Source organism: Maylandia zebra, linkage group LG23 (assembly GCF_041146795.1).
Source record: "Maylandia zebra isolate NMK-2024a linkage group LG23, Mzebra_GT3a, whole genome shotgun sequence".
Taxonomy (NCBI): domain Eukaryota; kingdom Metazoa; phylum Chordata; class Actinopteri; order Cichliformes; family Cichlidae; genus Maylandia; species Maylandia zebra.
Window position 1 is genome coordinate 33,149,884 of NC_135188.1, and position 144,179 is coordinate 33,294,062.

General features: G+C 40.6%; 6 protein-coding genes and 2 long non-coding RNA genes across 13 annotated transcripts; 5 read left to right on the forward strand and 3 right to left on the reverse strand.

Moving 5' to 3' along the window:
• The first annotated feature begins 5,581 nt into the window (after positions 1-5,581).
• On the forward strand, positions 5,582-6,993 carry LOC143415044 (uncharacterized). Its single transcript, XR_013095651.1, has 4 exons — positions 5,582-5,734; positions 5,987-6,095; positions 6,201-6,322; positions 6,465-6,993. It is a non-coding gene; the product is annotated as an uncharacterized LOC143415044 (long non-coding RNA).
• Positions 6,994-9,442: 2,449 nt separating this feature from the next.
• LOC143415045 (uncharacterized) lies at positions 9,443-12,690 on the reverse strand. The gene is made up of 3 exons (XR_013095652.1): positions 12,293-12,690; positions 10,692-10,900; positions 9,443-10,265 (listed from the first exon to the last, which is right to left on the reverse strand). It is a non-coding gene; the product is annotated as an uncharacterized LOC143415045 (long non-coding RNA).
• A 4,919-nt stretch (positions 12,691-17,609) lies between these two features.
• Positions 17,610-26,208, forward strand: LOC101478013 (retinol dehydrogenase 7). 5 transcript variants are annotated; one of them, XM_076879809.1, is made up of 6 exons: positions 17,633-17,764; positions 17,932-18,095; positions 21,408-21,722; positions 24,483-24,741; positions 24,813-24,976; positions 25,060-26,208. In XM_076879809.1, exons 3-6 carry the CDS (start codon positions 21,410-21,412, stop codon positions 25,281-25,283), a joined length of 960 nt encoding a protein of 319 aa, XP_076735924.1. In that variant the 5' UTR covers positions 17,633-17,764; positions 17,932-18,095; positions 21,408-21,409; the 3' UTR covers positions 25,284-26,208. The 5 variants fall into 5 exon arrangements, with proteins under 5 accessions (XP_014266456.1, XP_076735924.1, XP_023009772.1 ...); XM_023154004.3 differs by having other exon boundaries at positions 17,932-18,075; XM_014410970.3 differs by lacking the exon at positions 17,932-18,095 and having other exon boundaries at positions 17,610-17,764.
• Positions 26,209-26,513: 305 nt separating this feature from the next.
• Positions 26,514-30,297, reverse strand: atp5f1b (ATP synthase F1 subunit beta). The gene is made up of 10 exons (XM_004570404.5): positions 30,139-30,297; positions 29,192-29,365; positions 28,916-29,090; positions 28,622-28,743; positions 28,358-28,542; positions 28,107-28,265; positions 27,800-27,922; positions 27,411-27,623; positions 27,125-27,326; positions 26,514-26,981 (listed from the first exon to the last, which is right to left on the reverse strand). The coding sequence occupies exons 1-10, from the start codon at positions 30,239-30,241 to the stop codon at positions 26,884-26,886; spliced, it is 1,554 nt and encodes a 517-aa protein (XP_004570461.1). The 5' UTR covers positions 30,242-30,297; the 3' UTR covers positions 26,514-26,883.
• A 10,065-nt stretch (positions 30,298-40,362) lies between these two features.
• On the forward strand, positions 40,363-73,941 carry LOC101477258 (uncharacterized). 2 transcript variants are annotated; one of them, XM_004570402.4, is made up of 36 exons: positions 40,363-40,648; positions 40,780-40,937; positions 41,975-42,549; positions 44,809-44,829; positions 44,921-44,980; positions 47,412-47,465; positions 47,557-47,601; positions 47,791-47,817; positions 48,171-48,215; positions 48,329-48,373; positions 48,716-48,769; positions 51,803-51,871; positions 51,973-52,041; positions 54,060-54,128; positions 56,728-56,796; positions 57,587-57,655; positions 61,238-61,306; positions 61,913-61,981; positions 62,097-62,168; positions 62,949-63,017; positions 63,105-63,176; positions 63,286-63,354; positions 63,844-63,912; positions 64,574-64,642; positions 65,278-65,346; positions 66,288-66,356; positions 67,858-67,926; positions 68,064-68,132; positions 68,224-68,304; positions 68,505-68,540; positions 68,619-68,655; positions 68,820-69,377; positions 70,652-70,938; positions 71,023-71,197; positions 72,646-72,840; positions 73,002-73,941. In XM_004570402.4, the coding sequence occupies exons 2-36, from the start codon at positions 40,787-40,789 to the stop codon at positions 73,007-73,009; spliced, it is 3,633 nt and encodes a 1,210-aa protein (XP_004570459.1). In that variant the 5' UTR covers positions 40,363-40,648; positions 40,780-40,786; the 3' UTR covers positions 73,010-73,941. The 2 variants fall into 2 exon arrangements, with proteins under 2 accessions (XP_004570459.1, XP_004570460.1); XM_004570403.4 differs by having other exon boundaries at positions 70,652-70,932.
• Positions 73,942-77,279: 3,338 nt separating this feature from the next.
• On the forward strand, positions 77,280-86,864 carry LOC101476969 (kelch-like protein 41b). The gene is made up of 6 exons (XM_004570401.6): positions 77,280-78,512; positions 79,416-79,573; positions 79,946-80,053; positions 82,930-83,115; positions 86,214-86,360; positions 86,463-86,864. The coding sequence occupies exons 1-6, from the start codon at positions 77,400-77,402 to the stop codon at positions 86,572-86,574; spliced, it is 1,824 nt and encodes a 607-aa protein (XP_004570458.1). The 5' UTR covers positions 77,280-77,399; the 3' UTR covers positions 86,575-86,864.
• Positions 86,865-87,008: 144 nt separating this feature from the next.
• On the forward strand, positions 87,009-92,124 carry LOC101465063 (2-oxoglutarate receptor 1). Its single transcript, XM_004570452.5, has 2 exons — positions 87,009-89,021; positions 89,920-92,124. The coding sequence occupies exon 2, from the start codon at positions 89,929-89,931 to the stop codon at positions 90,916-90,918; it is 990 nt and encodes a 329-aa protein (XP_004570509.4). The 5' UTR covers positions 87,009-89,021; positions 89,920-89,928; the 3' UTR covers positions 90,919-92,124.
• Positions 92,125-94,452: 2,328 nt separating this feature from the next.
• LOC101476698 (heparan-sulfate 6-O-sulfotransferase 3-B) lies at positions 94,453-118,059 on the reverse strand. The gene is made up of 2 exons (XM_004570400.4): positions 117,162-118,059; positions 94,453-95,959 (listed from the first exon to the last, which is right to left on the reverse strand). Exons 1-2 carry the CDS (start codon positions 117,701-117,703, stop codon positions 95,191-95,193), a joined length of 1,311 nt encoding a protein of 436 aa, XP_004570457.1. The 5' UTR covers positions 117,704-118,059; the 3' UTR covers positions 94,453-95,190.
• Positions 118,060-144,179: the final 26,120 nt, after the last annotated feature.

Here is a 144,179-nt window from a genome sequence, read left to right on the forward strand (position 1 = left end):
ACCTAAAGAATATATCTAGAATAAGGGGACTGATGGCCCAAAATGATTTAGAGAATTTTGTTCATGCATTTGTTTTCAGTAGGCTTGACTACTATAATGGAGTTTTTTTCAAGTCTCTTTTAAAAATCATTAAGACAACTGCAACTAATTCAGAACACAGCTGCATGTTTCCTTACAAAGACCAATAAAAGGGAACACATTACTTCAGTTCACAGATCTCTACACTGATTTCCTGTGCCCCAAACATCTCATTTTAAAAGGTTGCTGCCAGTGTATTTGTCACACTGCCGCCAGGTGCTGAATGGTTCTGGTCCAGAACTAAACTCTACTAATTTGGTCAAATAATATCAAACTACCAGAAAACCTGAACTCTGATCAAAATCTGCTCAAAAGTCCTTTAAATTAGGTCTTGAAACTTTTTTGTGTTATCACTTTTAAATAATATGTACAGGTTTTTTTTTCTCTTTTGAATATATTTTCATGCATATGTACACTGACAGTGGTGGCGATGATGATGATGATGATGGCAGAGCTGATGATGGTTGTGGTGGTGATTGTGGTGGAAATGATAATAGTTACTGTTACGTTTTGGTGTTGTCGGTGTGTTGCTTTTGGCGTGACTGTTATGTGTTTCCTGTTTTACTTTGAAAGTCTGTGTTATCTTAGTGTTTTCAGTTTACGTTTCCCTGTCTCGTCAGGTCTAATTTGCCCCAGCTGTGTTTCCCTCCTGTTGTCCATTCCCTGATTGCCCTTCTATGTATTTAAGCCTTGTGTTTCAGTGTGTCATGGTCGCGATCTTCCCCCCCGTTGTAAATAGTTTGACGTCTGGTGTTTGGTGATGTAAATAAATGTGGTATTTTGCGTTAAATCTCGTTTTGGGATTATTTTTATTTTCCTTTTTTTTTTATTTTTCTGCGTTGCACCCCGGTTGCCTAGGCCGGGGTGTAACATATGGGGGCTCGTCCGGGATCGCTGGAGGGTCCGAAGGAGGGACAGCTTCGGCCTTCTGTCTTCGCTGGAGGATCCGAGGGACCGCTCCAGCCTTCTGCAGCTGGTGGGCTGCGTGTCCGTGTGTGCAGCTGGTGGGCTGCGTGTCCGTGTGTGCAGCTGGTGGGCTGCGTGTCCGTGTGTGCAGCTGGTGGGCTGCGTGTCCGTGTGTGCAGCTGGTGGGCTGCTCATCCGCCTTCGCTGGAGCGTCCGAGGGACCGCTCCAGCCTTCATCCGCCTTCGCTGGATGGTCCGTGGGACCGCTCCAGCCTTCGTCGTCCGCTGGAGGGTCGGTGGGGCCGCTCCAGCCGTCATCAGCTTCGTCTGCCTTCGCTTCAGCCATCCGCCTTCGCTGGAGCGTCCGAGGGACCGCTCCAGCCTTCATCCGCCTCTGCTGGAGGGTCCGGGGGACCGCACCAGCCTTCGTCGTCTGCTGGAGGGTCCGTGGGACCGCTCCAGCCTCCATCAGCTTCGTCTGCCTTCATCCGCCTTCGCTGGGGGGAGGGTCCGTGGGACCGCCCCAGCCTTTGTCGTCGCTGGAGGGTCCGTGGGACCGCTCCAGCCTTCATCCGCCTTCGCTGGAGGGTCCGTGGGACCGCTCCAGCCTTCGTCGTCTGCTGGAGGGTCAGTGGGACCGCTCCAGCCTTCATCAGCTTCGTCTGCCTTCGCTGAGGGGAGGGTCCGTGGGACCGCCCCAGCCTTTGTCGTCGCTGGAGGGTCCGTGGGACCGCTCCAGCCTTCATCCGCCTTCGCTGGAGGGTCCGTGGGACTGCTCCAGCCTTCGTCGTCTGCTGGAGGGTCAGTGGGACCGCTCCAGCCTTCATCGGCTTCGTCTGTCTGGATCAAACTTTTCACTTGGTGTTAAATGTTTGATTTTTGGGTGGGGGGAACTGTTACGTTTTGGTGTTGTCGGTGTGTTGCTTTTGGCGTGACTGTTATGTGTTTCCTGTTTTACTTTGAAAGTCTGTGTTATCTTAGTGTTTTCAGTTTACGTTTCCCTGTCTCGTCAGGTCTAATTTGCCCCAGCTGTGTTTCCCTCCTGTTGTCCATTCCCTGATTGCCCTTCTATGTATTTAAGCCTTGTGTTTCAGTGTGTCATGGTCGCGATCTTCCCCCCCGTTGTAAATAGTTTGACGTCTGGTGTTTGGTGATGTAAATAAATGTGGTATTTTGCGTTAAATCTCGTTTTGGGATTATTTTTATTTTCCTTTTTTTTTTATTTTTCTGCGTTGCACCCCGGTTGCCTAGGCCGGGGTGTAACATTACGATGACGGTGTATTTGCCATTGACCTCTGTTTGTGTCGTATATAACTCACTGTGTGTTCCGTTGATGGTTTCTCGCTATCTGTTGTTTAATGTTCTTTGTTTTTAATGTAATGCCTTTTAATGTTTATATAAAGCACCTTGAGTTGTCTTGTGCATGAAAATGTGCTATATAAATAAATCTGCCTTGCACCTCCCCCCTCATACTGGTCACCAGCTTTGTCACACACTGCTGTGGAATGGCATCCCATTCCTCAACCAGCATTTGTTACAAGTCTGCCAGTGTGGTTGTGTTGGTCCCTCTGGCACAAACAGCAACCCAAGGTGATCTCACATGTGTTCATTGTGGTTAAGGACAGGACTGGAGGCAAGCCTCTTCCTCCCAAATTCTGGAGATAGTCTGATAAATCTCTCTGATAAACCCACTCTCTGGGGGCAAAAATTGTTAGGGGATGGAGTTTGGTCCCAGACTGTGGAGATTTGGCCACTGGTTGCAGCTTTGTTTTTCAATGGAGGGAGAAGCCACCCCACACCATCACATTGCTTCCACCAAATCCTGTTACCCTGTTGGAGTAATTATATGCTTTTTGATAAAGCATAGTTAGGGCTGAATTAGTCGACCTTAAATAATTCCTTAGATACATTGCAATACCTCTAATCTGCTGGGGCATTCCCATGATGCATTGTTTCTTTTTCAGTCACATTTGGTTAAGAGTTCAAAACAAGTATACAAGTAGCTGAGGTTGAGTGGTTTGGAGACAAAGTTAAAGAGGCCAGGCTGAAATGGTTTTGACTAGGGCTGGGCGATATATCGAGTTTTTTAAAAATATCGATATATTTTCATACGAGATATAAGATGTGACAATATCGTTTATATCGATATAGTCTATGTTACGTTATGATTATACTTGTGGAGCCACAGGTTTGCCTCTCTTTCGTCCACTTTTGTCTCTACGCAACGTTACTCGGCCTCGCCTCTCCTTCACTGAACACAACTCCGCCTCCCCCATAGCTTCACCTGCAGGCAATGACAAGATGAAAGCGGAAAATCTCCGTTAGCGAGTTACCGTGCGTGGGGCTGGACGGTGTCAACGTTTTAGCGAGCTAACCGCGCTAACGACATGCAGCCAGGAGGGGCTGCACGGCCTAAAATCCTTTCATTTTCTCAAAAATCGACAGTGCGCCTTATGTATGAATTCTGGTTGTGCTTACTGACCGCGAACCGATATTATGTGGTACACAGTGCTCAGCAATCTGTCAAAAAATGTTTTAATATGACTTTGCTAAGCTACGGAGCTGCACCGCTTGATGGATTGTCGGAGGATTACGGCTACCGGGGAGGAGCCTCGCGGAGTGATACGTACTGTGTGTGTATAAGGACCACAAATGGCACCTGTTCAGAGACGTGGTGCAGCTGTGAAATCTGTCTCTTTGTTATTATGCTCAGCGTCTATTAGTTTACATTTTCACTGCACAATTGTGAGCTTTTTGTTATGCACAAAAACAACATTGTTTTCTTTTATTTATGGACCATGATTATTTAATAAATGCTGATAATTTATTTTTGAGTAATTTCTTCATGTACATCTACGCTGTATGTAAATAAAAGTGCCCGTGTGACATCTGGGACACAGTGTGACTAAGAACTCTCTTTTTGTTCTTAACTTATGGCTTTAAAAAAAAAATCGAGATATATATCTTATATCGCCATCCAGCTAAAAAATATCGAGATATGAATTTTGGGTCATATCGCCCAGCCCTAGTTTTGACATGTATGGAAGACAAATATTGGATATACTGGACAACTGATGTTAAAAATGGAGTTGCTGGGCAGAAGGAAAAGAGGAAGACCACAGAGCAGGTTCATGAATGTAGTGAAGAAAGATATGCAGAAGATCTGTGAGACAGAGAAAGATGCTAGGGATAAGGAGAGCTAGGGGCAAACTCTCTGCGTTAGCAAGCGCTAAAGTGAGAAGGCAACACGTTCTCACTCCCAACTCGTCAAACGTGTGACGCATGGTCCTGTTTGGCTTTTTGTTATTTTAATTCTCTTTTCTGTTTTCCAGAACAGTTCTTCACAGTCACTGTCCACATGGGTCAGTGGGACCAAGAAGCACTCTGCTAATGTGTGGACCCTGACCAGCAATATCCAGCAAGACCCAGACAGCGTTTTCTATCTCCCAGCTGGAGTTTTTTGTTTGTCTGTGACTGGAGAGTCAGATTTTTGTTGAGCTTCACACTTGCAGAGGTAAGTCAGTTTGCAGAGATCCCTCCCACCCTGGCTTTTATGTCCTAGATTTCTTATCTGAAACAGTAATATTTCAGTGACTGCTGCTTATACCACAGGTTAATACACTCTACTGATCCCTGATAGGAGAATCATCAATTTTGCCAGCAAAGAAGCCTGGTGGATGTTTGTTTACAGTCTGATGATGGGACATCATGCTCTGCATCTTCAAAGTTTGCCTCCTCATTATTATTCATACCCAGTAATGTGAAGTATGCTTATATCTACTATAACTGAACCAACCTGGTGCTTTTCATTTATGGAGGCTGTTGAGTCTGAATGTTGGATGTTGTGTATCTCGTGTTCTCTGGGCTTTGTTGTCCTCAGTCTTTTCGCAGGATCAGAAAACAAAACCAGGAGGCGCGTAAATGTTTCTTCTCCATGATGTTTCTTCAAATGTTTCTTCTGGATGATGATATGACCGTGACACGGGATGCCACCTTTGGTCTTGTGATGAAGCAAAGCTCAGGAAGAAGTGGGATTAAATGGTACCCACATGTTGAGAAGGATGTACAGGGGCACCTGCAGCCAAATCCAAGCTTCAGCTTAGTTGTAGTTGCAGAACGCTATAGACTGAGACAGCTGAGGCATCAAATGTTTGATTAAACGGATGAAAAAGAGAAGTTTTTTCCCTATAATTATCACTTCTTAAAATCTGTAGCAGCTTCAAGTTTGTCAGCGTGCTGAGCATGCTCAGAATGTGACAATATATTTTTGTTCAATATTTAATTTCTTTCAGTTGGAATTGTTAAATGAAAATATATATATATATATATATATTCTTATAATTTAGCAAACTAATTTATTAAAAATATATATATACATATATCTGTATTAGTTTTAATAAATTAATTTGACACCTGTATTGAAAATACCATATTGTATTCATACAGAATCAGTTTGGTATCATTGTTTGTCTGTTCACTGATTGCTGAAACTAAGAGCTACTTTGATCTGTTTAGATCTAAAGTATCCAAAGTTGAGCTCTAATGTTTCTTCACCCCTGTGTGTGTGATATGTGATTTCCTACATGCTAGCAGAGCAGCAGTTTGTGCTCACAGATGGTGACGGTGTGGAGAGACGGTGGTGTTTCCTCAGAAGAACCAGCAGAGTCACAAAGGACACCAGTCCATCTCACCACCTTGACTTGCTGACTGATGTTCGTCTGCACTGCACAGAGGAAATCAACTGACCGAGGTTTGTCCAGTGACGTGTTATGAAATGTATATTTGTTTTATGCTTACAGATATGTTTTTCTTGACAGAGGCTCTGCAGAGGTTAGACAAAGCAGAGAAAACATGTGCTTTACATTTTACTGTGATTTATTGAGATATTTGTTGCCTGATGTTCAGCAGGAATGGAGAAATAGAATCAAAGGGAGATGTTTTTGATGTTTTTGTAATGATGTAAGTAAATCTTCAATATTATTTATTTGCTTGGTTATATTAGGAGTGTTTCTGAGTGAGGGGGAGAGGAGTCATCATCCAGGTAAAGTGACGTGGATCAGTGGATACACTTGTCTCCCCTTTAAAGGAGACGATCCAAGTCATCCTTAAATGTTAGTGCTTTCAAATACACAAACATTTTTAAAGGACAAAAATGAACATCCAACTTTGACTGTAATACAAAATAAATCTTTGCATGTGTGTTTTCAAACTCTCAGATGGGCAGGATATCAGTCTTGGACTGTCTAACCTGCCGGAGCAGCACTGAATGACCACCGCACATGAGCATGTTCCTGCAACATTCAGCATCTGATCCTTCATCTGTGTGCTGCTGCTTTTGGTAAGTAGAGTTACCCAACTACAGTAACTCTAAACACATGCCATCCATTTCTAACGGCCTGGTTACTTCCTGTCAGTTACTTTAGAAACCATGTGGTCACCTGACCTAACACTGTTTCTTCTCCTTCCCCTTAATGTTCAAGTGTCACATGTCAAACAGCTGGAGAGGAAACTACACCAGTGTACTGAGATGTTTCACCAACACGTGCCAGATGCTGTTCCTTCATGGTGACATCACCAGAGACAGCCCCACCCACCTCAGGACCCATTGATCATGATGATTATAATGATGACAGCGAGCGGAACTAAGACTGTAAAAATCCACGACCAGAATGTTTCTTTCTAATTATTAATGAATACTGAGAGCCTCTTTCTGTGTTTTGTCTGTTTTGGGGTTGTTTTTTTTACCTCATTTGTTACTAACAAAGTTCACCAAACTCACACAGTTTACATTCTGTATGTTTCCATCTTTACCAGCCACACTCTAACTGCATTTAAGAAAATAATCCTTCGAAATCGTCGTTTTTCTCTTTTGTAATTGATGATAATTCAGTGAATATACTGCGCTGCTTCCTTTTATTGCGTCACACATTGCTTTAAGTTTTTCAGTGTCCAGTTATTTTTTACTGCTGTTTGAATTCTCTGTATGTTTGACCCTGTGGACTGTTTGATGGACTGCTTGTCTTCCTGTTCGTTACCGCCACCTGTTTTTTAACTCATTCACTGCCAGGGTTTTTGAGCATTTTTACTCATTTTTGAAGAGCCACAGAAAACTGTGTGTTATGATCATATAAACGCTGAACCTACCAAAATGAAGAACAGACTCTCTTCTTCCATCCAAAAAAAAAAAGCTTGTTTCTACCATTTTCCATTCTTTAGTAATCAGCTGTAGAAGAGAGGTGGGTTCCACCAAAAATGCCTGTTTTGACCACAAAAAGGGAGAAAATGAGCTTTTTGTGAAAAATACATTTCAAGCAGTCTGATGTTCACTGACAAGCTGCCCGAGGTTGTATTCTAGCCCCTCCCATTGAAAAACGTAATTGACGTCTATAGACGTCAATGGCAGTGAATGAGTTAATAAAGATTTGGATTTCTGACTTTAACACAGCCTCTGCGTGTCCTCCCTTTGTGTCCTCTTCCTCTGTGAATGTGTTGCATGTGTCACAGATTCATTTTATTAACAGCTTTCCCACAGTGAGTTGCATCAGCATTCATTCACAGCACATTTCGGAAGGATTCAGATTAATACAGTGATCTTACAGTCAGAATGATCCTGACAGAGTGCCACTGTAAATGATCTTTCATCAGGTCAATTTTAAAGTTCAGTATTTCAAAGCAGGAGTTATGAAGAATCATACTGGCATTAGGACTAATAATATGTACTTACAAAGTCAAAGTTTTTTAATTATGCTAGAATATTGGAAGACAATCAACTTTTAGTGTTTTCCGCATATTAATTATTCTGAAATAGAGACGGTGACCCTAACTGTACAGAAGCACTAAACAACTGACAATCTAACAGACATCATTGGCCTGAGCCGTCATGCACAGTGAGTTTGATCCTTTGCTGTGAGTATGACAAGCATGTTTCTGGTCAGTTTGGAAGAAATAATATCACAATGTTGATCTTTTTTTCAATATTCCTTCTCTTTTACAACATAAACTGTGATCAAAGCTACTTATGTTCACAGCATGTAATAATACTGACAGTCCAGGGCATTGTGGTCTGTTGAGCTAGGGTTAGGGTTAGGGTTAGCAATTCAGACATATGTAATAAATATTAAACGTCTCTGACGTGGGCCACTGTCCGCAGTGTTGGGAAATCCATACCAGGCTGGAACGAGTCAAGGTAGGTGAGCATCCACGAGAAGACACAGCAGATGTATCCTACTAATACTGACAGGACCAGGAGACTCCAGAAACCGAGCATCTTCTCTTCAGTGCCATCCTCTCCTGTCACCCTCTCTGCCCGCAGCTCTTTGAGTATGGGGTAGATAAGGGCGCAGAGAAACCCTTATTACTAATTTGTATTATAATTCAATTTTCATGAAATATTCATATTCAGTATTGGTCCTTTTATATTATAACCACACATCCACCCAGGCTCATGGTGGGGCAGGGCTCTGTCCTGGGATGCTTGAGTACAAGGTAATGTACACCTGACCAGGTATCCAGTCTGTCAGATTTGTTTTCAATATTTGGTTCAAAAACATGAGTGACAACAAAAATCCAACTAGGATTCTTGCATATGATGAATGAAGTCTGTCTTTGACTGTATTGTCCAGCTGATCCATCAAACCCCCAGCAGGTGAACCTTATTCATGACATAACACGGCAACAATGCAAAAAATGAAACAGCAACAGTCTAAATGTAAAGTGCATTCTAAAGTCCTCTTCAATAAATCATATGAAAAGAGTCATTCAGGACTGTAAAACGTGAACTACAGAACCCAGAGTCTTCATCATTAAATCTCTGGTTGCTTCATTTTTCTATACTATATCAGATATTTTAAAGGTTAGGTTAGGTAAACTTGCATTCTCATGGTGAGGCAAAGTGCTTTATGTGTGTGTGTGTGCGTGTCATGAACGGCTATAAAAGGCCTATAATTAAAGAACAAAGCGGGGTTTGAGTTCGAGTTGCGGCAGACTGTCACTACTTGTAAATGGAACGCAGCCTTCCTACGGCGGACAGCTAATAACAGGAATCGGACGCGGTCCAGCCAAGTCCACAGCAACCACCATAGCAACCGCCTAGCATGACCTTAAAAACATATTCTGTCTTCATAACTATCAAAAACGTGAAATGATTTGCAAAGTGTGAAAGTGTTACAGCTGCAGAGAGCTATGGCGGTATCTTTGGAAGCTGTTTACATAGCTAATAATATACGATGTAACCATGGAGACAGTCAGTCACGTGAGCTAGCGGTGCACGTTTACTACAGTGAATAAGGTGATTGTGTGCACCGCGTCCACACTCTGCAGGGGGTAAAGACATTACTTCAATATTGTTTTATATTGATATATATTAGCCTTCTGTTGACCATCACCTCAGGTTCACCATTACAGTTTCAGCAGACAGATGCACACTGTCTAAACACATTCAAAAACTCATGTCTCAGAAATAAGCACAGCTGTTCATGTTTGTCATTAGAGTTTTATTTGTAAGAAAATTATGAACTTCATATTGTGCATTAAATAAAAGAACATTTCACAACTCTGAGTCAACAGAAACAGGTAACAGAAATGTCTCTAATGTGTACAGTGTAGTGTAAGCATTAAAAGATCATAAAGGAAAAACTAACATTTATGTGAAACTAATTGTAATAAAAAATGAGCAGGTGCTTTATAGATTTAAAAGAAAGAATCTGAAAACAACACTTTTTTGGTCTAAGTGATCAAAGTAGAAAACAGAACTGATGTTCAAGAACAAACCGTAGCTGCACTAATATTACACATCTCGATCGTTGTACTGAACAGACATGTTGCTTTAAAACCACACGCAGTGTGTGACCATGACTGTTCACTGAGACCATGAACGCCACTTCGCTGAAGCTTACATTCAGTTATTTCTTTGTTGAATCTAAATAATGAATGTGTTACAGTTAAACTGACACTGGTCAGTGTAAATGGCTCATTGGGACACAGAAACCTTTAAATTAAACCCTATCACCTGATATCGAGTGCCAAACAATACCAAAGCTGTAAAAGATGTTTACAGTCAGAATTTATAAAACTATGATTGTAAATAAATTCAAACAAGTGAGCTTTTCTCTTTGTGCTGAATATCAACACTGTGGTTTCTTAGACTGTAAGCTTTACTTTAGCACAACCAGTTGTAGAAGCTGCCACTCCAAATGTCTTTTGATAACAAGAAAAAAAAAAAAACCTTTTCAGTCCACGGCCTGAAGTTCTTCTCTGACATCTTCTGCAATCGGCTTGGTCTGCTGGTTTGAAGTCAATAAACCACAAAAAAGATGATTTAGTCACTTTGTCTGTGTCATGCAGCTCGAATGTGTCGTGTAACGATGTTGAATAGCCGTCGTTATCCCTCTGCTGCGTCAGTAGGATTGTACTGTACAGCATCTCATTGATATGTGAGGAATGTTAATGTAACACGATAACAGACTTACATCATTAAAATATAAAGGGCAGGAGATATTTAGATATTTTTATATTTATATTACATTTTATAGCTGACGGATATTACTAAATAGATAGAATTTACTAAATAGCTGGATGAACATGAAAAATATGTCTATAATAACAAATGACCATGAGAGCCAGTAGAATTAATTCAGCTGGACACTCAAAAGACGTCCTTAAATGCTCTTTAAGTGGCAGAACAAACGAACAAACAGTTAATCGCTTACTTGAGATGAAATCTGCTCAGCTACTTTGAAAACAGCTTCTAAGTGGTTCCTCCTTTAACAGGATGACTGCTCAGGGGTAAGGCCATCATGCAGTCCAGCAATCTTTATGGCTCAGATTTGTAGAACTATTTAAACAAATGTCTTCTGAATATTCAATTCAGGTTCACAGTGGGAGGGGGGGAGGTGTCGTGGAATTTTTTAAATAAAGTCTGCAACACAGAAAGAGCTGTGATCAAGCTATTTGTTACTGCGCCAACACACATCAAACATCACAGTTCAGTCATGTCAGTGCTGCCACAGAAGTTGTGCTCCTCCTCCTTTATGCATTCCAAGGAAGAGGGAGGAAGTTACAAACTGATCCTACCACACTTCAACAGATCAATGGTTATGCTGTTTTGTGCCCTTGGCCTTATCAGCACCCGTAAAGGGAGTTGTTCTCTCAAACTGCTGACGCTGAAGTAAGTTCATCTAGTTTTAGAAACTTTCACTGAACAGTTCATAACAGTGTCACAACTAAGCATATGCATAAGCACTTAAATACTTTAAATGAGAATAACAGAAAATTTCTATTAAAAAGGCTAGAGCCTGTCCCAGTAGTCATAGGTAGGACACATCTGGACAGGTCACCAGTCTGTCAGAGGACTAACACAGAGACAAATCTATTTAAAATTAATGTAAGTTTGCTGCAGCTGTATGTATGAACATGTGTTTCTGTGCTCACAGTCCACCTCTCAGGAACCTGCAGTTCACTTTTAGTCAACTTTAAACAGACCTCACAAAAGGCTGATGTGGCTGTATCAGTAGTCTGATTTAAGTACGATACCTTTGGCCAGGGATTAATCTGGTGCATCGCTTCACTGCAGTCTTACGTATTTTCCCCACACCTGAATAAAAAATACTGATATATACAAATAACAGCTTCAGCTGATGCAGCCTGACTCAATCCTAAATGTTCAGCACACAGAGACACAGAGGTGCCGTTTAAAGTTTAGTGATAACCTGAGTCACTGATCATTTGCAGTATTACAGAGTCTGGCAGTCTTTGCATGATGTCCACGACACTGTAAGTTTCTAGCTGACTCTCAGGTGTAACAGGTGTGCCAGCAGGAAAGAGTAACAATAACCTGCATCCTGAGGTTTGTCATGCAGGATTAAATTTACAGTGGCTTTGTTCACACAGCTAGGATTGTATTTTACACTGACCCTGGGTCAGTATAAGTATCATACAGTTTAAACGAAGCACTGAAACTTGCACATATTTATTACAGATGCACTGAAGCTAATCGAGATATTTGCTGTCAATCTGTGGCTGCGATTAAACACTTTACTGAAAACTTTATTAACTAGTAACTTCATCAGTCATGACAGAAGCTAATATTTCTGTGCTAGCATCGTTTAAACAGTAACAGCTTTACTCCAATATAAGCTAACGTTTACACCGTAACTTTAAGCTAGCACCATAAAGACGGTAAAACACGTAATAACATCTACAAATGCATCTTAAAGCTGTTATATTAGCACTCGGTGTATTACTAACATAACCACATTAACATTACTGACACTCGCTGACTTTTAAATGCTGTCCGTTTAAATGGTCTTACCTGTACACACTGCATATCCACCGGATTCCAGCCAGAGTGGATTCTGGAGTCTTCCACGCTCCTGTTAGTGATCCTCCATCTGGATGGATGAGAACAACCTTCTGAACAATCTAGCAGGAGATGGCCCATATCTATGGGACTGGTTTGTGCTTATAACGCCCATTGTATGGACTGATAACAGCCGAAGCGGGTGAATAGTGACCCAGTAGCTATGTTGGCCATTACCCAGCATACATCACTCCCTCCATAAATGCAATAAACGATACAAAAGTATCGTTCTACCTGTTTTTCAGGTAGTTGTTTACATTATATAGTTTATTGTGTTCTGTATACGTCACTACAATGTGATTTGGAAAATGTCTAAATATCCATTCGCTTCCGCTTATCCTTTTCAGGGTCGCGGGGGGCGCTGGAGCCTATCCCAGCTGTCATAGGGCGAGAGGCGGGGTACACCCTGGACAGGTCGCCAGTCTGTCGCAGGGCCTGGATGGATGGATGGATGGATGGATGGATGGAAAATGTCTAAATATACCGACAACAGGCACTTCCGCGGCAATCTCTTCAATCGGAGGACCCTTCACGTCAATTCCCGACGCGAGGGGGGTACCCTGCGCGTCCATAAGTGAAGCAGAGGGAGCCTGACCATGCGTCACACGTTTGACGAGTTGGGAGTGAGAACGTGTTGGAGAAGGAAGAAGAAGAAGAAAATGAATGCCTTTAAACTTAATGTGGCAGGGTGTGGTCTGCTGTTCAGCTGCAGAGGAGGGGTGCTGCAGTGGGTTTGGGGGCAGTGCCAGGGATGCTGGCAGGGCAGGTGGGCTCAATCATCCAATCATGCTTTCCCTGTTTTAGTAGCCAGCTGGGACCACAGAAGACGAGAGACCTGAGCCAGAGCAGCCGCAACGGCTGAAAAGGCTGCAAGTTTGTTCACTGAAAAGGAAAATAAAAGGTTCACTTGCCCTGCAACACTGACGTGTGTGTGCCGGGCCAGACACGCAGTGTCACACTTATAAAAAAATGAAGTTGTTCCAACTTATATTTATATTTACTTACATTCTTATTCATGAGGACCTTACTATCAGTACATTTCTCTGAGATTAAATTGAATAAAGGGATAAACACAGGTTGCTGAGTCTGGTAGTTGCAAAAAGTCCAACTTCTAATCAAAAACTAATGAACAGTCAAGGCATTGCTGTGCAAGTGTAGATAGTAAATTTAAGACATGTTTATAGATGCTGTTGAAGTCCTCTAACTCATATTTTAACTATGTGGAACACACAAAATTCTTCTTTTTTGTGTATAAATTTCCCTCTTCAGTCATGAATGATGGACAACTTTAGTGATTTATATTATTTATATAATAATGGCTGGCAATTGGATATGCATGGTTGCACATTTGAGGGTTTGATGGTTGTGAACTTTAGGTCATTCACCGCAGCTTTCAAGTGCATTCAGGAAACCACAAACAACAAAATAATGTGCATGTCTGGGAAGAAGCCTTTCAGATTAAGAGGTCATGGTAACATAGCGATACTCATTTCAAGCACAGTGTTTTAAAATCTCCACTGCATGTCAATTACTTTATTCAGGCTGGCAATACCACAAAAAATGGCAAATGTACCAAGTGCAATATCACTAAATAAATAATTTAAAGAATGGGTACATTTAATAGCTCTTGTTTGATGTGTTTTTGACATGTGTCATGGAAAATGTATTATCTTCGTGCACATAAATGATGTGTAAAGTCAACCTAAAGGGAATTGTGGTTCTCTCTGTAGGCTTAGAAATGTTGCAATGATTAACAAAATCCCCAGAAACTTTAAGTTGCTTGACTTGGTGAGATTTATTTAGAGCTGGGAAATGTGCATTAACAGCTTAGTGTACCTAGCAAGTAGTCCTGTTTTATTATATTCTGTTAAAAATTTGTCGTATAGCATTTACATATCCGTGAGTTTAAAACTTTAAAAGTGGAAATCTTCTAGGGGTATCTGAAAGCAGCCTCTGCAGAACAGCAAATGAGTCATTAAACAGCACTTCTGCCACCTTGTGGTACAAATGTATGACCCTGATCCTTGTCAGGCGAATATAATTTTGAGGCAAAAACATGGAGTTTTCAGAAGAGATTCAGGAAAAATTAAACCAGTGCAGACCAGCATTTTTTTAGGGGTCAAAAAAGAAAAGTTGTATCTACAACCAGTTTTTGATACGGGCGGTTGCCCGGGGCGGCATCACGGGCATCGGCAAAATAATAATAATAATAATTTACTCGTACTCATGCTGCCCCGACGTCATGCCAGCGCATATTGGGATAGGCATAGGCACCGATCGGCTTACTATCGCCCATTTGCTGGGAGTAAGGGCACACCGTTTGCGAGGTGCGCCTGCTGCTTGTGGCACAGGGAGGAGAGGGCGGGGCGGCGGGTGATTCTCTGGCTGGCTGGAGCTCGCGAAATAAAATAAAATAAAAACAAAACAGCAAACATGAAAACACCGGACATTATGATACAGATTTATAATTTGCACCGATGTTTTTTTCGAAATTCTGTACGCGAAAAGTGAGCGTGAGAACCCTTGGTGCGCTTCCTCGCTGAAGTCAAAGTAAACTTTATTGTCATCTCCGCTACATACAGTCCAGTATATCAATATATATAAGAACAGTAAGAAAATAAATATACGCTTTATGACTAGGGTTAAATGGATCGCGAGCCGTGGTTTTTTTTTTTTTTTCTTTCTCTCGCACTCTTTTTCCGCTTCACTCCTCACGCGAGCCTTGTGCTTTGCGCTGGGAAGAGGAGGGAGGGGCGGTAGTTAGACTTGCACAGGAACAGAGCAGGAGGGGGAGAGAGAGAAAGAGGAAGGTAAAAAGAACCACTAAAAGTGCAAAGAGGGACTTTTGGAGGGGGTTTTGTAATTCAGTGGGGAGGGAGACGAGAATACAGAACATTTGGTCGATGATTAGAAGGATGAATGGTATGAAAAGGGAGTGTGATTATCCAATCCTGAGGGATGGAGACGTCAAAGCTGTAACAGATGAGGAAAAAGCAAATGTGTTGGCTAAAACTTTTGTTAAAGTCCACAGTTCAGGCAATGTTAGTGAGGAAGGGCGACGAGGCAGAGACATGACTATTGCAGAGAATAGAGGCTTAATGGACCTGGTAGGGGATGCAGATGATTCATTAAATATCCTTTTTACAAAGCCAGAACTACATCGGGTACTACAGAAATCTAAATTATCAGCGCCGGGAAAAGATCAGGTATGCTATACCATGCTGAACCAACTCAGTGAGTCAGCTAAAGAACTTTAGGGTTGTATAACAGAGTTTGGGAGGGTGGGAAACTTCCGCAAAGCTGGAAGGAAGCTGTGGTGGTACGGAAACCTGGAAAGGATGTCACAAATCCAGGAAATTTTAGACCTATAGCGTTAACATCGCACATTTGTAAAGTGATGGAGCGTATGGTAACTGAAAGATTGACCTACTATTTGGAAACTATAGGCATAATTATTAGGCAACGTCCTTTCCTTTGGCAAAATGGGTCAAAAGAAGGACTTGACAGGCTCAGAAAAGTCAAAAATAGTGAGATATCTTGCAGAGGGATGCAGCAGTCTCAAAATTGCAAAGCTTCTGAAGCGTGATCATCGAACAATCAAGCGTTTCATTCAAAATAGTCAACAGGGTCGCAAGAAGCGTGTGGAAAAACCAAGGCGCAAAATAACTGCCCATGAACTGAGAAAAGTCAAGCGTGCAGCTGCCAAGATGCCACTTGCCACCAGTTTGGCCATATTTCAGAGCTGCAACATCACTGGAGTGCCCAAAAGCACAAGGTGTGCAATACTCAGAGACATGGCCAAGGTAAGAAAGGCTGAAAGACGACCACCACTGAACAAGACACACAAGCTGAAACGTCAAGACTGGGCTAAGAAATATCTCAAGACTGGTTTCCTAAGGTTTTATGGACTGATGAAATGAGAGTGAGTCTTGATGGGCCAGATGGATGGGCCCGTGGCTGGATTGGTAAAGGGCAGAGAGCTCCAGTCCGACTCAGACACCAGCAAGGTGGAGGTGGAGTACTGGTTTGGGCTGGTATCATCAAAGATGAGCTTGTGGGGCCTTTTCGGGTTGAGGATGGAGTCAAGCTCAACTCCCAGTCCTACTGCCAGTTTCTGGAAGACACCTTCTTCAAGCAGTGGTACAGGAAGAAGTCTGCATCCTTCAAGAAAAACATGATTTTCATGCAGGACAATGCTCCATCACACGCGTCCAAGTACTCCACAGCGTGGCTGGCAAGAAAGGGTATAAAAGAAGAAAAACTAATGACATGGCCTCCTTGTTCACCTGATCTGAACCCCATTGAGAACCTGTGGTCCATCATCAAATGTGAGATTTACAAGGAGGGAAAACAGTACACCTCTCTGAACAGTGTCTGGGAGGCTGTGGTTGCTGCTGCACGCAATGTTGATGGTGAACAGATCAAAACACTGACAGAATCCATGGATGGCAGGCTTTTGAGTGTCCTTGCAAAGAAAGGTGGCTATATTGGTCGCTGATTTGTTTTTGTTTTGTTTTTGAATGTCAGAAATGTATATTTGTGTATGTGGAGATGTTATATTGGTTTCACTGGTAAAAATAAATAATTGAAATGGGTATATATTTGTTTTTTGTTAAGTTGCCTAATAATTATGCACAGTAATAGTCACCTGCACACACAGATATCCCCCTAAAATAGCTAAAACTAAAAACAAACTAAAAACTACTTCCAAAAACATTCAGCTTTGATATTAATGAGTTTTTTGGGTTCATTGAGAACATGGTTGTTGTTCAATAATAAAATTATTCCTCAAAAATACAACTTGCCTAATAATTCTGCACTCCCTGTAAGATTCAAAGGAGGGTGGGAGGAATGAGAAATGCAGGACGGACTAGGAGGGAGGAGGTGATCATATCCAGACTGAGATTTGGACATACTGGCTTGAATAATACGTTATTCATGATACGGAAACATAGTACCGGAAAATGTGATTACTGTGGGGTAGAGGAAACTGTAGAACATGTCATGTTGCAGTGTCAGAGGTATCAGGTTGAGAGGAGACATTTGATTCAAAATCTTAGTAACCTAAAAATCACACTGGATTTGGTTGATTTGTTGCGAAAGGAATCGGGAAGTAAAAGTTATCAGGCCTTATTTCAGTTTTTAAGAGAGGGGAACCTGTTTGGAAGGATTTTTTTTTTTTTGAGCGTCGTTCCAGACCATACTACATACCAGTTGGTGGCGGTAATGCACCTTTCAATTGTTTGCCAACCGCCAATACAACTGAAAGAAAGAAGAAGGAAAGAACAGAAAAGACTAAACTAGTAGGCGGGGTCAACTGGATCGGCTCTCCCTGTACAGTGCGCGCTCCCGATGCAGGGTAACAAACTCTGTTGGGGATACGTACGTTGTCACAAACTGTCTGTGAAATCTTCTTCGGATCAGGTAAGAAATCCCGTGTACTGACAGCACATTACTGGCATAAGTCAGTAGCTGAGTAGATGAATAGTGTTACATTTTCAGTACGTTTGGTGGACGCTTTAATATTTGTTTCAAAAGGGTTAAGAAACTTCGAGTTAATGTACTTTGAACTCCGTTCCATATGACCCCAGCTTTGTTCTGCTGTCGGATTGAGCAAAGAAGCGTCCAAGTCCCATCTTCTGGCTGCCGCTATCCTACATGCCAACCTGCATCAGTGATTACATCCTGAAGCTGGAAGCTATTCCCATCGCCAAGCAGATAGAATAACTTTGCATGTAATAAAGGCATTCTCTCTGTATGTACATCTCATGCATCAGTAAATTTAACTGATTTCAGAAAGGCTTTGTCTTTCAATCTGTTCTCATTACTTATCACATTACTTTCTCAGAAAGGAACCTTTGCACCTTTTTCACAAAGGCATTTTCAAGGCCATCTTATCTACAGCTAGTCTGAACAGATGAAAAGACCTGTGTCCATGAGATTATTGATAGGCATGTGGGAAAGGTTAAGAAAGACCAATAAAAAAAAAAAAGAGTCCAGTTCACACTTGGTTTCAAAGTACACAGCGAGCAGGATCGTGTTGTTGCTATACTTCAAATAGTAGAAATGCCTTGTTTTGCAGTATCAAAACAAGACTGCAATGTCACCTGCAGGATTTTAACTTCTTAAGTTACAAAGCAAAATGTTTAGTTATTGGTAGAGTTAGCTGCGCAAATAAAAATAGAACTGTATGTCCAAAAGATATAGAAAAGATAAAATCTTGTTTTTTAGGATGCAGTGCTAATCTTACCTTGGAGGGAGTCACTGACCTGGTGGACACGAGGTTGTAAGGTTCATTCTGTTCATTTTACTTCATGACTCCTATCTAGACGAGGAGTCAAACTGTTTAAATACATAGTATTTTTTTTGTCTCCAGTGGCACTAACAATCTTTCCTATATGAAACCTTTATATATATTAAGCCTTTATATTCTGTCATTGTTCCTGTAAACAGTAATGCCATTAGTGCTTTCTAATAAAACCAGATTTAGAGCCAAAACTCTGTATTTAGGTAGTACCTTCACGCTTTTGTTTATTCTTATATTCATATAGTCCCTGCTGGCGTCTGACAGCAGTTTGAGATCTAGAGTGGTCATTTGTATAACGCTTCTGTGGGGGCGACCGTGGCTCAGGGGGTTGGGAAGCGAATCTGTAACCGGAAGGTCGCCGGTTTGATCCTCGGGCTCTCTGTCCTGGTCGTTGTGTCCTTGGGCAAGACACTTTACCCTACCGCCTACTGGTGTTGGCCAGAGGGACATATCGCGCCATCTGTCAGACTGCCCCAGGGCAAACTGACCACTCACTGTGGCTCGTGGCCAGTGAAGATCTTGGCCACTTGGAATGGCTGAGACAGGAAACGCTGGATCTTACGGGCACGAGCCACAGTGAGTTTATCCTCCTCATCCATACCCAGGATGCAGGGGTAACAAACTCAGTTGGGGGTACGTACATTGTCACAAACTGTCTGTGAAATCTTCTTCGGATCAGGTAAGAAATCCCATGTACTGACAGCACATTACTGGCATAAGTCAGTAGCTGAGTAGATGAATAGTGTTACATTTTCAGTACGTTTGGTGGACGCTTTAATATTTGTTTCAAAAGGGTTAAGAAACTTCGAGTTAATGTACTTTGAACTCTGTTCCATATGACCCCAGCTTTGTTCTGCTGTCACATTGAGCAAAGAAGCGTCCAAGTCCCATCTTCCAGGTCAGCTGGATTCCACGTCAACTATTTCAACCAGTCAACAAATAAACTCCAAAAGTTTGTAGTCGTAAATTGGTCACATCTGTGAACATTTAGAGGCGGACTTTAAATGAAGTGCGTTTAGCTGCAAGTTTAATTAACTTTAGACGACCTAACATCGTCACTGAGTTTGTTTGTTTTTTATTTAAAATAATGAACAATGTTGGCCGTGGACTCTTCCTTCAAACTGAGCAGGTAGAGGGCAAAAAAAAAGTCTCTGTAAAGAGCGGTTAAAGAAATCAGCTCCCACAAATGCAAACTAACAGGAAAAGGCATAATCATAGGAATGTCTGAGCCTTACGCTTCATGTATAGAGGAGAGGAAGGCACTGATTTGATATGCTCCATAGTGCATTAAGAGAGGGAGGCTCCCTGGGAACACAACAGTTGCCTCTAGTCGCTTTATATTGTAAGCCACTACAATTATACGCTACACCGTACAATTACGAGTTTAATCAATGAAATGCATTTATTTTTTAACCACGTAATGTTTTATGATGTATTGTCACAGACATGCACTTCTGTAAACTGGTAACTGTGGCTGCAGATGGCCGCCCCTACCAGAGTCTGGTTTTGTTGGAGGTTTCTTCCTGTTAAAAGAGAGTTTTTTTTTTTCTTCCCACTGCCAACAAGTATTTGCCTTTACAGTACAATGTAAAGCACCTTGGGGCAGCTCTTGTTGGAGCTATACTAAAAAATTGAATTGAACTGAATTGAATAGTTGTATGCTGAAATAAACAGCATTTACTTACCAGCATTTACAAACAAATGATTAATAATTAAAATGATGAATCTGCAGATGCAACATCTGGAACAAGACAGTGAAGCCTGGAACACTGGGAATTCTTTAAATAAGTTTAGTTTAGCTTAATTTAATGGGGGGACACAGACTTGTAGCATAAACCATTTTGAATCCATGTCACCTACTTTGGTTCAGCTCAAAGTAATCTTTAATAAGTTGAATACGTTTAATCATGATTATTAATATCATGTTATTAAGTACAACCAAGCCTAACTTTACAGTCGTCTTTTTTTGCCCTCTGTTAATAGCAAAAGTTCATTTAGATGTCAGTTATAATTAGCACATTTATTTTAGCTTTTCTCCCAATTTGAACTGTATGAGGTTCATACAGGGTGTACACCTGCACAGGCCTTGTTTGCAATGACTGACCTTAAGAACACCAACACATACACTAGGAGAACACCCAGTTCAAATTAATAATAATAATAATAATAATGGATACTTTATTGATCCCCATGGGGAAATTACTTGTTTTTCTCTGCATTTGACCCATTCACTCAGTGAAGCAGTGGGCAGCCCACTAAGCAGGCGCCCGGGGAGCAGTGTGTAGGGACGGTACCTTGCTCAGGGGTACCTCAGGGTAGCCGTTAAGTGGATTCGAACCGCCGACCTTCCGATCATGGGGCGACCACTTTACCTACTGAGCTATCCCTGCCCCAAATTAAACACTAACTTGAGTTTGTTAGTCTGTCAGAGGACGTCGGACCCTCAGGCCACCCTCATCAAGTCTGTTCCTGATCGTTTGCTCAGATACAAAATGACCTCCAGCAGGCCACTGCTTAACCATGAATCCTGTTGCTCAGCACATGGATGCCTTCACTGTTAACTTTGGCCATGAGACTTGGGCTTGGGACTGTCGACGAAAAGAACACTGGCTTCTGTTATTAAGAAAAAAGAAAGCCAAATCAAACATGCAGAGGTACCTTAAAGTTGGCCTTACACAACAGTGTTGTCATGTGGCTTACTCTGTTCACTTTGTTAAAACAGCCAGTAACGAGTAAACATACGTTCCTTTGTCCTTCCAGTCATGTACCTGTACCTTCTGGGCCTGGTGGTTCTCTACTACCTGTACCGTTGGATCAGAGAGCTCCCCAGGGTCTCTGACAAAAACAGCAAGTATGTGTACATCACAGGCTGCGACAGTGGCTTTGGGAATCTTCTGGCCCGGCATCTTGACAAGCAGGGCTTTCGAGTGATTGCCTCTTGTTTCACTGAGAAAGGAGAAGAGGATCTAAAGAAGTCCTGCTCCAGCAACCTGATCACAACTCATCTGGATGTTAGTTCTCAGGAAAGCATTGACAAAGTTGCGGCAATGATCAAGGATATGGTTGGGGCACGTGGTAAGTTTTATTTGGTGGAAATACCTGCACTTCATTTAAATAGCTGTTTCCCCACAGAGTTTGAGTGCTGTTTATGTTTGTGACCTCTGACTTTCAATAGCACCATTAAGACCAAGTAAGTCTATAGGATCTTCTTTTTCTTTATGCCAACTGGTAAAAAATAAATAAATGGTTGAAAATCACAGAGGTCTCACCAACTGTACATTTCCTGGTAGGACTGTGCCATATCATGTCTTCTGCAATAATACCTGTATACATTTTTAAGTGATATAAAAATGTATACAGGTATTATTGCAGAAGACATGTATACATTTTTAACTGATATAAAAATGTAATAGCCTGATATCACTCTAATAGCAATGCCACATGTTAACTTTCCTTAGTATGTGCACGTATGACGGAAGCCCAGGCACATGTGTCAGCAACAATTTGAATACCTAAAAGAGAGCTGCTTCAACAACCTCCAATAAAGTACTTTGCAAAATATGCAAAAAACTGTTCTTGCTTGAAGGTGGAAGCAACAAATATGTTTCAGCACTCAAGGCAGAAACAGATTATACCAAGTACAACCAGGGTATGAAGGAGGAGATGCCAGCAGCTATGTGCGACCCAAATGTAAATAAAGGACTCCACTGAGCATCACTGAAACTCTGCTAGTAACACTCCATATGACAGGAAGCGCAAATGGTGGATTATGTGGGTACATAGGACTAAACAACTAGTTAAAAAGCTTGTTCCAAGATCCAACATCCCAGTTAGAAAATTTTTATTTAATTCCTAATTTTATTATGTGACAATATTGTGCACATCCATTTGTGCAAAATCTCTAAAGTTAGAAATCTCCTGTCTCGGAGTGATGCTGAAAAACTAGTTCATGCATTTACTACTTCTAGGATGGACTACTGTAATTCATTATTATCAAGATGTCCTAAAAACTCCCTGAAAAGCCTCCAGTTAATCCAAAATGCTGCAGCAAGAGGACTCACAGGGACTAGAAATAGAGAGCATATTCCTCCTATATTCGCGTCTCTTCATTGGCTCCCTGTTAAATTCAGAACAAATTTAAAATCCTGCTGCTCAGATACAAGATTTCATTTAAGGTTTTTTCTCCAGTTTCATGACTGTTTACATTGTAGATTCTCACTGAAGGCATCAAAACTCTGAATGAACACGTGGAATTATGTAGTAAAGACAAAAGTGTGAAATAACTCAAAACATGTTTTAGTTGTTTGATTCTTCAAAATATCCACCCTTTGCTTTGATTACTCCTTTGCACACTCTTGGCATTCTCTCAATGAGCTTCATGAGGTCATCACCTGAAATGGTTTTCCAACAAGCTTGAAGGATTTCCCAGAGATGCTGAGCACTCATTGGCCCTTTTGTCTTCACTCTGCAGTCCATCTCATCCCACAGGATGCTGTGGTAGCCATGCTGATTCAGTGTGCTTTCAATTTTGAATAAATCCCCAACAGTGTCAACAGTAAAGCATCACACCTACTCCTCCATGCTTTACAGTGAGAACTATGCATGTGTCTGCTACTGGAACTCTGTGTGGCATTTATTTGGGCTCTAATCTGAGGTGCTGTTAACTTGTGACTTCTGAGGCTGGTGACTCGGATGAATTTTTCCTCAGCAGCAGAGGTGACACTTGGTCTTCCTTTCCTGGGGCGGTCCTCGTGTGAGCCAGTTTCATCGTAGCCATGATGGTTTTTGCGACTGCACTTGGGGACACATTCAAAGTTTTTGCAATATTCTGTACTGACTGACCTTCAGTCCTTAAAGTAATGATGTACTTTCGTTTCTTTTTAATTAGCTGATTAGTTCTTGCCATAAAATGAATTCTAACGGTTGTCAAATAGGGCTGTCAGCAGTGTACCAACCTGACCAACACAACTGATGGTCCCAACCCCATTAAGAAAGCAAGAAATTTCACAAATGAACCCTGACAAGGCACACCTGTGAAGTGAAAACCATTTGAGGTGAATACATCATGAAGCTCATTGACAAAAGGCCAACGGTTTACTGTGATGTCAACCCTGAAAGTAGTAAAGGGTGGCTACTTTCAGGAATCTACAATATAAGACGTATTTAGAGTTATTTATTAATTTTCTCTTTGCTACATAATTCCATATATCTTGCTTCATATATTAGATGTCTTCAATATGTATCTACAATGAGAAATGGGGAAGTGATGGTAACAGGGTGCTGTGGGAATGCTACTACTAACTCCAGCTAGGTGAGTGGCTGCAGCAAGTCCCAGGAATAAAATCCCAGATCTCTGTCCAGAAGAGCACAGTCCTAAGATACTGCGCAGTACTCTCTGGGGTCCCTTTAGGGTCCAAATGTCCAAAGAAAAAAAATTTAAAGACCTCCAGAAAGCCTGCAGAACTATTGCTCAACTATTAAAAAGAATGTCTGGCTCCTTGGAAGCATAATATGGTCATCCCAGGCAGCCAGTCAGAAGAAAGCTAATGATAGGAGGGTCTTATAGTAGGAGGAGACTGAGTTTGCTTTTACAAACATACAGATAAGAACCAGTATGAGATAAGCAGGGTTTATTCTAAACTCTGTCATGCAGCCTGACTGTAGTAGAGTTTAGGGATAAAAATATGGACCTGGACTTGAGCAGAATAATTTCGCTTTGAGTTATTTTTCCCATTTGAATGTCGATCAACTACTGTTGCTAGTGCACATAAAACATTACTGGTCAAGAACAGATGAATTTCAGTAGACTGTATGTGCTCTTTGTCATTATTTTAGGCCTGTGGGCTGTAGTGAACAATGCCGGCATCTCCATTCCCAGTGCCCCATGTGACTGGCTGACCCTCAATGACTACAAACCCATGCTGGATGTGAACCTGAATGGGGTGATTGGTGTGACCCTAAGCGTCCTACCGCTCATAAAAAAGGCAAGGGGAAGGGTGGTGAACGTTGCCAGTGTGTTTGGAAGGATCAGTCCTGTTGGGGGCCCATATACTGTCTCAAAGTACGGTGTTGAAGCATTCAATGACAGCCTCAGGTAAGGAGAACTCATAAAATATTGGTATGATAATACAAAGATTTCCCGGGTTGATGAAGTGTCCTTCTTAGGTTAAATATGGCACCTTTTGGTGTGAAGGTCCTCTGCATTGAGCCAGGTTTCTTCAAGACAAATGTGACCAACAGTGCTATCCTGAGCAAAAACATTAAAATGATCTGGGATAAACTTCCACAGGAAGTCCGAGATGATTATGGAACGGCATACCTACAGAAAGGTATATGTGGATTACCACTTCTTCCATTTATTTTGGTTCCCAACTGATTATTTGTTCTTATTTCATTTATTTGCCCCTTTTAGCATTAACAACCTTAACTGACAAAGTTGCCAAAATGAGTGATGCAGACTTGATGAAAGTGGTCAGCTGCATGGAACATGCCGTGGCTGCTGTCCATCCTCGCACTCGCTACTCCCCAGGCTGGGACGCCAAGTTCTTCTGGCTGCCGCTATCCTACATGCCAACCTGCATCAGTGATTACATCCTGAAGCTGGAAGCTATTCCCATCGCCAAGCAGATAGAATAACTTTGCATGTAATAAAGGCATTCTCTCTGTATGTACATCTCATGCATCAGTAAATTTAACTGATTTCAGAAAGGCTTTGTCTTTCAATCTGTTCTCATTACTTATCACATTACTTTCTCAGAAAGGAACCTTTGCACCTTTTTCACAAAGGCATTTTCAAGGCCATCTTATCTACAGCTAGTCTGAACAGATGAAAAGACCTGTGTCCATGAGATTATTGATAGGCATGTGGGAAAGGTTAAGAAAGACCAATTAAAAAAAAAAAGTCCAGTTCACACTTGGTTTCAAAGTACACAGCGAGCAGGATCGTGTTGTTGCTATACTTCAAATAGTAGAAATGCCTTGTTTTGCAGTATCAAAACAAGACTGCAATGTCACCTGCAGGATTTTAACTTCTTAAGTTACAAAGCAAAATGTTTAGTTATTGGTAGAGTTAGCTGCGCAAATAAAAATAGAACTGTATGTCCAAAAGATATAGAAAAGATAAAATCTTGTTTTTTAGGATGCAGTGCTAATCTTACCTTGGAGGGAGTCACTGACCTGGTGGACACGAGGTTGTAAGGTTCATTCTGTTCATTTTACTTCATGACTCCTATCTAGACGAGGAGTCAAACTGTTTAAATACATAGTATTTTTTTGTCTCCAGTGGCACTAACAATCTTTCCTATATGAAACCTTTATATATATTAAGCCTTTATATTCTGTCATTGTTCCTGTAAACAGTAATGCCATTAGTGCTTTCTAATAAAACCAGATTTAGAGCCAAAACTCTGTATTTAGGTAGTACCTTCACGCTTTTGTTTATTCTTATATTCATATAGTCCCTGCTGGCGTCTGACAGCAGTTTGAGATCTAGAGTGGTCATTTGTATAACGCTTCTGTGAAAAGCTTGAAACACTGAAATAAAATTATTTCTGAAACATCACGTTTTAAATATTTAGTTGTAGTCTGTCAAACTGGCTGCATCTGTCAACACTGTTATGTCTGCATGACAGTCAACTGTCTTTAGAAAGGATTTGATTTCATACCAACTTTATTTTTTTTACCCCCGATTCAAGCATTAAATAGGTTTTAGCCACAATAACCCCCTTTTTTTTTTAGGTTCAATAAAACTCTGCTGTACATGTTTTTGGAAAGCATGTAAATTGGCGCATGTTAACTTAATTTGTACATATAAATGTACAATTTCAGATCGTCTTGACTACTTTGACCAAGTAAACAACTGCAGAATGACAGAATTGTTCAACTGTTTTATTTCAGCATGTGACAAGCTGCAGCACAGTTGATAGCTTAACATAGCAGCTCCAGAATGCCATCTTCTGGTCAAAGTAGACAAGGACAGCCATTTCTTTAACTCCTTTACCAGCAACAAGATTTTCCACTACAAGTATAACCATTGAGAAAATATGCAGTTAACGATGAGTTTTATGTAAAGACTGTTTTATTCCATCTTTCACTGGAAACATTAAATAGAACTTTTTCAGGATGACAAGACAGGTACATTTGTATTTTGACATGTTTTACAAACCAAGTGCTCCTAACCACAGGGCCTCTCTGCTTCTACTCTTCTCTCTTCCCTTCAGTTAGGTTGTCTGGATGTTTATGAGTGCTCCTCAGCCAGTTTCTCAGCTTTCTGAACCACCTCCTCAATTGGACCGACCATGTAGAAGGCTTGCTCGGGCAGAGCATCATACTCACCTGAAATGAAATGAGAACAAAAAAGGCAATTAAATTATAAACAGAGCTGAAGAAGTTGAGGATCACAAGCCATAAAAAAATTAAAACATAAATAAATAAAAAAAAAAAAAAAATTAAAAAAAAAATGGACAATTCAAACTTACCACCAAGGATGCTCTTGAAGCCCTTGATGGTTTCCTTGAGGGGCACCAGCTTGCCCAAGTGGCCAGTGAAGACCTCGGCCACTTGGAATGGCTGAGACAGGAAACGCTGGATCTTACGGGCACGAGCCACAGTGAGTTTATCCTCCTCAGACAACTCATCCATACCCAGGATGGCAATGATATCCTGTAGTGATTTGTAGTCCTACAGAAGAAGAAAGTAGCCTAGTTTGTTTGAAGCACTTACAGTTGTCATGTTAATTCTAATGGTACCAATAAAGCTGCAAACCTGAAGGATTTTCTGCACGCCACGAGCAACATCGTAGTGCTCGGCTCCGACAATGTTGGGGTCCATGATACGGGAAGTTGAGTCCAGGGGGTCGACAGCAGGGTAGATGCCCAGCTCAGCGATGGCACGGGACAACACGGTGGTGGCATCCAAGTGAGCGAAGGTGGTGGCGGGGGCAGGGTCAGTCAAATCGTCAGCAGGCACGTAAATGGCCTGGAAACACAGGACTTGTTAGCATTTTTGGAAGTCCTAGGTTACCCTTTAGGTTGCCAAGCAACATATAAAACTAGGATTTATTCCTTACTGTCAGTAAGATAGTTTCCAGCTTATGTCAAAGTAAATAGATTTTTGATTTCTAAAATGCAGACTCAGCACTCCTCAAACCTCACCTGCACAGATGTGATTGAACCCTTCTTGGTGGTGGTGATTCTCTCCTGCATGGTACCCATGTCAGTGGCCAGAGTGGGCTGGTAACCCACAGCAGAGGGAATACGACCCAGCAGAGCAGACACCTGAGAGAGAAGGTGAAGTCATCAAGATTGCAGTTTGACAGAATCAGTGTATTTGAAGGAGGAAGAGGGGGAAACAAAATAACTTTTGAAATGAGAATCTTTACATTGGATGTGTGGTGTAGCTAGAGCAGTTGTAAATCTTTATTTTTAAGGAAAGCTTTGGTTTAAATCAAGTTGCACAGACCTCAGAGCCAGCCTGTGTGAAGCGGAAGATGTTGTCAATGAAGAGCAGCACATCCTGACCCTCCTGGTCACGGAAATATTCAGCCACAGTCAATCCAGTCAGAGCAACTCTGGCACGGGCACCGGGGGGCTCGTTCATCTGTCCGTACACCAGCGCCACCTAGCATGGACAAGAGTTTGGTTAAATCAGACATTTTGGAATGTGCTGTAATAAAAATGCATCTTTTTAAAGTTGCTTTCCACAGTCCTCACCTTGGAGGTGGTATCCTTCAGGTTGATCACACCAGACTCAATCATTTCATGGTACAAGTCATTCCCCTCACGGGTACGCTCTCCCACACCAGCAAACACAGAGTAACCACCATGGGCCTTGGCCACGTTGTTGATCAGCTCCATGATCAATACAGTCTTGCCTACACCGGCACCACCGAACAGACCTGTCAAGTCGAGAAAACCAAGTTAGTTTATCACGCATCAAAGTCAAGGCTGAGAAAACGTGCATGTTTGGGCTCATACCGATCTTTCCTCCCTTGGCATAGGGAGCCAGCAGGTCCACAACCTTAATGCCAGTAACCAGAATCTCCTGTTCCACACTCATGTCAGTGAATTCAGGAGCCTCTGCATGGATAGGTGCAGTCCTGGGAAGAAGGGGAAAAAAAGTAGATTAATGTAATCACTGAACACACCAGTTAACATTTAAAAGCACAGCATCTATATATGTCCTATCATAACAGGTTTTATTATTGCTTCAGACTGTGCATGTTTAAACCTCATACAAAAAACTGCAGGATATTTTCAAAGTGTTCTTACTGTTTGGTGGAGATGGGACCCCTCTCATCAATAGGCTCCCCGATGACATTCATAATCCTGCCCAGGGTCTCGGGACCCACTGGAATTCTGATGGGGGCACCAGTGTCCAGAACCTTCTGTCCACGGACCAGACCCTCAGTACCATCCATAGCAATGGTACGCACTGTGTTCTCCCCTAAAAACAGAAAGTGCTTTTGATGTGTCTGTTTAACCTAAGAAAGAGTTGCTAGTGGTATTGTAGCTAGGTAGGTGAAGAGTATAATCCAGCTGGCTCACCAAGATGCTGTGCCACCTCCAGGACTAGCCTGGATTCACGGCCTGCCACCTCCAGAGCATTGAGAATGGGAGGGAGACCCTCATCGAACTGGACATCGACAACGGCACCAATGACAGCCACAATGCGTCCGTTGGCGGTGCTGGCAGCGGCGGCAGGTGCGACATAGTCTCTACCTGGAACATGAACCACTGAGTGTCATACAGATGTGCTGCAGCTGTGACCTTGTTATGCATTATGGCCGGAAGAAGCACCGAAAAGGGCTTCTATACTTGTGTGTGTCCGGCCGGTACATCTCAATGTCAAGTGGCTTATGCTAATCTGCGAATAAGTTTTTAAACTGGAAAGTGAAACAGCAGTACTAAGCAGAATTCAGTAAAATTTCAGTTTATTTTATTAAGTGCAAATAAGCGAGTTCTCCCACTAAATAGCGTCAGAGCCAACAGTGACAGATGAATGGATAGCGATTCCGAGCTAGAATTGCTAATGCTGCATACTTGGCCACAAACTCAGTGACACAACTTTGTTTTTCCCTTTATAGTTTTGTTATTTTGGCACTGTATTACCTCCACACGTATCACAAAAGTGAACCGTGTTACCGACTGTCTAACCCTGCTAATCTGCAACTACGAATGCTAACAGCAGTCTTCGACCGCCTCATGTCATTATAGAGGTCATTTCTAATAACACAAGAATAATACAGTCTGCTCATTTCACAATGCGAAGTAACCATGAAAAGATCTGTTTGCACACATGTGTATCCATTTAATGTTTTGGAAACACTCCGGCTGATTTAAAATGTACATTTTAATATTAAGGCCTGCTAAGCCAGCGTGTTGCTAGCACCAGCTAAGTTTAGCATGGTCCCTGCCCTCTTCTGACAGCCACGTAAATGCGTCTGTTCTTTAAACAATCTTCTTTCCAGAAACAACGAGCATGCAGGACTCACGTGAAAGGACAGCTGGGGATCCAACAAGAGCCTTCAAGGGCTGGACTCCAGGCTTCAGAGCCTGCAAAGCCCCGGTGCAGCAGCGTCCCACAGCTCCTAACATTGTCAAAATGGCTGAAGGTGGAAAGAGACAGAGGAACTTCAGGCTTTATAACGTATGACCGCTTAGACGAACTGCGCCTGCGCACAACGTAAAACACGCCACAACGAGCATGCGTAGTAGTTAAGCACATGCAGTTGACATTGTGACCTCGATAGAGCTGGCTTATTTGAACCAAATGACCGCCCAAACGAAATGTTTTAATCACAGTTATAATTCTTTGTTTTAGTTAATGTAGATGGTTTGGACTCTCAGTGGGGTAGCCAAATTAAATAAAAACCCTGATGAAACTCTAAATAACTAGTGTTATCCATGTAACCTATTTTTATTATAGGTCACTGACAGTGCCCTCATTAAAATGAGAAATAGTTGCCTCAGTTTGCCTCAAGACACTTCTACCGTGTTTACATTATAGCAACAGCCAGTAGACTTTACAGAACAGAATAGCCCTTTATTTTTATTGTACATGTAAATCGAAATTACCTTGCTAATGTTAAAGTTTCACAGCATAAATTGGAGAGTACTGTGCAATAATAGTAATAACAGTAATAGGGTTAGGGTTAATTCAACAATAATTGAATTGTGATTTTAGTTTTACTTAGATTTAGTTTGTTCCTGTCAAACCACTTTTTTAAATTTTGCACATTTATTGCCATTATCAATAAAATATTGAGGACAATTTTGTTGTCCAGAACTGCTTTTAACAATGCAATTTAAAATATCCCATATTCCCTTTATATTGTTCAATATTTTACTATAATACTAATTTTTTACATTCATTATTGATCATTTGTTTTCCATTTTGAAGGTGTGAATAAACTGTTCATCAGTGAAGTAGCAGCAGTTGTTGCTGAAAGTCATGTCCTTAAGAAACAGGAAAATAAACAGCAAAGACTTGACTTGCATCCTGAAAAATGCATCTGACCTTTCATTTAATCAATCCGCTGTTTCTGAAATGATCAGTGGATGTCACAAAGCCATTTAGCATGACCAGGATATACACTGCCAATGCCGTAAAAGCATACCTGGGTAGAAAAACGCACAGATGACTGTACACAGTGAGTGTCTACAGCCATCTGAGGCTCGGTCCTGTTTTGCGGCCATATTTCAGACAGTGGTTTTGAAAATCTTCTCAACTGATGGAATTATAAAAAGCAAAATCTAATGGGGCCGAGTACAGTAATTGAATCTGTAATGTGCCCTATAAATGCTAGAAATATGGTGTTTAACAAGATACTTACTATGGATGGCATTACATTGTCCTCCAGTAACACTTTGAGGAATCTTGGAATCTTGTTTTTGACCAGGATGCATCTCTCAATTTTTATATTAAAAAAATGTAGGACTTGCATTTGCACAGTATCTCTAAAATCACTAACATCCTGACTCAGAGTGATGCTGAAAAACTAGTTCATGCATTTATTAATTCTAGGGCAGACTGTTGTAGTGCATTATTATTAGGCTCTCCAAAAAACTCTCTGAAAAGTTTATCCAGAATGGTGCAGTGAGATTACTGACAGAGTCTAGTAAGAGAGATTCTATTTCTCCAACATTGGCCCCCTGTTACATACAGAATCTCATTTAAATTTCTTCTCTACGAATACAGGATCTTAAATAATCAGCGCCCATCGGATCTTAAAGACCTCATATTACTGTATCAGCCCATTATAGTGTTTAACCCTCCCTCAGAAAGCAGGATTACTTGTTGTTAGAGTATAAAGTAGATTGGGAAGCAGAAGCCCTCTTCTGTGGAACTAGCTCCCAACTTGGATTTGGGAGAAAAACACCCTCTCACCCTTTTAAGATTAGGCTTAAAACTTTCCTTTTTAGCAAAGCTTATAGTGAGGGCTGGATCGGATGACCTTGAATCCTTCTATAATAGGCCTAGGATGCTAGGGGCTTCCCATGATGCACCTTTTTCCACTCATTATCTGTTTATACACATATTTATTTCTGTCTCTCTGTAATTTGGTACTGTATACATATAATTGAATTGTGTTTAATTTGATTCAGTTTGATTAAATTGTGATCCACCATGCCAAACTTGTCAGAGGATGAAACAAAGGTAGCGTTTCATCTGTGTTCGAATTGTACAATCTCTGTTTGTGCCTTATACAATTCAGACTGTTTGTTCGCCCATGTTTCAATGAATTGCTACATTTAATTCCCATTTTGCTAACAAAATATAAAGACATAACAGATGGCTCAAGGCATCTGCACGAGAGAGAGAGAGAGAGAGAGAGAGAGAAATATGGGAAATATTTTGTCACGGCGAGTGAGATGAGCAGGCACTTGTAAAGGTGTGATGGTGGTTTATTAAACACAAAATAAAAATGGACAAAAGGTGAACCGAACAAGGACTAAACTAGACTGGGAACAAACTGACTACAGAACCAGAACATGAATGAAAGCGAGCAGAAACACTTGGCAGTTGACAGCAGGGAAACACACAGATGAAGCAGGGTGGAACAGACAGACAGACCAGCAACTACAATGACAGAGGACACGACTTAAATACACACAGAGAAACACAGGGGAATTACACACAGGTGGTGGACACAGCTGGGAATAATCAACAAGACGAGACAAAGGTAAAACTGAACACACTCACATGAGACGCAGACCTTCACAATAAAACAGGAAACGAGAACACTACACCAAGACGCAGACCTGACACTGAGACAGACAGACAGAATGACACATGGAACCTGAACTAAACTAAACGTGAGATACAACCGAGAACAAATCCTTAAACATGAATAAACAGAAACATAGAATTCTAATAATAATAATGATACTCATAGCGCCCAAAACCACAATAAACATCCAAAAATAAACTAATCAATCAAAACTCAAAATACTGGGTCGAAACTGACCCAGAACCGTGACATATTTTGAGTTAGTCTGCAGGATGAAACTGGGAAATTGTGAATTGTAATTCCACTAGATTTACAGTAGAGGGAGCTGCCGTACCAAAAGATATAGAATGTGTGACTCATGCTCTTTCCTAGTGTAAGCACTGTTGTTTGGGGTTTTTAGTGTATGAATATGTATAGAAAAGTCTGTTGTCTTTGTTTTATTACACTTTGCCTTTTCAGCAGCACATAGTTAACACTTTAACAAGCAGGAATGTCTGTGTGCTAATCTTATGCTCTGTATAGAACCATTCTAATCTTAAGTATGCTTTGTAATCAGATGTGATGTCTGATTTTGACTTTTGGCAAAACTGCAGGTGAGTCCAGTCAGCATGAAATAATCAAGTTTAGTGTTTGCTGATGCACTCGTGGTATTCTATTAGTTTTTTAAACAATTTTTTTAAACACCTATAATTTGGGTTATTGCTTTAAGTGAAAAATTGGCATCCCTCCCCATGCCTGTAGATGACTATCTGACAACCAGCAGGCTCAGATAGAGCTCTACTAGTCTGAATTTGCCTGCAAAAACAGCACATGAGTTAAGCATCCTTTGCATGCCCCAAAGTAATGTCTGATGACTGATGACTGAGATTAGTTGCTAGGCTTTGTGGTTTGTGTTGCTGGATTGTTACAGGTAGAAGCTCGTTGAAAAAAACTATTTTAACAATTCTGCTGAAAAAGCTCCAATGTTGTTGGTGGAATAATACTGACGTCAGTTAGCAGCCTTTACTTAGTGTTAGACAGACTTTGAGTTTCTGTTACTGTAGCCACAGTGATCTGCTATATGAGTTCACAAGAGTGTGATACAAGAATCAACATGTTTATTCAAACAGTCAAATGCAGCAGAGGTCGATGTGGTTACCATTCAAGCACATAAGCTTAATGTGCTAATGTTAATCATTACGGAGTTATCTGTAGAATCTACTCTCTGTTTGAATCGACAAAAAGTAACCTTTGACCTTCTATGGGCACTATCTATGGGCAAACTGTATTTCCTATTTTTGATCATGAGATGATGGGAGCAGTTAGAATGCTCACAGTGGAAGTCGTGCTTGCATATGCAATTGACACCCCTTTCTCAACGAGAAGTTTGGGCTTGGGTGAGCCTGAGTGCTGAAGATATCTACCTATTCGGAACCATGGTAACAGGGTTCTGGCTGATCGGAGCTGGCTTGGCCCTGACTTATCGAAGAATTAAGAAAGCGGAACCGGCTTATTTTGTCAGTCGTTTTCAAATGTCTTGAACTTTAACATTTAACATGCTAGCTGAGGCCTGCAGAGTCTGAGATCTAGGTTTTGGATTTTTGCAGTTTCTGCAAACATTGCATGGTCTGACCTTGTGGTGAATTTGCTGGAACATTCAGTCCTGGAAAGACTGTGCGATTATGTTAGCATCCAGAATTCTGCTTTTATGGAAGTGCTCACACTTACTGATGATCAGTTAATCAGTCTCATTTGATTACCAGGACCTGGCTGCTGCTTTATCTCTCAGTTCCTGTAAAGGCATATTTAGGTCGATGTAGAACTGCAAAGAGTTCTGTGAAAACCTTTTACATGGCAACCAAAAGCCTGAGCTATTGACTCCACTGTGGTATAGCCCTCAGCTCTCCTTTACACCACACTGATGCGAGGGCTTGTTGGGACACATATGCGTGTTTTGTTGCTCCAAACAATCTTAAAAATATGTGATATGCATTGATGCGACAATCAAGAGCTTCGCATGTCATGCGTCTGTGGTGCTGTAACTATCTGTTTAAAGATCATGCATTATCTTGTAAAAGCAGTGATTAAACTAAAGTCACCGGAAAGATGTCTGGAGGGGTTATGGAATTTCAAAGAGCTAAGTGGTTTCTTCCATAGTGTCATAAAAGAACGATCTGCCATACACGTCTTCTTCCAATGAAGCTATTTGCTCATTAAAATTCAATTCTGTGTCACTGCATCAAAATACCATGCCCTGCTCTTTATTGATGCCCTTTAGTGGTGTCTGCATGTGCTCAGAGCATCACAGTACACTTTCAGATAGGATCATCTTTATTAATTTATTATCATGCTCTTAATGAATGTCAGTTAATTGTTGTGAAATTTAGAGTCATGGTGGGTGTTGCGTTTAGAAAACCGTCAACAAATAAAAGTTCATAGATGGAAAATGCAACCCGTTTTTAATAATACAAAAAAGTGAGAAAACAGAGCTCAAAAAAGTGTCATGAGAGTTTTGTGGATTTGCAGCTGTTTGTTTAGTTTTACAGAAGATTTTCTAAATTTTTTGGCCCTTCATTTTTATTAGACGTGTCATATTGAAATTCAGCGCTATGCTGCATCCTAGTTTTACCATATGGTGCGTGTTATGGAACAAAAAAAGAGTCTGTGCAACAGACGTTCCCTTGATTCATGTGAAATATCCAAAGCAGAAGCAGAAACGACAAAAGTAACTTCAAGAGTTTCTTGCTTTGCTTAATCAGCACTTGAAACTTGAAAGAAAGGGATTTAAGCAGCTTTATCTTTGAAAGAGAGCATTTTTTTGTGACCGCTTACCTTTACCTAAATTCAGTAACAAAGGAGGCAATAACAACACCAAGTGTTTTTTTTTCTTTCTTTCTTTTTCTTCTACTCAGGTGGTGCGAAGACCAAACCAGCAAAACTTTCGTGTACAGAAAATTTTTTATGGTTTACAGAAAACATTTTGATGCTGAGTAGAATATAAATCAATCAATTTGATTGATTGATTGATTGATTGATTGATTGATTGATAAACAACACCAGAATGCAATTATTTACTAATTTTTTAACATTTTTAAATAGCAAGATGCACAGTGTGCTTTGAGGTAGGAGCCAAAAAGGGTGTAGTTTGTGTGTGTGAGCACCCGTGTGTACACCTGTGAGCATGAGCGCGCTTGTATTTAAAAGGTTCCTTCATGTAATGATCTGCTAGAAGGTGTGGGTGGGGGCATAGCCCCATCCTCCAGGGCATGAAGCAGGTATGGAGGAGATCAAAACTCCAGACATCCAGAGGTCCTCAGAACACAAGAGACCAAGGAAGACCAACAGAGGGGCAGCTGCGCCACTGTCCCAGAAAGAGCTGAGGAGAGTCCCAGATGAGGGCTCACTCAGCAGCCGCGGAGCAGAAGCCAGGGGGGGTTTCAGTGACGTGCACGTGAGCTCCGCCGGCAGCCAGCCGTGCCTGAGTGACCGAGCCCCAGGCCGAGAGGCTGAGGGCACCCCACCCCCGAAGTGGCCCGAGCGAGCCCCAGGCTCCAGGCCCCGACAAGCAGCCACCAAGGAGTGAGTCGGTGTGTACCTGGGCGCCCATCCCCGGACACAAAGACCCACCAACGCACCAATGTCTGAGGGCGTCTGCCACTGGTAGGGGAAGTGGTGGGGGAGATAGGCTTCCATACCTTGGAGGGCCTGAGGTGTCCCCAGAGAGGTGGCGTCTGATACCTCGGTGGACACAGACAAACAGGCACACACAGATACAAACATCCATTCCCACCCTCATGCTCTCATATGCAATTACTCAACACTCACCCAAAGTGGACACAGACATAAAGAGACACTATACACACAATCACACTCCCCAAGCGTACTCTAAGCCCCGGGTCTAGGTACCCTTGCCTCTGGAGGGGGAAACTGCACCCAGACCCAGGTAGTGTTACCCTTTTCCCTGGGGTGGGGAGATGCAGACCGCCCCCATACTCTGCAACCCGCCAGCGAAAGGGGGCCCAGGCCCATCTGGACCGGGGCCCAGTTCAGATCTCGCAAAGCTTTTGCGAGATCCCAAGTTTTTTTGCGAGATCTCGAAAAGGTCAGTCTTAATTTTTTTTCCTTCCGTGTCTCCTGCGGGGCTCCGTAAAAAAGAGCCGCCAGGTGCTAAAAAATAAACCTTAGACTCAAACGTTAGAACAGGCTTTTGCCCGCATAAATAATAAATACTCACAAAGAAAACGGCGGCTGTTACAAAAGCAAGGCTAATCAAATAAGTTTTTAATTGAGATTTAAAAGATTGAATTGAATCAGACGCCCGAATAGCTAGGGGGAGGTTATTCCAGAGGTAGGGTGCGACAGCGGCGAATGCGCGGTCACCTCTGGTCTTGAGCCGAGAACTAGGTCGCACCAGGAGCATTTGGCCTGCTGATCTAAGCGCTCTCCCAGGGATATAAGAGCTGAGGAGACCCGTAAGAATTAAGAGGGGGGTTATTTTCTCTAGTCTATTTGAGAGAGCTTTGCAGATTATTTTAAGGTCTACATTTATAAGGGATATTGGACGATAGCTTGAGGGATATACAGGGTCTTTGCCTGGTTTTAGCAGGAGATTAATGTTTGCAGAATTCATATTTCATGGAAGTCTGCCCTTTTCTTTGATTTCCAACAACGTTCAGTAAAAAACTGGTGCTAGAATCGTCCAGAAATCTTTGTAGAATTCTGCAGGAAAGCCATCTGGACCCGAAGCCTTATTATTGGGCACACTTATCAGGGCTTCCTGGAGTTCACCTGGCGTCAGTGGTGAATCCAGTGCCATTGCTTGAGTGTCTAATAATTTTGGAAGAGTTGTTGTCCAAAAACTGATCAATTTCTTTTTTAGATGGGTTTATTTGTGGTCAATACAACGTTTAATAGAAATCCCTGAAAATGTTGTTTTTTTGTTTTGAACAAGATTCATCTGTGTTCCCAGATGAATCTTGAACAGCAGAATCTTGTTTTTTCTTTCTTTATTTTTAACTGGTTTGCTAGAAATTGACCGGATTTATTACCATGTTCATAATTTAGTAAGCGTAGTCTTTGTACTAAGAATTTATATATATTTTTTTTATCAATTATCTCATTTAATTCTAGTTTTGTTTTGCCTATTTTGTTCATTGTTTCTTGATCTTGGTGAGACACGTAGGCTTCTTCTAGGGATTTGATGTTTTTTTCTAATTCCTGAATATTTTTGTTTTCTTCTTTCTTTTTATGTGATGAGAAAGAAATTATTTTACCTCTCATCACAGCTTTCCCTGCTTCCCATCTGCTTCCCATAGAACAGATGCTGAAGTTCCGGGAGTGTCTTTATAGTCTAAATATAGAGTCCATTCTTTTTAAAAATATTTAATAAAGTCTTCATCTTTGATAAACATGTGAGAAAAAAAGTACATTCCTTACTGTTGGGGTGAAGGGAGCGCCATGCATCGCAAAGGCCAAAGTCGCTCATATACTGTTTGATTATATTTGGACTGCCAATTACGCTGAGTTCCTGCTGTATTGAGCCTATCCATTTCTTCATTTAGTCCAAGTGTTATTCCAGTTTCTGAGTTATGGGAGTCTGGTTCAAGTTATATGGTTAAACCCTGGGAATACAAAACTCCTCTGATCCAGTACTGCACAGATATTATAATATATTTCAGGAGCTATGAAACTTTTCTTTGGAACTGAAAAGGATTCATGTGGGTCCAAATTAGACCTACTGGTTCTGAACAATATAAATAAATGAATATTGAAAATTCCATCCAGATGTACTCTCAGAAATATATTACACTAGTATTTACCTGTAGACACTACATTGGTCTGTAAATATTCTTATTAGTTTACTTAGTTCGGAGTATTGTAAATGTCAGGAAATCAAGTCAAAGGAAAAACAGATAAGTGCTCTGGGTGTTTTCATAGGTGGATTCTGGTAACTTCTTTTGCACGGTGTGTTACCTTAAGAGTACGGAGCCCCGCAGGGGACATGGGAGAAAAAAAAAATTAAGACGGACTTTTGCGAGATCTCGCAAAAGTTTTGCAAGATCTCGCAAAACAAACTCGGGATCTCGCAAAACTTTTGCAAGATCTCACAAAACAAACTCGGGATCTCGCAAAACTTTTGCGAGATCTCGCAAAACAAACTCGGGATCTCGCAGGCCACCAGCTCGAAGCCGACCGGGAGGTCGAGGCACGATGTGCCGGGAAGGCGGTGTTCCTCCTGGCTGTAGTAGGTCTCGACTTCCCGTTAGCTTCGAGCTAGTGGATGTCAGATCTCCGAAAACGTCGGAGCACTTTTGCAAATATGTGATGTCTTGTAAACCGAACAGGTATCTGACGTTTACACAACTACATTCACGCCTGAAAATATCTTAAAAGTGTATTTTGTGACCCAGAAAGAATAATATTACAACTAAGTAGCTGCCGCCATCGTTGGAATTCAACTTTTCAACTCCCGAGTTTGTTTTGCAAGATCTTGCAAAAGTTTTGCGAGATCCCGAGTTTGTTTTGCGAGATCCCGAGTTTGTTTTGCGAGATCTCGCAACGGGGCTGCTTGCACTGGTTAACCTACAGAAAATGACCATGGAGTGATTGTTCCCTTGGCTTGATGGAGACTTCAAGCTTTATTTTCTTTTACTCTTACTATTCCTTTTAGCCACAAATAGATTCTAAAAATCCAATATACATTAGCGGTATATTCAGACAGAAAAAACAATGAGCTAAATGTTTACCTCTGTTAATGGTGGGGTCCAAAATCTGAGCTAAAAGGCTGGACTTACAATTATCAGGTAAACACAAATATGAATAAATATTAAAATAATATTAAAATAAATACTACTGGCTTAGATGGAAGGCTAATAACATGTACAGCAGGGGGTCAATGGGACATTTTTAGATGAGCTTCTGTCATACATCTATAAACTGCAATGAGTTCACAGTGGCTCCAAGAGGCAAAATAGTTACCTGAAATAGCTAACCTGGACTTCAATGGTCCAGTCATATTGACAGTTAGATAATAGAGTAACACCAGTGGAGAGGCTACAGCTCAGGAGGTAGAGCAGGTCAACTACCAATCAGAAGGGTGGTGGTTTAAGCTCTGGGTACTCGAATCTGGATGACCAAGTATCCTTGGGCAAGGATAACACAAAAAAGCACTTAGGTGTATAAAAAGTGCTTGGATGAGTGAGGCATCTTGTATATTGAAAAACTAGATAGATTGCCCATTTTCTCACCAGACATATTATAATATCGTTATCTTTATGTCCTAAATTGCCCTACTGCCACAAAACACACTGAAAACACGGATAAATACTCACTTGGAACCCAACCAACAATTACAAAAAAATGAGCTTAGAGGGAAAGGTTACTGGTTGCTCGATCATGTCTTTCTAGAATGTCTGTAACTGCCTCTCTACCCCACCCACACTCTCACCCAAAGGGAGCGATCATCAGAAAAAGGGCCGGACTTCTCTTCATTTAATGCAAGCTTGGGGATGGCTTGAATTTATGGGAGTCCCATGAGAGCCAGAATAAAGGTTTGGGGTTTTTCACTGCTGCTTCAGCTTCTGGTGTGACTATATGCTGCCTGCTGCATCTGGAGACTCTGCAACAACTTCTGCAACAGGCCAATAAACATGACGCACAGGACATGGAATCAAACTTACTCTGACTGAAGAAATTCTTATTTGTCCTATTTTAAACTTTTTCCTGAATTTCACTGCCAGGAGAGCTACGGAGTACAGGGCACAAGTTCTTAAGGAGTCAGCAACACTGCAAGGTATGCATGCTTGATGGCTGAGTCTTAAACATTTATGCTTGTTAAAGCTTGTTCTGTGAGTGTGTACAGGGTTTTGTGCGCAGTATTCAAATGCATCTCTTTTTTAATCGTTTTTCCTTTACCCCTGTTAGAGAAGTCATGGTCCCCTCCATGCACTGGCTCCTGCTGCTGTGGGGACTTCAGGGTCTGTTGGCACAGGACTATGAAGAAGGCGATGAAGAACCAGCGGTAACCCCTAAGAAGAAGAACAAAGTATATTCTTCAAACTTCATACCTCCAAATGGCAAATGTAAGTTTTTTGTTTCAAGAATTTCTAAGAAAACCAGAGTCTACTTTTTTTCTTTTCCACTAATACTCTAATTTGGAGGAAGTGGTGTGGAATTTGTTCAGGTAAGGAAACAGTACAGCTACAGGTGTAAAAAGTAGAACATGATATTCAACAAGGACATCGCTGCAGGATGCAATCCACCTGGATTGATCGTATCTCTGAGGCTTCTCAGAATCATCCATCTCCCTCGTGACCATTCAGTGCTCTGTTACCCAAACGTTTTATTCGCTCAGAGTCCTGTTTCCCCAGGCACATTCTCTCTGTGACATATTCCCGTGAAGATTAATGTGATTTATCCTCAGCCTGTATTAGATCTGTGACCTCCTTCCACCAAGGTTGGTGCAGCAAGTTGAGTTACTTTTATTTTCTTTTTAAAATGACATGTCACATTCACAAAGTCATCACACTGTTCTGGAAAAGCGATCAGCCTATAACAGTCAATAAACCTAATAAATCACCTTTCCCCCCTCTAGAGGACAGTCTGATAAAAATGTCACCCCTAGTAATGAAATTTGTTTGACTGTGATCAGTGGGGTCTTTGCATTTGGCTGGTATCATTAAAATGAAAATTTCCAGCCAACAAATACAGGAAAATTCATTGTATCCAGAGGTTTGCTGTGAAGCTTAACAGCTGTCCTGTAACAGTGAAATGCAACATGTGCTTTGTTTGCTAAATACTTACTTGGTCCTTTACGCTCTGCATTTTAAATGTTAAACATTAGTTGATATCACTCATTGGTTATATATATATATATATATATATATATATATATATATATATATAACATAATGTAATATGTTAAACATAATATAATATAATGCGATTCGATTCTGACCTGAGGCCCTTTGCTACGTGTCGTCTCTGCTCTCTTGTCTTGTTTTCTCCTGCCTCTTCACTAATAGCTTCATTAATATTTAAAAGCTGAGAGATTTCAGTTTAAGGCAGCTGATATTTTTGCTATTGCATGTTTCATAAAGCCTAACTCCTCTCTTTGCAGCGCTTGTTGATGAGGACTGCAGTTTGGAGATAGCTTTTCTTATCGATAGCTCAGAGAGCGCCAAGGACAACCATGCCCAGGAAAAGCGCTTTGCCTTAGACTTGATGGACCGGCTGCAGGGCCTGCGGCTGCAGACTGGACGGGGGTTGAGTTCCCGTGCAGCCCTCCTTCAGTACAGCAGTCACGTCATCATAGAGCAGACTTTCAAACAGTGGCGAGGCACAGAAGACTTTAAGGCCCGAATTTCTCCAATTGTGTATATTGGCCACGGCACCTACACCACCTATGCCATCACTAACTTGACCCGCATCTACTCAGAAGAGTCAGATACCAGCAGCGTAAAGGTGGCCATTCTGCTCTTTGATGGCATCTCTCACCCAAGGAACCCAGACATATTTTCAGCTGTGGCTGATGCCAAGAACCAGGGTGTCCGTTTCTTTGCCATAGGAATCACGCCTGAAGCCAACGAGCTGGCTAATAAAGCACAGCTGCAGCTAATTGCTAACTCTCCAGCTTCCCGCTACCTTCACAACCTGCAGGACAGAAACGTTGCGGAAAAAGTTATTAAAGAAATTGTGAGTAAAAACAACATTTAGTTTTTGCTTGTTTTGGATTGTATGCTACAGACTGGCTTATTAGCTTTTTATGGTACACTGCAATAAAAAAAAAAAATTTGCCCCCTTTCTTGATTTTTTAGTCTTTGGCATTTGTCACACTTACATGTTTCAGATAATCAAACAAATTTTAATATTAAAAAAGATAACCAGAGTAAACACAAAATGATGATTTAAGTTATTAAGCTGTAATGCTGCCCAAGCCTTCCTATGAGACAAGCCTTTATGTGTTTTTCTGGCTTGGACTTTTCCCACGGATGCCATTTTTGTCCAGGCTTATTCTTCCTGTTGAACCCTGACCTTAACTGAGGAAAGTGAAGATTGCATTTCTTTAGATGTTGTTGTTTAAGGAGCTTGGAAAGAAAAGCGTCTGCACTTGTTTAAGTTTCTTGAAGACGTTTCACCTCTCATCCGAGAAGCTTCTTGAGTTCGTAGAGAGTCCCAGATTTTAAGCCCTATGGGAGTGTCATGCACCCCCTACTGATCGTCTACCTAATCACACGAGCCAAGGTGTGAAAACGGGTGTGATAAGGTAGAGGATCAATAGGGGGTCCATGACCCTCCTTAGACTTCGATGACCTTGATGACTGAGAACCTTTACAGACATTTAGATGTTGTTCTGGGTTCTTTTGTGACCTGTTGTATTAGTTATTGAGGCACTTTTGGACCACTGTTTCTAGTTTTCTCCATTTGTGAATAATGGCTCTTCATGTGGGTCAGTAGAGTCCAAAGTTTTTCCAGACTCTGTTCTTGACATTGTTTTTCAACAGTTTTTTTTTTTTTGTTGTTGTTTTTAAAGAAAGAGTCATGATGTGTTAGTTTCTGAGATCATTTAGCAAACAGGTTTGTCAAACAGGTTCTTTTTAAGTGATTTCAGGATTTATCGAGTATGGCATTAATCAAGCCTGGGCATGCCTAGTGAAAATGAACTAAGCTTTGGATCCCCCCCCTCCCCCCTTAAATAATCATTAAAGAACCACATTTTGTATTTATTCATGTTGCTTTTTCTCATGCTAAAATGTGTTTAACCTGATGCAAAATTTCATTTTTTGCTTTTTGGGGGTTTGACAAATACGCACTAACGCTAAGAAATCATGCAGGGTGCAATTAATTTTTCATGGCACAAAAATATAAATTGCCCAGTTATAGTTTTCTAAATACATTTTCATTTAAGCACCTTGGAAGAAAAGCCTACGCTCATGCATGTTCAGACTTACAAGTTATCATTCTGAACTGGCTAGAAACCATATACCTACAGCTCTTACACTGCTTGTGAAATTGCATGTATGTTTGATATTTGCCTGTTTCCAGAGGGGAAAAGAATTATGACAGATAAAATCTTCAAAAAGCCATTATGCAGACAGATGCTTTCCAAATCAAAAGTCTTTAGTATCTCAAGGCACTGAATAAGCACTTCCACTGCTGCTGCCATTGTTACCACCCACTGCTTTGATTTCTTGCCTTATTGCATCCCCTATGTACACCTGCTACCGGCTGCCATGGTAATAGATCTGCTGTCATTAGCAATAAAACTCTGTAGAGAAACGTGATGAAACTAAGAAACATTTTATGTTGACTTAAGTTAGGTAAGTTAACTTTTATAAGTATTTCTGCCAAGACAATTGCAGCATGTGTTGCTCTGAAACATTCTCCAGACATGCTTCCAGGCTACTGGCAGCAACATGTGCTTCACATTATAACTCTTTGTGGGAAAATTGGGTGCAGTAAATACAGCAACACAGCAAACCCATGCAAGCATGCTTCATCATTCAACAAGCCCCTCAAATGCCACTCAGGCTTCAAACTTAAGCTTTACTGTTGACACAGGTGGTACACATGACAAAGGAAAATCTTTATGGAAAACCTGCACCGAGGTTCCCAGAACACTGGATCTGACAGACTGAATTCTCATGGCATGCAACAGCCCAGCAGCATCTACACTCACGACTTTCATCTCATTGCCTTGTACAGTCAGCATCTGTATGTCATAATCATGTAGTCCTGTCCCAGCTGAGAACTTGTCTTTTATCTTTAGTTCCCATTGAACAGCAACACTCAGGTCCTCTAATAACAGACGTGTCTTTAGATGTGTGTTTTGAAGCCAGAATACTGAGAATATTGTCTTACCTTCAATTTTGAGCTACTCTGTTGAATTGTATATATGTAAAAAAAAAAAGAAGGTTACAACATCTTGATATTGTTCTGCTTCTTCCATCACAGACGGCTGTGGCTGATGAAGGGGTAAGTCTTGAGCCTCATGTTTTTCCAGACATATTTTGTTATATATGCCCCTGTATGGTCCATCTCACTCTTCTTCTCTTGTTTTTTGAAGTGCCCCCTGCAGAGCAAATGTGCATGTGAGAAGGGTGAGAGGGGACCCAGTGGACCTGCTGTGAGTATGCCAACATCTATGGAGCAGAAAAGTGTCCAATAATCAATAATTACTAAATAAAGTATTTAATATGTAACTAGATAAATAAAATTGGGTAACATTGCCTTTTTTCTTATGTAACAACACAAGGAAAATAACTGCATTTTACATATAAATAAAAGATAAATATTTAATTTAATTTTACAGAGTTGCTCAAAACCAGGTGTGAGAGGTGTGACCTCTATAAAAACAAGGATCTTGAATGTTCACTAGTCTGTAGCATTCAGATATTTGTTAACACAAAGCAGGAGACTCATCATCAGTAACCTTAAAAAAATCAATCACTGTTCTGCATCAATCTAGAAAGAGTTATATGGCCATTTTCAAATAACTTGTAGTCCATCATTGTACAGTGAGCAAGATTATTGAGAGCAGAAAATATTCACAAATTCCCAAACTTCACCCAAATGTCAAATATTGCAGTGCTCAAAGAAATTACTAAAAAAAAAGCCCAAGAGCTACTTTTCAGACTTTACAGACTTCAGTTAGCATGTTTAATTTTAAAGTTGTTGCCAGTACAGTTAAAAAATTGACTGAGCTATCAAAATTACATATACTGGCTCATATATATATATACGTATATATTTGGCTGGATGTCCTTTAGTAAGTCAACTCTGCACCAGATGCTTCCTGTATCATTCTGATGGATATTTGACCAAACTTGTTTTCATAGGTCATTTAAATTGGTTGGTTTCCTGATAGAGACCCTGTTTTTAATCATAGTTTCAATATGGCTGAGGTCAGAGCTTTGAGATGCCCACTCCAAAAAGTTAATAGTTTGCTTTATCTTGCTTGTGTTATCTATTCAAAAACCAGTTTTGATGTGGGTTTGGGATCATTATCATGTTGGAACACCCAAATATGTCCACGTTTCAACTGTTTACCTGATGATTTTAGATGAAGTTAAAGAATTTGGAGTTGGTCCTCTTCATTATTTACTTTTTGTAATGTACCAGTATCGCTGGCAACAGAAAAGCCCCAGAGGCTAGAGGCTACTAGACAGTTGGTACAGTGTTCTAAGTTTTGAGCCTCACCCACCGAAAGCCTCCAAACATACCAGGGTTGGGGTTGTCACTCACTATAGAGCTCTGTTTAACAGAAGCAAATAACTGCAGCATTTGAATTCTAAATATCTTCTTCAGAGAAATACAATTTAGAAGAAGTTAAACAGTTTGAGTACACTGCTAAACAGCCTTTCTTCAGTTACATTTTTAGCTTTAGTCATTAGAAAATTGTATTTTCTGCTTTTCCAGATCAAAAAATAATAAATTAGAATGACATTTAAAAAACGCCACTATGTAAAAATTTCTGTAGTATAAAGTTATGAAATTATATTTAATAATTCATTTATCAATTTTCAATTGTTATCATTTATTTTACAGTCATAATCCATACTTTTCTACTGTGCTGAAAAGACATTGACGCCAAAACTGGCTTGCTTGATAACAAGCACAGCACAGATAACAACTCAGTGTCTATGCCAAAAGACTACTTGCACATTTTTGGAGGGAGTTTAGTAAATCTTATGGTTTTAAACAACCCTGAAGCAGTTAGAGTACATTCCTCTAGCGATTTTTTTCAGAAATGATCTAAATGTACATGAGAAATCTGCTGAATCACGTCTGTTAAAGCAACCCGTGAACTTTGGATTGTGTGAGGACACATCTCAGCAGATACAATGTTACAATGAAAGACCTCCTTTGCCTGCCAAAGCCATGTCGTGACAAGAGGATATCTTTTATTGTGGCGAGAAGGTCAGCTTCAATTAGACACTGCAGTTTTTCTTTGATGTATTTTCACAGGATGAGAACAGCGTAATTACCCTCTCAAACCTAATGCTCCAAAACCAAAGCTGTGTCTATCTGCACACACTGACGGAAACACTGTATGAAGACAGACACACACAAGAAGGCGTATACTTACAATGTAAGAGCATGCATAGTTCACAACACAAAAACAGCAAAAACAACCAGACGGTTGTTCGTCTACGGACTTACACTCGCATGCAGACCACATCTCTTTTGTCTCATCTGCTCCCAGACTCAGCGGCTGTGATGAACTGGAAACATGTTTCTGTTAAACAAAAAGAGCTGTTATACTGTGCATTGCAGCACAGCAATAGGAAGAAGGAAGGCTATTTTATTGGCCTTCACTTCCACTGACAGCTGTTCAACATGCTGAAGGGTCTCCTGCAAGAGATGGCATGGGCCAGACTTAAAGGTGTATTGCTAGGTAGTTACAGTAAAATACAGTTATTCACTATCTGTACTGGGAATAAAGTTAATTAAATAAGATTTAATATATTTATTTTATACAAAGTATTAACAAACAGAAATGTTACTCTGTCGATGATTATGTATCTTTAACCTTGCTACAATGTTTTTCTCTACAGGGCAAGAAGGGTCGTCCTGGAGAGGATGGAAGCCCTGGCCCAAAAGGACAAAAGGTGCAGACTTGTATTTATTTCACACAGTTAAAGCACATGCAAACAACGTGGCCTGCCTTTCCTTTTTAAACTAAAATTCCCTTTTTCACAGGGTGAGATTGGGCTCGGTGGACTTCCAGGTCGAATTGGAGCAGAGGTGAGCTTAAATCAAGTTGGTAAGGTCAAGGCTAAGTCAAGACTGACAAATTCAGTGTGAAAGCCTTAACATCGCTCTTCCATAAATCATTATTGTAGAATGAGAAGAATGAAGTATTTTTTTGTTAACTGTATTCCAGCGCTTTTCTCTTTGTCTTTATCCTCCTGACGTCATGTTTTGTACACACAGGGAAAACCAGGATACAAAGGGGAGAAGGTAATGTATAGATTCTAGTCTCTCTTTATGTCTCTCTCTCTGTCTTCATGGTTACGCAAACTTCCCCATGCTTGTGGGAAACTACAGAATTATATCCTCCGTACATGATATAATACAGTAATACTGGAAATGTGATGCAGTTCAGTTTTGTTTCAGTTTTACAACTTTGTTCAACTATCTTTGATGCCAATCTTGTGTTTACATATTTCCCATTGTACAATGATAAAGTTATCCTTGGGCATTACACTCTGTGTCATAAATGTGTCACAGAAAAACCATGGGATACAAGTCCTAAATTATGCATAATGATGCTATACTAAAGAACTCACCTAACACTTTTTATTCTATCACAGGGAGAGAGGGGGGAGTGTGGCACACCTGGAATTAAGGGAGACAGAGTATGTTGCAATTTGAATGCTGTGAAACAAATCTTATATATGTGTTCAAATATTACAAAGTTGCTAAAGCACTGCTTGTGAATATGAAGCTTGACAAATGTCATTTATTACAGGGTCCTGAAGGACCAGTTGGACCAAGAGGAAATCGTGGACTTCAAGTAAATTTAAATTTTTATATCTCTTGGTATCATATCAACTGTCAAAACATCCCACAATGCACTTAAGAATGATTAAAAAAAGAGGACAAATTTGTGTCATTAAATTGTATGATATTTTTTAAATAGTGACTGTTAGTGGCAGGTACACATCAACAGGTGTAGCCTATCCATACAGCCTTAGCATGTTGTTGTTCAGGTCAGTAGGACATCAGGACAGTATTTTTATTTCAAAGATGTCGGTCTATGTTATCCATAATTAATTTACATTAACTTAATGTACTACTTCTGTCTACTACTTACTTATATATAAGTGTGTCACTCACACACTCATTTAACTTTTAGGGCTTATCCGGCCCACCTGGTGATACTGGACCTGAAGGTGTGATGGGCAAAAAAGTAAGTACTCCTCTGTCTCAATGAAGCCAATTGCAGTGGTTGACATGGTTGAAGCTTCCATCTAAAATACTGATTGTATGTAGTGTAGTGTAGCCTCGGTTCACATAATGGGTAGAGATCATTGCATCAGAGAAAGCCTCCAGCAGTCTAGGACTATTGCACCGTAACTAAAGGAGGATTCAGTGTGATCTGATCCAGCCCTGACTATAAGCTTTATCAAAAGCGTAGATGAGAGTACTTGAATGAAGAAGTTTGAATGGGTGGGTAAGTTGTATAAAATGCTTTGAGTTCTCAGAAAGAGTAGAAAAGCGCTATGTAAGAATCAGTCCATTTACCATTTACCTCACCTTATCCAGCCCTAACTAAGCTTGATTACAAAGGAAAATTTTAAGCCTTATTCTAAAGGTAAACAGGCTGTCTCGTGGGAGTTTGGCCCACAGAAGAGAGATGCTAGACTTAACGGGGAGCCAATGAAGGGAAACCAATATGGGAGAAATAGGCTCTCTCTTTCTTGTCCCTGTAAGTACTCTTACTGCAGCATTTAGGTTCAACTGAGGGCTTTTCAATGAATTGTTAGGATATTCTGATAATACATTGAATGTAGGCTGGACTAACTTGTTTTTCAGGTGATTGGCTATTCTGAGTAAGTATCTGGTTAGTGTTGATGCAACCCCACTTTGATTAATACATCTCCAAATGGATACAGTAGATTTAAGTCATTTTAAGGTGGCTGGATTTAAAGTCACACAATTCATGTGAAATAAACGGTTAATGTGTTTTATTTATTGCTTTTCTTTAAAAAAAAAAATTTTTTCTTGTTACACACAAAAAATGTGTTGATTTTCTGACTCTTCCAGGTGTCCAATAAGTTAACCACTAACTGACAGGTTTAGCCAGAAGGTAATAATTAATGTGAAGACAGAAAATTGACTAAAAGAAAAACAGTTTATAAGTAAGAGCAGAAAACAAATGTTTGAAAAACATGGCACAGGGAAATTAAAAGTTATGTTAAAAAAATGGGGAAATTACTTAAGAAAAAGAAATGAAATAAAATTGTTAGATGTCCCAATGAAAACACTGATGAGAGTAAAAATTCTCCAAAAAGCACCAGCATCACTGGTTGAGTTGAAGCTTAAGTCACCTGTGTAGGTAAACCTATACCCATGCAGGTGTACCTGTCAATTAAAGCAACCATAGATACACCTACAATATCATTTTAAGCCTGTATCCAAATACTTAATTAAAGCAGTAGTACAGTTGAAGCCAAAATAGTTTTTGTGCCATACTCAAAATAAGGGGCAGCACGGTGGCACGGTGGTTAGCACTGTTGCCTCACAGCAAAAAGGTCCTTAGTTCAATCCACTATCAGTTTTTCTGTGTGGCGTTTGCATGTTCTTCCTGTGTTTGCGTGAGTACACTGGCTTCCTCCCACAGTCCAAAGACATGTAGTTTGTGGGGATAGGTTAATTGAAAAATCTAAATTACTTGTAGTTCTGAATGGCTCTCTGCGACAGACTGGCGACCTGTCCAGGGTGTACCCTGCCTCTTGCCCTATGACAGCTGGGAAAGGCTCCAGGGACCCTGAGAAGGATAAGCAGAAGCGAACGGATGGATGGACTCTAAATGAGGTTTTTAATGTTGTAACGTTGGACATTTTAACTGGTGAGTCTATCAGGACTCACTCACTTTCAGAGCCACCTTAAGTGGCTTTAGAGGAACTTTATTTTTGAGCAATCAAGCCAGTCCCTACTTTTGTTTGATTGTTGTGTAGAGAATAAAGCATTTTTTACATTTAAGATAGATGCATCTGATTGTGGCAGCCTTTTCACTCCACCTTCCACTGTGGCCCCTGTGGAAGGGCTATAAGTTCATTTGATTTTCAACAAGGCTGCACTACATGTCTTTAGAACTTGTTCCGAGAGTACAAAAGTGAACTAAAGGAGACATAAATCAGACATTCCTTTATATGTGATGGAATTCTCTCTGAACCAGAGACTGGCCTTTCCCCTTGTCCAGCCCAAAATCATTCATCAAAGGTGACCCAAAATCTTAAAAACCAGATGTATATCTAAAGGATACACTTTTTTTTAAGCTGGACACATAAAGTCCTTTGAAGTCTGCTTTGGGTTAAGTCTTACATAGCCGTATCAAAGGAGCCTCCAATAATTCTGGTACCTGTGGAGTAGTAGTGGTGAAACATGAAACGTTTTGCTGCATATGGAAGAATGTGACATAAATAAAGTGTTTGATCATCAGATTCAAAATATCACACGCACAACATTGACATTTAAAATGCAATTTGATTAACTTCATCCAGCACCGGCATAAATAACATCACAAATGTCAAGTAGCTCTACTAACTGATAACACTGATTCAATGACTATACATTTGAACGCTTTTATTGTGAGTTATGATCCGTCCCTGCTGGAACATTGGAAAGCCCTCTGAAGTAGCTCATCTGTTATTACCTTGTCAGCTTATTTGTCTGTTTCCACTTTTTAAGCCCCCAGTCCCGTGTTATACCTGCCAATTCTGCCATAAGCACACACTCCCCCACCAAGTGTTCCCTCCTTAATTATTTTGGAAGAATGTTCATGTTGATAATCTGGCTGTCATCCTATATCACCTGAATGGCAGACTAATGTCTGGCATTAAACATTGTCCCAACTTGCTTGAAAGGGCAACAGAAGAAAAAAAATCTACTGGTATGCGCCTGCTAACATTTCTACAGCCTCTTCACGCCTTTTGCTCGCCCTCCTGTTGCACAGCAAAGCTGTGATTTATGACCTCTGCGTGAATAATTGCATTCTTTAACAATAAAGCTAAAGGAATGAAGGAACCCCGTAGTACTAAATCCCCTTTAAAAACAGCTGAGAAGGAGAGGAAGCAGATCATGTATGTTTATGTGGGTGTGGGAAAGAAAGTCAGTCATTTCGGATTTTTTTTGCTAGTTTTTGCTGTTGTTTACAACTGTACGTGCAACTGTTTATGCGCCTTTGTATCCACAAGTCTGTCCCTGCTTGTTTTTATAGGGGGAAAGGGGACTTCCTGGGCCACCTGGAATCCAAGGGGAACAAGGGATTGGCCTTCCGGGACCCAAGGTAAAGTCTGCTACCCTATTCTTTTGGAAAATTAAGTTAAAAAGGCATAATAATCCACTTGACTCTCACCCTGTATGAGCACTCCTCTCACTTTCTTGCAGGGTGATATTGGTTTCCAGGGGCAACCAGGGCCTCCAGGTCCTCTAGGAATTGGTGAGCCTGGACCACCGGTGAGATAAACTAGCAACTCACACTTCACATTAGCATTGTAGATGATGGCAATGTAATGTCAAAATGCCAAATGTACAATGTAACGGGTATGGAGTAATGATGTCTAGGGGGTACTTAAACTTCTGGATACATACATAAATAAATAAATAAAATGCAAGAAGATAGCATTTTTCGCTCTTGGTACCTTCTTCCAAGCAGCTGAAATAGTGAATGGTGAAACAAACTGAGTAACTATGGCAACTAGCTTGCTAAAATGGAAAAGCGCTGTTTTTGGACAAGGCAAAGGAGGCAGAAACAAGAGTAAACCTTGAAAGGTGTGAAGATTTGTCCAGTGGACATTAAATAAAGACCATTATGAGCATGTTTAGGAAGAAAAATACCTCTTAGACACATACAGCTTCAGCAGTGTATTAAATAGTTTAAAAAGTGATCTATTTCTGTATAAATGTGAATGATAGAATCGTTTGACATGTAAAGAAGCGACAGAAGAAAATATGGACAGCCATGCAGAGACATATTTTACCTGGAGACACAATCTAACTTATATTAATTGTACCATTGAGATCAGTGTGACTAAAACTCAAAGCAAAGTGCTTGACAGCTGGGATATGCCTCTCTTTTTACCTTGCAATGTTTTGCACCCTGCATAAGCATTGCAACTTTAGAACAATAATTGCTGAGGGAATAATGTATCTTTTGTGCAATACGTTGACCATTTTCTTATAGATTTTGTTACTTACTGTGTTTGTGGACAAATGTCTTCAGCCATACAGAATGCAGGCATGTGGTCAGGCGCTGATATGAGGAATACTTGATCTGGTAATATCAATCTGTCATGTTAATTTAATTACGGGAACCCAAAATCGTGATTGAGATTCAAATGTTATTAATTTTGCCGCCCTAGCTTTGTGTTTTTATGATACCTAAAAAAAACAACAACTGCTTGGAGGCTAACATTGTGAGCTGGTTTTAAAAGTCTTATATTTCAGGGCTTTCAATATATATATATATATATATATATATATATATATATATATATATATACATACATACATACATACATACATACATACATACATACATACACATACACACGAGATATATCAGAGCACGAGAGGATGTGGAGGGTGAAGGTAACGGTGGTCCCCGTGGTAATCGGAGCACTAGGTGCGGTGACTCCCAAGCTAGGCGAGTGGCTCCAGCAGATCCCGGGAACAACATCGGAGATCTCTGTCCAGAAGAGCGCAGTCCTGGGAACAGCTAAGATACTGCGCAGGACCCTCAAGCTCCCAGGCCTCTGGTAGAGGACCCGAGCTTGAAGCCCGCAGGGGCGTGCTGGGTGTTTTTATATATATATATATATATATATATATATATATATATATATATATATATATATATATATATATATATATATATATAAATAAATAAATGGGCTTTTTTTTTTTGCCATCAACAGTTTTTATTAAATGTAACAAATACTCAGGAGGGCTAGCTACACATAATATCTAATTCAAGTTTTAAACTTCTGTTGCAGGTAAATGATGGCTAAATCTAAAATCAAAGTGCAACTTAAAAGTAATTTAAAAAATGAAAATATGAAAGAATAATAATAAAAATCAGAATTTTGATATTTGGAGACACATGGAACACCAACCTCAGTCTCCTGTCTCTTGTCTGTCAGACATCCAATAAAACCTAATATATATGTGAGCCTTGCTGCTCTATAAACTACTACACCTGACTTTTAAAAAAGCTTTTTGGCAAAAGTCCCTGAAGGCAAACCTTCCCCTCTGTGAACCCCCCTCACTGTTTAAGGATCTATTGCTAATACCTTGGCCAGATGGAAACATTTGGCGGGGGTTAGATCCAGTTTGTCACCACACCTTAGACAAGAGACAAGTAAAGAAGCAACAGAACGAAATGTTGACATCCAAGCAGGGACATTACATTTTATCTTCAGAGACAACCTAGTTTGCATGTGAGACATCTTTTCAGTTTCCTTTGTTTTACTCAGGGACCTCAAGGACCACAGGGAGTCCAAGGAGAGAGAGGGCTGATAGGAGAAGGTCTGCCTGGACCAAAGGTGAGTTAGCGTTCATGCTTTTTAAGTCTGACCTTTTTCGTGTAAAAAACAGCCAGGGAAACTCTTTTAACCCCTTTGACCCTGTTTAAGGCATTCATACCTTTCATATCTACAAACTGACCTACACAAAGATCCATCTGGGCTCCAGATTCCAGAATGTAATGACAGGAAATTGATGATGTGTAGGATTACAAGACATGATAACTCAACACAAAAGTTCCATAAATTAACAGTGTGGTATGGCTCTCATTACCTCGTGCTGTGATCTAGTCCGTTGATCGTATCCAGCACAGGACATGAGAACATCTCCACATAAAGCATAAAAAAGTTTCAGAGATGGTTCAAGAAAAAAGCCAGGGCATCATGTCAGTGACTCACTGAGAGAGGAAATAAAGAGTCTTTTCGTATGTCTGTTTTTTCTCAAGGCCATCAGGCACACACATTCATATATGCACACTCAGTGTCTTTTAAGCACATGTGGATATATACGTTCTCTCATGTTGTTTTCGTTTTCCAAAGCAATTTCCACATGAGAGATATCTTTGACATTTTTGGGCCAAAAAAATTTTTCATTCAGTATTTGAGTGTGTCCTTATACTGTGCAGAAGACATACACAGCATGTTTTTGTGATGCTTTAATGTTTCCTATTGTTATTCTTAGTTTTCCCGTCCTTTTTCAGATTGCACAGCGTGTTTTTGTTTATGGGCTTCTGATTGGCCAACATTTCTGTATGTTTAGATTTATGCCTCCACCTGTTCTTTTGGCATGATTTTGAGTGACGTGTTTTTTTGTGTTTTCATGCAGACAGAGACATTTTTGAAGTGAAAGTGGAAAATTTAAGACAATTTGAAACATCCAGCAGAGTTATTTCATTCTTTTTAATGTTGAAAAATATTAAAATATTTATCAGACTCAGCCCTTAGATCATTTTAATTATCTCCCACAAAAGTTGTATTGATTCCCCAAGCAATTAAAAACAACATAGCTCAACATCAGTGTAATTGCAAAAATGTATTATTACTTTTGGAAGCGTTCCTTTGTAAAATGTTTGTGGTTTCTTTCAAATTACAGGTGTCAGATCTGTGCATTTGTCATGCAGCTCTGTTGTTTTGATAAATGCACACAGCTGAATTAAACATAGTTACTGTAAAAACTCTGTGACTTTGTTATAAGACTAACAGAGCAGTTTTGTATCACAGGAAGTGGAATTCAGGTGAAATTTTCAACTTTAGACTGCCTCAGACTACTATTTGATTTATCACTTGGCGACTTGCCTTGGTGATGGTATCAGCCATGCCCCCCCCCCCCACACACACACACACACACACACAGGAGAAGGTGGATCCCCCACTGCTGAAGATTGGCCTCAAGGGTGCTTTTTCCCCACTTTTTTTAATGGCGTTCTTGTTCCAAAGCAGCATTCTTCACATGACAAGCCTCGACAGGCTCCAGATTCACAGGAGCTCTGCAGCTTTTTCCACATCATTAGCACCTCAGCTTGTGAGGGATCATAGAGTTACGACAGTAAATCTTTACTTCTTGAGGCTAACATGCAAGAGCGGCATGTTAATCAGTGTACTCCTCTATGCGACATTGTTTCTGTTGTCCTTGGATGTCCTTGGAAGACGCAGAAATATTTCCTTAAGGGAAATCGGATTTTTCTGCAGTCTATAAAGTGCAGGACATTATGCAGCATTTTTTTTTTTCATTTTACTGACTGTCATCCTGTATTATCTTTCTAATCCCTCAGTGAATTTCTCCTCCTGCTTTTTCTCTTTGTGTAATACTTATATCTCCTCTAGGCACGTTTTGATATACATGAAATACCACAATATTCCTATATACTATATAGTATGGCTACTTCTGCTTTCCGTAGAAGAAACAGAAACTGTGTGCAAGTTTGGATCTTTCAGGCCACTTCTGGTGAGCAAGTTACACTCTTCTATCAGTAACTGACATAAATCAAACTGAACATTTATAATAACAATAAGCATTTTGTTTTTGCTAAACCATCACAAGAAGCCATGAAACTAACTGAGAAACAGCTCGTAATGCACGTTACTCCAATGGCAGCTTTTCAGTTACAAAGCCATCATTCTCTTTAAAGTCAGATTAAAAAGATGAAATAATTCATTGTGAATGAAAAGCAGTGGTTAACACATTTGCTTTACATATAAGACATCCCCAGTCTGACACTGAGGAGACATAAATCCAGCCTTGGGTGAGTGGGAGGGGTTATAAACCAGTGTATTCTTAGTGCAGGGCCCAGGCCTGTATGTTGTGTCAGGAAGGGCATCTGGTACAGAAACTGTGCCAAATCAAGTATGTGGATCCATCTGCTGTGGTGAAACCTCGGGGAATGAGGAAGCAGCTGAAAGATGATACATTGGTTAAACTAAAACTCCTGTTTGGCTTCAAAGTCGTGTAATGTTTTACACTGTGTGAGTTCTTTTGGAAAATAACATCTGTATTTTGACTAATATCTTATTATTCTAACTTTTATACTTATTTTTCTGCTCCTATTTTGGCATTATTTTCATACATCTTACTGATATTTCAAGAGTCAATTTGCAGTAACTTTTTTGTCCATCTTGGCAGGGAGAGCGAGGCTTGGAAGGGCCACGGGGACCCAGAGGACAGCCGGGTGCTGGAATCAAAGGAGACAAGGTGGAGTTTAAAGAGGCCTTAACTAAGGCGCCTGCTGAAAAGCCTTCACACAGCCATGAAGAGAAAGCCGGAGTCCTGTTGTGAAGAAGGCCATAAGTTGGCAGAGCCACGGATGAATGCATTCAGTGCAGTGTTATGTAGGAGGTCACAGTCCACAGATGATGAATCAAGGTCAAAGCATGGATAGTGTAGGAGGAGCGCAGTTTCACTGCTTGTGCTGATGAATGTGGAAAAGTTAGCCTGCAGTCAGGTACAGTCAGACATAGACATAAAGGTAAAGGTTTGTCTTTCAGGATGCGTTTGTAGAGCTTCACAGCCATCTGGCAGCATTTTAGCTCACAGACTTACAGACAAAGAAAGGCTGAGTTGATTTTTAGCTATGTAATTCTTTCTGCTACATGAAAAATCATTTCCCCCCCAAAAAAACTTTTTCGTTGTGATTTACACGGGTGTTCTCGACACCGATGTTGCTGACAGTTTTACCGTGGGCTTTGTAGTGAAGTTTATTGGAGGTAATCACAAAGTTTTCATGCAGTAATGACAAACACCGCCTGCAGGGTTCTCTGCATTACCATCATATATTTGTGATGTGATTATAACATGTGACAGATAAAAGGAAGTGAGGCAAAAGGAGCAGATGTCATCAAGTGTGGCCTATATTATTAATTCATTAAAATGCAGCGCTATAGAATTGTATACAGATGGGTGTTTTCCACATATAATAAATCACATTTCAGTGTGAGGCACTGTCAACCTATTAACATTTACATGTTGTTATCTGAACTTGTAGGGGGATTTTGGGCCACCGGGTCTTCCAGGGCTTGTCGGTCTCCCAGGACTAGGCATACAGGGTGAGAAGGCAAGTGTTGGACTCATAATATGATTCCCACAGTGGCTCTAATACATTGATTTTTTCATGTTTTTATAATCACAGTGGGCTTATATTGATTTTTTTTAATAGTTTTTTTTAATTGTTACTGTCACCATCCATGTTTTGACTTGTTAATGTAAGGCAATAGTGATGAACTGACAATTATCAATAACATAATGAGGAAAATGTATTGTTTAAGTAAGATACCATATGCAATATGACAGAAGTTTGTAGTTTATCAATGATTCTCAATCCAAGCGAAGCCCTTTTTTAGTGCTAAGGAGCGTGCAAACATTCCTGCCTGTGCACTACTGGCTCTGTTGTGCTGGCTCCGGGTCCAATGTGTAACTGATGCTACCAACATTAACAGGACGCTTACAGCCTCTTATTGCGTGTTTGTCTGGGTTTCCGGTGTTCTGACAAAATGTCCTACTTTGTCAAAACATCTTACCGTAGCGTAAATTTATAGTCATGTCAATCAATCTGTGCTACCTTATCAGAATATACTGCCTTACGTGGTTTATGCCTCCATCGTACATATCTATAGGTAGGACGCTTTGATGGCCAAATCACACTTATCAAAACGTGCTTCCTGCTTGGATTTATACAGTAAATAAAATGACCAATGTCAAGGTTCTTAGAAATTAAACAACGTTATCACTCAATTAACAAGTATGTAGTGCAATATTACTTTCTTCGACATAACAACGGAGCGTGGTGTCCACTAACTGCAGGAGGACTAAAATTAATTGACAAGGTTTACACTGTATGCCAGTTTACAGAAGTTTAGAAGTACTAAATCAAGACTTGAAATATGACTTCAATTGAGACTCCAAATTGGAGTATTTTTGCACAAATGAACGCATGTTAGCTTGAAAAGTTAACAAATTGACAACAGCTTAAGGAAAACAAGTATCAACTGTAATAAACTGTCAGTAAGAACAAGTAGGAGAGCTTGATAGGTAGGGTGTTTTGTCAGAACACCGGCAATGCGCAGAATTACCAAAATTAGAGAGGGGATAACCTAACATATGAAACAGGAAAAAACTGCTGTGTAATCCATTTATTCCACCAAAGTAACTGTATTCTAATTATCATCTATTTAAGCGGTAACTGTAACAGAATACAGTTACTCATATTTTGTATTTTAAATACGTAACGCCTGTTCGTGTATTCTGTAACTCCCCAATACTGACCACAGTAAACAATAATTCTGCCAAGATCTTCATTGTAGCACGTTCATTGAGAACAGGTCAATCTGACATTAGCATTTAGCTTAAATCATGCCCGTGCCAAAATAGAACACCTTCAAGCTGCTAGCATCAGTACAGGGAGTGCAGAATTATTAGGCAAGTTGTATTTTTGAGGAATAATTTTATTATTGAACAACAACCATGTTCTCAATGAACCCAAAAAACTCATTAATATCAAAGCTGAATGTTTTTGGAAGTAGTTTTTAGTTTGTTTTTAGTTTTAGCTATTTTAGGGGGATATCTGTGTGTGCAGGTGACTATTACTGTGCATAATTATTAGGCAACTTAACAAAAAACAAATATATACCCATTCCAATTATTTATTTTTACCAGTGAAACCAATATAACATCTCCACATTCACAAATATACATTTCTGACATTCAAAAACAAAACAAAAACAAATCAGCGACCAATATAGCCACCTTTCTTTGCAAGGACACTCAAAAGCCTGCCATCCATGGATTCTGTCAGTGTTTTGATCTGTTCACCATCAACATTGCGTGCAGCAGCAACCACAGCCTCCCAGACACTGTTCAGAGAGGTGTACTGTTTTCCCTCCTTGTAAATCTCACATTTGATGATGGACCACAGGTTCTCAATGGGGTTCAGATCAGGTGAACAAGGAGGCCATGTCATTAGTTTTTCTTCTTTTATACCCTTTCTTGCCAGCCACGCTGTGGAGTACTTGGACGCGTGTGATGGAGCATTGTCCTGCATGAAAATCATGTTTTTCTTGAAGGATGCAGACTTCTTCCTGTACCACTGCTTGAAGAAGGTGTCTTCCAGAAACTGGCAGTAGGACTGGGAGTTGAGCTTGACTCCATCCTCAACCCGAAAAGGCCCCACAAGCTCATCTTTGATGATACCAGCCCAAACCAGTACTCCACCTCCACCTTGCTGGTGTCTGAGTCGGACTGGAGTTCTCTGCCCTTTACCAATCCAGCCACGGGCCCATCCATCTGGCCCATCAAGACTCACTCTCATTTCATCAGTCCATAAAACCTTAGAAAAACCAGTCTTGAGATATTTCTTGGCCCAGTCTTGACGTTTCAGCTTGTGTGTCTTGTTCAGTGGTGGTCGTCTTTCAGCCTTTCTTACCTTGGCCATGTCTCTGAGTATTGCACACCTTGTGCTTTTGGGCACTCCAGTGATGTTGCAGCTCTGAAATATGGCCAAACTGGTGGCAAGTGGCATCTTGGCAGCTGCACGCTTGACTTTTCTCAGTTCATGGGCAGTTATTTTGCGCTTTGGTTTTTTCACACGCTTCTTGCGACCCTGTTGACTATTTTGAATAAAACGCTTGATTGTTCAATGATCACGCTTCAGAAGCTTTGCAATTTTGAGACTGCTGCATCCCTCTGCAAGATATCTCACTATTTTTGACTTTTCTGAGCCTGTCAAGTCCTTCTTTTGACCCATTTTGCCAAAGGAAAGGACGTTGCCTAATAATTATGCACACCTAATATAGGGTGTTGATGTCATTAGACCGCACCCCTTCTCATTACAGAGATGCACATCACCTAATATGCTTAATTGGGAGTAGGCTTTCGAGCCTATACAGCTTGGAGTAAGACAACATGCATGAAGAGGATGATGTGGACAAAATACTCATTTGCCTAATAATTCTGCACTCCCTGTATTTGTTTACTAATAAATAAATAAAGAAGCATCTGCTTTGAGCTACTTTTTCCCTATTCTTTGATAACAAATGACAGAAAATATGATTACATGGTGTTGCTTTATTAATACAAGCTTTTGATCAACAATCATAATTTAACCAACATGATGCAGAAGTGCATACAAATTCATGCTCTGACACAATAACCACAGCTAGTGGAAACTGTTGGCTGCTGACAGCTTAGCCAAAGAGTTTTTCACTGTCATCAAAACATCAGCTAATTGCTATCAGAACAGGTCTGGTTCTAGTTCACCATTCACTCACTTGTGGAAGAGAGGGAGACAGGTGTGCTCTCACACTGGGCTTTGTGTACAGCTGAAGTTATTTAAAGAAAAGGCTTCATAATAGGACTGAAAAAGTCTCCATTAATCACCTGATTATAGAAAATAATAAACCAGCCTACTGGAAGAAGAAAAACTTTTCATGCTAAACTGTTTTTAATTTTAATATGTGTTTAAACCAGAAACATATATTGCACTGAACCAATGAAATCATTTAAATTTTGTGTTAGAAGAAAAGTTTGCCTCCTTCTGATGTCCAAGAAAAAATTCTAATTACTCTGCCTTCAGCAAAAACACTCCCCGTTTACAGATTCCATTCAGGCTTCTTTTAATTACTGCATTTATTCATACCTGCAGGGCATAGAGGGTCCAAGGGGGCCACCGGGAAGCAGAGGTCCACCAGGAGAAGGCATGCCTGGGCCCAAGGTTTGTACATATGCTCAAAATCTTAGTGGTAATAACAAGGGGTCAGGATTTCTATGTGGAGGCCACAGAGTTTATAGTTGGAACTGGATCATATGACCCTGAAACGTCACATAGTTAAGTGGTATAATGCTTAGCAATGATGACTTAAACTGCAGGATCTGGCAAGCTGATTAATGATTTGATAGCCAAGCAAGCAAGGCTGATGCTTTTAGTCACATTTATCTCTATTGTACGTGTTCTGCTCTCAGCACTGAAGACAGAAATTAAAGGTTAACCTACAATTGGAGCGATACTGTATATCCACATAGATTATCAAGTGTACAACTGGGTGAGGATGTTAAATCAAAGTAAATTGAATGCTAAACTGACCAGGTACTCAGTCCGTCCTGTATTTTAAGCTGTTATGTAAACTTTCATTGCAAGTCTTCCTGGTGTCTCAGCATAAACGCTGGTGTGACCAGGCCTGTACAAAATAATGCCAGCAAGTATATTTTCTTAAAAAATACGTGGCTCTCTGGTAATAGTCCGCTTAGCAAATATTAACAATACTGGTGTAAGTATTTTAGTAATTACGACAAGATGTGAAGATGTTATTGCCTAACACAGGGAGACCAAGGGTTTCCAGGTGAAATTGGTGCTCCAGGGGAGAGAGGGGCTGGAGACCCTGGAGCTAAGGTGAGTTGAAACCATTTGGTAAAAACCCACATCAGCAGCAGTTATCAGTATACATTATTTAAAGTATTAAACATTCCCTCCATAAACTCATACAGAGCCACCAATCTGTCCTCAGGGTGAACCAGGATCATCAGGAATGCCAGGTTTGCCTGGGCTTCCAGGGGAGGATGGAGCCCCTGGACAGAAGGTAGTTTGAAGATGTTTTAACCTGAGCAAACGCAAAATGCAGTTTTTAAATGATCATTTTATTTATTAAGGGAAAAAGCTATCCAAATCTATCTCGCTGTACATGGTAATTAAATTTTCTGTTGTATCAAAAAATCCCTTAAGTAAAACCTGTCTGATCAAGTGAAGTAGGCTAAAAGGTCTCAAGAACCAATGCAGCATCCCATGATATATAGAAATTTTCTAAAGATAGTTGACATCTATCAGTTTGGGAAGGATTATATATCCATTTCTAAGGCTTTAGGACTCAATCAAACCACATTGAGCTCCATTATGAACAATGGTGGTATGATTGTCTGGGGATTTGCTCTTTTAGGAGCTGGACAACTTGCCTTAATTGATGAAACCATGAATTCTGCTATCTGTGAGAAAATCCTGAAGAGAATGTCCAGCCATCAGTTCATATCCTGAAGCTCAAGCCCACTTGGCTTACTCTGAATCACTCAAAAACAACCAAATGAAGGTTTTGGGTTTTTGAAAAGTCTCCAATTAAAAAGTTTGTGCAAAGAGTGAGCCAAGATTCTTCTGCATTGATATGAAAGACTCTGAAGAACTGCAATTCAGCAACTGCCAGTTGCTGAATTGCAGTTCTTACTAACAAGGGTGTTACAACCAGGTTAGCAATATCTATTATTACATTTTGTTTGATGATGTAAAACATGTAAGTATGACAAATAGGCAAAACATTAAAAAAAACAAAAACAGGATGGGGCCAAATACTTGGATGCATGTGTGTCTTTAGGGCGAGCCCGGAGCTATTGGCCTAAGAGGGCCAGATGGCGCTCCTGGAATTGGTATCCAAGGTGAAAAGGTAAAAAAGTAATATTCCATATTTCATTTTCCTGCAAGTCAGTAAGTAAGTCAGACCAGTGAGTATATTCCTGATGTGACCTTCAAGGGTGACCAAGGCCAAAGAGGAATCAGAGGCTTGACTGGGCCGCCAGGCATTGCTGGACCCTCAGGACCAAAGGTGAGCAATCATTAGGCCATCATTAACATTTACCTGGAAAGAGATAATGAGAAAATATCCTCTGTACGTTTTTGGTCTTAACCAGTTTTCATACAATAAACTTTGTCAGGGAGAACCAGGAGCGCAAGGCAGGCTGGGTTTGCCTGGTCCTCCAGGACGCTTCATCACTGGACCCAAGGTATAAGATTCAGTTTTACTGAGCCATCAGTGTAAGACTGCGGAGATTCGTCATGTTTTCTTCACATTTTCACAAAATATGTGGTTATTATTTTAGGTTGTTCCAAGACTCTTTGTAGAAAGAAACATTGATTCTCCTGATGCACGTAAACTTGTTATTGGCATTATTGTTATTGTACTACATACATACTACATTATTGTAGAATCTCTGCTGTGATTTGGCACTATATAAATAAAACTGAATTGAATTGAATTAGTATGTTTTGTTCGTAGCATTAACCCATTATTAAACAATATTATCAGTGGTAGAAGTCTTTAATTTGCTTCTAAGTAGCAACAGCACAGTTGCACAATGTTCTACATTTTATATTGTATATACAGTGTCTATTAAAGTTAACCTTTTTATATTAGATGTACAACATCCATGTTGCACATCTATGTACAACCTTCTGTACTAAGGGGCAGCTTTGTTACTAAAAATGTGTTGTAGGGTGATCCTGGTCCAAATGGCCCTCCTGGTCCAGTTGGGGAGACTGGCTATGGACTTCCTGGTCCTAAGGTAAAACTGATATTATTATTCTCTGGTTGAAAAAGAAATACACATATAAATATGTATTGCATTTCTATTGGGTGCCTGCCTGTAGAAACAAGCATGAGTCAGATTTTCGAACAAACACATTTAAACATGTGCTGAGTGCGTCCAAATCTGGAAAAGAATCAATAATCAAACAAGTAATGAGGGGCAGATCAGGAAACACGTGTTTGTGCTTTCATCATCAAGGCCATTTACAGTCCATCTAGAAAGAACAGAGAATATGTCAAAAATTAGGATGGGAAGCACAGCTGTACATCCTGTCATGCTTTCCATACGCTAACATTTGCTGAAAATCTCAGCTAATAAAATGCTACAACCTGTTTTTATGTTTTGCTCAATACTTAACCCTCTCAGGCTCAAATTAAGTTTTTGTTGCTAATGCACAAAAGAATACCTGCAGTGGTACTTCTAAGTAAAAAAAAACCTCATAAAATATGTATGTGGGGTAATCAGGTTGTTAGCTTTTACTTGTTGCAAATCTGCAACGCCTGCCTTGAGAGGGTTAATATAAGGGACCAAGCAAAGGAGCATATGTGTCCACTTTAGTTTGTTTTGCAAGTCTGTAAATCTCTTTGTATCCTTTGTATGAATGAATTATTGATTCCTATGTATCTGCCTCCTGTAGGGTGACCGAGGAGATCGAGGCCCTCCAGGCCCATTTGGTCCCAAAGGAGACGGCTATCCTGGCCCCATGGTGAGGAGCTGATTTAGACAATGACATATGTCTCCTCATAAATCTGTACACCCATACCTTTCATCTGCATACTATATCTAGTCCTCCATCCATCTAGCATTTGCCTCTCTTGTACTGCCGCTCAGTTCCAACCCTCTATCAATCAGTGAGACATTTATAACCCAACTTTACAGTAGGTGGCCCTTACACATATCCTGAGTATGTTTCCTTTAACTTAAACCAGAGGGAGATGAAATTAACATGACTTTCATTAAGGGCAGTAAGAATAAAGGTGGTGCCTTAAAAAAATAAGAAAAAAAATCACTTACTATATTTTACTTTCTCATTGAGGGTTGGATATGAAGATTGAAACCAAATGTTTGGTCTGTAAACCAGATGCTTAGCTTACCTTAGCATAAAGTCCGGGAACAATGAGAAGCCGCTAACCTGGTGCTGTCCAAAGGTAACAAAATCCCCCTGTGGTGCTAACTGTTCCAATTTTTACACATTAAATCCTGTTTTATTGCATTATTTTATAAAAGCCAGACAATTTCTTATTCAATTTCAAGTATTATACTCTGCTTGTTTCAGAGTACAATATTAACTTACTCTTCTTTCTGGAAATCCATACTTAAGTTAGCTTTTTGCTTTTTCAGGGTCCTCCTGGGCTGCCTGGACTTCCAGGAGAACCTGGGCCGGAGGGAGTGGGCGTTCCTGGACCGAAGGTGAGAATGTGGATCCATAAGATAGAACTTTCCAGCGTGCATTTCTTTCAAATGTCAGTGTAAAGTTGGGTCTTTGTTTAAAAAAAGTTGAGAATTATAGTAAGGTTACAGTAGGTTTCCACACTTTCCAGCAGACTTTGTGGTTTGTACAAAGGTCCCAGTATAGTGATGTGTTGGTAATTTGCAGGTCTACATAGTCATTTTAAAAATATGTCTACACACTAAAGCTATATGAAATCAATTCACTTCCATTTTCAAATCAATTTTATTTATATAGCACCAAATTACAACAACAGTTGATGTGCTTAAAATTGTAAGGTAATGACGAAACAGTACTGCAGAAAAACCCCAACATTAAGACAATACCCTATCAGCACACACTTGGCAACACTGGGAAGGAAAAAACATAGGAACTATGCTAAAGGACCAGCAACAGCACAAACATGAATAACAGAAGCCCACATTAACAGTTGTTGCTGTTTATGATGCTTCCCGCAGGTTCAGTATACAATTATAACATGTAGACATGCGGTCTGCAAAGCTCCTGGATCTGTCATACAGTATTGTGATGATAGTTAGTCACTGCTTATAAACATTATGGAATTCATTATTGGTTTGAATGCAAAATTCAATCAAAAATGTACCATGTTTCAAAAATCTTGTAGGATGTAAACCTTATATGACATAGATGGTTCTTTCTGTGAGGTCAGAATTTAGAGCCAAAGCCATTGTCAAGTCCTGGTAAGATGAATTTCCAAGTTGTGTTTGAATCTGCACTGAAGATAAGTGAGATTATCTCACCATTGAAAGATTTGGTCTTTTGTTTAGGGAAGCTAATTAAGGGAAACACGATTTTAGTCAGTGCACGAGTTTGTTTGACAGATTGTAAATTGCTGTGCTGTCAGTGTTCATCTATCTTTGCTGTGCATTCATCTTTGCAGGGCGATATTGGATTTCGAGGGTTGCCTGGTTTACCAGGACTTCCAGGTGAAGGCCTCCCAGGACCTCTGGTAAATTTAAAACCTTTACATTTTTCAAATCTTTAACCTCTGCTGTTTTAAGCAACTCCCTTTTACCTGTTTTGTAATCAGAAATATTATAATATTATTCATTTTTATTTGGTTTTTTATTTGGTTTATGGGAACATGAGCCGAGGACAACATTCTAAGATGTTTACTTGAGAGGAGCCTTTTTCAAATTTCTCCTAAGTACTGCCAGATGGTTGTGACTGAGTTACATTCTCTGAAGAATAACAGGTTGAAAAAAAAAACACAGTGCATCGTCTTCTGTGCAAACATGCCCACAACTGGGCTGCTTGTTCATTTTTTGGTGGCATTTATCGTGATTTTTCCAACAGCACTGTGACACATGGGTGCAGGGTGTGAATCTCCACAGACATATGTGTCTGATGAGAAACACTTGGCCTAACAGGCCTTACTAAAAGAACACCCGGCACCCCGCATGTCCTCACATATCATATCCAGATTCCCCACAGGCTTCAGGCCACTGTCTGTGCAGGTCCGAGCTCTGTCAAAGTCATGCAGCAGTAGGCAGGTTTTAATTGAAGACGCAAATAATAGGAAAAAATGGGAAAGCAGAGCACACTGACACTTATCAGCTCTTGTCCGTGCTGAGAAAATGGTGATGTGAAACATTCACAACAACACTGGTAACCTTGAAGTTGCTGCTCTTTATTACAAGAATACAAAGTGTGTTTCATACTCTTATAGATAAAGTAAATTTTTTGTTGGGTTGAGTTATTAATTGCACATGTGATATATATAGCTGCTATTGCCTTTTCTCACATTATGAAGTCAACCCAAACAGGAAATGTATTACAGTCAAAATCTTTTGTGGGTCATGACATCAGATAATTTCTTGGATTAAGCTGTTTTCACAGATGCACTGCAGCCCAGAAATCGAGTTGTCATAGCAGCATACAGACAACAAAGCATTCAAAGTAGAGGAGTGTACACATGTCACACATGCATGTGCAAGATTGAGTTGTGTATGTTTTCTAATCAAAATCAGTAATCTTATTTTACTTATTTTCTTTTTTTTAAGCCATTCAAGAAAAATTGAGGATATTTTGCCAACTTTAAGCTTTAATACTGAACACAGACAAGAGAAAACACATTACTGAATTCACTTTGGAGTTTGATGATAACTGGTAGCTGCACGTGACTTGAATTTGCTGTAGTCATGACTAGTTGACATTCAGTCATGACTACAGCAAAAGGCTTAAGTAATAGAGTATTGTTCCTGGCTTTTTTAATAACATTCCACCTGACAGGTGTCTCCCTGCCTACACCTCGCCACAGGTGGAGCCTGTATACTTATGTGAACAGCAAGTCAGCAGGTCTGCTGCCTTGACCCCAGTAACTGTGCCATTTGTATGGCTGCAACAAATATTTCTTTCATAAATTACAAATCTGCTTTTTTGTCACATTGTAGCTATTTTGTAACTGACCTTGAGCTGTAGTTATATAAGCAACATGTTTTGACTTGCAGGGTAACCCTGGGAGACCTGGTCCACCTGGGCCAACAGGTCCTCAAGGGCAAGGAGTTCAAGGGCCAAAGGTAGGCTGTAATTTATTGTCCTTGATAGACATTCACATATCTATAAAATATCAAGACATCCAGGGCTCTGTGTACTACCTAAACCTGTAAGTATCTATCACAAGCTGTAACACAACTGCCTTGTGTGTTTGATTCAGGGTGAACAGGGGGCCCAGGGTGTGGTAGGACCAAGAGGAATACCTGGAGAAGGCTTTCCTGGAGCTAAAGTCAGTTACTGTGTTACCCGGGACTGAATGTGGGGTTGTGAGCATTTATAATTCTTTGAGTGCTGATGTTTTGCAATGTGGTGTGCAACAGGGTGATCGAGGTTTGACAGGGGAGAGGGGGCTGAAGGGGATCAAAGGAGATGTAGGAGACCCTGGAACCCCAGGGCAACCTGTGAGTGACGCTAATGATTCCTTCATGTCTCACTTTGTTGTGTTCTGTTTTGTGATGGCTGGGGAGAGGGCTCCAACCCCTGAACCTGCTCCTATTCTGCTTGTTATCGCTACTGACATTTGTCTGCCCCATGAAACTGGAAGATTTGCAGAAACAGTGACACTTTGTGAATAAACGTTTTTTAATATTTTTGATCCTAGGGCCGACTCGGTGCCAAAGGTGAAGCTGGCCTCACTGTGAGTGTCATGTGTTCATATCTGTATCGTTTTACTTTTTGTGATTATCCATATGCTTATATTGTGTATTCATTGCAGAGAGAAGACGTCATTCGATTGATCAAAGAGATCTGTGGTAAAATATCTTTTGATAGCATAAATATTGTAGTAGATTTAATTTCTCAATGAAAGCCACTGTGTCATCTGATCTGTAAAGTGCTGGATCCAGTTCCACAGACTGGAACTCATCAATGTGACATTTCCGCCATGATCTCATATGTTGATGTGATGTGATTCTAGGATGTGGGATCAAGTGTAAGGAGAGGCCTATGGAGCTGGTGTTTGTCATTGACAGCTCAGAGAGTGTGGGGCCTGAGAACTTTGAAATCATCAAGGACTTTGTGAATGCATTAGTGGACCGGGTAACAGTGGGCCGAAACGCCACCAGGATTGGCCTGGTCCTGTACAGCCTTGAGGTGAGAACTGTATTCAACTTGGCCCGCTATGTCACCAAACAGGATGTCAAGAATGCAATCAGAAACATCCCATATATGGGAGAGGGCACCTACACTGGTACCGCTATCCGCAAGGCGACGCAGGAGGTCTTCCATAGTTCACGTTTGGGAGTAAGCAAAGTGGCCATCGTGATTACTGATGGGCAAACCGACAAGCGAGAACCAGTGAAGCTGGATATAGCTGTGCGAGAAGCACACGCTGCCAATATTGAGATGTTTGCCCTGGGGATCGTTAACACCTCAGACCCAACGCAGGCCGAATTCCTGAAAGAACTGAATCTAATCGCATCTGATCCAGACACGGAGCACATGTTCCTCATTGATGACTTCAACACCCTGCCAGGTAAGAGGCATTTTCTTTACTTACCCTTAATATGAGTCTTTGTTAATGAGTTGAGTTGCTTGCTGATTGTATTCTGATTATATTCCTATAGAACAGGAATGATGTCTTTGTAAAAAGCAACATAAATGTGATTTTCGGTGATTTATTACAGCTAACTGTAATAAAGCATTCTTCAGCAGCATCCTTCACAAAATGTGAAGAATTGACTGAAGTATTGTGATAATATCCCTAAGGAACTGAGACAAGAATTCTAAAATTAAAATAAAATAATATCCTCTGGCAAATTAGTTGTATTCATTCAGCACAGCCAAAATAGCATGAAAAAACCCCCGTAATGGCACAAAATGTCCCCAGGATTACCTTAGGGATGTCGTATTGTGAGTTGCCTGGTGATTCCCGCCTGTAGTGAACCAATTTTTAAAAAATAGATTTTTCCATTTTTATACGGATCCATTTATATGTGAAGTGCTTGTGTGACTTGAAATCTACAATTTTTGTGTTATATTATTAAAAAATCATATCTTAACTTATATCTTATACAAGCTATTTTAGACACCTATTTAGCGCACGTTTATGTACCCTATAGTTACATTTACTTTTTTTTTTTAACAATGCACCAAGTCTAACTACAGATATGCAAGTCACATATACTCATTATTATTTAATCTAGGCAGAATAACCTCATAGTGGTTTCAAATCTCATTAGCGTTCTGATCTTCCACTGTTAGTTGGTTAGTTTGTGGTTAGCCCTACTGTCTGTGGCAATCCATAATTTAGCATTCTATGTTGATGTGAGTGACAATTTGAAGAAATAATGGATTATGCATCTTCAATAACACTTCTGAAGAGCTTAACCTAAACCAGCCAGCTACTGTACTTTTGCACACTTAGCCAGTTTGGTTTCACTGTAGCTTTGCACGTTACTGGAGCAAAAGTAGGCATTATTATAATGAATGTAGTGTGTTCACGACCCGGAATCTGCTAATTAGCAGAAGGCAAAGCTTTATAAAGGCATGGGCGATAGGAATGTTTATTTCTCAAGTTTTATCTGTTACTGGCACTAAATGAAGTATATTAGTATTCCACCTCTGCATATGACCTGTATGTTTGTTTGTGCACAAAATTAATGCAAAGCCATCTGATAGTTAGAAATTTAACAGAAAAGAATTCCTAAAAAAATCTTTTAGGCTATGTCTGGCGAGCGAATAGTGACAAAACAGTAATTAGTTAAATCCTTTTTCCTAGTTCCTAACTTCTGTGTCTTTGTGTCACAGCCCTCGAATCCAAGCTGGTCAGCCAGTTCTGTGAAGATGAGAATGGAGCCCTAATATATAACAGAATAACTAATGGCTACAACGGCTATGGAAACAATGGTTATAATGGGAACAAAAATTTAATCAATGGAAAGTATGCTACTGGTGGCTATGGGTACAGGCCTGTGACCCAACCGGAAGTAGAGAATGGACGTCAGACTGGTATCAACACTGGTATCAGCACACACAGCCATGGAGGAATGATAGAGACCACCCAGCATGAGATTAAAGGATCCAACAAAGTACATGTATGAAAACAAGAATACATCTTTATATGTACATTACACACATTTATTATTCTAACAACTGGTTTCTGTTTTTTTCCTCAATAGGAAGGAGGGGTGCAGCGTGGGGACACATTTACCCACAGCACCTCAGACAAACATCTCTCTCCATCCAGGGAACACTCTTCATCGTCATCATCATCTTCATCCACAAGCATAAGTACAACATCCTCCGGTGTTTCTGTACAGTATGTACCTGTACCAAGGCCAGTTCTTCCCAAAGGTATATGAAGTCCAATACTCTGCTCTACTTTTCTATCTTTCTTATGAGCAAAATTATTTTTATTACAGAGATCCAAAATAAATAAATTCCCTCACTGCAAAGACATACCATGAGCAAAAATTCAGTTAGGACCTCAATATTTAAAAGACAATACACATACTATGTGTATCTGCCCTCACATACATATGAACTCGATTGATGTCCCATTCATAAACAATAGGGTTTAATATGACATTCAATTCAGTTTTATTTATACAAGGCCAAATCACAACAACAGTCGCCTCAAGGTAGACCCTACAATAATACATGCAGAGAAAAACCCAACAATCATATGATCCCCTATGAGCAAGTGGTTTGGCAACAGTGGGAAGGAAAAACTCCCTTTTAACAGGAAGAAGCCTCCAGCAGAAACAGGCTCAGGGAGGGGCGGCCAGATGCCACGACCGACTGGGGTGAGAGAAGGAAGACAGGATAAAAGACATTGGCCAAACCTTTGCAGCTGTTTCAACTCTTCTGGAAAGGTCCAATAAAGTGCGACTCTCAGTGTGACTGTGGCCCAAGGTGTTACAATCAATGCAGTATATTTACAAGGTTAAATAGAGCTAAAGGTTAGCAATAAGTTAGCTAGCTAGTTGACATGTTAAAATGATATGTCACGCTATAACTAAACTATTTTTTTTCTAAATGTACATTATCCTTAATTAAGGACACGAGAGGAGGATAATACTTTATTTATCACATGATAGGAAAATTCTTTATCTTTTAATAACTTTGGACTAATGGCAGCTTTCAGAGTTACTTAAAATACTTAAAATGGACCTAAAATGATACGCCACCTCATGGCCACAGTATTTTTTTGTGACATGAATATTTTTTGTAAGAACCTGCAAACAGATGTTAATGTCAACAACCGAAATGAATAATGGCACAGAAAATTACTTATGATATCAGATAATTACTGAAATCCAAACCTCTGCCTTCAGTGTGGGGGTGGTACATAATAATCCGTTCATGTTTAAATGTTTTCTGTGTTTTGCACCCTGTTATATTTTTGTCCGTATAGTGCTGATAGCAGTATAGTATAGTGCTGATAAGGGATAGTGACACTGGGGCATTAAACGAATAGTCAGCAATCTCAGTTTTGAGATGGCTGCAAATGTGGTGTGATGACACCTGATGGAGTAGATGAAGCTCCTTTGGAGTTCTAGTCCAGTGTGCTTTGAGTACAGGCAGCAGAAAGGGAGCAGCTTTCGTTGATGTGGCCTTTCTGCTGTGTGTGCAGCAAGGTGAAGAACAGGGAAGCCAATTATTTTTGATGCAGTGTGGCTGATTTTGTGCAATCTGCTCTTTTCTGACAGCATGGTGAAGAAACGGAGCAGAAAGGGCCACTCTGAGGTTAGATTAGGTGGAAACGAGTTCTCTCATTCATATGACATCTTCTCCTGCAGAGACTGTCCCCTTGGACCCCCGCTGTGGCTTGGTTCTGGACCAAGGCACGTGCAGGGACTACAGCATCCGCTGGTACTATGACAAACAAGCAAACGCGTGCGCCCAGTTCTGGTACGGAGGCTGCAATGGCAACAAAAATCGATTTGACACAGAGGACGAGTGCAAGAGGACATGTGTGGAAGTCAGATCAACTGGTATGCTCTCATGATTTATGTCAGCCATATTTTTGTCTTTTATGTCTTTCACACCTTGCTGCTTTATTTGCCTATTTCATGACTGAAATATTGAGGCTTTGACACTCCGCTTCGATCCAAATGTTTGGGAGTATTGACTTTCTCATATATTTTTTTTCCAGGTGGCTGAGTGAGGGCATCCGTCACACATCTGCCTACATTTCGAGGAGGGGCAGCTATGACCAGCCATTTTTCACAGGGTTATGTGAAGTTTTAGCATAATTCTCAGGCATATACATGTACACTGATGTTCTGTATCATCTCCACATTTTTGCCTCCTCCTCCAGGATCTCTTGTAATTACAGTGAAAAAAAGGAACGTAGCATGGATAGATAGGGCAGGAGATCATCCGTCTTCTCTCAGGAATACAGATGAGGGCTGGCTCGTAGCGTGTTAGGAGTTCCAGAGGACTTGACATACCCACAGATCATTTTTTTCATACAAAGCCTGAGTGCTGCAAACGTGTTGAAAAGATGGACTATAACTAATAACTCCAGTGCTTCATGACTTGTCATATAGATTTAATTTCCTTACTCAATCACTCTGAGGTCTATTAGTACATATTCACAAAAAACTAAAAACACACAGTAGAGATGAAGCTTCTCATCCCTTGTATCGATCAAATATAGTTTTTTTTTCTTTTCATATATATGATTCCTAACTTTATGGAATCTTTTTGAGCATTTGAATGTGTTTTTTCTTAGATTTACTGAATGAAAAATGTTTACACTGTTTCACTTCACAAGCTGTAACAATAATGGAAATACATGCATGTATACTCACACACACTGCCCTCTACTGGGTAACAAGTATTAATGTCATAACTGACGTCTGCTGTATGAGCAGAAAACCTACTGTTGAGCACCCCATCTTTGTTGCAAGGCTATACTGACTGCATTCATACATACTGTACTAAGTGCTACATGGTCATCATTTAATATCAAACATTTTTTAATTAATCATTTCTAAAGTAATATGTGTAAAATGCACCAACGTTATTGTATAAACATGATTTGGAGTATGGGGGTATTTTTTCTAAAATAAAGCTGACTTTTATTCTTTTCCAATGTCTATATTTTATTTAAGCCTTCCTAAAAATCCCAAAATTGATCATATAAAAAGTGTCCTAACATCGGCATTTGTAGTATTTATTAATATTATTAGGAGAAACATTTTGACTGAGGATGTTTAAAGTTTGGAACATGTTTCATGTTATCAGTGCGTCGATTCAACGGTTCATCAAGGCTCATAATAAAACCAAATTGCTTTTAGCGTAGCAGTTCATGGTTCTTGATGGTTAATGGTTCAGATATGAACATTAACATAGGCTTTCATAGACTGAATATAAAAGATGGAATGCTCTGTGACTATTTTCATGATGACTTCATGAGCTCCATCAATTATGTTAAGTCACATTAAATACAACATGAAATTATTTTTGTAAATGTTGGTCAGCATTGGTCAGAAAGGAGAGTAAATCAGGTAATGTACCAAGAGTGGGTGATGTCCATTGGTTTCACAGTCAAATCATCTCCACAGTTGGGATGCCCCATTTGAAAAGGGTAAAACTTTGTTTGTGATCACTGCTGGCTTTATTATTACCGCAGCCCTGTAACCATTTATATTTGTGTTGAAAAACACCAGAATCTGGGCAATGTTCTTCTGACGATACGCGATCATAGGGAAAAAAACCTCTGCATTGGCGCTGGTACAGAATATAAATAGCTTCCTGTTTAAACTTCTTCTAAGTGATCGCTAAGGGTTTTACATCTTTCTGTTGCAACATTCTCCTCTCTGTAATCGGTTATATATTGAAATGCCTGTACATGTCTTCAACCTGGGCATGCTTTGTGTGCCAGGTTACAAAGGCCCTGGTGGGTGACCGACCGAAACAACTCCATCTTTTATAAAACAAGTAAGCACCCAACGAGAATAAGGGGCCAGTCAGAGTAAAATATAATTTAATTTTGATCCACTTTCCCCAACAGTAATTTTTATACAGTCCCTTAATACCCTGGACAAATGGCTACTTAAATGTGATTTCAATATGGTGTAAGTGTGCATAATTAACCTCCTGTGGCTTTAGGGAAGTGGCAGAGTCAGCTCTATCCTTCTCCTTAAATTACATTAGACACTCCTCGACAAGTGGCATAGTGTGATCTATCTTTAGCGCTGCCCACGGGAGAAATGTTACCTAACTCTACACACTCCTCACTTTATCAGGCAACAGGAATAAGACTCATATTGATTCAGACGCACCAGTAATTACCTTTTTTAATTGGCATTTTAACATCTTGTAGTAACTTCTGCGGTGTGACCATCCATCCATTCAAGACCAAGGAGATCAAATAAATGTTTTCATTTTAAAATCATCTTGGTGAATGGAAGAGTGTTTTAAAAGGTTCAATAGCGGAGTGCCACACACACATGCTGACACATACCAACAGCCAACAAGGAAAGTGCTGAATAATGCTGATTGGTGGAAAGAAGTTCTTCTAGAGACAATTTTTGCTGTCATTATGCAAAATTCACTCATATCAATAGACTCCTGCTCATGTGAGTAATTTACAAGAACTTGCCACATTAGCTTATTATTATCCTGAATTTTTTGTGTTCTCTGTAAAGTGCACAAATGCACGTTACAAATGACCCATTTGTGGTGGACTATCAGTCTGCTGTAATCAATTAGCATTTGATTTCCATGAATTGATTTTGAATTTCATTTCTTTTCATTTCTCGTCAATATTTTTCTGTTTGACTTCGAGCTCAGATATTAGCATAAATATAAATGTTAATATTGTCAGTTAAAGTGAATTGTTGATGCTATCTCCATCCATCCATCTTCTTCTGCTTATCCAGGGCCAGGTCGCGGGGGCTGCAGCCTAAGTAGAGAAGCCCAGACCTCCCTCTCCCCAGCTACCTCCTCCAGGTTGTCTGGGGGAACACCAAGAGGTATATAATCTCTCCAGCATGTCCTGGTTCTGCCCCAGGGCTTCTTCCCGGTGGGACATAACACCTCACCCAGGAGGTGTCCAGGAGGCATCCTCGTCAGATGCCCAAACCACCTCAACTGGCTCCTTTTGATGTGGAGGAGTAGTGACTCTACTCTGAGCCCCTCCCAGATGGCTGAACTTCCCAGCCACTCTTCAGAGGAAGCCCATTTGTGCTGCTTGCCAGGCATAGCCCGAAAAAGGGACATGGGCAGGGGTGCGCATAAGTGGTCCGCAGGTGCGCATGCGCTGTCAAAATAAAAAACGCGCACCAGATAAGAAGTTGCAATGTCAGAAGGAGTCTGAACCGCAAAAGAAGCGCTTCTGACATTTGTTTGGAGGTGGAGGAACACCAAAGTAATTGCTTAAAGGAGCTTGCTTCTTCGACATCTTTAAGTGTTCTAAACAAATGTTTGTCCTCCTCCAGAAAATTTAATGTATGCAAACATGCGCTGCAACTTCTTATCTGGTGTGCGTCTTTTATTTTGAAAGTGCATGCGCACCTGCAGACCACTTATGTGCACCCCTGGACATGGGCCCATCTTCCTGCAGGCCCACCGCAGGAGGCACTGTAGGGGTCGGGTGCATTGTGAGCGGTGGCCAGGAGTGGAGGCCCTGGCGGTCCAATCCCCAGCTACCAAGACTTGATGCAATACTATAATGTTAAAATACATCAAACAGAAAAACCTACTCACAGTTAAACACAGGTGGTTTTCATTTGGAACGAAGTTCACCTGAAAGTTCTTGTGTGAGTATCATACTATCTCATTTCATAAGCCTAAAAAAAGCACTGATAGCACTTTTCTTTTATTATCATAGGTTTACTTATTTAGGCTACTTTTTTACTATGATAAAACAAGAACTTAAGAAGGATGGTATCATAACGTTGGGGGAATCTTTTGGTCCTAGGTTCAGATGTGCCACAATTTAAAACTGACTTTATATTATCTGCAAAATCTGATATCAATAATATAATGCGAAGCAATGGAAATTGGAGTATGTTTCAGTACAAAAGCACATCAGTGGCTATAATTATCTGAAAATGTAAATGCAAAAAAACTCAATGAGCCAGTGAACAATATGTCCAACTTTAAGAGGGTGCACTTATTTTGAATATGACAGCGATTGCTGTAAATGTCTCTTAAGACTCCAGCTTAAGGAAAGCTATTTGTAGGATGTGACCACATTGTCTCCACTGTTACCTACCCTGTGACACTCTGGGAGCTGAATCATGGTGGCATATCCCCAGCCAGTTGCTTCTTTCAGTCTATGGCAGCAGCTGCTCAACCCTGGCCTGTGGTGCACTGTGATTTGGCCCAGTTAAATTCCATAGAAGCTGAACCATTCAGGGGGCCAGAGGGAACTATATTTAGAGTGGGACAGGATTAAATTGCAGGGTCTTCACACAGGGAACCTTTTCTTTGCTCTGCCTTTTCCAGCCAGCACTGACTGCCAAGAGGACCTGTGGCCACTGTCTCTTTCCTCTCTCCACCAACTCCTTTGTTCTCCTACTGTTTACCTCCTGACACCATGGACCCCAACGCCATCAAGGAGGAGCTGCGCCTGTTTCAGAGCACCCTGCTCCAGGACGGCCTGAAAGAGCTTTTGAATGAGAACAAGTTTGTGGACTGTCACCTGAAGGTAGGCGATCGTAGCTTTCCCTGCCATCGGCTGATCATGGCTGCCTGCAGCCCTTACTTCAGGGAAATTTTCTTTACTGAAGATGGGAAGGAGGTGGAGAACACCAAAGAGGTGGTCCTTGAGGATGTTAACCCTTCCATCCTGGACATGATTATTCAGTACCTCTACTCAGCTGAAATTGATCTCACCGATGACAACGTTCAGGATATAATTGCTGTGGCAAACAGGTTCCAGATCCCTTCTGTCTTCACAGTGTGTGTCAACTACCTTCAGAAGAAGCTGTCCTTGGGTAACTGCTTGGCCATCTTTAGGATGGGCCTGGTGCTCAGCTGTCCCAGGCTGGCCATCGCAGCACGCAACTACATTGCTGACCGCTTTGAACTCCTTTATAAAGAAGAGGAATTCCTAAAACTCGCAGCCCATGAACTGTTTGCCATTATTGGTGGAGACTCGTTGAATGTTGAGAGAGAGGAACTGGTTTTCGAAGCCGTCATGGCCTGGGTCCGCCATGACAGGGAGAAACGCCTCAAGGTCCTGAAGGATGCTTTCAACTGTATCCGATTCCGCCTCCTGCCTGAGAAATACTTCAAAGAGAGAGTGGAGACTGAAGAGATTATCAAAGCTGACCCAGAGCTTCAGAAGATGATTCAGGTCATCAGGGATGCTTTCAAGGGCAAACTGCCAGAGAAACCCAAGAAGAATGAGGGAGAGGAGGGGGCCAGCAAGGAAGGAGGTGAAGAGGAGGACAGTCCATTCCCTGGATTCCTGAATGATAATCGCAGACAAGGCATGTATGCTCGTGACTTCATCCTGATGATCAATGACACGGCAGCAGTGGGATATGACGTCAGTGAGAACGAGTGCTTCCTGGCAGCCATGTCCGAGCAGGTGCCACGTAACCACGTTAGCCTGGTGACAAAGAAGAACCAGCTATACATCATTGGAGGACTCTTTGTCGACGAGGAAAACAAGGATGTTCCTCTGCAATGTTATGCATATTTGGTGAGGAGGTTTTCTTTTCATTTGACATTATCTTTTCTCTGTAGTAGGCGATCTCCTATTTGGTAAGGAAAAATGTATATTTCCTGACTGGTCATGAGTCGTTGCAGGAGGTCGCTGGCTGCTGCTGGGTGAAATCACTCAAAAAGACGGTATTGCACCAAAGCTAGCTAATTACTAAGTGGTAGAGAAACTTGAAAAAATGTCACATGAACCAGAAACTGAGGATATTCCTTATTTGAAGTAAAATGTGTTCCTCATCCTGAAACTAAGACACTTTGAAAACAGCAAACAGTCTCATTTTTTGCAAGAAGCAAGAAGCTTAAAGGCAGGGAAAAAGTCCGTTTTTTTTATATTAAATGTTTATATCAACAGTACAGAAATACAGTATAAATCTGATTCAGTATCACTGGGTTATATTGTGTTACATAGTTAGCTTTAGATGTTATGGTGGTTGTGAAACTTTTAAAAGTTAAATGATAGCTGGTCTAGCACTAGTTTTCAAGTGTAGTGGATAAAAGAAGCAGTAGTATCAGTTAACCTAAACCATCTTGTGGGATTTTATTTTAATTCCTTATTCAAACTATAAATAAACTAGAAGGAAAATATAAGTGAAAGTTATTTTTTTAGCATGTGATAACAAAAAGGCTGCAACATAGTTCTATCTGAATTCTCTTTCCAATAAAAGATGAATTACATTATCCATCAGGTCTAAGCAATATACACAATTAAGAATGTGATAGAGGCCTTGAACTGCTGTATCTTACAGCATAATCAATATGCGGATATCATGGAGCATAACAAGCAGATTCATGAGGTGAAAAAGACAAAGAGCTAATGGGTGCTAAAAGTATGCTTTCTCCACTCTTGTGAGTTATAGTTTTGTTTTTTTTTCCTCCTCCACAGTTGGATCCGTTCAGCTCAGACTGGATCGCGCTGCCCCCAATGCCTTCTCCAAGATGTCTCTTTAACATCGGAGAGAGCGAGAACCTGCTGTTTGCTGTGGCTGGAAAAGACCTCCAGTCCAATGAATCATTGGATAGTGTGATGTGCTATGATACTGAGTCAGTGGTATTTCTTTGTTTTGATCCCTACTTCCCCCATTTCTCATTAAACATCTCACATTTGATCATTTTTAGGTGATAATTAACCAAGTAGATTTAATTGCATTTCTTTGTTTTAACTAAGGATTTTCTGGTATTGAATTTAATTAATTAATTATGGTAAATCTGAAGTTGTTGATCGGCTCTGGCTGTTTTTATTTTTATTATTATTTTTTTTCATTCTTGCATTCATTTGTGGGCCATTTAAGTTATTGACATTACTCATATATATAACTTTTTTTTTTAAATCCCAAAGAAATTAGAAGCAATGAATTCAAGGGAAGAGAATAACACTTAATGAGTTCAGTTGCTTACAATTGTCACATTCTTCAGGAAGATGAGGTGGAGCGAGACCAAAAAGCTTCCCCTGAAGATCCACGGCCATGCAGTTGTCTCCCACAAAGGGCTGGTCTATAGCATTGGAGGAAAGACGGATGACAAGTGAGTAAAGGTGTCACAATACGGCTGTGTGCAGGCAAGAGTAGGACCCAAACGCAAACTCACAGAGTCAAAAGGTAAACTCAAAAAACACAGCTTTATTGCTGGCGTGGAGTGGGACACGAAAAACAATACAAAATAAACTAAACTAAACTGGGAAAACTAAAGCACAAGGAGCCACAGGGAAAAAATCACACAGCTATGAGGGAGGACGCAACACTGACAAAGAGAAACATGGGGCTTAAATACACTGAGGGATAACGAGGGGGAATGAGCCACAGGAGGAGAGCACAGCTGAGATTAATTAAGCAGGACGACGCAAGGGAAGCAAAACTAGAAACATTAACATAGAACAGACTGTGAAAGTAAAACAGGAAACACACTGACGGAACTCAAGACATGTGAACTTAACAGACTGGGGGAGACAGAACATAGGGATCTGAAACATGGAACAGAAAGGCACAGTAGATCAACATGAACATAACAACGCCACAGGGGAAGAGTAAAACTGAACACGATGAACACAGAAACACCAGACCTCTTCACAACAAAACAGGAAACATAATGAGACGTAGACATGACAACCCAAACTTCACAATGTAAGACACAGACATGAAACACATGAAGAGCAGGGGAGATTTACCATAGTTGGAAACACGAGGGGGAAATAATAAGAACTAGAAACACTTAAGCATGATAACAAATGAACTTAGGAACCTGAAGGGCTTACATAAACTAAAACATCAAAATGAACTAAAACTCAAAACACTGGGTCATAAGACCCAGGATCGTGACAAAAGGACCTTCTGTATGTTTGTATGTTTCTTGTTCTTATACTTTAGAGTGGAAACTTTAATCTGAATGCTCACTGCAAAGAATTCCGACCCAACACACCATTCGGTTTGAGCTTTTTATCAAGCACACAGTAATACTTTTCCGCTCGGCACACATGGCAGCCAACTTCCTGTCAGCTGCACACCCCTCCCCCTCTGGTCTCCAACATCACTGAAAAAGGGAAATCCTTGACATCAATGACATCCACCTGTCCCTCCAACCTCCCTGGCACCACCCCTCCCCTGTAGCTGGGCCAGGGATCACACCTCCACCACACTCACTGATTATCCTATAGTCTTAGGGTAAAGATTAGTATGGGTTTTGTATTCTGTCGTGATATTTAAGACAAGGGTGTTTATTGTGAGAATCAGAATCAGGAGACTTTATTTATCCCCAAGGAGCAATTAACAAACAACAGAGGAGCATAACGTTGAAGATAAGGACAATAAGAACGGGCAATAAGAGTGAAATAATAAATACACAGAATATACAATATATACGGTTTTGAAATTAAAGTGACTGAAAGGTGAATAAATAACTGTAAGTGACTAAAAATTAATAAAGTGTCGGTAGTATAAGAAGAGTGTAGTTTATGTTTATCGGTGTGGGAAATGGTCTTACCGGCTGGAGTTAAAAAGCAGAGTGGCTTTGGGGACAAAGGTGGCTCTCCTCCTCTCAGTCCTGCAGGAAATGCAGTGGAGGCGTCGCCCAGAGGGGAGCCATTGAAATGTTGGGTGAAGAATGTGAGATGGGTGTCCCCACAGAGATAGCTGAATAAATGTGAGTGTGTAATCTAATATATGCTGCAATCATGGAAAATACCAGCCCTGTGCATCTCTTGTTACAGCCAGCATATGCTATTTTTCCTCTCTCTCTATGCCTGCGATAGAAGCCAGAGTTGGGAAGGGACACACTTTTTACAACAAAATGAACCTTAGGCTTTAAAACTGTAATAAGACATGCAGTCAGCTCTTGAGTTCAGCTGTCAGTAAAACAGGCTGCTAATTATCAAATGTAAACAGGTGTGCTCGACCTGGCTTAATATAGCTGGGACTATCACCAGAAGGTCTCAACCAAGAGGAAAATAAGAGCAAGAGGTAAGGGTAAATGGCACTTTTCTACAGCATACTACAGTAGCCCATTCACTCCAGCACTTTTCTCTACACCCAACAGCTTGTCGTAACTAAAGTTACAGTTTTAAGTTACAACTTTAAACTTTAAATTCAGATCTTTAAAAAAAGGTCGGTTAGTTTTGTAACCACATAAGAATACTTTTTGGTCTAGCTGCTCCGTTTGCCCATTTAACAACATTTAACTGTTTCCAAAACGGACACAGCAAATGTTTAATTATGAGGAAAATGGAATCACTGTTCAGACTTTCAGTCTTTGGATTAAGTAACAATGAATGTCAACCTAACATTGACTGCAATTAGTAAAGGTTTGTGAACCTTTACTAATTTTGTCCCTATGTCTTTAAGCGCTCCTTCTCAGGACACCTTTGTTTGTTATATAGATTATGTTTACTAACTTGCTTTTTGTGTCATTTCTCTTTTCTTTTCTTGTAGAACTGTTTTTAGTCCATTTACTCACTCCTGTTCTGCTCTTTATCCACATGAAGCTTTTCTTTCTTCAAATGTGTTCCTGTTGATTGGTGTTTAGAGGCTGTGCCCTTTCAAATAGAGAAATCATGATTTTTTTTAATGAAGGCTTCATGTTGAAACACACTGTGAGTCCATTAGTCCAATTAGTAAAAATAATAATAATAATGAAGACATGAGGATACATTTTTATAATCAATCATTTAAACATTGGCTTTAAGATTAAATTTCTTTGTCGGTAAACAAACATGTATCTTTCCTTATTTAAAAGCAATTGATTTAAATTATCATCATTTTAATTTTAGAGCTTTAATTATAGATGCTTAAAGCACCCATTAATTGCATCTATTTGTGTAGGTGACATCACCAAATCAACACCAAAAATGAACAAAAAAGTTTGACAGCTTTTGATGCTGAAAGTCCCACATCTTTCCTTCATCTTCACAGCAAAGCCCTTAACAAGATGTTTGTGTATAACCACAAACAGTCAGAGTGGAGGGAGCAGGCCGCCATGAAGACACCCAGAGCCATGTTTGGAGCAGTTGTCCACAATGGCAAGATCATAGTGGTTGGTGGAGTCAACGAGGAAGGCCTCACTGCCTCGTGTGAAGCCTATGACTTTGCAACGAACAAGTATGAATATGTTTGCAACTTTCCTGTTAAATGAGAACACTCACTGGTCACTTTATTAGGTACACCTATTCAGCAGTTTGTTAATGCATATATCTAATGAGCCAATCGCATGGCAGCAACTCAGTGCATCATGTAGGCCTGGTCAAGGAAGTCTGCTCAAGCTCAAACTGAGCATCGGAATGGGTAAGAAGGGTCATTTAAGGGAGCAAGTCATGGTCTAAGGGTTTTAGAAACGACTGAAGTTTTCCCACACTATCATCTCTAGGGTTTCCCGGGAATGTTCTGAAAAAGTATCCAGTAAGCAGCAGCCCTCTTGTTCATGTTAGAGGTCAGAGATAGACAGACTGCTCAAGTCACCAGTCCCAAGGTCTTACTCCAGTGGACAGGGCTGGACTGGGACAAAAAAATCAGCCCTGGCATTTTTGGTCCAGGCGGCCAACCATCATTTTCTTCTTATTATTATTTTTTTTAAGAATATGTATATCTGTCAGGCATACACATATTATGCATTTTTTATGTTTTTGTTTGATTATAGATATTGAAACAGGTTCTCATCAGGTACAGTTGTTTTTGGGTTATTTCTTAGTTGCTACATTTTAGATATAAGCAGTGGCTCATGATGAAAGTAGCCATTTGCTCCTTTCCTAATTACACTCAACAAAAATATAAACGCAACACTTTTGTTACTGCTCCCATTCCCCATGGGATGGACGTAGAGACCTAAAATTCATTCCAGATACACAATATAACCATCCCTCCCAAACAGTGGTCACAAATCAGTCCAAATGTGTGGTAGTGGGCACATCTGCTATATTGAGATAATCCATCCCACCTCACAGGTGTGCCACATCAGGATGCTGATCTGACATTATGAGTAGTGCACAGGTGTACCTCAGACTGCCCACAACAAAAGGCCACCCTGGAATGTGCAGTTTTTTGCGCTATTGGAGGTCTGGGGACCCAGAACCGGTCAGTATCTGGTGTGACCACCATTTGCCTCATGCAGTGCAACACATCGTCGCATGGAGTCTATCAGATTGTCAATTGTGGCCTGTGAAATGTTGGTCCACTCCACTTCAATGGCTGTGCGAGGTTGTTGGATATTCGTGGGAACTGGTACACGCTGTCGTATACGCCGGTCAAGCACATCCCGAACATGCTCAATGGGTGACATGTCCAGTGAGTATGCTGGCCATGCAAGAACTGGGACATTCTCAGCTGCCATCTGCCCTGAACAATGTGAACCATGATTCATCCGTGAAGCGCACACCTCTCCAACGTGCCAGACGCCATCGAATGTGAGCATTTGCCCACACAAGTCTGTTACGGCGACGAGCTGGAGTCAGGTCAAGACCCCGATGAGGACGACGGGCATCCAGTTGAGCGTCCCTGAGACGGTTTCTGACAGTTTGTGCAGAAATTGTTTGGTTGTGCAAACCAATTGTTCCAGCAGCTGTCTGGGTGGCTGGTCTCAGACGATCTTGGAGGTGAACCTGCTGGATGTGGAGGTCCTGGGCTGGTGTGGTTACACGAGGTCTGCGGTTGTGAGGCCGGTTGGATGTGCTGCCATATTCTCTGAAACGCCTGTGGAGACAGCTTATGGTTGAGAAATGAACATTCAATGCACGGGCGACAGATCTGGTTGACATTCCTGCTGTCAGCATGCCAATTGCACGCTCCCTCATTGCTTGTGGCATCTGTGGCATTTTGCTGTGAGACAAAACTGCACATTCCAGGGTGGCCTTTTGTTGTGGGCAGTCTGAGGTACACCTGTGCACTACTCATGATGTCAGATCAGCATCCTGATGTGGCACACCTGTGAGGTGGGATGGATTATCTCAATATAGCAGATGTGCCCACTACCACACATTTGGACTGATTTGTGACCACTGTTTGGGAGGGATGGTTATATTGTGTATCTGGAATGAATTTTAGGTCTCTACGTCCATCCCATGGGGAATGGGAGCAGTAACAAAGGTGTTGCATTTATATTTTTGTTGAGTGTATGTCCCTCCATCTATCTTCTTATCATGTGAGTTTCATCTTCCTCCATCTCTTACTCACTTCTACACAGCTGGTTCAGCAGCAGCCTCCTGTAACTGTGAGGTCTGGTTACTAGTTGCTGTTCACGGTGCAGCAGCGCCAACAACAAATATGTTGTTAATTTGACCCATTTTGCTGCATCTATTTTTAAGTTTCTTTTTATTATTTTCTCTTAGCTTTTCAGCTCCACCTTTTACTCACTTCTTCTACACTAAACTTCTTCCACAAGCTGCACCAGTGAATAGAGAAGGGAGGAGAGGGGAGGGGAGGGGCTGATCGCATTTAAGAGATTTAATTGGGCAATACAGTGTCAGTAATAAAAATGAACCAATGGGCCCCCATCAGTGCTTGCACGGCAGCGGCCTTTCAATCCATTGGCCCAAAATGCCAGATGACCAGTCCAGCTTTGCCAGTAGAGCACCTTTGGGATGTGGTAGAACAGGATGTTTTATTACATGTCACATTTAAAATCATCCCACATCCCCCAAGATGGTTAGAACAATCACAGCGCTCACTGGTTCTTCATGCTCATTGAGTCAAACCTTTCTCTAATAATTTTAGCTAGCTGGCTTCTCAGTGCGATTTATCTGCCCTAGCTAGTGCAGCATCTGGATAGGATTAAAAGGAGCCTCAATACTAATAAAACATAGATTTATCTTAGTGTGGTTTATTTATTTGCAGCAGGAACCTCTATCAGGTTGATTTAGATTTGCTTTAGCGATGTAGTTGCTATAACTAACTGGAGCCTATTGGCTCAGATTAACAGTATTTAAGCTAGCTAGTTTAAACTCTGACATTAAAATTTCTGCAATTAAGTGCAAAATATAAATACATTTAAGTTACAGGACTGGTTAATTTACTTGTTTATAACCAACAGAATTTTTTCGTTTAAAAAAAAATGTTGCACTCATTTGGCTTTGATAAACTACAGTTCAGTTATCTGCCAAAAGAAAAGAGAAATACTGAAACTGGAAAAAATGACTGCGGTACAAACTACAACAACAGGGATAGCTTAGACTTATTTCCTACCTTCTCCTAATGTTGTGTCTCCTCAGGTGGGAGCCCTTCACAGAGTTTCCTCAGGAGAGAAGCTCTGTCAACCTAGTAAGCAATGGTGGCTCGCTTTACGCTGTGGGTGGCTTTGCTATGGTTCAGATGGAGAACAAGGAGGTGACTCCCACAGAGGTCACTGATGTCTGGCAGTAAGTCTTATTAAGTTGAGGGACCCAGATTTACAGGCTTTTATTTTTTATATTGCTACTTTGCTCGTTTGGGGAAAATGACCCAATTCTCGCTCTTGTTAGGTATGAGGAAGACAAGAAGCAGTGGAGCGGCATGCTGAGGGAGATGCGCTATGCTGCTGGATCCTCCTGTGTTTCTATGCGCCTCAATGCTGCAAAGATGCCTAAACTGTAGACAGAAGCAGTTTCTTTTTCTTACACATCCCCACCATCAACACCTTCTGTCACCCTCTCCTCCTTAGGCGAGCTACCCCCTGGCCTCCTAATCCTCTCTACTCAGATTTCTGTGCGTCGAGTTGATCTTTGACATTCATTTTTTTCTGAACTAAGATGATTTTTATCTCTACAATAAAACACTTGCTTCTGGACTGCGCCATCCCGACAGTGAATAGGAATCACAATTTAGAGTGATTTCTATTCACTTTTCTAGCTTCCCTTTTGTAAAATAAACATTTGTAAACTTCAGCTTCTTTTACTGCTTTTAAGTGCGTGCGTGAGGGACATTACAGAGAACATCAGCATGTCCAGGGCAGCCAAGGGAAAAAAGACATATATTTGTAGATGCAGATGTGTTATGCTTTGAGGTAATGTCAGGTGTAGACTTGACACTCAGCGTAATAACCTTTAAACACAGGACAAATATTAAGCATGACTGCGGTCAACACTGCATGCTCTAGCGATAGCAGCAGTCAAACATAATGTGAGAATTGTAGGCGTATTTTTGCAGCTTACCCCGACAATGAGTGAAATATATTCACACTGAAAAATAACAGCGTGCATGTTTTTATGTTTACATTATAAAGACTGACACAAAAGGAAGAGGAAATTGCACAAGGTTTAAATCAATATTTCAGTGTGGTCTGTAGCTGATGACTACATGAGGTGGGAAGATGTGTTAAGGCGGCTGCAATCATTAATGCTTGAAGTGAATCATTAACAAAGACAAGCAACCTATTTATAAGTACCGAACTACAACGCTATGAAAAAGTACCCCCCTCCCACTACCTGATTTCTCTCCTTTTTTAAATTTTTGCTTGTTTTTCAGACTTACATGTTTGAGATCACACACACAACCTGAGTAAATGCAAAATCCAGTTTTTAAATAGACATTTTATTTATTAAAAAGAAAACAGGTAGCCAGACCTACCTAATCATATGTGGAAAAAGTGATTGCTGGTTTGGTACTACCTTTAGCAACGAAAACTGCACCCAAGTATTTGTAATGACTGCCAATGAGTCTTTCACGTTGCTGTAGAGGAATTTTGGCCCATTCCTTTATCCACAATTGTTTTAATTCAACCACATTGGAGGGTTTTCATGCATTATCAGCCTATTTAAGATCATGCCAAAGTACCTTAAATGGATCTGACCCTGAATTTGACTAGACCACTCTGAACGCTTAAATTTAGTTCCTTTTTTGAGCCATTCAGAGGTTGTCTTACTACTGCATAACACAAGTGTGATTGAGCTTCTGGGTATGAATTGAAGGCCAGACATTCTCCTTCAGGATTTTCTAGTGAAGTAGAGTCCATGAATTTTATAAGTGGAAAAAAATGGATGGATGGACAGATGGAACGTGTCCAGGTCCTGTCGTGAGGCAGAGAAGAAGCTGCATAGGTCAAATGCACTTGGTTTTAAATCTTGTCTATTTCTAGCAGCACTTGTGAGCTCTTTGAGATGACTAGGAACAAAATGCTTTAATTGCCTCAGGATAGAAGTGCAGAAAACTCAGCCGTTGTGCTTTTGGAAATTGTCCTTATTCACACTTTGCTGCTCCTTTCTCCTGTTTTTATCCTCAGGTAAGTAGTGGTAGCACATCAGGAAGAAGGAACACAAGAAGCCAAGTAGTCAAAAAAATAAAAACACATGTTAGAAAAGTAAAATAGTCTCAGAACCACTGTAAAATATAATATTCGTTTTTTGCTGGACATTACATTTGCTGGACAGAACTAATTATATTACTAGTTACTGATATCTGACTTCTAGAAAATGCTGCATTTTACTGTGAGCAGCAGTTTGTTGATTACAGATGTGCACAACTGAAGCACAGTTCACAACATATAAGTTTTAGTGTGACACTTTTGATTGAAACTTACGGTCGAATTTGTAGAAAGTTAAAGTAAAATGGTAACACACTATTATAATTAAGTGTTCATTCCCTGCTTCTAAACCTTCTTGTTCCTTTAATCAGAAACCGTGTGCTAAATTTAGCTCGGTAGTGCCATGCTGAGGTATTCACATGCTCGTTTCAAGAAATAATAAAGACCTCATTAGGAAGTCTTGAGTTCATTCTTGTAAATGAACACTGGACTGTTTCCTGTGTTGCTAGATCCCCGACATTCCATTCCCTCACCTCACCACCTGAAACCTAAGCTACATAGACAAATTGACCCTTGAGCTTTGTCAGCTTAAGCGTGATACCAGGAAGTATGCACTTCACATAGCTGAAGCTGAAGCACACAACACAGGACTTCAAGTAAAAATATTCTGGACTTTCCCACTTGTGGTGTGTAACAGTGAAAGGAAAGAATAAAAGAGGGTGTGACTGTGGGATGGAAGTGAAAATAGAGACGAGATGCTAAAGGACTGAAGTGCATACTGGTGAGGATACTGGCAGTAGAAGTGAGTAAAAAACCTTTTATATAAGCGAATGTTACCTTTATGCTGAGATGTAACACTGAAATAATAATTTACAGTTTGTAGTTTTTTGCAAAATGTAATCATTTTAATGAGTGCAAGTTCCTGCCTCATGAAAACCAAGTGTTTATGATGTGTAAGTGACACCTCACACATCCCCTGACATCCATAATGAGAACAGATCGTACTGACAGCATTACAGGATGCCATAGGCACTGTCATATACTGAGAGGCTTTCAGAAATCAGACTGTTGAAAAAGAATGATTTTGCTTGCTTCTTTCCCACCGAGTTTCCCTGATTGTTTGTTTCTTTGCTTGTCCTGCTCTCGCCTTCCTTCCATGAGCAGTAATTGCTGCCTGCTGTGATCTGACAGCTGGGGGGAAATGAAATGATTTGCGTGTTGCCTATTGTATTGCTCAGAAAACATATATGTCATGAATACAGTACACAAGAATAGAGGTGTTGTTAAAGAAAAGGCATTTGTTCAATGCGTGCCAATTATATTTAATATATTAATATTTCTGTTTGTTTTTATGTTAAGGCCTGCACTACTCATGTTGTGTTCATTCCCATGTTTCTCACGGTGTGATTTCCAAATTTTAGTGATCAGAAATAGCAGCTATACCAAAAACATCACTAACATTAAATGTGAATATTTGAAGTCTGTTTGAAAACTCTAACCAGCCCTTCTTGTAATATTAATAATTTTGAATAATTAAAAATTAATTAATTTATAGGATTGCTAATTTTGCTACATTGTGTCTCCCCAATTCCTTTTAAATTGCTTCAGTTACATTTTCATAAATGCAGGGGACATTCTATTTTGAGGGGTTTTTTTTAGTTTTCAGTGTGGTTATTAAAATCATTTCTCATTCTCAATAGGACTGAACTATGGCCATCAACCATTCCAACAATTCCAACTGTACCGATTTGGATGAACTGATGAAACACTACTACCTGCCTGTGGCTTATAGTCTCATCTTCATTGTGGGCTTGGTTGGAAATGTAACATCTATCAGCATTTACTTGACAAAGCTGCGTCCCTGGAAGAGCAGCAGCATCATCTTGGTCAACCTGGCGGTGACCGATCTTCTCTACGTCCTCAGCCTGCCGTTCCTGGTCTACTACTACAGCAGATGGGATAAGTGGTCTCTCTGCGGATTCATGTGCCGTGTCGTGCGCGTTGGGTTTCATTTGAACCTTTATGGGAGCATCCTCTTTCTAACATGTCTGGCAGTTTTTCGTTATGTAGTGGTGATTAAACCACTGAGTGCAGCACAGGTACAGCAGAAGCGCTGGGGTATAATTGCCTGCTCAGCTGTTTGGATCATCTCTGCCGCTGAAATAACACCCATGTTGAGCATGATATCAGTGAATGATAACAAGAAGTGCATAGACTTTGCAAGTACTGAACCCGTCGCTACTGTGCGGTTGTACGGCTGGCTACTTACTGCGTTTGGATTTCTACTTCCCCTTGTGGTGGTGTTTATGTGTTACACTGGGATAGTAAAACAGCTGGCAAACGGACCACGCACAACAAGTTTCTGTCGGATGCGAGCACGGCGTGTGACTGTACTGATCCTGGTGGTGTTTGTTGTATGTTTTATGCCATATCACGTCCTGCGTGTGTTGCGGATAGAATCAAGATATCATAACGCGACTTGTCCGGCAGAGAACATCGTGCATGCAGCGTATATCATCTCCCGGCCTCTGGCTGGATTTAACACATTTTTCAACCTGGTGCTCTACACTCTTTCAGGTGATACATTTAGGAGGGCCTTTCTCAACGCTTTCCACTGGGAACGCTGCCTGACCAAAACAAGGTCACTGGTCCACCTGGCCGTCATTAGCAAGGCAAGCAGGGACAAGTCTGCTACATGACTGACAACACCTAACTTTCTTTCTTCAGTAGCTCTGTGACTCATACTGTAGACATGCTGTAATAATATGCACTCATTGTGTCGTCTTTACCGTAGCTTCGTCTTGGGAAACTTTGCAGCAACCCAGAAGTGAAAATAATAAAGACTCAATGTATTAATGACTCAATAGTTAAGACCTTTGTCTACAGTTTTTCTTTCTCTGACTGGAAGTCCCCTGAGCATATTTACCTGACTTACAATGGATTCCTTTGTTTGAAGCCCCAAAAATATTTACTGTGTAGCTATGGACCTTGGAAGAGAGTTTGTATTTCTAAACTCTTTTGTTTGTGATTCAGATTTCCTTACAGAATGCCTGAGCCTCTGACATGCTAATTTTATTCAGATTCTTTCAGCTAGTAAGACAACCCCCTATGAGCAATCAGGTTGAAAAATAAAGCCACAAGATACAATGAGGGCAGCTTCTAGGACAGAACATTGAGATACTAGGAGACTTGCTCACATTGTTTTCCATTTGTGTCTATTTTTAGATTTCATAAGGCAAGCACTGCCTGCTTTGCTCTCCCCAACGAGATGCCACAGTGGTGCCTGAATATAGAGAACTGCTAGATCTCACCTTAAAGTTTCAGAGTATATCAAAAATTGATGGGCAACGTGATAGATAGATATGTGAAACTTTTACAGGCATTATTGCTGTTACAGCTATTTTATACATTTTAAAACATCTACTATAACAACACGCTAAAATTCAAAAAGGAGTTGTAGCTAGCTGAGTCATTTTAGCCTATCATTGTCTGGTTAAATAATCTTAAAATATTATGCTGTCAAACGTATCATATTGCATTAAGCATATTTTATTTTATTGAGTTACACCTCTACTGGAATGCTGAATCGGATTTTTCCCCCATAAGCACCAAAGGCTTTGGCTCATTTGACTAAATTTGATAAAGGAACAAACCTATTTAAAGTTGGATGGATTACCATTTTGTTAAACCTGCTTCACAACATGCTACTTTGTTATTTAAAGCACATTAAAAGACAGCAATCTTTATATCCAAATCTGGTGAAAGTAACAGGAAATATAAATTTCATGTACAGTGCTTGATGTGGCTGTTGAAGGTCTCAGTATGAATAGTGTGAGCAATAATGCTTTTTGACAAGATAAGCAACATTTAAATAAAACAATAACCAAAATAAATAAATGTATTCAGTGTGTGAACTTTTTCTAACAGGAGTCATCAAATATAATTTAGAATCAGCAAATTGACTAGTTTTAATTCACCTCCACCATCTATCTCTAGCACTTTTTTCTTTGAGGTTTCTCTTTGCGTCACATTGGAAATGGTCAGAAACGTTTTAATTGCTGGCCCTAAAAACACTGCATTAGTCATCCTGCTTTGTTGCATTTCCCCAACAGTGCTATAAAACGATTATATAGCCCGACAACACCTCCTCCAGTCATGATCTGTGCTAAGTGCTCACATATCCCAGAGTCTTTCAGAGTTCTCCGTGCAGATGCGTTCACCTTTCCCATGTGCTAGCAAGACAGGCTGTGCAATTTTCTCATTTCTCAAGCCTAGATGCTCTAAGAGCAAGAGCCAAGGACTTGGGACCTTCAAAGAGGCCGATATTACTAAGTCAAACCAAAGCACAAAATTTGTGAGAACACACAAACAATCACCCAGAAGTCCTGGAACAAAGTCATACTGTCAACCCAAAGACATCCTCAACAGAAGCTTTTATATCATTTGTCTATTGCTGCTTCTTCCTGGATACAGCGTATTGTTCTGCTGTTGTTCCCTTTCCTGATTTATATCTGAGATTACATTTACAAAGAAAGCCTAAAATTCGTGATATTATTTGTTGTAAATGTTAAGGAAGCCATCAGTCCTCTGGTTTTGTACGAGGGGGGAAAAAATCCTGCATCACTAACATGTTTTTTGTTTTGTTTTGCTCTCATACAAGCTGTGCAAGTAGAATTGAAGCTACAGCTGGGAATAAAGAGGCTATTTTTGTCTATGGCATTTCCTTTTCTGCCTCCTGACTGATCTTCTCCTCATCCTCATTTGCCTTCTCATAGACAAAACACCTGCATGGAGCAGTCTCCCACATAGTAGACAGGTCTGGCCCAGATCTAGGATCAACCTGGCACTGCTTGCTGACTTCTGGAACGATAAGACGTATGTCATCCAGATATGGACCAGGCCTGGCATAGATGGCGCTGTCTATGTCATGGCATGCCATATCTGTCTTGATTGTGGTTTGGGTTATGTGGCCCAGGCTCATAGAAAACAGGTCTTCCCTGCAACCGGCATCAAGCTAGCACCTCTGACTGACTGATGTTATGGCGGGGTGTAAGTCAACCAGATGTGGGCCAGGTCTGGCAATGATGGCACTATTTATGTTCCTATTTTAGTTAGAAAACCCAAATGCCATGTTGCAATACTATACTGCTATGGTAGCCAACATTTCAAATGCAGGTTTGACAGGTTTGTGAGGGTACACTTTATCCAAAACCTAGTGACGGTTTACTCATCTTTGCCAGTGGGTGGCTGTAGCTCAGGTCACCTACTGATCGGAGGGTTAGTGGTTAGACCCCTGGCTCCTCCAGTCTGCATGTCAAGAGTGTGAATGTGTATGAATGTAGTTAGGAAGCACTCAGTTTAGAGAAAGTGTGTGATTGGGTGAATGTGGCATGTTGTATAGAGCACTTTGAGTAATATGGGAGAGTAGAAAAGCGTTATCTAAGAATTAGTCCATTCACTGTCTGAACAGAGTTTCGTCATGTTACTTTTGCACTATTATGTTCCGGCACATGTTGTTATTACATGGCTTGATTAAGTTACACATTAGGCTGACATCTGGGGTCAGAGCTGAAACTGTTCTGGGCCAGCACAGGGTCAGCAGTGTGTCTGCAACTGACCCGTGGCTGCACACAACTTACATATTGCCCACATACCACAAAGAATGACGGCCCTTTGGTATCCCAGATCTGGCTTTGCCAGAGGTAATCCACACATGGGCCAGCACAGGACCACCAGCGTGTCTGCAAATGGCCTTGTGCTGGCCTATGTGTGGGCTACATCTGGCAAAGCCAGATCTGGGCCACCAAAGGGGCGTCATTCTTTGCGGTATGTGGCCATGTGTAAGCAAATTGTGTGGGCCAGATCCGGGCCATACCAATTTTGCTATGTGGGCTACTGCAGTGTAAATGGAACTTCAGCAGAGCAACATGTTTGTCAAATTAGGGAGGAAAATGTGTTCAGCAAGCTGCTGGGTTTTTGTTACTTTGTGCTAAGGCGGAGTCATGGTCAATTGAACTTTAAATGATCAATCTGGAAGCAAAAAGCCCCATAATCAATGGCCTAATGGTGGAAATACCAATGTTCTGTCTCTGTGATGTAAGAGTTCTGAAATTGGCTCTGACAGCCTGTCTGTCAGGCCAACAGCTCTCCTCCTCTCCTTGAGAAAAAGCTTCATCAGTGTGCGTCACTGTATTTGTGCGTGCATGGTGGTGGAAGAAGTCGGCACACTGAGGGAAGATTTCAGATTTTTATGGTGAGAACATGCTGTGAAAAAAAGGAGCAAGGCAAGAACACTTGCATGTACACATGCATAACAGAGAGTCCATCAGGTACAAATTAACATCACTGGCTGCTGCATATTTTTATTGAACACATTTCCTGCGAGAAATTGCTTCGACTGTTTCTCTTATATTGCAGCTTAATCAGTCGGAAAGAAGAAAACACACTGCAGACTATTGCCAGGTTTGTGCTTTGATATTCCTACGAAGCCAAACACCACAGATTAACTACAAGATTTCACTGTTCAACACAGCGCAAGATCACACACATGACACTGAGGATCCTTCACCACAAGGCAGTCACCAGTTTGAAATTTACTAAAATGGGCCTCCTTAATGACACTTGTTTTTCACTTAGTTCTTCTAACGATGGTTTAAGAAACATTTTTGCTGCTTTGAGAACACTCAGAGCACTTGCTAATAAATCAATCAATCAATTTCGCAACCGCAGTGCCAAAAATAGCCATAAGAAAAAAATGTAAATACAAAATGTCGCCATGAGAAATACATCCATCATAAATATTAAGACACCATTCGGCAGTCTGACAAAGCGCTATGAGGCTGGGAGGGCAGGAGGTTTTGGCAGATTCACAGCAGAGGCGAGATGGAGGAAGACAGAGGGAGGGGAGTAAAGCACAATGAATCAACCAGCCGTCAGTCACCGATGAAGTGTTTGCAGTTCCCGTGTTCTCCTCACCACCGCACGACCTGGCTGCCATAGTCCTCTGTGGTGGCTACCTCCTCTAGCACCTTCACCTCCACCTCCTCCTCTTCCACCTCCTCTGCTCCTCCTCCTCCTATTCCCAGTCTCCAGAGTTCAGCCAAATAGGTCCTGTGCAGCCGCTGTCTCTGCTGCCTCTCCTGCCGTCTCCTGAGCCGCTCCTCCTGGTGTTGCCTCTGGCGGTTATACTGGTAGCGCCGCAGGAACAGCTCCTTGGCATACTCGTAAAGCTCCATGTCGAGGGCGTTGAGCCCTTCGATGCGCCACCGCACCTTCTCGCTGATTCCCACGCTAGCAGCTCGCGTGCTGTTGATCTGCGTGAAGGGCCGGATGAAACGCAGGCCAAACGTCCGTTCAAACAGATACTGCGTCTTGCGCTGAAACTCCGTCAGGCCAAAGAAGGCCATGTTGCGTAGGTTGGACTTGGCGCTTGCGAGCAGCACGCGGCCTCTCTCCAGCTCGCTCATGGACGACATGTTGTAGCATCCCACCAGGCTCAGGTCTGCCAGCATGCGGACTTGCCGGTTGTTAGCAAGGTTCGAAGGGCAGTTCATGAAGTCAGGAAGGGGCACCCCTGTCCAGTCTTCACCGCTGTAACAGGCAGGAAGCTCATCCTGAGTGGGAGGGCGACCATCACACATGTGGAGGGCAGTTTTCCAGGTAGCCCCACGCTGCACGTGCTTCCACTCACTGAGGTAGCGTGACACAGGGTCACGTAGCATAGTGATGTAGTAGAAATTCCTGCAGAGACAGATTAAGAGACGCGTTAGACGAGGTGCTTGGCATGCACATCGCACTAGCTTAAAAATTAATTCCAAGGTAAAGACCCAACAATATTGGACATGACAGGAGGAGGTACCCAACAGCATTCAGAACCAGGCTCCTTTTTTCCAAGAGGTAGATAAAAAATCTGAACCCACACTCATTTCTGTATAAACATAAAGTTCACTAAGTGAACATTGAGCAAACATGTTTAAAAAGGTCCAGGTTTTACTTTGAAGGTCTCAAAGGTCTCCATTTCCAGTCGGCATCGAGTGTTAGCAAACGAGTTGGTGTCTTTCACGCAAACTACAGGCAAAAATGACCGTGTATGTGTGGGCGTAGCCTAACTGGCACAAAAAAAGAAGAGTAAAAGTAAGCCAATATTTACATTAGCATAGCTGAAAAATAATAATGAAGGTTTACCAGCAAAAAATTCATAAATCATAAACATGACTTCCCCTAATACCACAAATCAGGCTTTTTGTTTGTTGTTTTAATGCCATGCTAAACTAAACACCTGCTGCCTGTAACTCAATATTTGCATACTGACATAATTTCACTTACAAAGGCAAAAATTCATATTTCAGCTGATCCGCTCACAGTTTATGATGTTTTTTCAACCACTGCATAGATATATTTTCTTTATCATTCTCTTTTAAAACCTCAAACTTCAACTGAGTTGCAACAGCACGTGGTATTGAGTACAGGCAGTACTCAGAGAAAGATACTAAAGTCGAAGAAACGTGTCAGCGAGTCACATTTTCAACACAGCAAAGGAGGATGAAACTATACATCAAATTTCTCATATCCTGCCACAGTTAAAAAAAGAAATATGAGCGGAAAAAAGATAACACAGCGTTGGAAGTATATGGAGTGCACTGAAAGTCTGATTAGGGTTTAAATGAAAAACATCACTGAGTATGTCTGAGGGTGTTAGAGAATAATGACATTGAAAGAAACACAAACCAAGCACGCATAGCATTTAATATCCTGCAAATGTGGAATTATTTTTGTTTTTGTCACACCAATTTGCTCCTTCCTGCCTCTAGTAATGAGTTTTTTCATCTCCAGCACCTTTCCTGTCTCTGATCTGCCTCTAACAGCGTTTCAAAAATTGCTGTAACCTAGCTGCACGGAAGCCTTTCAGCGAACAAACACAGCTTTCTGCTCTTATCTATTGATTTCAGTGATGACCAGCATAACAACAAGGTGACTGAGGGAGTCATCGGCAGGAGAAATTCAGCCATTTTCAAAAAGTTTTTTTATTCCTTCTTCTAAACGAAAACAGCATAGATAAAGGAGAAATTGAAAATGTTCGTCTTGTGTGCACAGATCACCATGACCTTACCATGTCATGCAGAAGCCTGACATAAGGCCTAAATAAAATAAAAAGCGGAACATTTTCTTTCTTTCATTCCGCAAAGCTGAATTTTACTTTCTGGGAGGTTTCAGCTCCAAGGACACTTACCAGCAATGCTGCACTGGAAAATTCTCTTTTAAACCTATTTGCAGGAATGGTTTCAGCACATAACGCAAAAAGAAATTTCCTCATCTACTGGTCTTATGACTTGTTGATGTACCTTTCTTGAACCAACTGTTACCCTGCAGGTGTAACAATCCCTTATGGTTTGTGTGTTTCTTTTTATAGTGTAGCACATGAGTGTGCATGTGTGCGACTGCGTGATTAGCTGAAGGTGGGTTTAGTATGCTGGTGCTAATAAAAGCAGTGCTGGAACACACACATTTCACATGGTGCTTTAATTTGAGTTACAGTTTTTATCAGTCAGGCATGAAATGCTTCACAGTTATTGTGAAGCCTCTTTATAAAACAAAACACTGTAAATTGCCCCGAGCGACAGCCGACAATTTCTGAGATCTAAAAGTCACAGATGGCTAACACAGAGGAAGAGATGATTCAAACCTAAGGCCAATTAATTAGAATTAATAAACTCTTAATAATAAAAAATTAATAATAAACTCTTTAAATAAATAAAAGAGTTGTGTCTTTGGACTCTGGGGGGAACCTAGAGTACGTGGAGAGAGCCCCGTGCAGACATGAAACTAGTGTACAGACACGAAACCATTGCAGTACTGAGTGTATACTGCAATGGTAAAAATTATCCTAACGAACTCGGATTTTTGCTGCCATCTAGGAAGGGTAGCAAAGTGTAATCATTCATGTGGCTGTTCTATCATTAGCAACTCAAATTTCTTTTATTTGTGTTGTTATTTTACACAGCCCTTAATATCTTCTATGCTTTCTATACTGTTCAAGCCCTCTCGCTCTAAGCTTTCTGCTTAATTTTGCCTTTGTTTGACCTGTTTTTCAAGACATTATACATTTGATTCCTGTTTTACTGAGCTTTTGTAAATTTTTTCTTTCATATTGTTTTAATTTTTAGTCATCGTCCTTTAAGAAAAATACTTTTGATTACATTTTTACAAAGGACAAAATGAAAATCAAAAAAGGACACCTACCATGAAAGGAGAGCTGACTGCAGTGATGTTATAAAAGAAATTAATAAAAAGGAGATGAATTTCATCTCATTTTGCTAGTGGAAGAAAAGCAGAAGTGTTTGACTGTAGCATTAAATACTTCTTTGGGTGATGCAACACAACATTAAAACCAGATGCCAAATATCGTTTAGGTTCCTCGAATGCTGTGAAAACAGTTTTGAATCGTCGAGGTATGGACAAAGGGCCTCTGGATTCAATTCAATTCAATTTAATTTATACAGCGCCAAATCACAACAACAGTTGCCTCAAGGTGCTTTATATTGTAAGGTAGACCCTACAGTAATACATACAGAGAAAAACCAAACAGTCATATGACCCCTTATGAGCGAGAACTTTGGTGACAGTTGGAAGGAAAAAACTCCCTTTTAACAGGAAGAAACCTCCGGCAGAACCGGTCTCCAACTACAAGATGGTGACATCTTGTAGTTTATCTCGCCAGAAAGGTGGTAGTGAATTCTTTTGATTGGAATAATCTGACGTCTGAATCTCTTGCCAATGTAACATCCACATGAGTCCCAGGATGTGGTATTAGCAGAATGCTGGACTGTTGGATAATGTATACCGGATGTAAAAAGAGCATCTGTACAGCTGTAATAGCTTAAACTTCAATGCTAAACTGAATAAAATGTGATTAATTGAGAGAGCATTTGTGCTACAGAGTAAAGACTGCACAGCCAAACAGCCCTAAAAGGTCAGCAATTTAGCAATTATTGCCAGACAGCAATATCAATCAGTTGTGATATATACTTAAGTGAGTGGTGTAATGATATCACAGCAGAACACCCGCAGACAGACACACCATCCAGAGATAATAGCCATGCACAGTGCAAGCTAAGTGAATTACTCTGCCGTCTTTACCGAGTTGAACAGACAGCAGTAGATGGATGGGCACACAAGAGCGCCTCACAAAAACAGCCTTTGTTGTACTTCCTGGAAAACAGCTCAGCCTTTTCCTCCTCCTGCGCCTATCATCTATCTGTACAGCTAACCACAAGACAGTCAGATCAATAAATGTCCATGCAAAGCAGCCTTTGTGTGTCTGTGCTTTCATCATGACCTATTGACAAAGAGCAGTAAATGTCAAAGCTCTCTGCTTACTCGTGTCAGGGACAGAGGCGCGGGTCACGCGAAGAAGGTCAAGAATGATTCCTCACTGGGTGTGTAGTTGGAGTCTTCTCATGCAGCAAACATAAACTCTCACTTTGATCGAGAATTTTATGGCGTTTATGAAAGCAGAAAATAACCATGACCTCAACCATAGGAAGTGTTCTTTTGAATCTGAAGTGGCTAAAGTGCTTTCAGTAGAAACATTTCACTCTAAAACGGAAGGTCTTGTTAGACAGCATTTGTTGAAAGCTGAAGTAAAGTAAATTTGTTTTGGCTACTTGAGAATATTAACTCATTTGTTAGAATAAATGTTTTCCTGCATTCATGAGCTAACGTTTTCTGTCCACTAGTTGTGACAGGGCAGAGAGCGAACAGGAAAGAGGACAAGCATAATTAGCTAAAAAGGGCGAAAACAATAGCAGAGGTTCGGAGTCCTGCAGAGTGAAGGGATCATTTTCTTTTCACATAAAAGAAAATGTGAAATGAACTGCAGAGTAGCCCCTCCGCAAATCACTACCTGAGGGGTTTGTGTCTCCCAGGAATCCCAGGGGCTATATTGTCTGGGGGCTTTTGCCCCCTGGTAGGGTCTCTCATGGTAAATTGGTTGTGGGTGAGGGACCAGACAGAGAGCGATTCAGAAGACCCCTATCAGAAGACCATCAAGGGAACAATTTATCCTGCCAGGGATAGGGTTACTGGGGCCCGGCCAGGCACAGCCCGAAAAAGGGACATGGGCCCCCCACCTGCAGGAGGCACCATAGGGGTCGGGTGCTTTGTGAGCTCCTGGTGGGCCGATCCCTGGCTACCAAGACTAGCAATTCACAGTCATTTAAGGATAGTATTAATTTGGTCATTTTAACATTGTGATACCATATACAGGGTGGGCCATTTATATGGATACACCGTAATAACATGGGAATGGTTGGTGATATTAAAGTCCTGTTCGTGGCACATTAGTATATGTGAGGGGGCAAACTCCTCGAGATGGGTGGTGGCGCGGCTGCCCCTCTGTTGGTCTTCCATGGTCTCTTGTATTCTGAGGGCCTCTGGATGTCTGGAGTTTTGATCTCCTCCATACCCACTTCACACCCTGGAGGACGGGGCTGTGGCCCCCCCACACTCCCTAGCAGATCATTACATGGAGAAACCTTTGGAATGCAAGCATGCTGATCCACACAGGTATGCACACATGGGTATTCACAGACGCGGACTAAAGCTTTCTTGGCTGCTGCCTCAAAGCACACTGTGCGCTGTCTATCTTGCGTGCTGCACAATATCGTTTATTATTTAGTAAATATTGATATCTATGACTAGCTAGTTTATTGTGATGGTGCTTTGTTTTCTCTATTATTATGTTGCTCTTTGTTGTTTGCTGTCTCCTCTGTTTGTTTTTTTTGTTTGTTTCTTTTTTTCTCCATACAGGTGACCCAGGAGTTCTTTTTTTTTTTTCTCTCTCTTCCCCCCCCCTTCTCACCGTCTCTTCTCCCCTTTGGTTTTCTTTCTTTCTCTCCCCCTCTTTCTCTCATTCATTCCCCCTGTCCTATTTATTAAAAAAAAAAAAAAAAAAAAAAATGACAAAGGATGAACTGAAGCTCTGCCATCACGTAATGTCGCATACTGCTGTTTCTGATGTCATTTAAGAAAAAAAAAAAAAAAAAAAAAAAGAGATGGGTGGTGACCATGGTGGCCATTTAGAAGTCGGCCATCTTGGATAGAACTTTTGTTTTTTCAATAGGAAGAGGGCCATGTGACACATCAAACCTATTGGTAATGTCACAAGAAAAACAATGGTGTGCTTGGTTTCAACGTAACTTTATTCTTTCATGAGTTATTTACAAGTTTCTGATCACTTATAAAATGTGTTCAATGTGCTGCCCATTGTGTTGGATTGTCAATGCAACCCTCTTCTCCCACTCTTCACACACTGATAGCAACACCGCAGGAGAAATGCCAGCACAGGCATCCAGTATCCGTAGTTTCAGGTGCTGCACATCTCGTATTTTCACACCATAGACAATTGCCTTCAGATGACCCCAAAGATAAAAGTCTAAGGGGGTCAGATTGGGAGACCTTGGGGGCCGTTCAACTGGCCCACGACGACCAATCCACTTTCCAGGCAACTGTTCATCTAGGAATGCTCGGACCTGGCACCCATAATGTGGTGGTGCACCATCTTGCTGGAAAAACTCAGGAAACGTGCCAGCTTCAGTGCATAAAGAGGGAAACACATCATCATGTAGCAATTTCAAATATCCAGTGGCCTTGAGGTTTCCATTGATGAAGAATGGACCGACTATCATTGTACCCCATATACCACACCAAACCATCACTTTTGTTGTTCCAACAGTCTTGGAGGGATCCATCCAATGTGGGTTAGTGTCAGACCAATAGCAGTGGTTTTGTTTGTTAACTTCACCATTCACATCAAAAGTCCTGTTCGTGGCACATTAGTATATGTGAGGGGGCAAACTCCTCGAGATGGGTGGTGACCATGGTGGCCATTTAGAAGTCGGCCATCTTGGATAGAACTTTTGTTTTTTCAATAGGAAGCATTCCTAGATGAACAGTTGCCTGGAAAGTGGATTGGTCGTCGTGGGCCAGTTGAACGGCCCCCAAGGTCTCCCGATCTGACCCCCTTAGACTTTTATCTTTGGGGTCATCTGAAGGCAATTGTCTATGGTGTGAAAATACGAGATGTGCAGCACCTGAAACTACGGCTACTGGATGCCTGAGCTGGCATTTCTCCTGCGGTGTTGCTATCAGTGTGTGATGAGTGGGAGAAGAGGGTTGCATTGACAATCCAACACAATGGGCAGCACATTGAACACATTTTATAAGTGATCAGAAACTTTTAAATAACTCATGAAAGAATAAAGTTACGTTGAAACCAAGCACACCATTGTTTTTTTCTTGTGACATTACCAATAAGTTTGATGTGTCACATGGCCCTCTTCCTATTGAAAAAACAAAAGTTCTATCCAAGAAGGCCGACTTCTAAATGGTCACCACCCATCTTGAGGAGTTTGCCCCCTCACATATACTAATGTGCCACGAACAGGACTTTAATATTACCAACCATTCCCATGTTATTACAGTGTATCCATATAAATGGCCCACCCACCCTGTACTATTGCTTCCTCCTCCCCACTATTGCCAAAGTGCTTGCTCATAGGGGGTCGTATGATTGTTGGGTTTTCTCTGCATGTATTATTGTGGGTCTACCTTACAATATAAAGCACCTTGAGGCAACTGTTGTTGTGATTTGGCGCTGTATAAATAAAACTGTATTGAATTGAACTATAAACCCTTTTTTATGGTTTTTAATAAAGCTTCTTTATAAATGCAATGACTGTTCTAGTGGGTATTTGATTGATGCCTGAGAATACAGGCTCTATGTTTGTAGATACCCCCTAACATTTAGCATTAGGTGCACCAATTACTTAACATTAACATTAGCTAAACTTGACATAGTCTTGCCAATGATTATTTTTTCCAAGTAATTGACATTCTATAATCTGCAATACAGAGCTGAGAAACTCTAGCTTTCCAACCTTTTCCTGTGATGCTCATTGCTTTTGCATGTTAGTTCTATCCAGCATGATCTCTTCTTTATCAACCATTTATATCAGATATCGTCTGCCTTCAGTCCTAGTTAATTCCACATGTGTCAAATCTTTCAGGCCTGAACATTTTCAATGTTTTCAGGTTCTCGATCGATCGAGCCAAAGCCTGATGCTCATTCAAACCTCAGAAAAGTTTGAACAAAGCTACCTGAAGCTACGGTCAAATAATAGCTCAGTCATTGCCAACACACAACAGTGGGTGTGAGATCATGCATGTTGGTCCTGAAGGCAAAATTAAATCGGCTTGTCGTATTTTGCTGGCGATCAATCTGACACCTTGTCAATGTCCTCGTTGCTGCCTGTCACCTTACCCCACACAGCAAACCTGCAAACACTATTGATCGCCCTCTTTCCATCTCTCTTCCTGATTGTCTCTCTCTTACTCTCTAAATCATCATCAAAAAGCTACAGAGGAAACTCACAGCAAAAGATCGATATGTGCCTTGTTAATTCACTCACTACCATCAAGGACGCTATCAGACTCATGATAAAAGCCTTGATGGAAGCTTTTTATGCCACAGAAAAACCAGCCAATAGAGAAGCTTTGTGGATCCACAGCAATCTTGTTTATTTTCTCTTTTAAAACCTGAAAATGGATTATGTTGTATTTGAGACCCTCGTATTTGCTATGGCTCAGCTTTGTACTGTTCCAATACACGCTGTGAATGAAGTATCGCTTTCTGAGGTATTTCTATCAGCCAAGATGGGAGAAGAAGTGACTCTTAAAACAAGCACAGGGCAGGACAATTTCGCTCCTGAAGCCCGGGGGTTGATAACTTACGCAGTTGGAGCAGATCAATTTTAAAGGTGTTTCTTTGCCCCCAAGGGATCTAACATGGAATTACAAATTGCCTCAGCCACCGCCATCCTTAGTCACACGCTCCTGCTGTCTCCACATTTCAGTTTCATCTTTCCAGAAGTCATTTTTAAATGCTAAAATTGACTGATTTGCCAACAATATTATGATTTGAGTAAATAGAGAAGAAATAACTAGTTATTAGTGTTTATAGTAACTTGTGGTTACTAGTCAGTAAGTAATTTAAGTAAGTTCATTATTGCATTATCCACTTCCTTTCTTTTCATGCTACAAGTTGGAAATAAACTCCTCTTTGTGCATTTACTTTTTCTATGTGGATGACATAGCAGCTGTATGAATCAGTGCACATTATTTCCATCCACCACCCTGTCCCTGACGTATGCTATCAGTTACTAGCTATCACAGGCTGGTATGATAGCACAATCCAGCTACATAGAAGATCACCCAGCCGTCTATCCAAGTTTAGGATTTATTAATACAAATATATTAATGTAAATTTGTATTTGTAGTTCAGTCAGAATAACATCAAATAGAGGTTGTGGAAAATATTTTTCTTTCATTAATTCATCAAATAATGAAAATCTTGTCAAAACAAACCTAAACAACCCCAATGAAGAAGATAATCTGAGTGTTAAACTGTATAAATAAATTCCCCAGTCCCACCCATGGAAAAAAAATCCTTAGATTTTTTTTATGAGGCTAGAATAAGCCTGTATATAAATGTCTACAGCAGCTAACGCTGCATTTAGCTATCATTCTTTCTCAAATTGCCTCTTGGTGAATGGAAGGCTACAGAAGAGCAGAAGGAAAAAGTTAGTTTGAGTTTGAAAAAAACCCCACTACAGACAGCGGATATCTGCAAATCCAGGAACAAGTTAGACAACTAGAAGAGGAATGTCAGAGGGCAGAGGTAAAGGGCACATTATCAGGATGATCGAGTGAAGCTGCTCAGATGAACTGAGACCACAGAAATCTCATCTCATCAGGCTCTGGACCAAGAGGTCAAGCGGGATCCATTTTCACTCTTCTGTACTAATTTAATCTTTGTGTCCCAATTACAAGCAAAATGATCCCTGTCCCCATCTGCAGCACAGCGGGTTCACCGTCCACCAAGCACAGCACACACAGAAACTACAACACAGTACTTTCTCTTTGAGTAGTAAATGGTCTCTCAGAAGTGCACTCTCCCCTCCGAAACATTACCCAGTTGTGGAGAGTATCGGCAGGTACCACTGCTTGATAACTGATACAGAACATAGATTTAGAGGGAGAGCTTGAGGAGAGAAGAGATGGGCAAGGGCTGCACTGTGATCTTCATTGGTCAGAGATATCAAAAGCTATTTTCAGCAATAAAAAAAGCCTCAGGGATGGTGGTGTGGAGACAAGGGGACGGAGAAAGACGCGGTGTCCAGGCAAGCCGGGTGTGAAGGTGTGGTTTTGCTAAAAACTGGGTGATAGACTACCTGAAGAGCTGGAGGCCACTTATATTTGAATTGAGTAATCAACAGTTCAATATAAATTTATATTTGCAACAGAAATCTCCATTTATGAAAAAAATAAAAATGTCTGCCTTTCAGATGTAATTCTCCATAAGGTTCTTTTTTTTCCTTTTTTTAGACACAACCATGTCAAGAATAGCACCAGGGACATCAGCACACTTACCTGGCATGTGCAGACTTAGTCATTACAGTGTCTTAGCCTCAACCTTACTTTGACATCTTAATCTTTGCAGCTTTGTCAGGTGTCAGCTTTTCCTCTCGGTCCATGTACATAGAGTAGGGATAAAAGGAAGACTGCACTTGAAAAGGATACTAAAATGAAGTAAAAAGGACTAAAAAGGACTAAATCTGAAGTGTAGTCCCTAAACAATTTAGCAGTTTCATTTGAATCCTTTTTAACAAAAACTTCCTGCTTTTGATTTTTTTCCCCTTGTTTGAACAAAATCTAAACACACACCAAAACACAGCCAGTCCCCACCCAGCCCCACCCCCCTCCCCCACAATAAAGTCTGTCTTCGACTGTCCCTAATCCCCCGAAGGAGTATGAAGATTACCAAGATCCTCTGAAATATCTCTTATTTCTCACTAAAATACAGAACACTGCTCACTGCCTTAAAGAGTGCAGTGAAAGCTTTGATTTTTTTCAGAATTCGGGCAATTTTACTTTTTTTCCTTCTACTTTAACACTATTTCTTTACTTTTTAGGAGAAGGATTTAAACCAGACATTTACACACAAAAGAAATGTCTAGATAAAAGATACTTGTTTGTGTAACTCTGTGTCTCTCTTATTATGGTTAGATATCAATCAACAACCAGACTACTAAACAAGCAGTTGGTGACAGTGGGAAGGAAAAACTCCCTTTTTACAGGAAGAAAGCTCTGGCAGAACCAGGCTCAGGGAGGGAAGATTGGCACTTATGTCATTTTTTTTTTCCAGTTGAAAATGGAGAAGCAAGAATTACTTCTCTGAGATAAGGTGCTGTCTGAGAAGTGACACCTGTCATTCAGGAGAATACTGCTGCAGTTACCCACACCCTAAGCACTGGTGTAAATGCTACATAGCTGTAGTAACTTTCCTCAAGCAAAGCAATCAATGTTACATGTATACTGGGGCCGTAAGGTTGCAGTTTTTCAAGGCAGTTATACATGATTTTCATCAGATGTCAAATGCATCAGTGATCTGTTAAAGACTTAAAACAATAAATAAAAATAAATCATACATAAAGTATAAATAATAAAGCATAATAAGTAATCAGAGTAAATATCAATAGGTCAACAGTTTGGTAAAAAGAAAAAAGAAAATAAAATAATAAAAAAATATATATTGTAAATGTGACCTGAATCATAAAGCATGTGATTGAGGTCACCCTTTACAATGATACTGGCATAACAAGCTAGTATTGAAGGCTATTTTGAATGCAGACAGACGTCACTAAGAATCTGGTGAGGATATGTTGTGTCACGAGTGTGAAAAGTGTGAAAAGACATACGCTAACACATACCTCGGATTGAGCGCATCAAGCGTCTACACCTCATCATCAAACACTTTGTGTCATATACCTCGTCTGGCGCCACCAAAGGCTAGTCAGAGCTGTATAAGGATAGGAAGAATTTGCAAAGGAAAAAAAAGCCCTCAATGCTAAACACGTGGAGATTTTATCCCTTGTCAGCCTACATCACAATATCAGGCTGCTGCATAGGATCTCCCAAAAGGCCTGTACGTTTACCCTTTCCTAAAAATAAAACTCTGGTGTAAGGTACTGTACATCTACTTTTCCACCCACAGCAAGTGACAAATTAGAAGTTGTGAAATGTCTCCTATACAGAGGTGTGCAAAAATCTACACTCTACATTTCAGACTGGTATCTTTCTGTTCTTTCAAGGATACAGTGTAACATTTAGGCAGATTATAGTTTCGTATGAGATAATGCCACTTATCTCGTAAGTGGCTAACTTAAAATCTCTTAATTTTTTAAAATTAGTCGCACAGAATTACAAAAAAAAAGACAACAAAGATAGTAGACATGATAGTCTTAGGGGCATCAAACTTTACACGAATATCAGAAACATACATCAGACGTCTATGGCGTTATTTTTGTGCCACTATTCTGAGCGCACATAAAAAGAATTTGAGCACACGTAAAAAAAAAAAAATTCCAGGTGCAAGTGTTGCATTTTGAGGAGAAATTTATTTTTGAGCGAAGAAAAGCTAAATTTGAGTGAACAAAATTCATTGCTGCGTGCAAAAAATGTATTTCAGTGTTTGCTATTATACACACACACACACAATAGGAGCCCCGCTCGCTCAGTTTTTGCATTTGTGCTCGCTCGCAATGTGTTGCTTGCGCGCTCAACTCTTTCTGTACACAGTTATATTTGTGCCACAAAACCAGCCAATCACAGACTTGGATGCAAAAAAATCTGATTGGCTGTTTTGGTCTCCAATCAGCTCAAAATGACGAAATGCAATATCCCAGAATCCATTTCGTCCAAAACTCAAACGAGGCAGTGGCAGAGGAACACAGAGTTTGAAATATTACTCTTTCTGGGTCACAAAATAAACTTTTAAGATATTTTCATGCGAGAATGGTGCTGTGTAAACTTCAAATATCTGCTCGATTTATCAAGACATCACATATTTGCAAAAGTGCTCTAACTTTTTCAGAGATGCCTGTTACCCACGACCTGCCTGGGTGCACACTTGGGTTAAACATAATATATAAGGCTGAACTGACAGAATAGTGGCACAAAAATAACGCCATAGACGTTTATTGTCTAAAATTAAATCATAGAATTGTCAGGCCTGAACTTTCCAGGGTCGGCTTGCCTAGACTACACACTAATGTTTAAAAAACACTAAATCAACAGTATCCTTTACTTTCATTGTTTGTCTCTTCAGTCGCTTGTCGGGTATGCTGCCTGCCAACTTTGCATTCCTAACAGTTATCTTCCCCATTGTTTTAAATTGTACTATAACAGTAGCACAAACTAGCATTGTCACACCAGCCAGTGCTAGCTTTTTTTGGCTTCAGATTAATAACCCTAAGTTAATAAATGGTAAATGCAATAAGTTAAGCAGATAACATGCACAGGAATATTTCTCATAAAAACTAGCCACTATAAGCTACTGTCATACCAGAAGATGTAAACTGTATGTATGAAATTAAACGCAGAAGTAGATTTTACTGACTATGAACTGGTGTAATTAAAGTTGTTGTCTTTAAAAAGTTACAAATTGTCATTTAAAGGAATCCCACACCCACTTGGAGTGTTTTTATGATTTCTGGTTCCTGGAGTTCTCATTTTCTTTTATTTTTGCATTTGTCACACCGATTTTTAACAGCTGTGTTGTTGTCAGCAGCCTGAAATGACCTCATGCGAAAGCATAGACACTGAATTACAGTCAAAGGCAAGGTTGACAGTAAAAAGACAGCATTATGCCCACAGACATTTAAGGTCTCCCCCTTCAGAATGAAAGAAAACCTCAATAATACACACCCCTCTCTGAAATCTCCACATAATCTGACTCATCTGACACATCTGACTCATTGCCACTGTGAGGGAAGATTAATGTCAAGAGACGTTTTTCTCCCAATAGACTATTATTTCCATAAATAATAAAGTATTTCAGTATGTTGATCAAAACTTTCTTACCTTTTTTCCTTCTTGGTTACTAAACCATGTCAGCTTCCTGTTTCTTGTCTTTCCATATTTTAAAGCCTTTAAAGCCATTATGGCCATCAGTAATAGGGTGCCATTGCCAGATTAATAGCTAAGACCACATTATATGTGTAAGGAATCCTAATTAAAACCCTGGCTCATCTGTGTTCTGGCCATTCTTTGTTTAAATCTGAAATAATGAGGTCAGTAGTAAGGCTACACTCTCTGACTGCTCAGTGTGAGGCCAGCAGTCGAGGACGAGCAAGACTGCCTGGCAATTCAAGCAGGGCTGACATGTGGCCTTACAGCAATTTCATACCCCGCTGCGATCTGAATGCTATAGCCCCGTGCTGTGAGCACAGCCCTGAAGGAGGCTTTGGCAGTGGTGTGCCTATCAAAAACTACTTGAAGTGGCCATGTAAGTTTTACGTGTTAAGAGGGAAATTACGAGACATAAGGATAGCTGGATATGCTGCTTAGATTAAGTCAGGGGTGGATGGGGGGAAAAAAACGGGAAATGGCAATCACAGTTCTCATTATATTCTACTTTTGTGAAAGGAGTGTTTGTGTTGTGTTGTGTGTTATCAAATTCACTGTCACCAGCTTGCTGCTGGTCTTACAAGCAAGAAAAACTGTTTGCATGATGCATCCCTATAGCTGAACACTGAACCTGTTTTATGCCAACTCACCTAAAAATGAGGAGCTGATTAGTGATCAGTCTCTAATTTTAGTTGTTTTTTTTTACTCACTCACTGAAAAATCTTTCAATATGTCAACAACCTACAATGACAGCAGCATAAAGAGAATAAAATGATAATTACAGATATGAAACATTTCCACCTATTACAGAGCAGGTATGGTCAAGTTTCTCTAATACCCTGCTGTAGTTTATGTATTTGCTTGTGTTATTAGTTTCCACACTGGCAGTGTGTGTGGGAGAGAGGTGACTTCAAGGTGACTATGAAGTGCTGCTCGAAAGCAGACAGATGGTGCTTCTGTATCCAGAACATACCAGCAGGACCAACAACACACAGCAAATGTGCAAAATATTCCCGAAGTACATTAATAAGAAGAATCCAGGTAGAGAAGATATTTCATCACTGAATTGTGTGACCATGAAAAGAGACCGATTTCAACACAGCCAAGGTGTAGATTGTGAACATGCCCTGAAATATTCTCCACATTCAGGGTACAGCAAAGAATTTTTAGACACACTTCACCTCATTTCAAAATCCCCTGAGACCAAAATATGTTTCATTATGCAGTCAGCTAGAGAAAGCTGGGAAGCTTCAATGGACATATACATTCTTGCCTAGTAACCAGTCGCTTTGCATGACATGACCTGATTAAAAAAAACAAACAAACAAAAAAAAACTGTAGTTAAGTTATCAAGTGCATTGTTTTTTACCTTAGGGGCCACATTCATACAGTTGCCACATTCCATTTTATTTTTTATTAATATGAAAGTTTTCCCACCATAGTCAAAAGCAATTCTATAATCAAAATGATTAAAAACAATGATTATTAAAGGAACTCACCTGCTGGAGCCTCCCTTGTGTTTACACTGGGACAAAATCATAGAAATATTTCACAGGCAGTGGAAAGATTATGCAAACCTTTAGTCTATGAAATGTTGATGGACTGAAAAAGACAATCGACCTTGGTAGCAACTGGAGGAGTCCTCTCAGCAGCTTCAGTGATGTCTTATTTATAATGGCAGTCTATAAGGAAACTGCTTTCTGTGTGATTTTTAAGAAAAACATTTTTAACCAGAATAATGCCCAATGGACGAAATGGGAAAATGGGAAACACCATCGGTTCACATAGAGAGAGATGGAAGTCAAATGAGCTTCATCATCCAAGCTGCCTTATCCAAGTTAGCTTATCCATGCCTTATCTTATTTTCTCCATATCCAAGAACCTAAACCAGCAAACTGAAGAAGATCCACCTAGTGTTCACTACATTAATTGGCTAAAAAACCACGGTGTCTCTCAAGTCATCAGGTGGAGATCTTTTAAATCTTCCTCGAATCAGATCCAAGCATGATGAAGGTGTTTTCAGTTACTGTCTTCCTGTACTTTGGAACAAGCTTCCTGTTGACCTGAGATCAATTACATCTGTGCACACATTCAAAAACAGACTAAAAACCTTTTTTCCCCGCACAGACTTACACTTAACAGCTGTGTTTTCTCTCCATGTTTTCTTTTTGCCATTCTCACAGTCTTAGGCCATTGTAAACCTACACAGGTTCTTTAGTTTTTATCTTATGTGTTAAGCACATTGAGTTTATATATAATGAAATGTGCCATAGAAATAGAATTGCCGTTGTCAAGGGTGACTCACCTGGAGGCAAAATGAGGTCCTAGGTCAACTGATGGTCATCCTGGTAGGAAGGACAAGTACCCACAATGCCCTCACCTAAGCCTAGTCCTATAAAGTTCACTCTGTTTGTAAGACCAAGAAGTGTTATATCAAAACAATCTGCAAGAGTGGAAGCTGCCCTACTGGATGCTGAAAGACAAAGGAGCAGATCCGGAGCAGAAACTCTTTTCCACCAGAGATCGCTACAACTACTCACAGATCTTGTGGTGAATCTTGTAGCGGTCCCTGCACACAGAGCTAAAGGAGACTGCAGTGGGCAGCACATAAATGCAAAAGGCTAAAATATAGAGACACAGCAGCAGAGGCAGAACAACGCAGCTGGTGTACTCAAGTGTTCCCTATAGAGGTGGGATGCAGCACATTTGTGTGTGGCCACGTCAACAACCAGACTCCTGGAGAACATGGGGGTTCAAAGATGGGCTTTTCAACTTACTGTACTATCAAGTCAGTGTTACACCCTGCTGAGTGAAGAAGCAGCAGTACCTTTGGAAGAAGAGGAAAAAATTCTTAACTAGGCCATAGATATCCAACGTGAGGGGTAAAATCAGAGGAGGGCACGCCCAGGATGCCAAGTATTAATGTAATGCTCTCTTGAAGTTTCGTAGGCTTATTAAGGAGAAACCCATGAAGGACAGTGCCCTTCTGATGACCCTGGTGAATTTTTTTACCCCTCCCACCTTTACAACACTGATTATTCTTAGGGATGTAAACATCAAGTCTTATAAGCTTAACCAGAGCTATTTCCATATGGCTGCCAAGTTGCAAGACTTGCTTCTACAAGGACTTTGCTTAAGTCTAAATTTAATTAAATCCATTAAATGCTGGAAAATTTAATTCAATGAAATTTAAAGGCGCAACACAGGAAAGAGGCAACAAACTAGATACAAAACCTTATTTGCGAGTCTGTGGGGACTGACTAGCCTGAAGCAGCTGTTAGAAGAATGGCAGTTCCTGGATTTTCTACATTGGCCCTTCCTTTTTCCTTTTAAGCCTTTTTCTAACATCCTTTTAAAGCTTTCATTGACAAACTTTGATAACAGAGCAAGCTGATGCTTTACAACTTTGAATTACATGTCTTCACTTAATGTGACAACAACTCAAGAAAAGAGTTATGACCACTCAAGCGGCATCGGTATTGAAGAACAAGCTGATGTGGGTTAATCTACATTTGCAATAGCAGGAGTTAAACAATGGAAGCAGGATATGCCCGCTCATCTGGGATATGATGAGATCAGCTCCAGATAAATGATACTTATGCACGGACCCTCCAACTATACACGGCAGGTGCACAAGCCAAAAAGGTACAAAAGCACAAGCTTAACCTTGATGAAAAAAATCAAGCTAATAAAGGTCTCTGAAACATATAAAGTAGCAGAAAATGATAAAATATAAACTTTTTACCCATGTTCTGTGTTTTTGTCTGTCTCTGTCTGCAAACTACATCACATCCTGCTTAATGTAGCCTTGAGATAAAAGTAGGCTTCATCTATTCCCAGGTTTGATCACTGACTGTCTGCACTCTCGTCACTATCTGTGACTTTAATATCAACATGCTTTGACTAAGTTGGATTTTCTTTTGCAGTCAGACGAGGGAAAACGTTTTGAGTGCTTTGCTACTTATGATTATGCCCTAACTTCGGTATAGTATAAAGCAGCGAGGATTATAGATATTTGGGAAAACAGCTCTAACACTATTTAACCTCTCTTTAGAACACAGGGATCAAGGCTGAAATACAAATAAATCTAGCGAGGCAGGATGATCTTACAGAACGGATCAGAGTAGCATTACATATCGTATTAAGATGAGTCGTAACACGTCTCTATAAAAACGCAAACACACACGGACTCAGTTCTATTTCTCCTGCTCCCTTCGCTGTGTGCGTCACAGTCCATCGTGAATGGTCTGCATCGCCTGAAGTGACAAAACAAGAGTCTTTCAGTTCTGATAAAGCTGCATGAAACCTGGTGGCAATACAGATGACTCTGCGATTCAGCAGCTTTAATCTAAAACGACAGAAAGCCTTCCCTTAATTGTTCCTTTCCTTCCACGGCGCTCTGCGCTGCGTAATGGTTCCCCAATATTTCTTCCTAAAGGTGGCGGACAGAAAATCAAGCAAGCATTATGCTGCGGGAAATGAAAACTTCGGGTGACAGATTTGTGGCTGTTAAGTGAGTTATGACTCACAGCTCTTCCAACAAATTCACGGGTATAAGCTGAGTTGTGACTCATGGTGCATTTGGCTCCGATTTGATACCTTCTTCTAGAACATACACACAGCAAATTGCAGCAGCACACTGAATGCCATTAGACAGCAGACGCTGATTCGATCCTTATTAAGATGCCAGATTTCTAAAAGCCACTCAGGAGCAGCAGTGACCTCTGACCTTGCTGTGGAATGGCAGAATGAGTGGTTCTCTCCATGGATCAATGTCACATTACCAGTGAGCTCGTCCCCCGAGGTACTTTGGTGTCCTATATCAGCGATTGTCTGGTGCATATGAGCCACAGAATAATTGACACCCACAAGTGTTCATTTTACAGTCATTATCTCCATGAGGGGAAGCATGATCTCCCATCTACCACTTCCTGTTTTCTTTTACTCACAACACAATATAAAATGACTATTTTAAATAGAAAGGGCTGCATAAACCAGATTTGTTTCCATCTTTAAACATGAAGTCACCTCGCCAGCCAGCTGAATGTCAACGCTAATGAGTGCTGATTATTCTCTAGCCATTATATTGAGTTGACAAGTGTTGACTGAAGTGTTGTTGATTCACTCATAGCGCTGATTTGGCTCTGAGGTGACACCTCAAAACTATTCCAAAGCCTTAAATTAAGTCTGATGGCTGCCACTGAGAGCAGTTAATGGATTTGGAGGATTCTTGAAGGCACTCCTCGCCCTCGTCTAGCCCCTTTAACACTCACAGTAACATATGGAGATTTGCTCTCTCAACCAATTGCAGAGCAAATTGGCTTCAACACGCAGCCGGAAAACCTCAGAGGACCGTGCCCTTCTTAAGTGATTTACTACCTTAAGCTTAGCTGTGCTGCTCCTGTAATTACAGCAAATTGAAACAAACCTGCGGATGAGGAAGCGACTTGTCTGCTCAGCTGTTTGCAAGTGTGCTGGAGTGGACATGCAATGCGGTGCTCATGTTGACACTGCAGCTTTATCAGCCCTATACCCTGCATTACATGCCAATAAGGAGAATTGGTGTCATGACCTACAATGTTGATTTGGCACTTCAAGATAAGCAAAGCAGATATACAGTGGGAGAAAATAATTATTTGATCCCCTTCTGAATTTCTAAGTTTGCAACTTACAAAAAATAAAAATAATAATAATACATTTTATTTATAGGTGCCTTTAAGGACCCTCAAGGCCACATTACATTAGTATCAATCAATTACAGATCATTACATGTTCGAAAACAAAAAAAAAAGAGTCAATCAGTTAATCAATACTCCTGATGGCTGCTTCTTATGTGTATTAAGCACATCTGCCACAGAATCGATTTCTTCCATTCCAACCTCCCCACCAGAGAAAACGGAGCTCTCTGGCATCAAATTGATCTGCCATGTTTGGATTAGATTTAACATATTGATGATTGGTGATTTAACATATCACCTTACCATCTATCTCATTGTGATACCATATACTATCACTTCCTGTTAAAAGGGAGTTTTTCCTTCCCACTATCGCCAGAGTACTTACTCATAGGGGGTCATATGATTGTTGGGCTTTTCTTTGTATGTATAATTGTAGGGTCTACTTTACAATATAAAGCACCTTGAAGCAACTGTTGATGTAATATGGCCCTGTATAAATACAATTTGAATTGAATTCTTTTTCTGCTAAGGGTGCAGAATGACTTCAACAGATTGATGGACCAATGGGCATGGCCAAGTAAAATCTTTGACAAGAACCTTCCTCCTTCAGCTGAGCTGAAGCTTCAAGCTGCCAAACAGCAGCCAAAAAACTAAAAGACTTTTTGAAGTTGTCCAAAATCCTTCCTGAAATGTCTGCTAACCTGGTGATCAACTATAAGACACATTTTACCGCTGTCCTTGGCAACAAGGATTTCTTCACCAAGTGCTAAGTCATGTTTTGCTTTGGAATCAAACACTTATTTTATTGAATGATATGCAATGATATCAATTTTATGTGTTTTTTTTCCTGCATTTCTGCCTCTCTCCATAAACACGAAGAGAGTGTATTTCTTTGTAAGTGAGCAAACTTACAAATTCAACAAGGAATCTAATAATTATTTGTCCCAATGCATATCTTAGCCTATTAACTATAAAATTACAAACACATTTAAAAACACACAAAAGAATACAGTGATTTGAAATGGAAATCACTGCATGGGCTCTGGAACACATCTGAAAAGCATTTTCTCTCAATGTAATTCACCCCTGACTCATGCAAAACTCCCCGGGCTAAAACTAATTCAAGATGAACTGAGGCAAAGTGGAAAACTGTCTAGTGGACTAATCAGAATTTGAAATTCTTTTCAAATCTCATGAATGCCCCCGGAGCTAAAGAACGATTGTCTACGTGCAATCACTGCACTCAGTTCAAAAGCCAGAATTTGTTTTATTGGGGAGGTGCACCTAACTGCCTGCCACACCATTTCCAAGGAAGCCCATTGTCTTGATTATTTAGGTAGAGGGTTAAATATGATGTATTTCCATTTGAGAGGGTTGCACAGATTTCAAGACTGTAGCTCACACGTTCACTCAGTTCAGTATTTAGCAAAAAACGTGCCAAAAAATGTGTAGGAAAAATATGCAAGGTGAATACATAAAGGATCGTCAGGTTTTGATGATGAATTGCTTAAAACATGAACAAACTGTGAGAGCCACCTTATTAACACTTGCTTGTTGAGTCACTCACTCATTAGTTTAGCCTGATTAGTCACTTATCCGTTTGCCCTTTTGTTTACCTACTTAATGAATGATTGAATTAGAATACAGTTGACTGATTGGCTTTTTAATGCATGCACTCATTCTTTTACTGACTGATTGAGTGAGTGAGTGTGAACGAGAGGTTAGAGATGTCTTTAAGTTTCATTTTCAAATTAATTCATTTATTTCATTGATTTATTCATTCTTAAGCTGATAAGAGAGCCAAATGCTTAAAGTGAATAAATGAGTGAATCAATCTGAATAACTGAGGTTGAATAAATTAGGAATCAATCACTCAATCAGTGCCCTGTTGCATACATATGTCGGAGAGACTATGGCTAACTTGAATAGAGGAATAAGCAGACTTTATTTCTATTTCATTGTTTGGCTTATTAACACAATGAATAAGTGATTCAAGAGTGATAGTGTGCCTCACTTATGTGTAGCACATACAGTGGGTTGACATAAAAGTAAGAGGTAGCTGGTTGAGTGAATTTGTCTGTTTAAGAAGCAGTTAAAACATGAATGAATGAATGAATGAATGAAATAACCATAACCGTGACCATATCAGCTGAGCAAACGGATCCACTGATGAAATAATAAGTTAATCAAATCACGTTCACAAACACGAGATCACACCTGTCCAGCAGGTCACCCCTCACCTTTTGCCATTTGGGGTGTTCTTCTTGTCCCTCTTGTTCATCACTACAGGCACGCAGCTCGTGAGCTCGGTCCAGTCTGCATGCAACCCGCAGCTCCAGCCCGTGGAGAACCGCGAGAAGAGCCACGATTCGGCTTTCCCGGGCCGGTGACAGGTGCATTTCCTCTGGCCGGCCAAGCAGTCGCAGGGCTGCTCCAGCTGGATGTTTTTGACCAGGTGCCGCCCAAACGTGGTCCCGCCGGTCTTCTGTATGTGCAGGAACACCATTACATCGTCCCCGCGGATGTTGAAGTCGACGCGCCGGTCCAGGTCCCGTTCCGTGAAGTTGAATCTGGATGTGATTTTGGAGGGGAGATCCTCGTCCGCCTCCGGCTCCGTATAAACCAGCTCCAGCCCCGCAGAGTAGCGCTGGAAGAGCCCCTTCTCGTCACTTCTGAAGTAGCAGGTGTTGCTGTCCGCCGGGCACACATACTGATAGCCGATCATGAGGAAGAGCACCGCCGCAATGGGGATGAAGATGAGTCTATTGAACTTCTCCTCCATGGTGGAAAACTCCTAAATCACGCCGTCGGCACAAACGGTAGCGTGACGTCCGAGTGGGTCCTCTTCCTCCCCCCGTCTCATCCTGCACTTTGAGCTCAGGGTGATCGCCCGGAGTCTAAGTCCCGACGGCAGGTGAGAGCTCTTCCTGCAGGGAAGCTTTGACCGGCCTCGTCCTGCACCAGGACAGCACCACTTCTCAAACTTAAGGCTGTCACTTTGAGTCCAGCTGCTTCCTCAGAGGTTTAAACATATTTCAGCTTAAATGTGTCAAAGTGCTGCCATAACTCTGGTGCAGTAACAGCTCCCAAGCACTCAGAGCGGAACCACGCATCCACGCTCGCGGACCTGCCAACTGCTGATCGGTATCTTAGCCAAGAGTAGAGCCAGGAGCAAGAGACAGACAATTAAGAGATAAACTTCCGCTCAAGACTTTCAAAATACATTGCTTTACCATATTAAACTAACATGAAACAATTGAGGTAAGGTCCAATTAAACTACATTGCTTGACTATATGCAGTTAAAAAATAAAAGAAATATCAAGGCAATATATTTTGCATATTCTTTATTAATGATTTCTTGTATAATTTTGTTTCTTTCAGCTTGTTTGAACTCTGAATATTGCTTTTCTAAATAAATAAAACTTTTCACTGTATCATTTTGATTTGAGGGTTATTCACACTGTCCCAGCAACAGTCCATCAAAACTACACTCAAACTACAAATTACTCATTACTCAGTCCAGACAGACTAGCTAACGCATTTTAGACCTTGGGCCTGTTATAAGCTGTTGATCAGCCCAGATCATCCATCCCTATTCTTCAATAACCCAGTTTCGCCTTGCCTGTTATAGGTACTGATGTACTTAAATCACACAGGGAGTGCCAATGAGTGAAATCACATGGAGTTCATGCTTTTATCTTGAAGTACAAATAGTACAATTTCCTGTTTTATTGTCGCTGCCTTGTTTCAACATCTGCCGTGTCGGTGACGCAACCGCATCTCTAATCACACACACACACACACACACACACACACACACACACACACACACACACACACACACACACACACGAGCGCGCTATTTGAGTGCCCTGGAAACAGCTGCTGGCGGAAAGTCACAAGAATTAAATTAAAAATGGAATTACATTGAGTCTTGAAGCGGAAATGATGTATGCACGCAGGATAATAATTGTATTTTTCCCATTTGTTATAAGGGACAAATGTCCGTCCAGATTACACGGTGACAAAATTAAATAGTAACTGTATGTTTATTCCACCTGGTTTGTTTTTTAGTATTTTTAATAATTCTATTATGTTCATGAAAGGCTTGAGATTTGCTCTGTTGAGCCTCAAGACACGTGTTACAGGTGGGCCTTTATTTTGCAGTGTGCAGTGTGACTTTGAAAATATGAACTGAGCTCCATGCAGGCAACAGGAAAGAATAAAGTCCTCAGGTCAGTCATTTCAGCACCATGGACAGATTCCAGCAGTCAATAATTGGCAACATGTCTGAGGGGAAACACACGGTCTGACACAGGTCTCCCTGGATATCAACTGAGCTGAACACATGATTCCAATAAAGGTTTTACAGTTGCACAGCGCTGTATGCACACTACATGCTCTAACTAAGTCAAGCCCTCCATAATGGATTTCCTTTAAGCCTGCACTGATCAGAAGCCTTTGTTATTTTTTCCCCAAGATGAAATCAATCAAAGGATTTAACCAGGGCTTACTTTGGTATATATTCTATTCAATCCTCTTTCAGCACTGAGTGCCCTCTGCCCTCTTGCTCTGGCACTGACTTAATCTGTATGGGCGCTAAGTCTCCGGTTCCCCTGTCTTTGTCTCTGAGAAGAGTCAACATCCCTCACCCTAGGAGAAGGTAGGGGGCATGAAAGGAATCTGTTATGGAAAGTGTCAGAACAAGAAATATCTCATTTTCTAAAGGTCACGCAGGAGTGAACTGCTGGACCTAAGGTTTGCTTCCGTCTCAGTGATGGTAACGTTGTGTGTCAGCCTGCTCTTTAATAGCGAGGCCTCTTTCACACATGATGCAGCAGGATTCATTTTGTAAAAAGAAATATTTTCTACCAATGGATTAAAAAGTCCTGATTAGAAAGGGCCTCCATTAATATTTTGTGCAGTGAGGCAAGACTTGTGTTGTTCTGCCTGTGCATGTGGGATATTTACGAGGTCCCTGACGCTCACTACACAAGCCTTATGAGAAATAACCCTTGGGAAGTGCTGATTCAGCTGACTGCAGCAAAGTACGGAGCTCCCAGTAATGGAACTAAAGCTTCCTGGAAATTATGATTGGATTGGGATTTCTGTTTATCTGTCTTCGTCTTTTTCATTTTCAGCGTGGCCTTGTTGTTTGCCCGCATGCGTGTGAGCATTTTATGTTTATTAGAATTAGTATTGATTTGAATACTGAGAATAATATACGAGAATATTCTTGCAGCGGGACCTCTGGTGAGCTGAGAGTTTTTGGGGCATTTGTAGTAAATGAGCAGCTTGAGATGCTATTAAGGAAAGCAAATGGAATGTAAAACTGCTGCACAAGAAAGATTGAGAAAATGTAAAGGGAAAAAAACACTGTGGGGTTTTAAAGAGGTGTGTTCAGCTGCTGATTCATTGTGTAGAGTATGAAAAATGTTTCCAAACTCAACAGCCTTGTACCACGAGGGCATAGTTGCCTCTTACTGCAAGTTCTCAGGGTTATACAATGGGAAAAATGAGAATAAGTAAGGAGAATTAAAAGGATGTTAACAAATGCATAAAACTATTTACTATTACACTGGGTGCAAATATAAAATCAATGTCGCTAAACTCAATTGGAGTGCACTAACATTCTGTTGGGCTTTGGGGCAAGCACCTGTTGTTTGGTTCTCACTGGCCCCGTACATGTCAAATTCATCATATCCCCCATGCAGACATCTATGAACAATTTAGCACAACTGAACTGAAAAGAGCTGACAGAGAATTCAATCGGAAATTCTGACGATTAACAAAATGTCAAATACGTGACATTATGATAATCTCCTCTTTTGTGGTTCAGGAACAGTTTTTCTTTGTTGTTCAAGCTGCAAGTTTTTCTTTTCATTCTTGGACACTGGTTGCTTTTTGTCTCATTTCCAGTCCTTCTAGCTGACCATTTCAGAGGAATGCTTTCTTGTTTGTTTTTGTGTTTAAGATCCCAAACTCAAGGGATGAACCACTGTCCATAACAGACAACTCAGGAAAGGCACAGTTTTAAATTCTTTCTTCGATTATCTTGTCACAAGCATCCTGTTAAAAAAACACATAAATTGCTCCCATTTATTTAGTAGAAATGGTTCTTATCAAAGAGAAATAGGATGAAAAATATGTCACATTATGCAAGAACTGGACTGAAAATCAGTTGCAACAGGTATTATAAAGTTATGGAATCAAATTTGAAACTTTTGGTTCATCATCAATATATATGATAATTTATACATATTGATGTTCAGGAGAGAAGGACAACAGTGTCTGCAGACAGCTGTACAACACTGTGAAGGCTCTGTCGTGGTTTGGATCTACATATCAGCCAGTGTCAAAACTGATGGAGTCATGAACACAAAAAAGTAGCATTAGATTTTGATCCAATAACCATGTGGAAAGTGATCATGATGATGAAGTGATAATTCCATACACACTGCCAGCTCAGTAAAAGCACACACACAATGGAACACTAGCCAGCGTGGACTGGCCCCCCCAGAGACTGGACCAAAGTGTTATTCAAGAACTGTGGGATCATCTTGACAGAGAATGGGATGAAAGCCAGCCAACAGCCCGAGTGCTTTGGAATGACCCTTAATAAGCTTTACTTACAGAAATGACAAGATAGCACCCCTAAGAGAGTTCAGGTAGTGTTGAAGAATAAAGTTGGTCATATGAAATGTTAACGTTATGTTTGAACATTTTTCAGTTGTTGCACCTATTTCCCATTTCATAATATAAATAAAATATGGGTGACTCAAATTATTTATGCAGTACTGTAATGGAGAATAATTACCAGATTTTGGAAAACATAAATAATTGTTGGTTGCACTTTTACAGCAGTCTTATGAGGGATGATTGCTAGTTCATACAAGGTTTTCTGTATTAACTACAGAGAAAAAAATAATGATTAAGCAGTGATAAAACAAACTTGTTCTACTGAGCTCACTATGACAACATACAGCTAATAAAACTGGAGATTAATTCCACTAGACTGAGCAATATGGTGGAAGACATACAACTAGTCATGGTTAATATTCTTCTTAGTTTAAAAATATGAGGTGGTGTACATGTGGCTTTCTGGGGCCAGTTTAACTAAAATGTGACAAATCTATTCATATCACCTTTTTTTTTAATCTACATGTTGTGGTTATAGGGGGGAAAGCATCAAGCATGTCACCTGGAAAAACATACTGATGGTGGTTCTGTCAGGCTGGCAGCTGCCATGCCATCTTCACCTAATTAGCTACCTGTTACCTGTACCGGATACCCAGATCTGTTCTGTAAAAATACATTCCTATACAACCAGTCCATTTTCAATAGCATGTCAGGCTGAATTTATTTTATTCCAGATTATATTTGTTCCTGACATGTCACAAATGCCTCAGCAATCAGAATATACTTGTCATTTATTTTCTTATTTTCCTGCTGTTGCTCCTTTTCAGGCAGCCATTCATATACAAGGTGGCGCCCCGTCATGGTAATACAAAATATAGAGAGAAGTTTCTAATGTGGCTTATCTATTTTAATTCAAGACATGATCATTTCACCAAGCAGTATGAATCATGGTAAAAATGAAAAGTTAAAAGAAAGAAAAGACATCTTACTACGTGAAATAACTAATTCTTTCACCATCATACTACTCAAACTAATTGCATGTTTGTTGTTGTTGTTGTTGTTTTTTGAAAATAAAAAATCTCTTATCACAACCAAAAATAAAATTTAGTTGTAAAGAACATAGGTTAGGATGCTGCTCACTAAGCAGCTGCTGATTACAAGCCTATGATCGACTGACTTATCCCACTTCTTCCATGAGTTGTTACAGATGCTAAGAACACAGAAAAAAAGTAACAACATATTTCAAACCAACTGAAAATGTTTGTCCTTTAAAAAAAACCTGGCACTAAACAGGTTTTATGACAAAAAAAAACAAAAAACAAAAAAACATCCAAAACTCATCTCAATTTAAAAGTTTTCAGTCAAGCAGTTCAGTAACTTTGGGCTTTTCGTTCTGCTCATTAAGTCATTTATAAGCAGTTTAGCAATGTGGTTCAAGGTTCAAGGTTCAAGGTTCTTTATTTGTCACATGCATAGTTATACAAGTATAACACACAGTGAAATGTAGCCTGACACGCTCCTCGACATGTGCAAAAATTGGGGGGGCTGTAGAGGAAGAACATTATATATATATATATATATATATATATATATATATATATATATATATATATATATATATATATATATATATATATATATATATATATGTACATAGTATGTACATTGGGTGAATGTGCAGTAGTAGCAGCAAGCACGTGAATTCTGTACATTAATATGAATAGACATCTGACTATTTTACAGGATAGACAATATAAACATATTTAAAATTAAAGGAATTTGAAATGTACATTGTTCCTTGGTTTAGTGTCTGGAAGAGTCCTGTCTCAGTCAATTATAGATGATGTGAGATGATGTGAGCGGGCAGGTGTGTGTGTTTAGGGCACGGATGGCTTGGGGATAGAAGCTCCTCTTGAGTCTCTCTGTCCTTGCCCGGAAGATGCGGAACCTTCTACCAGATTGCAGAAGTTGGAACAGTTTGTTGCCAGGATGGGACGGGTCCTTCAGTATCTGCGCTGCTCTAGTCCGGCATCTCCTGGTGTAGGTGTCCTGAAGCGGGGGGAGAGCAATCCTGCAGCAGCGTTCTGCTGTACGGATCACTCTCTGGAGAGCCTTTTGGTCCTTCACACAGCTGTTCCCAAACCACGATGTCATGTTCTGTGTGAGGATGCTCTCCACAGCGCCTGTATAGAAAATCCTGAGGATCTTTGGAGAGACCCTGAACTTCCTCAGTTGTCGTAGGTGATACAGGCGCTGCCTAGCCTTTTTGGTCTGGACCTGAATGTGGGCAGCCCATGTCAGGTCTGAGGAGATGTGAACACCAAGATACTTGAAGGACTGCACCCTCTCCACTGGAGCTCCATTGATGATAATGGGCTTGTAGTCTCTGTGCTGACTCCTTCTGAAGTCCACCACCAGCTCCTTGGTCTTGCCGACGTTCAGCTGGAGGTGGTTGTCCTGGCACCACGATGCCAGATTCTTCACTTCATCCATGTAGGCCGTCTCATCGTTGTTGGAGATGGCACCCAACACCACTGTGTCGTCAGCAAACTTCACAATGGTGTTGGAGCCATGGGTGGCCACACAGTCTGAAGTGTAGAGGGAGTAGAGCAGTGGCGAGAGGACACATCCCTGAGGTGCTCCTGTGTTGATGGTGATGCTGTTGGAGAAGCACCTGCCCACCCTCACCACCTGAGTTCTGCCAGTGAGGAAGTCCAACACCCATGCACACAGACGGCTGTTAAGTCCCAGATCCCTCAGCTTTGTGAACAGTCTGCAGGGCACTATTGTGTTAAACGCTGAACTGTAATCAACAAACAGCATTCGCACATAGTTACCCTGTTTCTTGTCCACGTGGCTGAGAGTGGTGTGTAGGACGTGGGCGATGGCATCCTCTGTGGATCTGTTGGATCTGTAGGCGAACTGCAGCGGATCTGTGGTGTCTGGGATGGAGGAGGAGATGATGTTCTTCAGCAGCCTCTCAAACACCTTCATTACTACCGAGGTCAGTGCAACTAGTCGGTAATCGTTCAGGGATGAGGGTTTGCTGTTCTTGGGCACAGGGATGATGGTGGATCTTTTGAAGCATGTGGGGACCACAGACTTCGCCAGGGACTCGTTGAAGATGTAAGTGAACACACCTGCTAGCTGGTCAGCACAGCAGCGCAGCAGACGGCCGGTGATGCCGTCTGGCCCCGCCGCTTTCCTTGTGATCACTCTCCTCAATGCCGCTCGGACGTCATGCTCCGCGATGCTGGCCACCGGTCTCTCGCTGATGACGTCACTGTCCTCGGTAGTCAGGCGGTAAATAGCATTAGCCGCCTGGCTAACCTCGAAACGGGCGTAGAACTGATTCAGCTCATTGGTGAATGCAGAGTCGGCGTTGGTGAGGCCACTGCATAGCATTATACGTTTTAAGGAAAAAAACCATACAATACCAGAGAGAGAACCTAGACAGTCCCCTATGAGCAAGCACTTAGCAACAGAGGACAAACTCTCTTTTAACTGGAATAGACCTGTAATATAACCAGGCTCAGGGAGGGGCAGAGTTTGTCCATTTCTGAACTCAAACAGGGGTAGGTTTCACAGTAGTGGAGCCTGAAAGTGAAAGGCTCTGCCCCCTCTCTGCACTCTGAGAGAAAAGTGGTACTGTGAGATCTTTAATATATGATGGGGCTTGATCATTCACTGGGAACCAAAGAAAAAAAGCTAATATGGAAGAAATCCAATCTCTCTTTCTAATCTCTGTCAATGTTCTCATTGCAGTGTGGATATTAAGTCCTAATTTTGACTATATTCAGCAGTCTAGACATCTGTTTAATGCGTGAGTTAAAGGCTCCAAGGCTCCTCACAGTAGGCCAAGAAAATGCCATCTATTTAGTACACATATTGTGTTAGATAGTGTTTCTTTTGTTAGAATTTTTTGAAACAGAATGTTTTGGATATCAAGAAGAGACTGAAACTAAGAAAACTTTTCTATATGCCCTATAAACAGTAAGGTGTTATAAATTAGCTGATTATAGCTATAATGGGAGGTATTGTAGCTTTAAAAGTTTAAAAGTACCAAACAACCTTGTCAAATGGCACCTTTTCCAAATCAACTCCTAGCAATTTAACAATATGATGGTAACGTGCTTTGAAAGAAGCAGTGAGCAGCAGCTGAGGCATATTATTAGTTTTTCAGTCATCTGAACATAAGCCAAACTAATGGACAAATTAAGATATTGACATCACTGAACAAACAGATTCTGTAAGTTGTCCTTCATGCTTCTTTGCTCTTTCCTATCTGAAATGCAGAAAGTGGTTTACAAGTGAGCTGCAATCCCTTTTTGACTTTCATCTGATAACTGAACATATTAAACCACAGCACCTTGGCTGCCAAGAGTTTACTATCTTTATTTGTAAAATTAAACATTTTAATTGTTCATGCTACTTGATGCCAAACAGCATCTTTGGTTTCAGTAAATTTATAGCTGGCCATTTGCCTTGGCTGCATGTGGTGTAGGCAACCGAAGATGTGTCAACTCTCCACCGCAGGATTCCACCAGCAGGCCTGCAGACCTGTGGTGCAGCGACAGCACCACGCCAACCTGTGCCAGCCTCCAACCACAAGGCGCTTAATCAAAAGGGACACTCTCTCTACTTGGTGTTGCATGAAAAGGTAGCTGTTGGCCCATGCTGTGCACCTTGGCAGCCTGACAGAGAAGAGCCCAGATTGGTTTACTACCCGTAGCACGACGAGGATATAGGAGAGGCCTGTGATAAAATCTGCATTTTCTAGCATGTGATTGAATTTGGGACATTTGGGACAGTTGATGGTGATGTCGCCTTCCACGGTCTAATCAGCCTTCCTGTCCTTACTATCAGCACTGATGGATGCTTATCATCTCCTCAAACGGTGCCTGCATGTCACTTCCCGTAGCAGTTGAGTCAAGTCACTGAATGAATGTCATAGGGAAAATTGCTGTAATTTCACTCGTCAAGCTTTAATATACCCCAATATTAAGGTCATCTTTTCTTGCTACACTGATTAATTTAGATAGTTTCATGCGATTTCATTCCAAAGAAGCACCGTGTTTGTGACTCTTTGATTTTTACATGTGCAGTTTCTTACATTTTTAAATCTTTGTTTCTGTTCTTTCCAGGTTTCTGCTCCAAACATTTGTACCAATTTGATACCTTGAGAAATACAGAGTCAATTTTTTTCCCTTTGAATTTCCAGGCCAAAAAAAAGAACTTTTTTGTTGTCCTGCACAGAAACCCAATTTGCATTTCTTACTTCAGATCACAGTGCAAAGGGAGCATGGGCTAAGGGACACATTCAAAATTCAATTCAATTCAATTTTATTTATATTGCGCCAAATCACAACAAAAGTCGCCTCAAGGTGAATACTAGTCAAATACTAGTCAAATACTAGTCTTATTAAAACTGCACTGGTAACACTAGTAGACTTTCGCAACAAGGTTAACATAATAACACTGTGGCGTGACTGAGACATGGTGGAACCACAGTGTTAGAGCCATTTTATTTATTCTGGCTGCAGCTCTTGGCTGTCAACCGCACATCACACAACAAAAAACTAACACACAACAGCCCAGTTCCCCTTATGTAGGTTGCCGGGCGGATGCCGCGCAGGTGCGTGGGCCCTCCCTGCACAGCACCGCAGACCACACCCCACCACAAACACATATGATTTTAATAAGGAGAAATCATTTTAAAAATAGAATAAACAGGCATTACTGTAAAATTCTATATTGTGTGTTTCTAGGCTAAAAGCTCTATTTATACAACAAGTTGCACTAACGTTGCCCAAGGACACGTTGGAGGAGACGAGCGTTGACCCGCAGACCTTTCATCTACAAGCTGTACCTCCTGAAGTCTAAGTAAGTCTGGTCCTAAGTCTTAATTATAAATCACCATTAAAAACAAACAAACATAGGTCATAGATCACTGGTCAGGCACTGCTGAAATTTTAAATAAGGTGAATTTGAAAGTCTGGGAAAACAGAAGTGGCAAAGAAGACAGCAGCCCATATCATGAAGAGAAATAGAGGCAGAATGTGAGGAACTTATTGAGGTTCCATAAATATTTCATTACCAGTTGTAGTCAAGGGGGACGTAGCGAAACAAAAGGGAATTAAGGGTGGGGTGCTCAGAAAGACAGAAAGTCAGAGATGGGGTTTCCTTAACCTCCTAAGACCCGAACTCTTCCACGGCATGCATTTTTAATTTCTCTTTGATATTTGGGCTGATTGGGACCCGATGAATGTAAAAACAAAGAATTATGAGATTTTTTTTTTATCTGATTTTTGTTTCTAAGAAAACTGAGAGCCACATATGAGGACATTCGTTTTAAGTTTAGATGGAACAGTAGCAGTATAATGTCCTCGTAAGTGGATATCAGGCACTTGTAGAGCAAAATTGAGTATTTTGGTCTAAATAACCCAAAATGTGATGTCCACATACGTGGACGCCAGGTCCTAGGAGATATAGCAAAATCTACGGGAGATTTCTGAAATATTAGAAATGATTGTTGTCCCTCAAAACGCCAACTGGAAGGTAAAACAGGAAACATAGCCATCTTAATCATATTAATCAAGTCTGTGCACAAGATCTTGGAAAGCATTGTATGAAAGTGTGAAAAGTGAGTATTATAAATAAAAATATTTCCCTTTTATTTAGATAGCCACTTATTTTGAACCATAATTTAAACTGGACACAAGGACTGCACGTATAGAATCGCTAATCAAATCTGACTGAAAGGGTTTAGAATAAGGGTTTTAAAGAGCATATTTTCTAACCAGCTTAGTGTTGTAGAATATTTCCACAGATTTCAGAGATTGAGAATTTGTTCACTGTCGTTTCTCTCTCTCTGTCTCTTTTACAATGCGTCCGTGGCTGCTGAAGTTGTAGGGCTAGGACCTAAACAACACAGCAGACCAAAAGCATTTTAAACATTTTATTTTAAGTCCTTCACAAATCCAATTTCAGCATACTAAACCATCTTCAGAGAAGCGTAAATGTATGTTGAAAAAAATCACGGTAGTTGTATTGTTAAAATAGCCAATTTAACCTTTGAAAGTCCGCCTTTGGTACACTTATAAGGAAAAAAGATGCACATTATGTGGGGGTCTAAAAAAGCTACTCTAGGAAATTTCATGCATTTTATGTAATTTTATTTATTTAATTGTTTGACCATCATATATACTATTTCCCTGTTGTTTTATAATTATTGCGCATTAGTCTATCCTACATGCTGTCTTGTTAAGCTAAGAATTACCATGCAGAATTTTATTATGTGACTGAACAATGATGATAAAGAATCATGAATATTGAATTTAATTTCCTGCATTCTGATGAATCTTTAAGTCCCAATTTTTTAATCTACTGCATTAGTTTATATATATAATTTCTTTATGTTTGTAAACTAACACTTCAAGATTTATTTTTTCATTTTCCAGAACTTTCTGCACATTCATCACATGTCATATGCGTCCTCTTTGATGTACATTCAAACTATTATGGAAATAAGGTCAGCTGACCTTTCCTGAATACTACTTCTACAGTTATATGGCATACACAACTGCTTCCTGTAATTTGTTATTGATACTGAATCATGATCTGGTAGTCAGGATCGATCTATAGAAGTCATGAGGTAGTTGCATGAAGAATCAGGGAAGAACATGTAGGAACTGTTTAATGCGTCTTCAGTGCCAGAAGTTTGAATGCTGTGAATATTGCAAAAATGTTGCATTTTAAAACAAAATTAAATAAAGATTATAGCATCCTGTAAGGATGCACAGCTATTGGTCATTCATCTATAGCTGAGCAATACTGGAACAGTAATTTGTTTTAAAGTATTTATAGTATGAATTATTTAGCATGAATCTTACTTAGTTTCTATCTTCATCGCATGTTCCATTGTACCTACTGAGACCTACTGAGAACATTCTGAAGAATTTCGAAAGGTCTGAGCTAGACCTGGTCTGATGTCATTTGGTAGCAGGAAAAAAGAAATGTGGGAATCACACTTTTTTGTATCTACAAATAGAAAACAGATTCTGGAAGTACTTTTGTTCCAGTCCACAGTTGAGTGGTTTCAGCAAAAGAGTATGAAATTGGCCTATTTTTGACTTTGATTCATGAAACGCAGGTTTTCACAGATCTAAATGTGGCTTACAGCCTGTACTAGAATGTCTACCACCTTCTCACAAGTGCAAACATGCAGCTCAGGTCCCCTTAACTTTATCATTAACCTTTATATCAGAGCAACATAAAAATGGTTTAGGATCTTCAGTAATCTTATAATGAAAGCTTCACATAATAACTTTCTAAACTTCCTAAAAATGACCTTGTTTGGTAAGGTCTATTAAAACCTGATAGAGAGTGGTGTTCTTGTGAAACCTGGGGGGGGGGGGGGGGGAGAATCAGTGTATCTTTTGTTGGCAGTCACTTATTGGCCCTGACACATTTTAAAGGAAAGTACATACAATTTCAAACACCTTCACGCTCCACAGGGAGATTAATTCAAAGAGATTTGTTACTCATATTCACGCAATACCTGCTGATTCAAAAGAAGGCTTTAATGCAGACACTCCAAAGGACAGAGAGTACTGCACTGTAGTAAATTTTAAAATAGTCAGATTTAGGAGAATGAAAGAACAAGATATTAAAATGATTTTTTTCCCCCTAAAGAATGGGGGTAAATGTTCTTTATATATATATCTATATGCAAGGTCTGTGGGTATCAGAGCAGCCGATCAAGAGCTTAGGATGGTGGCATAATGAAAACCTTTACGTCTCAGGCCAGGGTTTATTGTGACCTCTATTGATCTATCAGATTCCAATTCAGAAGATCAGGAAACTGGAGCGGACAGTCAGTTCCTACATGCGTGGGATGGACTCCTGTGTCGCTTCAGCAGTATCAGCTTGCATGAACAGGGTGCTTTAGAACTGCCTATCTCCAGCCTCACTGAAAAGTGCACCAAATTTAAGTTAAACATGACCAATAACTAAGTCTCAAGATGCAGCAATATGCTGCTCCCACATTGACCACAGGAAGGAAATTGACTCCATCACAGGCCATGCAGCAAGCAAAATCTTCTCTCTGGCATGGAGATATAGTTGGGCAGATTCAGCAAGGAAGGGCAGGACTTTGACTAACTAAGGACTTTGGTTGGCACAACGACTAGTTGACAAGTCGATCCAGAGAGGAAAGCTGATAATTGACAGGTTTTCTTGCCAAGACAAGAAAGACACAAAGAGATTCTCACAATCCAAGTAGGCCGAGCAGACAAAATGGGAAAACCTGGAACACTGTTCACCTGGACGGATCTCTGGGAAATGGAAGAAAGTATCAGCTTTATAATCAGAGCTATCCATGACTTCCTACACTTCAAAAAGTACATAGAGAAGAGAAGGTCCTAGGTGTATATATGCCATTAGCCATTTCGGGGGCCAAACTCTGCTTCAGGTCCCAAAGTCAAACAAACACAGGGTGTAACATCAGTTTTATTTCTTTCTGCAGCACTGGCCCCAACCGTTCTGGAATTCTGTAGCCCTTTTGACGAACGGGTGCATCTTCTTTCACCTGTATATTGTGTTGAACCAGTGATGTGAAGCCTGGTGTTTCTCGAAATAGCTGTGGGTCCACGAGTGGTTCTATATCAGCCTGCTCAGTAGGAGACAAATGAGAAAGGTCAACTGAAGCACAAACTAGAATGTTAGTTGGAAAGAACTTCTCAGTCACCTCCTCATCCCTAACTGAACGCACCAGTAACTGATAGACTGGCTCTTGTCGGCTGTAGAATTCCTTCAACAAGTTCACGTGACTCCCTAGCAGATCGTTACATGGAGAAACCTTTGGAATACAAGCGCGCTGATCCACACAGGTATGCACACGGGTGTTCACTGCTCGTAGACCCAAATTACACCTTTCTTGGCTGCTACTTCGAAGCACATCTGTCCTGCGTGCTGCACAACAACATTGAATATTTAGTATTTACTGCTGTTTACACTTAGCTAGATTAATGCGATGGTGTTGTGTTTAGTATGTTGCTTTGTTTTTTTTTTTTTGCTTGTTTTCTATTCTTCTCTCAACAGGTGATCCAGGAGATTTTTTTTTCTCCCCCCCTTTCTCACTGTCCCTCTCCCCTTCTGTTTTTCCTTTCCTTCCTCCTTCTTTCTCCCTTTCCTATCCCTCACTCATGTCTGTCCCGTCTGTAACATCTGAAAATAAAATATAATAAATAATAAAAACAAAGATCGACCAAATGGACCAATACGGCAATGCCATGATGATCCATTTGGCAAAGTAAATCCATTGGGTGTCCTTGTTGGTCTTCAGACAACAATTCTGATGGCTAAAGAACCAAATGGGACAGGCAAAAAAACAAAAAAAAACAAAAAACAAGTTCACGTGAAATATCTGATGTTTTTTTAACTTTTTCTGGCATATTCAGTTCACAAGTGACTTTACTCACTTGTCTGACGATCTCGTATGGTCCCTGCCATTTTGTCAGCAGCTTGTTATCACTGGTGGGAAGCAATATCAGTACTTTTTGACCTGGAAGGAAGACCCTATCCCTGGCCTGATGTTTTTGTGCAGCGTTCATGTTGTCTTGCACCAATGATGCCATTTTCTCCAACCCCTCTCTCATGTTTATAACGTAGGCTGCGATGTTTTCACCCTCTGCTTTGGGGTCCTCCCAGCAGTCCTTAAGCAGGTCCAGGGGGCCTCTCACTTGGCGACCATACAAAAGTTCAAAAGGCGAGAAGCCAGTGGAAACCTGCAGGACCTCCCGGTAGGCGAACAGAAGGTATGGCAGCCACTGATCCCAGTCAGCGCCTGTGTCAGAGACAAACTTACGCAGCATACTTTTGAGAGTCTGGTTGTATCTCTCCACTAGCCCGTCCGTTTGGGGGTGATACAGGGTGGTCTTAAGTCCCTTTATCTCTAACAGCTTATAAACCTGCTGCAACAACTTGGATAGAAAGTTCGTTCCACAATCTGTCAGAATTTCTCTTGATATGCCTACCCTAGAGAAAAGCTGCAGAAGACAATTAGCAATGTGACGGGCTTTAATTGATCTGAGTGGGAAGGCCTCAGTAGCGATGATCTGTGGCCCACGATATCCATGCCTAGCCTCTCAAACGGCGTTTCAATAATTGGCAGTGGTTGCAACTGGGCTCGCGCTACTCCTTTGCCTGAGGTCAACTGATATTTTTCACAGGAACGGCAAAACTCAGAAACCTGGACATACATCCCTGGCCAAACAAAACTGCTGCTGATCCTATTCAGCATTTTGTGAAAAGCCATATGACCTGCCCTTTGTTTCTGAACTGTTGTGGGAGTGCTCCAGCTTCGCACTTCCCCTTTCTCTGGTACAAAATGCCTCCTTTAACCCCTGGAGAGTCTTGGGTCGATTTGTGGCTCTAGGTCCGATAGTGTATGCATTTTTCTAGGACCCTCCAGGGGTTAATCAAGTAAGCAGCGTCTTCAAGACAGCTTACCTGACCTTGACTAGCCCCCTCTACCTCTGTTACCTTCTCAAACCAGGGTTTTAGAGTAGGGTCGCTTCTTTGGAGTGCACCTTAATTTGAGGGAACATCAAACTCAAGCTGGCTATTTGGCTTAGGAAACAATGCTGTACCTTTTCCCCCCTGAACCTTTGAACTTTTCTCTTCTTTTCTGAGCCCTAGACTTCCTAATCTTCCCTGACTGTTTCCAGAGACTCCTCAAAAAAGGGTAGCTCTTGCATCATTTCCTTTGCACTTTGTGCTCTTGTGACTACATGACAGGGTTTAAATGGTTCAACTGTCATATCTAGAGGAAGTGAGCTTCCAGATTCATCACCTAAGCCTTAAATGTCTTTCTCAGCACTCACTTGAGGGTCATAATCTGACTGATGTATTAGATCAAAAAGAGTGGGGATGTCATTACCAAGTATCACTGAATATGGCAAACTGGGAACCACAGCTACCACTAACAAGTAGGTTTAACCTCCCACTGTCATTTAAACCCGAGCAGTGGGGTAGCTGTGTTCGTCTCCATGCACACAACTTATTGTAGCCCCAACCCCACTTAGCTTTTCTCCTGAAATTATGCTAGAATGTACAAGAGTTTGGAAGCACCCAGAGTCAAGCAAAGCTTCCTCTTTACACCCATTAATTAAAACAGGGACAGTACAAGCTTTCTTTCCTACCGGCTCTGTGGCTGGTCTTGGAACTGCACACAAAAGAGATGGTTTTGACTTAAAGGCAGGGCAAAATTGTTGTGTATGGCCAAAGTTATGACAGTGATAACATTTAATATCCTGAACTAAAGAGTTAAAGGATTTCTTCACATTGTGAGGTCTATGGGAAGGGAGATGCCTCGAACTAGAAAGATTTCTAGCCTGAACTTGACCAGAACCCTGTTCACCCCCAATGGACTTACTTGGTTGGGCGTAGTGGGTCTGCCGGCTGAAGTAGGTGCTCTTGCTGCCTTTTCTGGCTGAAGTGAAAACCTCTGCGAGGCTAGCTGCTTCCTTTGCCGTCTTCGTGTCATGCTCACGTATCCAAATCTCCAGCTCTGGGTTAACCATTCTCAAAAACTGCGCTAGAATTATCTGCTCAGATATTTCTTCTACAGTTGGTTTTTCAGGTTTAATCCATCAAGTTATTAGCATTACCAATTATGCAAATTAGGCGGTGATGTCATTTAGCGACTTCTAGCGACTTTTAGGACAGCCAATAGCGATTTTCCTTACTGAGGAGTTGGCAACACTGATTGGCTGTGCCTTTCAGGGCGCTCTGCTTAGTTTTAGCAGCGGCAAGCCTGCGCTGCGAGGACCTGCAAGGAGGAGAGGAGGATGGCAGCAAAAAGGAAGAACCTGGATATAAGAAAGTATTTCTCAAAGAAACCTGTAAGTCACTTAAAGTCAAGTTCACTCATAAAATGTGTCCGTCATAATAACGTTACAGGCTATGCTAGGCTTTGGCCCACATCAGTCTAAAATTGTATGTAACCATGAATAACATGTTTTGGAAACTAACTGCACAACAGGCAGCACTATTAGTTCTCTCAGTCTCAGAGTAGCATTTCTAATTTTGATTGAAACTGTCAGAGAAAACGGCAGCCTCGAGCAAGCCAGGATATTAGTTTACAGAGGCTGTTAGAATTATATGTCTAATGTTAAATGTTGGTGACACAGAAATTTCATCCTAATGGCACTGATGTATTCATAGGTCATAGTAATGAATAGTCATGATTGTGCAAATATTCCACCTTGTAGTGCAGTTTTGCACAAATTGTTTTAAAAATGCACTCACCCTACAAACATTACTGATGAGTCAAGATCTGCACAAATTGACAGGAACACTGAAGCAGCTCCACATTTTATTCTTATTGTCATGTATGTCCTATTTGTCAGGTGACAGAAGAACCAACACAAAGCTCAGAGAGTAATGGTGACACAAGATCACAGGTGAAATTGGATGATGACCTGGTGGTTCATGACTGTATTTGAAGCACATGTGTGACTGCATGTATTTGGAATGTCTCACTGTTATTCATCAGGTGACAGAGGCAGCTCTGCCATGTTGTAGCTCGGACAGAGGTGAAGAGGTGAGGTCACAGGTGACTGACTGATGATTTGGTGCTATAGATTAACTAGTATTTATTATCATGACAATTGTTAGGCTGCTGATGTAAATTGATTCATTAGTGTATATTTGACAAAGAATCTGAATTGACATGTCTCACTTTTTATATGGAATATGGGTGAAGTAAACTAAAGTCTAAAATACTTAGTCATTTGTTTAATAGTAATTTAACATTATATAATTCACATATAAAACTATGAATTGTAATTTTAAAAAAGCATGTTGAATAGCATATGTAGGCAAGTATATTTCTCCTTTCTTTTAATCAAGAAGCAAACAGGCCAGGGTTCAGTGGTTGAATCAATCCCCACCAATTCCAACACCAAATCTACACCCTTGCACGATTCGATTCAATTTGATTCAATTTGAATCGGGGAAATTTTGCCTCAGACAGTCAGAAATATTATAATTCAGGTCATGCATCAGTACATTTCTATATTTTTATATCTGTAAAAAGAAATCTGACACTTGCGAGACTTTATCAAAGGTGTGATCATCACAGCAGATGCCTTTGTGTCAAAGTAGCTGAGGATAAAACACAGAAAAACATGAAGGTTTTCCTGGCCTGGGATTTTATAAAAAATATTCTGCAGTAGATCAAAGACGAAAGAAAACCATTAATGAACATATGAACATTACCTGATGCTGCTGACGTGAAGCAGAGCAAAGTTACAGAGGTTTTATTACAGACACAGCAGAGCATTTTGCAATTTTGCATAATTTTAAAAAGTTTAAATTTGTTCAGTATTGAACAGCAGAAATGAGGCTTTCTTTTCGGAAGTAAGTAAAAGAAAAAAAAAACAGCGGCCGACAGCGCTGTAAGAACGGTAGACTTGTGCATAACAAGCAAGCAAAAATGTTCTTGAAGTACAGAGAGAGAGAGAGTGAGAGCTGTGCATGAAGTGTGATTTTTTTCGTGGTGGCAGCAAAACAATCAGAGGGAATTCATGACGATGTTTATGTGAAGTGTAGTTTGGATCTTCTTTTGCTGCTGGTTTACTCAATATTGTTTGGAGAGAGATAAAACCTGCAGCTTCAGAATCAGCGCAAAAAGGGCGTAAACACAAAGCGCGGACCCGCCGAAACATCAGAATTAGCGAGCTGTCGGCTTTCGGCTCGTGTCCGTGCAGTCAGGTGAGAAAGTCACATCTCACTGATTCTGATGCGTCGGCGGGTCCGCGCTTTGTGTTTACATCTTTGTGCTCTCATTTACTGTTTTAGCTGTTTGGTGGTGGTTGAAATTTTGGGAGGTTTAACCTGAGATTCTGGCGTTTTGGCCAAAATAAATTTATATTAAAAAAAATCGATTCAGGATTTTAATGAATCGATATCACGTTATCCAAGCGAGAATCGTTTTAATCGATAAATCAATAATCAAAACCCACCCCTAGTTTTAAGTCACCAAGCACAATGCAAAGTGTTGGATGCAGTAGTGTAATGCACACTGCCACTGGACTCACAGTCCATCTGGTAATCCAATGGATGAGTCTGGGCTTGGTAATCACCAGGAGGACGGTATTTGTATGCCTGCATTGTGCCAAATGTAAAGTTTGTTGAAGGGGGGACTATGGTGTGGGAATGTTTTTCAGAAGTTGAGCTCAGCCCCTTAATTCCAGTACAAAGGACTCATAATACTTCAGCATACAAAGACAATTTGGACAATTTTATGCTCTCAACTTTGTGGGAACAGTTTGGGGATGGCCCCTTCCTGATCCAACATGACTGCGCACCAGTGTACAAAGCAAGGTCCAAAAATGGTAAATGGCCTGTACTTATATAGCGCTTTACTAGTCCCTAAGGACCCCAAAGCGCTTTACACTATACACAATCATCCACCCATTCACACACACTGGTGATGGCAAGCTACATTGTAGCCACAGCCACCCTGGGGCGCACTGACAGAGGCGAGGCTGCCGGACACTGGCGCCACCGGGCCCTCTGACCACCACCAGTAGGTAACGGGTGAAGTGTCTTGCCCAAGGACACAACGACCGAGACTGTCCGAGCCGGGGCTCGAACCGGCAGCCTTCCGATTACAAAGCGAACGCCTAACTCTTGAGCCACGATCACCCTAGCCATAAAGACATGGATGACGAATTTGGAGTGGAAGAACTTGACTGGCCTACACAGAGCCGTGATGTCTACCTGACAGAACGCCTTGGAGATGAATTAGAGCAGAATCTGTGAGCCAGGCCTTCTCATCCAACTTCAGTGTCTGACTTCAGAAGTGCGCTTCAGGAAGAGTGGTCAAAAATTCTTATAAACACACTGCTAAACCTCATGGAAAGCCTTCCCAGAAAAGTTGAAGCTGTTATAGATACAGCAAGTGGGCCTATGGATTAAGATTAGAATCTCACTCAAGTGGGAAGGCAGATGAGCGAATACCTTTGGCAATATAGTGTATAGTACGAGCATTCAGTGTCCCTCAGTCAGATCCCGAACTCTGCACTCCCTTTCAAAAAACTAAGATGGTAACAGCAAAACCCACTTACAAACTAACTGGTCATCACACACACACACACGAGTGGTATTTTTTCCGATCTTAAGCAAAAAAAAAAAAAAGAAGAAGAAGAGGGATTTTTAAAAAAAGAGATGAGTTTGTTTAGATTTCTTTGAAATTCTGTAACTTGCCAAAGTAAACACTGTTTTCTCACATTTTATAGTAAATGGGGAAAAAACATGTTACTTATATTCATAAAAATATTCATACTTTAGTACAAAAATATCAATTACCTTATAATTTATTACTTTATTATTAGAAAATCATGGCACCGTTTTCTTTATAAGTTTTATTTTAGTTGAGATTAATTAGGCATTTTATTCCTTCTAAGGGAGAATTTGTATTCCAACAAAAGATCATATTAGCATAAAAATTCTAATGAGGTTCAGGCTGATTATGGAAGTTAACAGTCTATCTAGCTGGTTTGTGTGTCTGTGCCAAGTTAACTGTGCCTTTGAGCTGAGTCAGTGACTGTCTGGGCCATGAGCCCGAAAACTGTGGCAGTCAACAGCTCACTACTTTACAGCCAATTTACAGGATCGTTGTTCAAGACTGCAGGGTGCATGAATTCACTCATCACACATTCCAGGCACACATCCACTGGAAACTGTCCAGATCTTCAGGCATGTTTATGCTTCTTTTTCCATATTGCATCCTTGCCAGTACCTGTTCTTTGTTATATTAACCATTAGGAAGGGATAATTAATGTTTGGCCAAATCTACTCTGTGTGCTCCTACCAGTGTGTCATTGAATTCTTGTCACAACATTTGCAGGTTCTCAATCCTTTACCAAGAATGAACATAAAAAAGAAAAAAGGAAAAGATGTGTGCTGCAGTCTTTGGTTGAGGTGTGAATTGGAATAAGTCATTATCTACAGAAAACACCTTCCCCAAGATGCAGCAAGAAGGGGCTTCAAACGGATACTTTATTGTCACAATCCAGACACAAAATAGGAGAGAGGCGTGCAGGGAAAATCTCCGGGAGGCCGGTTATGACAAGCTGCTTAGGTAACTGCATTAGGCAACCAAACATCAAAGCCTTAAATTTTCAAGGAGCCCTGAGATGGCAAGTAATGTACAAATGGATGATTTCTCCATGAGTAAACACACACTGAATAGAACCATGTGGCACAGTGAGGAGAAAAAACTGCATGCAAGAGAGCATTTGGCAGATTGAACCACTTGGTTCAATATGACGGGAGGTGATGAGATTAATAAAAGAAGAATAGATTTCCAAGACAAAGCTGGTGTTATAACACTGCTTGATTGTAACATTAGTCGCCATTTCTAAGAAAATTGTTAAATATTGTGAAGCTGTGGTGAAGCATAAAACTAACAAGAACGATTTGCCATATCAGACACGTATGGGGAAAAATGAGCCTGTGGAAAAGTTCTCAAGATGTATGTGTGTGATGTTTCCATGATGAATGGCTAACCTTGTTTCCTAAACGCTGCTCCTGTGCAGCAGCTTCATCACTATGCAGCTCTATCTTCATACATCTAACTCCGAGCCTGATTTATTGGAGGGTAGGGCACAGTCGCCAGACCTTGCATCAAACACCGAGGCGTTTTGTGCACAAGTACAAATGCTTACATAGACTGCACCAGGAAAGATATATTTGTAAGATGGATGAGGGCTGCGCATTTGAATTTCAAAACATTCAAACAGTTGTTTCATGGAATTACAAATCTCCACAGAATGCAGCAGTTGTGCTTTAAATGAATTTGATTTCACACAAACGATGATTGATTAGTTCAATCTTAGTATGCCATGCCAAAGACTGACCTTTCCTTACCTGTTAAATATTCATGCTGTCTTGTTGTCCCTTCAGGATAAACCCGCATCAATAAGATATTTAGTGCAGTATTAATGGAAGGGAGATTTTCAACATTATTCATGAGTCTTTAAAAATGGCTATGATCCACAGTTAAGATGTGTATTACAGCCATCTGGTTAAGATCCAGAATCCCAGAAAGCACTAGTCACCCACGCATAAAGCTAAGTGTGTCCTATCCTGTGGTCGACTGTTTAAAATGCACCATGCATGCAAGGATTTCTTCTAAGGATAACCACAGCCCTAATGTACAATCTAAGGAGATTGTTCTGTAAGCTTTAGAAGAGCATATTTGATAAAAAAGAGATGAAACCATTTCAGACAAAGCTTAACGTGAGCCCTAGAATGGGTGCAAGAGGTGCAAGACCAGAGGCCAGGTTATTCTCTTATCTTTGTGGCCAAAGCTCTTTGGCAAAGCAGCCCTCCTGGCATTTAAAACATATGTCTGCGATAACATCATTGGTTCTTTTCTCCCTCCCTCTGGTCTCCAGAGAGAATCTCTGAGCATCTCTAAATGTCACGTTAAGTGCTTCTCTTGTCCCGCACTGACACGAAAACGAGGTGCTCTCTGAATACAAAGAAGGCCCATACTGGATGGCTGCCATAGCTCAAAGGGAGCGACAGTTATCTGCTTTCCTCTTTCCTGCTCTCTCCCTCATTTGTTCAAACTGTCAGAAGTAACATTTAGTCTCTAATAGGGCTACCCAACGGACGACTGAGTCTTCCACTTTTGGTCCTAACTAAATTTGAGTGCTAGATTTCTTTCGTATAGCAGAAGTCATGGCTGCTCGAAAGAGCAGGATTAAAATTCTAGTCAGTGTAACTCAAATTAAAGCAGTCCTCGCCATCGTACAGATATATCTAAAAACAGCATGAGCACAAGCTGTCTACTAATCGCTCTGTAACTTAATACTAAGAGGAAGATATAATTAGATTCCCCAGGGAAGATATCAAGAGGACAATGTTGAGGAAGCGATGACTCTTCAACTGCTAATGTTATAACACGATGTTATTTTAGCTGTCTGAAGCTGCACCTGAGCAACTTTGAGACAGAAACACAATGTCTACCATTTACCTTCTTGTTAATAGCAGCTTTCATTTTGCTGCTTTTCTCATCATTCATGACTCACAATGGCAAACCTGAGGACAAGGTGGAAAAACACACCTTGAAAATCAGCAATCAAAAGTGTGTTGTCCTCAAAAAGACTTGCACAGCTGTTCTTTTTGAAGCGTGTATTCAGCAAGTATGCAGAGAACTCTCATTTTCCACATTTGTATATTGCATCCTTATCCTCATATACATTTCTGTATAATAAAGTGTATTAAAGTGTATTAAAAACAAAAAACTGAAACATCACATGTAGAAAAATGTGATCTTTGAATAAATCACTAGTTGACCTAAATTAAGGCTATCTTTTCAGACGGTCCTACCTGTTTAAAGTTTCACAGGTGGCAATACAAATCAGAGCAAAAAATCAAGGGAAGGCCACAAAAAATAAATAAAAATATTAGCTCAGTTGAAGATTACTGCTACCTCCATAATTCTTAAATGGAAGAAGTTTGAAATAACAAGATGTAGCTCTACCTGAGCTCCACAGCAGAGCGACTACAGAGACAGACATACGAGGCACAAAAGACATAATTGTCCACTTGGAGTTTTTGAAAAATGACCTATAAAATTGTGAGAAACAAGATTCTGTGGTCTGGCTAAACCCAGGTTGATTCAGTCCTCTGAATGACTTCTGGAGGAAAGCGTCCACCACCTGTTGCCTGTGAAATAATGAAATAATAATGATGAAGCATGATGGTGGCATGCTATAGGGATACTTCTGGTCAGGGTAAAGTTGAGTCAGGTCCAGTTAGTTCATTTACATACTGCATTTAAACACAATAGGCTAATGGAAATGAAAAACATAAGGCCTCAAATACGTAGCCTAGCTCAATTTAAATGTCTTGCTAATGTGATAATTCAGTTTTTGATTAAACTGCTAAAATTTGATTAAAAAAACAGAAAAAGTATATTTCTGTTTATTTTATAGCTGATTTTTAGTTGCACCCCTAATCCAGTGATTAAAAAAAGGCAACCTTTTAAATAGATAGGGAGAAATATGGATTTAAACTGTTTTAGATATAACAAGACAAGACTACAGAATGGGTCTGGTTCTTTCTGAATCCACTGATGCTAAAAGTGTAAGGTTTATTACCCAACAAGCAGAGTAAAAACAGCTACCTGAGTTCCATTCTGATCATGTCCATCCCTTTATGACCACAGTGTACCATTGTCCAGCTCCCTAACAAAATATTACAAAGCTCAGATTATCTCAGACTGGTTTCTTGAACATGCACTCAAATTGCCTCAAAATCTGAAGCACCTGCATGATGCTATCATGTCAAAAGGTATGCTTCCAGCATGCTGCTGAATCTATGCCACAGAGAATTGAAGCAAACCTGGGATTAGCATTTGACCAATACCGTAAAGTAATCGGGGAGTGTAACGCACCTGTCTAAACAGCACTGAACAGAATTCAATTGATATAAACTTTAAAAGGTGCCTGTGTTTAAATTTGTTTTCTTTTTGGACAGAGCCAGACTAGTTCTTTCCTGGCTTTAACCCTCTCAGGCTCAAATTAAGTTTTGTTGCTAATGCACAAAAGAATACCTGCAGTGGTACTTCTGAGTAAAAAAAACCCATAAAATATGTATGTGGGGTAATCAGGTTGTTAGCTTATACTTGTTGCAAATCTGCAACGCCTGCCTTGAGAGGGTTAAGCTTGTGGTGCTAGGTGTCAAGAAACTAGCATTTGTTTCCTGAAACATGAATTAATTAGCAGAGACATTCACTTTTAAAAAAAGCCAGTTTATAGAAATTACTAAGCAAAAAAAAAACACATTTTCTTCTTCAACCATCTCTTAAGCAATGCGTTTCACTAAGGGAAGACAGAAGAAGCAACCAACAGTTACAACGAGCAAAACTCATAAAGCACATTAGCACGATGAGGGAGACAACAATCTGGTGGGGAGTAGGTGCTAAAGCTGGTCCTTCAATACTGTGGCTGATGAGTATGTGACAACGGAAGCCCAGGAACACAGAGCCACTCAAACCTTCTACTTGCAAGGGGAAGAAGAAGCAGTGGTGTGTGTTCAGAGCAGTTAATTAGGAGACACATTGAAGGAATCTGTCATTTCAGTCAACCTCACCATAAGCTTTCAAGATTGCAGCCATGTGGGGGGAAAGTTTAAAACTAAACATTTATAAATATGTATTCTTGCAATGATGAAAAGGAAATGCGCCCAGCTCGGTAATGCTGCAGGCTCAAGCAGTGTATACTGTGTTACAATAAATTCTGAGTTTTGTTGCACAATCATGAGCACATTCATCATACATTACACTCTCCATATATATTCGATCTCCATTACCTGTGCTCCCTTCCAAAGATTCCCTGCTGCTGTGGCTGATTTGCCCTATAGAGTCCAGGCCTCCTCGCTCAGTGGGAGGATAAGAAAAAAAAGCAGTGCAAACCTCGTCATTTGTCTGCTATATATAATTCTTTAGTGCTGGGGTCTTTTATGACCCCAGCAACATTCATAGGGGACAATAAAAGGAAACGGTGGGATGCTTCTCTCTCTCTCCTCCCCATGGCACTCTTTCATCTCCCCTTCCTACAAGGCTGATTCACCACTGGTGACCCCTGCGGCTGCCTCGTTGAAAATAGACAACAAAGTGTCTGAGATGAAAACTGGTGGGCAGTTGCAGGCTAGATTGCCACTCAGCTTCAAGTTGCCTGGGCAGTGGCAAGATCTCTCTCCCTGAGCTTAGCTGACACATCCATTTGTCTAGCTTGCACTGTATAAGGGAGCAGGCTGGTACTTTCATGCACCCACAGCTGTGAGTATAAAACACAAGACAATGTTTAAGCTGCAAAATGCATCTATCCTGTAGAGTCACATTTAATCGATTAGGCAGTTTAAACTGTAAACTTGTTTTAAATCTGTAATCTAACTATGCATCATAATACAGGTCTGGTTAAGGGTGGAGTTGAGGTTAGGGTTGGACAAATATGGAAGGGAAAGCAGAATCTATTTATCTGACAAATTATCAGCCCTGCTGGTGGAAAATAACATTCAAGATGTTTGTGCTTCACCCTTGGTGAGTGAAAACCTGAGTGTTTTATTAGCAGTAATTAGGCGGTATGTGGCTGCTAACCACCTAGCTAGCATTAGCTGGTAACTTAGCCACCTGTTGTTCAATTATGTTCACTTCTGGCTCCAAGAAACAAAACAAAAAGGGTCAAAACTTAAATGTTGACAGTTAAAAATTGAAAACCACTGCAAGCTAGCTTTGCCCATGGTTCCAGCCCTTGGGCTATGCATAGCCAGTTGCTTGTTTTACATTGTCTGAAAAGGAAAAAAGCTCCTCTGCACCTTTTCATGAAAATGAATGGCATTGCATTCAGTATTGGCAGGACCGTGCTGCTCTATAGCGCAGGCCAAAAAAAAACTACCGTAACAGTGTTTTTCCATTGATTGTTCTGCAGATTTCATTCAAACGAGGTCTCCTCTGGTATGTATTGCCTCCTGGATACAGTCACATGCATATGTTTCACTAGAGACCACATGTGTGTCAGTTATGTTACCAAAC

Excerpts from the sequence above, each read along its gene's own strand:
- LOC101478013 (XM_014410970.3), top strand. The coding sequence starts at position 21,410 with ATGTACCTGTACCTTCTGGGCCTGGTGGTTCTCTACTACCTGTACCGT. Across the intron at positions 21,723-24,482 it reads GGATATGGTTGGGGCACGTG|GCCTGTGGGCTGTAGTGAAC; the intron begins GTAAGTTTTATT and ends TCATTATTTTAG. Across the intron at positions 24,742-24,812 it reads GCATTCAATGACAGCCTCAG|GTTAAATATGGCACCTTTTG; the intron begins GTAAGGAGAACT and ends TGTCCTTCTTAG.
- atp5f1b (XM_004570404.5), bottom strand. The coding sequence starts at position 30,241 with ATGTTAGGAGCTGTGGGACGCTGCTGCACCGGGGCTTTGCAGGCTCTG. Across the intron at positions 28,543-28,621 it reads TGCCAAGGGAGGAAAGATCG|GTCTGTTCGGTGGTGCCGGT; the intron begins GTATGAGCCCAA and ends TCGACTTGACAG. Across the intron at positions 26,982-27,124 it reads CTTCAAGAGCATCCTTGGTG|GTGAGTATGATGCTCTGCCC; the intron begins GTAAGTTTGAAT and ends ATTTCATTTCAG.
- LOC101477258 (XM_004570402.4), top strand. The coding sequence starts at position 40,787 with ATGGTCCCCTCCATGCACTGGCTCCTGCTGCTGTGGGGACTTCAGGGT. Across the intron at positions 48,374-48,715 it reads GAGGAAATCGTGGACTTCAA|GGCTTATCCGGCCCACCTGG; the intron begins GTAAATTTAAAT and ends TTTAACTTTTAG. Across the intron at positions 69,378-70,651 it reads TGACTTCAACACCCTGCCAG|CCCTCGAATCCAAGCTGGTC; the intron begins GTAAGAGGCATT and ends TTTGTGTCACAG.
- LOC101476969 (XM_004570401.6), top strand. The coding sequence starts at position 77,400 with ATGGACCCCAACGCCATCAAGGAGGAGCTGCGCCTGTTTCAGAGCACC. Across the intron at positions 80,054-82,929 it reads GGAGGAAAGACGGATGACAA|CAAAGCCCTTAACAAGATGT; the intron begins GTGAGTAAAGGT and ends TCATCTTCACAG. Across the intron at positions 83,116-86,213 it reads TATGACTTTGCAACGAACAA|GTGGGAGCCCTTCACAGAGT; the intron begins GTATGAATATGT and ends GTGTCTCCTCAG.
- LOC101465063 (XM_004570452.5), top strand. The coding sequence starts at position 89,929 with ATGGCCATCAACCATTCCAACAATTCCAACTGTACCGATTTGGATGAA.
- LOC101476698 (XM_004570400.4), bottom strand. The coding sequence starts at position 117,703 with ATGGAGGAGAAGTTCAATAGACTCATCTTCATCCCCATTGCGGCGGTG. Across the intron at positions 95,960-117,161 it reads AACACCCCAAATGGCAAAAG|GAATTTCTACTACATCACTA; the intron begins GTGAGGGGTGAC and ends CTGTCTCTGCAG.